Source organism: Lolium perenne, chromosome 7 (assembly GCF_019359855.2).
Source record: "Lolium perenne isolate Kyuss_39 chromosome 7, Kyuss_2.0, whole genome shotgun sequence".
NCBI classification, from domain to species: domain Eukaryota; kingdom Viridiplantae; phylum Streptophyta; class Magnoliopsida; order Poales; family Poaceae; genus Lolium; species Lolium perenne.
The window spans coordinates 178,002,519-178,146,697 of NC_067250.2; the positions used below are offsets into that span (position 1 = coordinate 178,002,519).

Sequence of the window (144,179 nt, forward strand, 5' to 3'; positions counted from 1 at the left end):
TATCCTACCTTAAATAAATCTTTTAGAATTAAGGTTTGGGCACCGCAGCTGGTACACCGTAGTGCCATATTACACCGTAGCTGGTAGGACCAAATTTTGGGTACCCAGATAAGAAAATATCACCACAACCATTAGTAAAGTCCATTAGCATAAGAAGATGTCCTAATCGAAGAATTTTTGGAGAGTAAACCTATAAGCTTAGAGTGTTGGAAGAAATCATAGAACATAAGATAGTATCAGCGCCAGACATCAGAAGACTCCAGGAAGGATCTGGACAAGGGATATATCCAATTATATCTAATGAGATGAGATCACCATGGAGTTTGAAAGGATTGTGATCTGTTCAAGTCAGTTCCACGTTCTGAAACATGAGAGCGTTTGAACTTCGGGACGAAGTTCAGTTTAAGGGGGAGAGGCTGTAATATCCCAGGTTTAGAGGCAACAAAATGAGAGAACACCAAAGTGTGCATTGCATTCATGCATAGAAAATCCGGGGAATTTTCGCGCTTTCAAATAAAACTTAACACAGTAACTGAAGTTTCACTTGACTTGCTGGAATTGAAGTAGATCATCAAGTCAAGCGCTATAAACTTCACTGTGATCTTTGCTAAACCCTTATTTTGGGTAGACATAATTTGATCCATAGGTTGGATCAAAAAGGAACTAGAACTATTACACAACACTTAAAAGTTAGCAACTACCTTTGTGTGTAATTTAATTCACTTATAAATAAGGTAAACCATAGGGTCTAAAGTGCATAAAAGCCACACATTCTTATTTAAATCATAACTTATTAAATACATGGAATATCATAAAACCAAATCCATTTACATTACAAATTATAGTTCAAACTATTTGAATAAAACTAACTATGAGTATTTTGAAACTCATATGATCATGCCTTGGTGAAATCAAACACCAACTATCCAAAATGGAGAAATAACCCTCAAACTTGACCTTTTGACTAATATTATAACATAAATCCAATCATACATGATATGGTGCACAATTCACAAGTATAAAAGCATTCACAAGATATTTAGTAACAAATGCCACTTGGCCATCCAAAAATAAATCATATGAGAGGATAATATCTATGCCACATGGGATGAAAATATCTACATGACTTGCTTTCCAAGCTATGCCACCTCATGCTCAAAGGATTGCTATGGATGAGGGCATGACAACCAAGCACCTTACTCATCAAACCAACACAAGAGTCACCACTTATGTGTCATGATACTAGAGCTTGCCCAAGCCTATAAATAGAACCACACCCTCCATCCATTTGGTCATCTTGTAGCATGATACAAGGAAACACACACATAGAGCCACTCCATACATTAGCTAGGATCAAGATGAAGAAGCTAGGAGGTGGAGGCATACCACAAGATGTGGGTTTATCAGATTTCATGAAGAACAAGCTACATAAGATTACCAAGGTAGAATTCCTAGGAAAACCATATATTGAGATGATCATATCATCATCTCTTAAGTAGGACCTTAGGATATTCCAAGACATTGAGAAGTGAGAGAGGTTATAGATGCTAACCATATCCATGTCTATCCTAGAGAATATTAGAGTAGTATTAAATTGTACTTGTTCAAACCAACCTTTAATCTTGGAGGTGAGAGCCATGTTCCATTAGTAAAACATAACCAAAGCTTATGCCATATCCTAATTCTAGTTGTGTATCATATTGGTGATCACAACTTAAACCCTGAACTACATGTGAATTCCAACCCATGGATTACTTTCGATTATAATTATAACCCTGCCATGCCTCGTGCCTATTTTATACTTCAATTAGTAAAGCATCACTAAAGCTCTCAAATAGAATCCACCCCACATAAAATATTATGTCCTAACTTGTGTATCATAGATCACAAGTATCAACCAAGCCATATATACCTAGGGCCTAAATGCCACTTGGTGAGTAGAGTGAAACCAATATCCAATTCTACTTTGACTTCCAATTACCTTGCTTAGTTTCCCAAATGGAATATTGTGTCATAATTGAACCATCACCTTAGAAAGTGAATTGACTATGATGAGTGTAGAATCTATTCTAAATGAGTTAAGCTAGAAGTGGCTAAGCAAGATTATTAAACAAATATAGTTTATCCAACCATATGCTTCAATCTTAGAAATAATCCTTCACATAAAATGATGAATTCATCTCATCCTCATTACCATCCATTTTTTTTAAATTCTAGACAATTAAAAAATGTGTGAACCATAAATGTTGTTAAACACCCTAGTAAATTAATAATAAGGTTTACTATGAACCTGTTATAAAATTCAAACCTTTTTAAACAGATTTGGTTCTTATATTATAAAAGTAATTGAGGTGGACCCTAAATTCATATTCTATTTTGAATTTTGAATTATGCCTCACAAGAACACAAAATTAATCAATTATAAAATGGTTGTTTATAAACAAAACAATACAACAGGTAGCATTATCAAATTGTTTTGATATTCAAATATTTTAGGACCTGCAAATCAAAACAGAAACCAAATTTGAATTCAAATAACAAAACACAAAACAGAAAATATAAATAGAAAATTTGAAAAGAGGAAGAGAGGGAAACCTACCTGTTCAGGCCGCCGCAGCCCGAAGCCAACCTAGTAGCAGCCCATGCCAAGGCCCATGAGCAGTCCAGCCCACGTCCAAATACCGTTTCGCTTGCTTTAAGAATCGTGCATGGAGAAATGACTTCGTCGTCGTCGTCTCCGAGCTCGACAGCGCGGCAGAGCCAGTAGGCCACGATCTCATCGTCGATAAGCTTGCCCCGGACGTCGTCAGACCTCTCAGAAGCACGCCCAATCTCTCTCGCGTCCGAGCTGTTCCGCGGACGAGGAGATCCTTGCCAGCTAGAAGCTTCCAGAGACCGCCACCTCTCCGACCATGGCCGTCACCGTGTCGAGGCCACAGGGCTTCCCTTGGCCTATAAATAGGTGGAGAGCATCGCCGTGCACGCCTTGTTCACCTCCGCCACTCCATTGCTGCTCAGACACCTTCTATCTCTCACACGCATCCACTCTCTGTCGCCGGAGTCGAAGACGAAGCCGACGGAGGAGGCCACCCCAGCCTCTGGCGCGTGGTCCAGGAGGAGCGTCTGGACTCAAGGAGCATCTGGGAGGAGCCAAGCATCCAGGGGAGCCGTGTGGAGGATCAATTTCCTCGTTCCCTTCTGCAGCACATCGTCGGGAAGTCTTGAATCACCGTCGTCTCCGTCGACCATCGCCGGAGCCGACCACGCCATCATGTTCAGGGTGAGCATACGCCTCTATAGAGCTAGATCTCGCATCCTAGAACCTCCTGTAACCTCCGATTCGATTCTTGCCGGAGTAGCACCGCCGCAGTACCCATCGCCGGCGACGCTCCGGTGATCCCCTCGCTAAACCACCACCACCGTTCGCTTCGCCTTGCAGTACTCGTTCGAATGCACCTAGTCGCGCGTCCTGGGAGGCAGTAAATCGGCGGCGCTGCCTTCAGCTGACCGCCGGCGTTTAAACGTCGGTGAGGTCAACAGCCTCAGTCAACTTTGACCGGTCCTCGCTTGCGTGGCAGTCGGCGTGGCCATAGGTCCCACTGGTCAGTGACCATAGCTAGGTTACGAATCGGTATGTTTAGCATTTTCTGTTTAATTTAAAAACCAGTAAATTGCTGAAACTTTGCAAAATCATATAAAATTCATTTTAGCTCAGAAAAATATAAATAATATATCAAAATGCTCACAAAAATAAACTCTATTCAAATAAAATATAAAACAAAAATGTGTGACAAAATAAAAATTCACATATTTTTAACTTTATTAATTACACCTTTTCAATTATTTTGAATACAATTTGACTTCAATAATTAGTGAAGTTTTAAAATTAAATATTAGATATTCAGTAACTAAATAAAATATTAAGATTAGTTTTCTTTATCATATTTTCATTAACTTAAAATATTAGTGATAATTCATAAACCCTAATTTGCAAATCACTATTTCTCATTTTCTTAAATAATAATCAAACAAGAAAATGCTATGAACTAATATCATTTTGGTAATTCAAAACTTGTTTACTTGAACATCTTTAGTTAACAAGTTACATATTTTAAAACCTAATAACAATTGTTAAACCCTAGTTTTGAATTAAACCTAAATAGGAGTTACCCTAATTATTAATTCTTGTGAAAATTAATAAAATGCTAAAGCCATTATTAATTTGTTTCAAAATAATTAGTGACCACATCTCTATTTTCAATTATCATTTTAAGAGTTGTACCATAATTTAGAAACCCTAGTTCTAATATAAGTAAGACCTTGAACCCATTATTTTATGTGTTCATCATAAATTGTTTCAATTCTAAAACCCTAGGGGTTTAGCCCATGTGATCATATAAGCTTCAACTATACCTATAAAACCCTAGTAAGAAACAAATGAATGCATGCTTATGATCCACTAGCATAAAACCAAGTCACATGAGATTATCATTTCATGTCCATATTCTTAATTAAAACTTATATGATTTCCTAGTGTCACTTAGGAGAAAACCCTAGCTTGCTAATCTCACATTGACACCATTGATCACCATACCACACCATTGAAATCAACCTCAATCATCAAACCCTAGTAGAACCATAAGATAAACCCTAGTACCAACCTTGTGTAACAATTCACATCACATGCTCCTATCCCACTAAACCCTACTTAGAAAGTAATAAACCACTTAGCTTAGAAACCATTAGTGATTACTTAATGAAGCAATTGTGAAGCCATAGTAAACCCTAACTCATAGCAACACCTTGACCATCATTCTTTGATATGATACCCAGAATCAACCATAGTAATACACCTGCTAATACTTGCTACATATAGACCAATTCTATTTAAGAACCCAACTAGTTCCTATTAGAGAACTAAATGAATCCTATAGTAAACCCTAGAAAGCCATAGCTCCTATGTATAGTAGTCCATATTCTTATTTAACCTGTTCTTCAAAAGTTATTCTTTTGAAGTACAAATGTCAATCAAACCTTAGAAGCCCTAATCCTTCTTTGAAATACTCATTATTTCTTAATCAACATGTTCTTCAAAAGTTATTCTTTTGAAGTATAATACAAGTAATCATCAACCATGTCTTGTAGAACTTAAAATTGACAACTGCTCTTTACATATTGTTCAACTACAAGTCCTTTATGTGCGTGCTTGTTATGATGTCTTATATCCCTTGGTTATGATGCTAATATAACCAAACCCTAATAAGAACCTTGTTTGAGAACCATCCTAAAAGTGCAACACACCTGCTGGCGTGTAGTTGACACACGTCCGTTGGGAACCCCAAGAGGAAGGTGTGATGCGCACAGCAGTAAGTTTTCCCTCAGTAAGAAACCAAGGTTATCGAACCAGTAGGAGTCAAGGAACACGTGAAGGTTATTGGTGGCGGAGTGTAGTGCGGCGCAACACCAGAGATTCCGGCGCCAACGTGGAACCTGCACAACACAATCAAAGTACTTTGCCCCAACGTAACAGTGAGGTTGTCAATCTCACCGGCTTGTTGTAAACAAAGGATTAGATGTATTGTGTGGAAGATGATGTTTGTTTGCGAAGAACAGTAAAGAACAAGTATTGCAGTAGATTGTATTTCAGATGTAAAAGAATGGACCGGGGTCCACAGTTCACTAGTGGTGTCTCTCCCATAAGATAAATAGCATGTTGGGTGAACAAATTACAGTTGGGCAATTGACAAATAGAGAGGGCATAACAATGCACATACATATCACAGTGACTACAATGAGATTTAATCAGGGCATTACGACAAAGTACATAGACCGCTATCCAACATGCATCTATGCCTAAAAATTCGACCTTCAGGTTATCATCCGAACCCCTTCCAGTATTAAGTTGCAAACAATAGACAATTGCATTAAGTATGGTGCGTAATGTAATCAACACAAATATCCTTAGACAAAACATTGATGTTTTATCCCTAGTGGCAACAGCACATCCACAACCTTAGAACTTTCTGTCACTGTCCCAGATTCAATGGAGGCATGAACCCACTATCGAGCATAAATACTCCCTCTTGGAGTTACAAGTATCAACTTGGCCAGAGCCTCTACTAGCAACGGAGAGCATGCAAGAACATAAACAACATATATGATAGATTGATAATCAACTTGACATAGTATTCCATATTCATCGGATCCCAACAAACACAACATGTAGCATTACAAATAGATGATCTTGATCATGATAGGCAGCTCACAAGATCTAACATGATAGCACAATGAGGAGAAGACAACCATCTAGCTACTGCTATGGACCCATAGTCCAGGGGTGAACTACTCACACATCAATCCGGAGGCGATCATGGTGATGAAGAGTCCTGCGGGAGATGATTCCCCTCTCCGGCAGGGTGCCGGAGGTGATCTCCTGAATCTCCCGAGATGGGATTGGCGGCTGCGGCGTCTCAGTATGTTTTCTCGTATCGTGGCTCTCGGTACTGGGGTTTTCGCGACGAAGGCTTTAAGTAGGCGGAAGGGTAGGATTGGAGGCGGCGCGAGGGGCCCACACCATAGGGCGGCGCGGGCCCCACTCAGGCCGCGCGGCCCTGTGGTGTCGGCGCCTCGTCGCCCCACTTCGTATCCCCTTCGGTCTTCTGGAAGCTTCGTGGAAAAATAAGACCCTGGGCGTTGATTTCGTCCAATTCCGAGAATATTTCCTTTGTAGGATTTCTGAAACCAAAAACAGCAGAAAACAACAACTGGCTCTTCGGCATCTCATCAATAGTTTAGTGCCGGAAAATGCATAATAATGACATAAAGTGTGTATAAAACATGTGAGTATCATCATAAAAGTAGCATGGAACATAAGAAATTATAGATACGTTTGAGACGTATCAAGCATCCCCAAGCTTAGTTCCTACTCGCCCTCGAGTAGGTAAACGATAACAAGGATAATTTATGAAGTGACATGCTATCATAATCTTGATCAATACTATAGTAAAGCATATGAGATGAATGCAGCGATTCGAAGCAATGGTAAAGACAATGAGTAAACAACTGAATCATATAGCAAAGACTTTTCATGAATAGTACTTTCAAGACAAGCATCAATAAGACTTGCATAAGAGTTAACTCATAAAGCAATAAATTCTTAGTCGAAAGCTTTGAAGCAACACAAAGGAAGATATAAGTTTTAGCAGTTGCTTTCAACTTCAACATGTTTATCTCATGGATAATTGTCAACATAAAGCAATATAACAAGTGCAATAGGTAGATATGTAAGAATCAATGCACACAGTTTACACAAGTGTTTTCTTCTAGGATGGAAAGAAGTAGGTAAACTGACTCAACAATAAAGTAAAAGAATGGCCCTTCGCAGAGGGAAGCATGGATTACTATTTTTGTGCTAGAGCTTTTCATTTTGAAAACATAGAAACAATTTTGTCAACGGTAGTAATAAATCATATGTGTTATGTATAAGACATCTTATAAGTTGCAAGCCTCATGCATAGATTACCAATAGTGCTCGCACCTTGTCCTAATTAGCTTGGATTAACACGGATTATCATTGCATAACATATGTTTCAACCAAGTGTCACAAAGGGGTACCTCTATGCCGCCTGTACAAAGGTCTAAGGAGAAAGTTCACATTGGATTTCTCGCTTTTTGATTATTCTCAACTTAGACATCCATACCGGGACAACATAGACAACAGATAATGGACTCCTCTTTAATGCATAAGCATTCAACAACAGATAATATTCTCATAAGAGATTGAGGATTAATTGTCCAAACTGAAACTTCCACCATGATTCATGGCTTTAGTTAGCGGCCCAATGTTCTTCTCTAACAATATGCATACTCAAACCATTTGATCATGAAAATCGCCCTTACTTCAGACAAGACGAACATGCATAGCAACTCACATGATATTCAACAAAGGTGTAAAAGTTGATGGTGTCCCCAGAAACATGGTTACCGCTCAACAAGCAACTTATAAGAAATAAGATACATAGCTACATATTCTTCACCACAATAGTTTTTAAGGCTATTTTCCCATGAGCTATATATTGCAAAGGCAAAGAATGGAATTTTAAAGGTAGCACTCAAGTAATGTACTTTGGAATGGCAGAGAAATACCATGTACTAGGTAGGTATGATGGATACAAATGGCATAGTTTTTGGCTCAAGGATTTGGATGCACGAGAAGTAATCCCTCTCAATACAAGGCTTAGGCTAGCAAGGTTGTTTGAAGCAAACTCAAGTATAAAACGGTACAGCAAAACTTACATAAGAACATATTGCAAGCATTATAAGACTCTACGCTGTCTCCTTGTTGTTCAAACACCTTAACCAGAAAATATCTAGACTCTAGAGAAACCAATCATGCAAACCAAATTTTAACAAGCTCTATGTAGTTCTTCATTAATAGGTGCAAAGTACATGATGCAAGAGCTTAAACATGATCTATATGAGCACAACAGTTGCCAAGTATCAAATTATTCAAGACATTATATCAATTACCACATGAAGCATTTTCTGTTTCCAACCATATAACAATGAAAGAAGCAGTTTCAACCTTCGCCATGAACATTAAAAGTAAAGCTAAGAACATACGTGTTCATATGCAACAGCGAAGCGTGTCTCTCTCCCATACAAAGAATGCTAGGATCCGATTTTATTCAAACAGAAACAAAAACAAAAGCAAACAGACGCTCTAAGTAAAGCACATAAGATGTGACGGAATAAAAATATAGTTTCACTAGAGGTGACCTGATAAGTTGTCGATGAAGAAGGGATGCCTTGGGCATCCCCAAGCTTAGATGCTTGAGTCTTATTAAAATATGCAGGGATGAACCACGGGGGCATCCCCAAGCTTAGACCTTTCACTCTTCTTGATCATATTGTATCATCCTCCTCTCTTGACCCTTGAAAACTTCCTCCACACCAAACTCAAAACAAACTCATTAGAGGGTTAGTGCATAATCAAAAATTCACATATTCAGAGGTGACATAATCATTATTAACACTTCTGGACATTGCACAAAGCTACTGAAAGTTAATGGAACAAAGAAATCCATCAAACATAGCAAAACAGACAATGCGAAATAAAAGGCAGAATCTGTCAAAACAGAACAGTCCGTAAAGACGAATTTTTATGGGGCACTTCACTTGCTCAGATGAAAATTCTCAAATTGAATGAAAGTTGCGTACATATCTGAGGATCACGCACGTAAATTGGCAGATTTTTCTAAATTACCTAAAGAAGGGGCTCCTCAATTTCGTGACAGTAAGAAATCTGTTTCTGCGCAGTAATCCAAATCTAGTATCAACCCTACTATCAAAGACTTTACTTGGCACAACAATGCAATAAAATAAAGATAAGGAGAGGTTGCTACAGTAGTAACAACTTCCAAGACTCAAATATAAAACAAAAGTGCTGTAGTAAAATAATGGGTTGTCTCCCATAAGCGCTTTTCTTTAACGCCTTTCAGCTAGGCGCAGAAAGTGTGAATCAAGTAACATCAAGAGATGAAGCATCAACATCATAATTTGTTCTAATAATAGAATCATAGGGTAAATTCATTCTCTTTCTAGGGAAGTGTTCCATACCTTTCTTGAGAGGAAATTGATACTTAATATTACCTTCCTTCATATCAATAGTAGCACCAACAGTTCGAAGAAAAGGTCTTCCCAATATAATGGGACAAGATGCATTGCATTCAATATCCAAGACAACAAAATCAACGGGGACAAGGTTATTGTTAACCATAATGTGAACATTATCAATCATCCCCAAAGGTTTCTTTATAGCATTATCAGCAAGATTAACATCCAAATAACAATTTTTCAATGGTGGCAAGTCAAGCATATCATAGATTTTCTTAGGCATAACAGAAATACTTGCACCAAGATCACATAAAGCATTACAATCAAAATCATTGACCTTCATCTTAATGATGAGCTCCCAAACATCTTCTAACTTCATAGGAATAGAAGTCTCAAGTTTTAGTTTATCTTCTCTAGCTTTTATGAGAGCATTTGTAATATGTTTTGTAAAGGCCAAATTTATATCACTAGCATTGGGACTTTTAGCAAGTTTTTGTAAGAACTTAATAACTTCAGAGATATGACAATCATCAAAATCTAAACCATTATGATCTACAGCAATGGGATCATTGTCCCCAATATTTTGAAAAATTTCAGCAGTTTTATCACAAGCAGTTTCAGCAGTTTTAGCAATTTCAGCAGTTTCACGCAATTTTGCACGCTTTTCACTAGGAGTAGAAACATTGCCAACACCAATTATTTTATCATTGATAGTAGGAGGTTTAGAAACATGTGAAATATCATCATTACTAGTGGTGGTAATAGTCCAAACTTTAGCTACATTATTTTCTTTAGCAAGTTTTTCGTTTTCTTCTCTTTCCCACCTAGCATGCAATTCAGCCATCAATATAATATTCTCATTAATTCGAACTTGGATGGCGTTTGCTGTAGCAAATGACTTAATATCTTTATCTTCATTAGGCATAACTTTCAATTTTAAAAGATCAACATCAGCAGCAAGACTATCAACCTTAGAAGCAAGAATATCAATTTTACCAAGCTTTTCCTCAACAGATTTGTTAAAAGCAGTTTGTGTACTAATAAATTCTTTAAGCATGGCTTCAAGACCAGAGGGTACACTTCTATTATTGTTGTAAGAATTCCCATAAGAATTACCATAACCATTACTATTATGAGAAGGATATGGCCTATAGTTGTTACCAGAATTATTCCTATAAGCATTGTTGTTGAAATTATTATTTTTAATGAAGTTCACATCAACATGTTCTTCTTGGGCAACCAATGAAGCTAAAGGAACATTATTAGGATCAACATTAGATCTACCATTCACAAGCATAGACATAATAGCATCAATCTTATCACTCAAGGAGGAGGTTTCTTCAACAGAATTTACCTTCTTACCTTGTGGAACCCTTTCAATGTGCCATTCAGAGTAATTGATCATCATATTATCAAGAAGCTTTGTTGCCGCCCCCAAAGTAATGGACATAAAAGTACCTCCAGCAGCTGAATCCAATAGGTTCCGCGAAGAAAAATTCAATCCTGCATAAAAGGTTTGGATGATCATCCAAGTAGTTAGTCCATGGGTAGGGCAATTCTTTATCAAATATTTCATTCTTTGCCATGCTTGGGCAACATGCTCATTATCCAATTGCTTAAAATTCATTATGCTACTTCTAAAAGATATAATTTTAGCAGGAGGATAATATCTACCAATGAAAGCATCCTTACATTTAGTCCATGAATCAATACTATTCTTAGGCAAAGATAGCAACCAATCTTTAGCTCTTCCTCTTAAGGAGAAAGGAAACAATTTCAGTTTTATAATGTCACCATCTACATCCTTATACTTTTGCATTTCACAAAGTTCAACAAAATTATTAAGATGGGTAGCAGCATCATCAGAACTAACACCAGAAAATTGCTCTCTCATAACAAGATTTAGTAAAGCAGGTTTAATTTCAAAAAATTCTGTTGTACTAGCAGGTGGAGCAATAGGTGTGCATAGGAAATCATTATTATCTGTGCTAGTGAAGTCACACAACTTAGTATTTTCAGGAGTACCCATTTTAACAGTAGTAAATAAAGCAAACTAAATAAAGTAGAGTAAATGCAAGTAACTATTTTTTTTGTGTTTTTAATATAGAGAACGCAAACAAGACAGTAAATAAAGTAAAGCTAGCAACTAATTTTTTTGTATTTTTGATATAGAGAACAAACAAAGAAGTAAATAAAGTAAAGTAAAGCAAGACAAAAACAAAGTAAAGAGATTGGATGTGGGAGACTCCCCTTGCAGCGTGTCTTGATCTCCCCGGCAACGGCGCCAGAAAAAGTCTTGCTGGCGTGTAGTTGACACACGTCCGTTGGGAACCCCAAGAGGAAGGTGTGATGCGCACAGCAGTAAGTTTTCCCTCAGTAAGAAACCAAGGTTATCAAACCAGTAGGAGTCAAGGAACACGTGAAGGTTGTTGGTGGCGGAGTGTAGTGCGGCGCAACACCAGGGATTCTGGCACCAACGTGGAACCTGCACAACACAATCAAAGTACTTTGCCCCAACGTAACAGTGAGGTTGTCAATCTCACCGGCTTGCTGTAAACAAAGGATTAGATGTATAGTGTGGAAGATGATGTTTGTTTGCGAAGAACAGTAAAGAACAAGTATTGCAGTAGATTGTATTTCAGATGTAAAATAATGGACCGGGGTCCACAGTTCACTAGTGGTGTCTCTCCCATAAGATAAATAGCATGTTGGGTGAACAAATTACAGTTGGGCAATTGACAAATAGAGAGGGCATAACAATGCACATACATATCACGATGACTACTATGAGATTTAATCAGGGCATTACGACAAAGTACATAGACCGCTATCCAGCATGCATCTATGCCTAAAAAGTCCACCTTCAGGTTATCATCCGAACCCCTTCCAGTATTAAGTTGCAAACAACAGACAATTGCATTAAGTATGGTGCGTAATGTAATCAACACAAATATCCTTAGACAAAGCATTGATGTTTTTTCCTAGTGGCAACAGCACATCCACAACCTTAGAACTTTCTCACATCGTCCTGCATTCAATGGAGGCATGAACCCACTATCGAGCATAAATACTCCCTCTTGGAGTTACAAGTATCAACTTGGCCAGAGCCTCTACTAGCAACGGAGAGCATGCAAGAACATAAACAACATATATGATAGATTGATAATCAACTTGACATAGTATTCCATATTCATCGGATCCCAACAAACACAACATGTAGCATTACAAATAGATGATCTTGATCATGATAGGCAGCTCACAAGATCTAACATGATAGCACAATGAGGAGAAGACAACCATCTAGCTACTGCTATGGACCCATAGTCTAGGGGTGAACTACTCACACATCAATCCGGAGGCGATCATGGTGATGAAGAGTCCTCCGGGAGATGATTCCCCTCTCCGGCAGGGTGCCGGAGGTGATCTCCTGAATCCCCCGAGATGGGATTGGCGGCGGCAGCGTCTCAGTATGTTTTCTCGTATCGTGGCTCTCGGTACTGGGGTTTTCGCGATGAAGGCTTTAAGTAGGCGGAAGGGTAGGGTTGGAGGCGGCGCGAGGGGCCCACACCATAGGGCGGCGCGGGGCCCACCCAGGCCGCGCGGCCCTGTGGTGTCAGCGCCTCGTTGCCCCACTTCGTATCCCCTTCGGTCTTCTGGAAGCTTCGTGGAAAAATAAGACCCTGGGCGTTGATTTCGTCCAATTTCGAGAATATTTCCTTTGTAGGATTTCTGAAACCAAAAACAGCAGAAAACAGCAACTGGCTCTTCGGCATCTCGTCAATAGGTTAGTGCCGGAAAATGCATAATAATGACATAAAGTGTGTATGAAACATGTGAGTATCATCATAAAAGTAGCATGGAACATAAGAAATTATGGATACGTTTGAGACGTATCAACACCCTAAAGAAATCTTCACAACTCATCCATCCTAAATCATCGAGATTAGGTTACGCTCGGGACGATTGCATCTCATACTATGCATTATAGCATCTTTGCCAGTTCTTTAAACATTCTCCTTACCGGACAATGATGGTATTTCAGAATTTGGAGTTCTCACGTATTGAAGCTTTTGCCTGCATAATCTTGCAGTCAAGAAAGGCAAGTTCATCGCTTGCTCATGTCATTTGATTATTTTTATCAAATTATATGCAAAGTACTATACTTATCACTCTTGCATTGAAAAGCAAATATTATTTTACAATTATGAATATGACTATGTGGTGGGCAATGGAACCATGGTATGTGTTGATTGGTGGAGGTTCCATTGCACGGGTACTATTCATCTAGGACTAAGTACCAATGCCGTCCAGTGATTCTAGCACCGTACATATCGCGTTAACCATAAGATCTATAATGGCTCTGGGGAAGTCAGCTGTATCTTTTCCCTCCTGCACGCCAACGGACTGGTAGAGCTGCGGGGTGCTGGAGGCACTGCCGTAGGTTGAGATGGCCTTTTAAATCTCCATCCGTGTGGATGACGGGCTCTACGGTCTATGATGGATTGTCCAAAGTACACCGTGAGTAAAGCCGTATGATCGGGAGATGTCTACTGGGGGTGTACGGTTGGACAAAAGGGTGGGTTTGCAGGGTCGCGGAGAAGGCAGTGATTGGCTTGGATCTTACACCTGGCCCCACACCAAGGAAGTGTGGACGAGCATGCATCTCGGATAGGTATCAAGGATAAGAGGTCTCTTATGGGAAAAGTAACACATCTCTGCAGAGGGTATCGAATTGTGGCTATCACTCCCTGTTCCGGGAAGGGAACTACGAACACGGCAGGAAAGGAACTCCACGAAGTTCTGGTCAACCTGTGAAGACTGACGGGCATAGTTTTCAGAATAAAATAAACCTTTTGAAGAAATGTTTATGAAAAATTGCATTGGCCTATGACTTTATGGTCTATGGCTGTAGCTAGTGCATGATACACCTATTTCCTAATATGAACTTGCTGAGTACGCTCGTACTCATTCCCTCCCATTTGAACCCCCTTCTTAGATCAAGGCACCGAAGGAGAAACTGCCGTGGAACTCGAAGACAAAGGAGTCCACTGCAATAAGATGAAGAATACAATCAAAGAAGTCAATGGAGTCAACTTCTGCATCAGCTGAAGTGGAAACCTAGATTAGTAATAGAAGGGAACCTTTCCCTAATCCTAGCACCTAAGTAGCTAGAATTCTATAGCAAGCCAAGTAGTTCTTAAGCTTGAGTTAGCAATAAGTTAGACTACGAGTCGTTCTTCTGGAGCTTTATTTGAAGTTTTACCTCAATGTAAAGTAGGAGGCTGTGTTGATCTTCTGTAAACAGGTTGTGTATACTTCTATAGAAATACCTTGGACTCGCATATGTTTCTGTTGTACCACTCTGAGGGATGTAATATGAGTGGAACGGTGTTTCACTTGTGTTATGTCAACGACTTGTGTACTACACCATGCAATGGTACGCTGGGTCTCCACAGTATCGACTGACCAAACTCATAGCATATGATAAATCAGGGTGGGAACAAACCATGGCATACATCAAGGAACCAACAGCACTAGAATATGGAACTCGTGACATGTACTCAATATCTTCATCAGTACTAGGACATTGCAATGTGATACGTCTCAAACGTATATATAATTTCTTATGTTCCATGCTAGTTATATGACAATACTCACATGTTTTATATACACTTTACATCGTTTTGATGCATTTTCCGGCACTAACCTATTAACAAGATGCTGAAGCGCCAGTTCCTATTTTCTACTGTTTTTGGTTTCAGACATCCTACATAGGAAATATTCTCGGAATTGGACGAAACAAAAGCCCACGGTCTTATTTTCCACGGAGCCTTCTAGAAGTCCGAAGAGGAGACGAAGAGGGGCGACGAGGCGGCCACACCCTAGGGGGGGCACGGCCCCACCTCTGGGCGCGCTGCCCTATGGGGTGGGCCCCTCGAGTGCCTCCCGACTCTGCCCCTTCGCCTATATAATCTCTCCGTCGCGAAAACCCTAGTACCGAGAGCCACGATACGAGAAAAGTTACTGTGACGCCGCCGCCGCCAATCCCATCTCGGGGGATTCAGGAGATCGCCTCCGGCACCCTGCCGGAGAGGGGAATCATCACCGGAGGACTCTACATCATCATGCCCGCCTCCGGATTGATGTGTGAGTAGTTCATCCTTGGACTGTGGGTCCATAGAAGTATCTAGATGGTTGTCTTCTCCTCTTGTGCTATCATGTTTAGATCTTGTGAGCTGCCTATCATGATCAAGATCATCTATTTGTAATGCTACATGTTGTGTTTGTTGGGATCCGATGAATATGGAATACTATGTCAAGTTGATTATTGATCTATCATATATATGTTGTTTATGATCTTGCATGCTCTCTGTTGCTAGTAGAGGCTCTAGCCAAGTTGATACTTGTGACTCCAAGAGGGAATATTTATGCTCGATAGTGGGTTTATGCCTCCATTGAATCTGGGATAGTGACAGAAAGTTCTAAGGTTGTGGATGTGTTGTTGCCACTAGGGATAAAACATCAATGCTTTGTCTAAGGATATTTGTGTTGATTACATTACGCACAGTACTTAATGCAATTATCTGTTGTTTGCAACTTAATACTGGAAGGGGTGAGGATGCTAACCCGAAGGTCGACTTTTTAGGCATAGATGCATGCTGGATAGCGGTCTATGTTCTTTGTCGTAATGCCCTAAGTAAATCTCATATTAGTCATCAGGATATGTATGTGCATTGTTATGCCCTCTCTATTTGTCAATTGCCCAACTGTAATTTGTTCACCCAACATGCTATTTATCTTATTGGAGAGACACCACTAGTGAACTGTGGACCCCGGTCCATTCTTTACATCTGAAATACAATCTACTGCAATCATTGTTCTCTGCTGTTCTTTCCAAACAAACATCATTCTCCACACCATACATTTAATCCTTTGTTTGCAGCAAGCCGGTGAGATTGACAACCTCACTGTTAAGTTGGGGCAAAGTATTTTGATTGTGTTGTGCATGTTCCACGTTGGCGCCGGATTCCCTGGTGTTGCGCCGCACTACACTCCTCCACCAACAACCTTCACGTGGCCTTCATCTCCTACTGGTTCGATAACCTTGGATTCTTTCTGAGGGAATACTTGCTGCTGTGCGCATCACACCTTCCTCTTGGGGTTCCCAACGGACGTGTGCATCACGCGCCATCAAGACTGTTTTCTGGCGCCGTTGCCGGGGAGATCAAGACACACTGCAAGGGGAGTCTCTCACATCCAATCTCTTTACTTTGTTTATTGTCTTGCTTTACTTTATTTTATTTTCTGTTTTGTTTGCTTTCTTTATATCAAAAACACAAAAAATTAGTTACTTGCATTTACATTATTTAATTCAGTCTGCCTTTGTTTATTTCATCATGCTTCGTCCTAAGTTCACTTTGAAATATATACCGGTAGGGCGTGGGTCTATCATTGGAAGAGATAATATATAAGATTTTTTCACTCATGTTAGTACGGTTAAAGATTTTGAAGATAGATCCTTGGTAGAACTTGCTCCTACTTATGAAATTGCTACTGCCTCTTTAGTGCACATGTTGGAAGCTAGATTTGTTAATCTTAATCCTATAATGCAACATATGTTTCTTACACTCTCTGATATGGAAGAAGGAGAGAAGAAAGATTTTGTTTTAGAAACCCTTCTTAAATAATTTGGTGATGTAGCTAGAGAGGCTAGAAAAGTCTTTATTCAACATAAGATGTTTGGTTTTTATATCAATTTTGCAAATATCCTTGAAAAGATGGAAAAATATAGGCTAAATTACACTAATAAAACCAATTGTGAGGGGGAGACTAAACTACCAATACCTTATAAGCTCATAGGAATGCATGAGGCAGTAGAAAAGAATTTTGATTGGATTGTTCCTGAAAATTTATTTGAGGAGGATAGTAAGCCTAAAAGTAATGAAAGAGGAGCCTCTGAAACTTACATAGATAAGATACAATGCATCGTTGAGAAAACCCCCAACTCTGATAATGATGATGTTACTTGATTTACACTTTCTGCGCCTAGCTGAAAGGCGTTAAAGAAAAACGCTTATGGGAGACAACCCATTATTTTATTTCTACAATTTTTGTTTTATATTTGTGTCTTGGAAGTTATTATTACTGTAGCAACCTCTCCTTATCTTTACTTTATTGCATTGTTGTGCCAAGTAAAGTCTTTGATAGTAAGGTTGATACTAGATTTGGATTTCTGCGCAGAAACAAATTTCTAGCTGTCACGAATTTGAGTAGATCTCTCTGTAGGAAACTCTAAAAAATCTGCGCAAATTCATGAGTGATCCTCAGATATGTACGCAAATTTCATTCAATTTGAGCTTCTTCATCTGAGCTTGTTAAGTGCCTCTAAAAAATTCATCTTTACGGACTGTTCTGTTTTGACAGATTCTGCCTTTTATTTCACATTGCCTCCTTTACTGTGTTGAGTGGATTTCTTTTCTCCATTAACTTTCAGTAGCCTTGGGTAATGTCCAGAAGTGTTGGGAATGATTGTGTCCTCTCTGAACATGTGAATTTTTGATTATGCACTAACCCTCTAATGAGTTTGTTTTGAGTTTGGTGTGGAGGAAGTTTTCAAGGATCAAGAGAGGAGGATGATATAATATGATCAAGAAGAGTGAAAAGTCTAAGCTTGGGGATGCCCCCGTGGTTCATCCCTGCATATTTCAAGAAGACTCAAGCATCTAAGCTTGGGGATGCCCAAGGCATCCCCTTCTTCATCGACAACTTATCAGGTCACCTCTAGTGAAACTATATTTTTATTCCATCACATCTTATGTGCTTTACTTGGAGCGTCTGTATGCTTTTATTTTTGTTTTTGTTTGAATAATTCGGATCCTAGCATTCCTTGTGTGGGAGAAAGACACGCTCCGCTTTTTCATATTGAACACTGGTGTTCTTAGCTATACTTTTAATGTTCATGGCGAAGGTTGAAAACCGCTTCGTTCATTGCTATTTGGTTGGAAACAGAAAATGCTTCATGTGGTAATTGGTATATGGTCTTGAATAATTTGATACTTGGCAATTGTTTTGAGTTCTCAAGTAGGTCATGTTTAAGCTCTTGCATCATGTAGTTTGAATCTATTAATGAAGAACTACCATAGAGCTTGTTGAAATTTGGTTTGCATGAGTGATCTCTCTAAAGTCTAGATATATTCTGGTAAAAGTGTTTGAACAACAAGGAGACAGTGCAGAGTCTTATAATGCTTGCAATATGTTCTTATGTAAGTTTTGCTGTACCGGTTCATACTTGTGTTTGCTTCAAACAACCTTGCTAGCCCAAGCCTTGTACTGAGAGGGAATGCTTCTCGTGCATCCAAAACCTTGAGCCAAAACTTATGCCATTTGTGTCCACCATAATTACCCACTATGTGGTATTTATCTGCCATTCCAAAGTAAATTGCTTGCGTGCTACCTTTAAAAATTTCATTCCTTGTCTTTACAATACATAGCTCATGGGAAAGTAGCTTAAAAACTATTGTGGTATTGAATATGTCGCTTATGTATCTTATTTCTTATAAGTTGCTTGTTGAGCGGTAACCATGTTTCTGGGGACGCCATCAACTGTTACACCTTTGTCGAATATCATGTGAGTTGCTATGCATGTTCGTCTTGTCTGAAGTAAGGGTGATTTGTCATGATTAAATGGTTTGAGTATGCATATTGTTAGAGAAGAACATTGGGCCGCCAACCAAAGCCATGTATCATGGTGGAAGTTTCAGCTTGGACATTAATCCTCAATCTCTTATGAGAATATTATCTGTTGTTGAATGCTTAAGCATTAAAGAGGAGTCCATTATCTGTTTTCTATGTTGTCCCGGTATGGATGTCCTCAAGTTGAGATTTATCAAAAACGAGAAATCAAATGCGATCTATCTCCTTGGACCTTTGTACAGGTGACATAGAGGTACCCCTTTGTGACACTTGGTTGAAACATATGTAATGCAATGATAATCCATGGAAATCCGAGCTAATTAGGACAAGGTGCGGGCACTATTGGTATTTGATGCATGAGGCTTGCAACTTATAGGATGTTTTATGCATAACACATATGAATTATTACTACCGTTGACAAAATTGTTTCCATGTTTTCAAAATAAAAAGCTCTAGCACATGAGTAATCCCTGCTTCCCTCTGCGAAGGGCCTTTCTTTTACTTTATGTTGAGTCAGTTTACCTACTTCTTTCCATCTTAGAAGCAAACACTTGTTTCAACTGTGTGCATTGATTCTTACATACTTGCTTATTTGCATTCATCATATTACTTTGTGTTGACAATTATCCATGAGATATACATGTTGAAGTTGAAAGCAACTGCTGAAACTTATATCTTCCTTTGTGTTGCTTCAAAACCTTCTATTAAGAATCTATTGCTTTATGAGTTAACTCTTATGCAAGACTTATTGATGCTTGTCTTGAAAGTACTATTCATGAAAAGTCTTTGCTATATGATTCAGTTGTTTAGTCATTATCTTTACCATTGCTTTGAATCACTTCATTAATCTCATATGCTTTACAATAGTATTGATCAAGATTATGATGGTAGCATGTAACTTCAGAAATTATCCTTGTTATCGTTTACCTACTCGAGGGCGAGTAGGAACTAAGCTTGGGATGCTTGATACGTCTCAAACGTATCTATAATTTCTTATGTTCCATGCTAGTTATATGACAATACTCACATGTTTTATATACACTTTACATCATTTTGATGCATTTTCCGGCACTAACCTATTAACAAGATGCCGAAGCGCCAATTCCTGTTTTCTGCTGTTTTTGGTTTCAGAAATCCTACACATGAAATATTCTCGGAATTGGACGAAACAAAAGCCTACGGTCTTATTTTCCACGGAGCCTTCTAGAAGTCCGAAGAGGAGACGAAGAGGGGCGACGAGGCGGCCACACCCTAGGGGGGCGCGGCCCCACCTCTGGGCGCGTCGCCCTATGGGGTGGGCCCCTCGAGCGCCTCCCGACTCTGCCCCTTCGCCTATATAATCTCACCGTCGCGAAAACCCTAGTACCGAGAGCCACGATACGAGAAAAGTTACTGTGACGCCTGAAAGTGCATGGAGCCCCCATGTGTGGTTTTGGTAATTAATGACAATCCCTATGGACTAATGTTTGCATTGAGTTATATTTGTAGGAGTTGTCCATAGGCAATTCTTGAACCATATGTTGGCTTCAAGGTTGCAATAAGAAGAAATTGATGAAGGATATCAAGTGTCAAGTATGTCTTGAAGATGAAGATGAAGTGAGCCCTCAAGTTACTTCAAGACATCAACATGATGAAGAATGAAGAAATGAAGTGCAAGTTCAAGATGAGCCATCTCGAAGAGGTCCTTTGCTTGAGTCTTGCCATCCACATGGTGGTCATGGTTATGTGAAGATGCGCCGAAGAAGAAGCTCTCCCATGGTGGATTATGGGGGAGCAATCCACAAGACTTCGTCAAGCAAGCACAAGCAAGAAAGGAGTTCCATCTTGTTGAGGTCAAGATCGTCGTCATCGAGCTCAAGTGGAATGCGCAAGTATAAGGTTTGCTCTTGATAGGGTTTGTTTCTCACCGGTCTCATAGTGTAGTTGGAGACCGGTTTATAGTTTAGTTGCCGTACTATCAAGAGGGCTCTCGAGTGAGTAACTCGATCGTATCGTTCGGAGAGAGCTCAAACCTTTGCATCCTTGCATCATCTTTCTTGGTTGTTATTTGGACCTTATCCATGTGATGTTTTAGAGCTTGTGCTTATTCTCATGACAAGCTCTAGTTCATCGAAAACGGATTTCGCATAGATCACTTGTTGCGTTTTCGAGTTTGGTTCATCATCTTTCTTGGTTTTATTTGGATCTTATCCATGTGATGTTTTAGAGCTTGTGCTTATTCTCATGACAAGCTCTAGTTCATTGAGAATGGTTTTTCCATGGGCAACTTGTTGCATTTTCAAGATTGGAGGTTTTACCGGTATGTCTTTTTGAGATAGGTCAAACCTTTCTTCATTTGTTTCTATCCTCCTTTGCTGGACTATGATGTTTCTATGCATATTGTTGTAGAGCTCGTGGTTGTGATTTCAACGAGCCCAAGATCATCGAAATCGGAGTCCGGATGCAAAAGTTATGCCCGTTTTAGTTTTGGTGTTTCTGCAGTTTTCTTAGGCCGGATATTTTGGAAATATCCGGGCCGGATTATCCGGGCCGGATATTTCGGAAATATCCGGCCCCCCGAAATCGTCTAAGGACCGGAAGAAAAGCAGCTCTGGATAGGGGCCGGATTTTTGGCCGGATTTTGTCCAGGTTTTGTCCCTGAGGCCGGATTATCCGGCCCCGGATAATCCGGCCCCAACTTGGGCCGGAATATCCGGCTGTTTTTGCCCAAACGGCTCGATTTTCTTGGGGGTATAAATACCCCCTTCTTCCTCCTTGGGCTGTGCTTCTCTCACTCTCTCTCCCTCCATTGTTGAACTAGAGAAGCTTGCTCCATCTCTCAATCCCTCCATGATTCTTGCCCCCATTTGAGGGAAAAGAGAGAGGAGATCTAGATCTACATTTCTACCAATCAAATCCATCTCTTTGTGAGTGGAACTCTCTAGATCTTGATCTTGGTGTTCTTTGTGAATTCCTTTGTTCTTCCTCTCTTATTCCCCCAATAGCTTTTGTAGCTTTGTTGGAATTTGAGAGAGAAGGACTTGAGCATCTTTGTGGTGTTCTTGCCATTGCATTTGGTGCATCGGTTTGAGTTCTCCACGGTGATTCGTGGTGGTGAAAGCAAGAAGGTTGTTACTCTTGGGTTCTTGGAACCCTAGACGGACTCTAGGCCTTTGTGGCGGTTTGTTGGGAGCCTCCAATTAAGTTGTGGATGTGTGCCCCAATCTTTGTGTAAGGCCCGGTTTCCGCCTCGAAGGAAATCCCTTAGTGGAACCGTGACCTAGGCCTTTGTGGCGAGGGTCACCGGAGATTTAGGTGAGGCGCCTTCGTGGCGTTCGGTGTGTGGTGTGAGTACCGCATCTTGGGGTGAGGCCTTTGTGGCGTTGGTGTGCATCGAGCAACCACACCTCAAGGTGAGCCTCTTGTGGCGTTCGGGAGCACTAAGCAACCGCACCTCTCCACCGGAGATTAGCACTCGCAAGAGTGTGAACTCCGGGATAAATCATCGTCTCCCGCGTGCCTCGGTTATCTCTATACCCGAGCTCTTTACTTATGCACTTTACCTTGTGATAGCCATCGTGCTTGAAGTTATATATATCTTGCTATCACATACTTGCTTGTATTGCTTAGCATAAGTTGTTGGTGCACATAGGTGAACTCTTGCTTAGAATAAGTTGTTGGTGCACATAGGTGAACCATAGTATATAGGCTTTGGGCTTGACAAAGTAAACGCTAGTTTTATTCCGCATTTGTTAAGCCCATCTCGTAAAAGTTTTAAATCGCCTATTCACCCCCCTCTAGGCGACATCCGTGTCCTTTCAATTGGTATCGAGCAAGGTCTCTCATTCTTAGGCTTCACCGCCTTGAGAGTAAAGATGTCGGTTAGGGGATTAGATCACAATAACTTGTTTATATTTGATGGCACAAATTATGATCTATGGAAAATTTATGTGCTTAATATTTTGCGGGGTATTTCCCCGAACATGGAGCGATTTCTTGACATGGGTTTTTCTTCTCCTAAGGATCCCCAAAATTTATCTTATGAGGAGAAGAAAAACTCTTGTCTCGATGCTCTTGCTTCTCATGTGTTTTCCATTGTTGTGAGCAATGTAGTTACTTCTTCAATCATGCCTTTTGGGAGCGCTCATGAATTATGGACAAAGCTTCGAGATAAATATGATGTGTCCAATATCATTGAGGATGATTGTATTGCTTCCACTTCCGGCCGTGATGAGTTCTCATCTTCATCCACTTCACCAAAGTGTTTCAAGACACAAGGTAATGATATGGTGAGTGGTGATGGAAATTGCAATGTTGGTATTGAGCTTACTATTGATGATCCTTCATCTATATCTCATTGCAATGGTTCATCTTTGGACTTAAACACATCTAGCACTAGAAATGATTTACATGCTTGTGTTGATAGTCCTTGCATATCATGTGTAAGTTGCTTGAAAAAATCTAATGATGATATGCTTGCATTGTCTTGTGGCCATGATAAAAATGATTCTATTTCCTCTAGTTGTTGTGTGTCTAACAATGTAGAGGAAACCAAAGATTCTATTGGTCAAGACAAGATCTTGAAAGGAGCCTCAAGTAACTCCTCATCTTTATTTCACGGTCCTCATATATGCCTTATGGCCAAGGGTTCCACGGTACCTCCTACCATGGAACCTAATATGTCTCGTGGTGATAAGAATGAGGATGAATATGAAGAAGAGGATTGGGTTGTCTCTCTACGCGATAAAGGTGAGAGTGTATTCAAGGTTCTTTACAAAGATAAAATTGCTAGCTCTCACTTCTTTGAAATCTTGACTACCGCTATTGAGAGCCAAAAACTTATTTGGATGCATGAGAACACCATTGATAAAAAGGGTGCTCTTGAACGAGAGTATGCCGATGATGTAGCATCTTTAAAGAATGATCTTGAAGAAGAACAAGAGACCGTAGCCTCTCTTGAGGAGCAACTTCAAACCCTTGAGGTGTCTCAAAATGAAATATTTGCTAAACTCACTAAAGAAAGAGACCATGCTAAAGCTAAATTAAAATTGCTTAAAAATGAAAAGTTCAAAGTTGGTGTTGGCCATGATAAACTTGTTAAGGATCTAGATGATCTAGACAAGGCCCACAAGGCCTTGGAGAGCGAACACTCTATCCTCACCAAGTCATATGAGCAACTACAAGCTTCATATTTAAAAGAGCATGCTATGTTACCTTCTCTTCTTAATATGTCTTGTGATGATGCTTGTGCTACTAACTCTACTTCTTGTGAAGCATCTATCTTGAAGGAGAATGTTGAGCTAAGGGCTCAACTTGAATTGCTAACTAGCAATTATGGGAAATTGGAAGAAAATCATGGAAAGCTTTCTAGCTCCCATGAGGATCTTCTAGCCTCCCATGATAGGCTAAAGTTAGCTCATGAGACTATCATATCGAAGGCAACACCTTGTGAGCCTCATGTGGATACTAGCACTACTACCCAAAATGCTATATTGCCATGTGCTAGTCCTAGTAATTCATCCACTCATAGTATTGCTAAATCTTGTGATGAATTATCTTCCTTGCCTTGTTGCTCTAACAATGAAGGTTCTACTTCCTCTAGTACTTGTGTTGTTACTAACCATGTAGAGGAAATCAAAGAGCTCAAGGCCCAAGTCACTTCTTTGAAGACCGACTTGGTAAAGAGTCATGAAGGGAAATGCAAACTTGACACGATGTTAAGTGTGCAACAATCCCCCAATGACAAGAGTGGACTTGGATTCAAATCCAACAACAAGAACAAGTCCAAGAACAACAACAACAAGAAGGGCCAAGTACAAGTCAAAGACCCGGCCAAGATTGTTTGCTTCAAGTGCAAAATTGAAGGGCACCATGTTAGATCTTGCCCTTTGAAGAAGAAGCAAAAAGGGAAGCGGCCTCAAGCTCAAACTCATATTCAACCTCAAGTTGAAGAAATGCCACTTCCCAAGAAGAATCAAGCTAATGCTCCCATTGTGGAGAAATCTAGTGAGAAGAAGGAGAAGAAAAGAACTTGCTACATATGCCGTGAGAAGGGTCACATCTCCTCCTTTTGCACTATTGGTACCTCATCCAACTCTATCACCATTGATGATGTTTATTCTCTTCGTAAGGATGAGGGTGGCAATGTGTTTGCCAAATTTGTTGGTGCTCAAAGTGGTGTCAAGAAAAGAACCATTTGGGTTGCCAGGCCTATTGTGACTAACCTCTTAGGACCCAACTTAGTTGGGGACCAACAATCCAAAACTTGATCAATAGGTGCTTGTTGGAGGGCATTGGAGACTTGGCTACATCATGAAGAGTTAAGGGATCTTCATCATTTATACTATCTCAAGCCAAGTCTTTTGGTTATCTTACTTCTATCATACACCCAATGTTCCTCCTTGCGGTAACATGTGCTCAACTCATTTATATTGAAAGTTACTCGCCCCTTTGCATGTGTTAGTTTTGTTCCTAACATGTGTTTGTATATGTTGTGCATCCTACGTGTTTTTCTTGAGAAATCAAGGCTATGTATGTTAGGTTGCACACCATGTATTTGTGCTTGTGTTGGAGCCTCTTTGCATCTTGTTGTATCTTATATGGCTCTTATGAGAGATTATTGGACTATAACATTTTGGGGGAGTGATATGCCTTTAGGAATTTCACAATCCTAACAATGTGTGTACATGAGGAATATCACTTAGAATTGATATTGCAAGATTATCTAGTCTCTATGTGGTATGTCATCTTCATGAGAAATTCAAATTCTAATGTTCATTAATATCTCTAGTTGGATCTTATTTGCCTCTTGTGAAAATAAATTCCTTATCACATTATGGGGGAGTAATAAGCTTTGTGCATATTACAAGCCTAGGAAATGTGAACATTTGAGGTTGTGTCACATAGAATTGATATTGTAGATTATCTCTCCTATGTGGCATGTTTGCTCAAACAAGCTCCAATTTGCTTAAATGGCTTCATTGCTAATATCTTTGTGGATCTTATTTGTGTAAGTTTTTCTTGGCATGTTTTTTCACAACGTGTCCCTCAATACATTTTTGGAAAACCATGTGCTTCAAGTCATACTATTAATTGCTTTGCATGTTGGTATGAATACTATTAATTGCTTTGCATGTTGGTATGAATACTATTAATTGCTTTGCATGTTGGTATGAATACTATTAATTGCCTTGCATGTTGGTATGACTAAATGAAGCTATCAAGAAACTTTCTTTGCATGATGGTTAACTCTTATCTTTTACCATATGCTTTGTTCGTTGTAAATATGATCTTATGTATACTTACAAACTACCACCGGAAATATTTCCTAATACCTCTTGTCCTAGGACAATTGGTAATCAATTATGAGGTAGATATTTATTGATCATATCTACATTGGCTCTTGTGTTTAAATTGCCTTATTTATTGCCATGAATTTGTTGTGCTTTGACTCCCATGTGTCTTCCTTGCATCTTATGGATCTTGTGTTTAAATTGCCTTATTTATTGCCATGAATTTGTTGTGCTTTGACTCCCATGTGTTCTTTTTTCTATTCAAACTTTCTTAGCTTTTTTTGTAGATATAGGTAGTGTGATGATCCTAGTTGTGTGCATTTTGTATCCATATTCTAAATCCTAGATAATGCACTAATCTTGGGGGAGCTCTCCTATATTTGTTATATAAACTTCTCTTGATCTTTATCAAAAATTTGGTTTTGGGAGTCATAAATTTTCTTTTTGGTACTGTGTGCCATCATAAAAAGTGTCGAGGGTTTGGTTTATTTGTTGGAACCCTGCTCTCTTGGGAGTTGGTTATCTCATTCCTTTGTGCTTAGGTTTAATTAGCTTCTTATAATGAGATAAGTCTTTGGAGTCAATCTTGTGTTGATTTGATTCTTTGATATAATTTGGACAACCATTGTCTCTTGGTTTATTTGGTGTTTTGTCCAAATTGTATCTTCCTTTGGTTCTTGAAAGTATTGTGCATGCATATTTAATATATGTATATCTTATGGCATGTGTCACTTTCTTTGATCCAATATATAGGGTAAACTCCATCAAATCCTAATTTGGCTAAGATGTGCATGAAATTCAATTTCATATCTATATGCACATAGAATTGTGGAGTTTGTCCTATATGTTGTAGTGTGTCTAACTACTTCGGACCCAATTAGTTTGGGGACCATTTTGTACTTACCTTTGTGTTAGGTACAATGGATATGCATTGAATGCTTGTCTCACTCTTGGAAAGAAGTGGTGACTCAATGGTAACGTGAGGCAAGCTAGGATGATCAACGAACACATATCTACTACATCCACACCAATGCTATCTTGGTAACAAGTATCTTCTCATGCATACTTTTCTTGTATCCAACCTTATGGTTGCATCTTGGCATGAATCTCTTGATTTGCAAATGTTGTGCTTCTTGCAAAAGTCTTAATGAAACCTCTTTATTGTGAATGTGAGTAATTTGAGATGAGTGCATGTGTTGGGAAGTATTTTAAATCATGCTCATGATTCATCCATCCCAACTATGCCTATCTAGCAATTTTGTTGCATATCAATTCCTCAAGGCTCTCACATGTGCAATATAGATGAAAGTGCAAATTTAGTTACTTCTTTTGGTATCCCCGTTTGTGATACTTGTTGCCTTTCTCAAATGCATCCCAACTATCTTCTATCCCTTGTTGATATTTGTGATGTATTTTAGTTGTTTGTGGTTGAAGTTCATGAATGTACAATAAGATAATATTGAGCCTTTGGCCATGCTATTAAGCAAAAATCTTATTGGTATATTGCATGACTTCGTCTTGGATATCATGCTATTTTTCTTGTGTATCTATTTGGTGTGTGCATGTTTCTTTGTGGATAAATATCTTTGTGATATTGTCCACTTAGAGAAACTTATACACATAAGAGATGATACATCTCCATTTGATATCTTTTTTATTTGTTGCATGTTGATTGGTCATGCTAAGAAATATAATTCATTGAAGACTATGATGATGCTTTTTGCTCATCCATATAATAGTCTTATAATATGCTTTATCATGCCTTTCACATATCTTCTTGGTTGAGCCTTTTATTATGGTGCCTCTTACTTTTTGCTCAACTATTTGTTTGTTGCAAGTGTTAAGCTTATTTCTCTATCTATGATCTATTCCAAATGTTTGTGTTTTAAATGGTAATGAGGGAGTGAGGATTCCATGTTATGCATATTGTATTCAAATACAACATTTTAATTTATGCATGTACCTTGGGGAGCTTCCTCATTTGATTTAGAGCACTATCTTGTGGTGATCATTAGAGTTTGATTCACTTGGTATCTTTTGTTTTTGAATGATATTATGGGAGTGATGATTCCATGTTTGTGCACTTTATACTCCAATGCAAATTGTCTAGTTTTGTGCACAAACCTTGGGGAGCTTCCTCATATTATTTAGAGCAATCTTCTTGATCTTATCATAATATCTATCTTTCTTTTGGTATCCTCTTTGTGATTCATTTGGTTGCTTGCTTCATTTGTTGAAGCTTCTTGACTTTGTTATCTTTTTGCAATCTTTGATCCTATCTATAGTGTGATTCCTTCCGAATATTCGCCATTGGATATGTGCATTTGATTCCACTCAAATTATGAGAAATGCACACGCTATGGAGGAACTCTCACTATATTAGCCTTTTAAATTTTTCACCCATTTCGGCAATTGGTGCCAATGGGGGAGAAGTTTGGAGGGTTTAAGGGAATTTGGTTATGTCTTTGCTTTGTGCTTAAGCATGTGCCTTTATTGCATTGCATCTTGTTGCTTTGCATAGTTGAATATTTAGAGGAAACTCCACTAGGCTTTGAATGCCAATATATGCAATGAAAGTCAAGATCATTCACACATGCATATATTATGGGGGAGTTTGCTCTATATATTCAACTTATTTGTTACTTAAATTCCTTATATAAACCCTCTCAAAGAGATTGTCATCAATTACCAAAATGGGGGAGATTGAAAGTGCATGGAGCCCCCATGTGTGGTTTTGGTAATTAATGACAATCCCTATGGACTAATGTTTGCATTGAGTTATATTTGTAGGAGTTGTCCATAGGCAATTCTTGAACCATATGTTGGCTTCAAGGTTGCAATAAGAAGAAATTGATGAAGGATATCAAGTGTCAAGTATGTCTTGAAGATGAAGATGAAGTGAGCCCTCAAGTTACTTCAAGACATCAACATGATGAAGAATGAAGAAATGAAGTGCAAGTTCAAGATGAGCCATCTCGAAGAGGTCCTTTGCTTGAGTCTTGCCATCCACATGGTGGTCATGGTTATGTGAAGATGCGCCGAAGAAGAAGCTCTCCCATGGTGGATTATGGGGGAGCAATCCACAAGACTTCGTCAAGCAAGCACAAGCAAGAAAGGAGTTCCATCTTGTTGAGGTCAAGATCGTCGTCATCGAGCTCAAGTGGAATGCGCAAGTATAAGGTTTGCTCTTGATAGGGTTTGTTTCTCACCGGTCTCATAGTGTAGTTGGAGACCGGTTTATAGTTTAGTTGCCGTACTATCAAGAGGGCTCTCGAGTGAGTAACTCGATCGTATCGTTCGGAGAGAGCTCAAACCTTTGCATCCTTGCATCATCTTTCTTGGTTGTTATTTGGACCTTATCCATGTGATGTTTTAGAGCTTGTGCTTATTCTCATGACAAGCTCTAGTTCATCGAAAACGGATTTCGCATAGATCACTTGTTGCGTTATCGAGTTTGGTTCATCATCTTTCTTGGTTTTATTTGGATCTTATCCATGTGATGTTTTAGAGCTTGTGCTTATTCTCATGACAAGCTCTAGTTCATTGAGAATGGTTTTTCCATGGGCAACTTGTTGCATTTTCAAGATTGGAGGTTTTACCGGTATGTCTTTTTGAGATAGGTCAAACCTTTCTTCATTTGTTTCTATCCTCCTTTGCTGGACTATGATGTTTCTATGCATATTGTTGTAGAGCTCGTGGTTGTGATTTCAACGAGCCCAAGATCATCGAAATCGGAGTCCGGATGCAAAAGTTATGCCCGTTTTAGTTTTGGTGTTTCTAGTTTTCTTAGGCCGGATATTTTGGAAATATCCGGCCGGATTATCCGGGCCGGATATTTCGGAAATATCCGGCCCCCCGAAATCGTCTAAGGACCGGAAGAAAAGCAGCTCTGGATAGGGGCCGGATTTTTGGCCGGATTTTGTCCAGGTTTTGTCCCGAGGCCGGATTATCCGGCCCCTGATAATCCGGCCCCAACTTGGGCCGGAATATCCGGCCTGTTTTTGCCCAAACGGCTCGATTTTCTTGGGGGTATAAATACCCCCTTCTTCCTCCTTGGGCTGTGCTTCTCTCACTCTCTCTCCCTCCATTGTTGAACTAGAGAAGCTTGCTCCATCTCTCAATCCCTCCATGATTCTTGCCCCCATTTGAGGGAAAAGAGAGAGGAGATCTAGATCTACATTTCTACCAATCAAATCCATCTCTTTGTGAGTGGAACTCTCTAGATCTTGATCTTGGTGTTCTTTGTGAATTCCTTTGTTCTTCCTCTCTTATTCCCCCAATAGCTTTTGTAGCTTTGTTGGAATTTGAGAGAGAAGGACTTGAGCATCTTTGTGGTGTTCTTGCCATTGCATTTGGTGCATCGGTTTGAGTTCTCCACGGTGATTCGTGGTGGTGAAAGCAAGAAGGTTGTTACTCTTGGGTTCTTGGAACCCTAGACGGACTCTAGGCCTTTGTGGCGGTTTGTTGGGAGCCTCCAATTAAGTTGTGGATGTGTGCCCCAATCTTTGTGTAAGGCCCGGTTTCCGCCTCGAAGGAAATCCCTTAGTGGAACCGTGACCTAGGCCTTTGTGGCGAGGGTCACCGGAGATTTAGGTGAGGCGCCTTCGTGGCGTTCGGTGTGTGGTGTGAGTACCGCATCTTGGGGTGAGGCCTTTGTGGCGTTGGTGTGCATCGAGCAACCACACCTCAAGGTGAGCCTCTTGTGGCGTTCGGGAGCACTAAGCAACCGCACCTCTCCACCGGAGATTAGCACTCGCAAGAGTGTGAACTCCGGGATAAATCATCGTCTCCCGCGTGCCTCGGTTATCTCTATACCCGAGCTCTTTACTTATGCACTTTACCTTGTGATAGCCATCGTGCTTGAAGTTATATATATCTTGCTATCACATACTTGCTTGTATTGCTTAGCATAAGTTGTTGGTGCACATAGGTGAACTCTTGCTTAGAATAAGTTGTTGGTGCACATAGGTGAACCATAGTATATAGGCTTTGGGCTTGACAAAGTAAACGCTAGTTTTATTCCGCATTTGTTAAGCCCATCTCGTAAAAGTTTTAAATCGCCTATTCACCCCCCCCCCCTCTAGGCGACATCCGTGTCCTTTCAACGCCGCCGCCAATCCCATCTCGGGGGATTCAGGAGATCGCCTCCGGCACCCTGCCGGAGAGGGGAATCATCACCGGAGGACTCTACATCATCATGCCCGCCTCCGGATTGATGCGTGAGTAGTTCATCCTTGGACTATGGGTCCATAGCAGTAGCTAGATGGTTGTCTTCTCCTCTTGTGCTATCATGTTTAGATCTTGTGAGCTGCCTATCATGATCAAGATCATCTATTTGTAATGCTACATGTTGTGTTTGTTGGGATCCGATGAATATGAAATACTATGTCAAGTTGATTATTGATCTATCATATATGTGTTGTTTATGATCTTGCATGCTCTCCGTTACTAGTAGAGACTCTGGCCAAGTTGATACTTGTGACTCCAAGAGGGAGTATTTATGCTCGATAGTGGGTTCATGCCTCCATTGAATCTGGGACAGTGACAGAAAGTTCTAAGGTTGTGGATGTGCTGTTGCCACTAGGGATAAAACATCAATGCTTTGTCTAAGGATATTTGTGTTGATTACATTACGCACGGTACTTAATGCAATTGTCTGTTGTTTGCAACTTAATACTGGAAGGGGTGCGGATGCTAACCCGAAGGTGGACTTTTTAGACATAGATGCATGCTGGATAGCGGTATATGTTCTTTGTCGTAATGCCCTAAGTAAATCTCATATTAGTCATCATGATATGTATGTGCATTGTTAGGCCCTCTCTATTTGTTTGCCCAACTGTAATTTGTTCACCCAACATGCTATTTATCTTATTGGAGAGACACGACTAGTGAACTGTGGACCCCGGTCCATTCTTTACATCTGAAATACAATCTACTGCAATCATTGTTCTCTGCTGTTTTTTGCAAACAAACATCATTCTCCACACCATACGTTTAATCCTTTGTTTACAGCAAGCCGGTGAGATTGACAACCTCACTGTTAAGTTGGGGCAAAGTATTTTGATTGTGTTGTGCAGGTTCCACGTTGGCACCGGATTCCCTGGTGTTGCGCCGCACTACACTCCTCCACCAACAACCTTCACGTGGCCTTCATCTCCTACTGGTTCGACAACCTTGGTTTCTTTCTGAGGGAAAACTTGCTGCTGTGCGCATCACACCTTCCTCTTGGGGTTCCCAACGGACGTGTGCATCACGCGCCATCACAATGCTGACAATTTGAAGTGAGAAGCAATAGGTGTACTAACAGACTTTGCATCATGCATATTAAAACAATGAAGAATTTTCTGAATGTAATTTTGCTGACTAAGAAATAACACACTAGATTTTTTGTCTCTTGTAATTTCCATACCTAGTATTTTCTTAGCAGCACCAAGATCCTTCATCTCAAATTCACTACTTAATTGTGCTTTCAAAGTAGTGATATCTTTCTTGCTCTTGGCAGCAATCAACATATAACAACAAGTATATAGGTGATCCATTAACAAACTTGATACAAACACAGCTATCATACTGAGATCTCTTAAACTCATGTGCAAGCATAAATGAATCAAACCTTTTATACCATTGTCTTGGAGACTGTTTCAGACCATAAAGGGACCTCTTCAACTTGCAAACAAGATCCTCCTTACCAGGCACAATAAAACCTTCAGGCTGGTCCATGTATATCTCCTCCTCAAGCTCACCATGCAGAAAAGCAGTCTTTACATCTAGGTGCTCAAGCTCAAGATCATGCATAGCCACAATACCAAAGAATGCACGAATAGAACTATGCTTCACAACCGGGGAGAAAACATCATTGTAATCAATACCTGGAGTTTGGCTGAAACCTTTTGCTACTAACCTTGTCTTAAACCTCGGAGGCTCATTAGGAGACAAATCTTCCTTGCTTTTAAATATCCACTTACAGCGGACAGCCTTTTTTTGTTTAGACAAGGACACAACATCCCATGTGCCATTCTTGTCCAGCGATTGCATCTCCTCTTGCATAGCAGAAATCCACTTCACAGGGTCTACGGATGCAATGGCCTCAACATATGTAGCAGGTTCAGTATCATGTTCCACCTGTTCAGCACAACTCAAATCATGATGAACAAGATTACATTCTTCAATTAAATGAGGACGTGGACCTTTGTTACGCCTCGGTCTATCAACAGCAATGGAACTATTTGTTTGCTGCAACACATGTGGTGAGTGCTGAAAAATAGTATTATCATTTTCAGCAACTTCATTTTCTTTCTCCTCCACGTGCTCCACCTGCACGCTAATCCTCTGTGGCTCATCATCAGAAACATCAGAAAAATTAGTAGCATCAGAAACATCTGTAGATGAACTCTTATGAAACATGGCATCCTCATTAAACACAATATTCCTGCTATGCAAACCTTTCTTAGTTTCAGGATTCCATAATCTGTATGCCTTAACTCCTGAACCATAACCAAGAAACACGCACTTAACAGCTCTAGGCTCTAACTTTTCATTATCAACATGAGCATAAGCAGTGCAACCGAAAACTCTCAACTGTGAATAATCAGCAGATGAACCGAACCATACATCGATAGGAGTTTTCTTATCAAGCGGAATGCAAGGTGACCTATTTATCAAGTAACAGGCGGTGGAGGTTGCTTCAGCCCAAAAACGTCTATGCATACCAGCATTAGACAACATGCAGCGAGCCTTATAGATGATGGTTCTGTTCTTCCTCTCTGCCACACCATTCTATTGAGGAGTGTATGGGATGGTCTGGTTCCTGACAATGCCTTCATCGTTGCAATAATCATTAAAGATAGTAGAACAAAATTCCATGCCATTGTCAGTACGAAGCAATTTAACTTTCTTCTCTGTTTGCTTCTCTACCATAACTTTCCACTTTCTAAAAGCATCAGATACATCAGATTTATGTTTCAGAAAGAACGACCGCATTTTTCTGGAGTAATCGTCTATGATAGTAAGCATGTAATTTGCACCACCAAGAGAAGTCTTGCGGGAAGGTCCCCACACATCAGCATGCACATAATCTAAAATCCCTTTGGTGGTATGAACGGAAGGATTGAATTTAACTCTTTTATGCTTACCAAAAATGCAGTGCTTAGAGAACTCAAACTTACTCAAATTGTAGCCATCTAGCAGATATCTCCTGTGTAATTCTGCCATGCCATGTTCACTCATATGTTCAAGACGCATATGCCACAAATTAGTTTTATCATGCTCATCAGGAATAACCGCAACAACAATACCAGACAAAGTGCTACCTCTAAGAACATATAACTTTACAGAATTCATATCACCTATCATGTGAACGAGAGAACCTTTTGTTACCTTCAGGACTCCGCGAGAACCGGAGTGTTTGTACCAATCAACATCAAGGGTACTGAGAGAGATCGAATTTCTGGCCATGCCAGGTATTTGTCTCACATCTGTCAGAGTGCGTGTCATGCCATCATGCATCTTGATCTGAACGGAGCCAATGCCCACGATCTCACGTGGGTTATTATCTCTCATACGCACAAATTCGTCACTCTGCACAAACTCATAAGAACTGAACCAGTCTTTGTTACAACAAATATGAAACGAACATGCAAAATCAACGATCCACTCATCATTACCAGAAACACAACCAGCAAACACAACTAGGCAATCACCATCAGAATTATCACTGGAAACAACAACAACCTTACCATCACCATCTGATTTGGTTTTCGGTTGATAAGTACCGTTTCTTTTCTCTTTGTTCTGCAACTTCCAGCAATCATAAATATTGTGGTTGGTTTTCTTACAATACTTGCAGAACTTACCATCTCGTTTCTTGGACTTTGAGCGACCTCTGTCGGTCTTGCTCTTATCTCTATTGTAGTAGTTGTAGTTGTTGTTTATGTTCTCGGTCCTGCCTCGGACCTGCAGTGCTTCTGCCTTAGAAGACGAATCTTTTGCCTGCATCATAGATTTTATCTTTTTCCTCTGTTGGAGGGCCTCATAAACTCCGGCAAGGGTTAGTTAATCACGACTGTATAACAAGGTGTCTCGGAAATTCGCAAAAGAATTAGGCAATGAGACTAACAGTATAAGAGCGAGATCCTCATCCTCATAACTTACCTCCATGGACAGCAAATCAGAAACGATCTCTCTAAAGATCGATAGGTGGTTCATCACTGGCGCACCTTCTTGCAGCTTGTGCGAGAACAACTTTATCTTCACGTGCATCTTACTGGTTAGATCTTTGAACATGCAGATCGATTCTAGTTTCAACCACATCGCCGTTGCGGATTTCTCAGCTAGCACTTCCTGCAAGATATTGTTGGATAGATGAAGCTGAATTAAAGAAAAAGTCTTACGGTCTTTCCTCTTTTCATCTTCGGTCTAGGTCTTAGCATCTTTCTTGCCAAAACCATCAAGAGCTTCATCCAGATCAGAAGATTGGGTAAGGATCGCCCTTATCTTCACTTGCCACAGAGAAAATCTCGTGGTATAATCCAGCTGCGGTAGATCGAACTTCAAGGAAGACATGTCGCAAACCCTAGGTTAAAACCTGGGCTCTGATACCACTTGTTACAAAGGCAACAAGGAAATAACGAAGAACGGTAAAGGAACACACGCAGGGGACACAAGATTTTAACGTGGATAATTCCTTCCAACACAGAAGAGGAAAAAACTACGGGCGCCAGCTAGCAAAACTTCACTATATCGGGGAGTATTTACAAATGCCGCGTGATATTTTATAATCTGATAAACCCTAGCTGACGGATTACAAGAGGTATATATAGACGGTGACATCGATCCGTACCGCGGGGAACCTCGCTCCGCTCGTCAGAAGTTAGCCTCCCTTTAGAATAATTTAGATCACAATACAACATTATTAACGCCTTCAGATTTGCAACCGAAGGTATATCGTGCACGAGATTCATGCTCCAAGTCCAGATTTGGATGACAAAACCATGCCGTAGGATGTGTCTGCGATGGAAAGAGGATAATCTTCTGAGGCACGAAGCATTCAACAACGTGCACGGACCAAACCCCACACGACCCAAATCGTTCTCCTGTACAGTACGTCCACACATCCAACAATCCCCACGGTTGCGCACAACTATTATCCACCGATTTCCCTGATCGAACGGCCGTCAATCGTCGCCAGGAGAAAACAAAAAAAGGAACAATTCCGTCGTAGCCAAACAAACGGAAAAAGGACACCAAAAAAAAAACAAACTCCATGGTTGTCTTGTCCTCCTCGATCCCCCACCCGGCTGCCGTCTTCCCCTCTCCCCTCCGTCGCCGCCGCTCGCCGCGGCCTCCCCGCTCTCGCTCTTGAGTTGAGGCACGGGAGGGGGGTTCGTGATCCGGAACGGCGGGCGGCTAGCCTCGCCTGGAGATCGATCATGAGCGCCAGAAGCCTCGTCCGATCCCCGGTAAAACCTCCCGCTTCTCTTCGTTCGTTTCTTGGTTGTATCTTCTAGGCGTGGCAGTCTATTAGAATTGCGTTCCTGACTAGGAACGGGAGTGTGTTGAGGAGTGAAAGGTCCTTTGCCTTCTCGAGGTCAAGATAAATGGGGGAAATATTAGGAGGAGCAACTCAACTTTTCTTCTAAATTTTCTTATCTCCTCCTGTTTTTTTTCTTTTTCTGATCTCCTCCTGTTTTTCTATGCATTTAGGGTGGTTAGTTCTTTATTGTCCATGGGTGATGTGATCCATTATCCAGACCTCCTACCACTGGCTCTGGGATGTGTTTCTCGAGCTTGAGCATTGTTGTGTACTATAATCACTAATTGAAATGGGAATTTTTCTATGATCACAAAAGAAAGTACTCTAACATCTCATTGACACATACTAGGGTATTGCTATGCTGTGCGTGTGCCTACTGCATTAAGTTCTAACATAAGCTTGGAATACCCCTTCTCGAGCATCCCGTTGACCCAGAGCCTGCTCTCATGTTTTGTGCAGGTCTCCTGTAGTGCTGTAAATGAATGCTTCACCTATAATTCACGCCGTTCAAGAAGCTTCTACCAGTGTTCGAATGCCATGAAGTTGCAAAGGCCACAAGTCGCCCAGATGCTTTTGCCTCGCAAATTAAGGAAATCAACCCGATTGCAGACCTCCCTTTTCACCCAGAGGCAGATTGCATCAAACTGTTGCTCTGACCTTAGTACCACTTACACAGAGGAACTGCCCAACTATTTAGCAATTAATGTTTTGCAAGACCAATCGGACGCGAAACAAGAAAATATCCGCAAAGTTCTTGTCATCCTGAATCCTTATTCTGGGTTCCGTAGCTCCCGTGAGGTTTTCTACAAGAAAGTGCAATCAACGCTGAAGGTAAGATGTTCCTAGTTTTGCTATCGACAGTCAAAAACATGTATGCTGGTTTCAGCTAGAAAAATCTCGTTTCAGTTTCATAGGGACCATCTTAGTTTGTGTCAATATCCATTGAGGGTGTGTTGCGTCAAATCAGTTTTGTGAACTTATAAATAGCATAAGACAGAAGCAAAAAAAATAACCCTTCTGGTTTTTAAATGGTTGCATCTATGCCTCTTAGAACAGATGTTCTGTTACCTCTATACTTTTGTGTTTAAATTTTGATCCGGTGCAGCTTTCAGGCTTCGCAATGGAAGTTGTTGAAACAGCGTATGCTGGTCATGCAAAGGAGCTAGCCTCTACTGTTGACTTCAGTACATGCCCTGATGGTAATATCAATTGCATATTTCTTTTTGCAACTGCACTTCCATTTCATTGCTCAATTCTCTATATTTTCGATCTTTACAGGTATTATATGTGTTGGGGGTGATGGAGTCGTGAATGAGGTACTGCTGTCATTTCCTTTCATATGATTCTCACCAAACTGAGCTGGTCACACTTGTGCTTGGCTTCTCATTCACTACTACTTTGAAAGTTAACGTTCTTAGCACATACTCTCTGCTGATCTCCTTCAGATGTTATTTGGAGTTTTAACTGCTAAGTAGCACTCACACTTGTCCAAACTTTGTAAACACCAACACACGGTTGTTACACATTGCAGCCATTAAATTCTTTCTTAACAGAAAGAAGCTTCTGTAACCATTCAGCTAACTAGATATTTCCATACATTGAACAGGTGTTGAATGGTTTACTTGGTAGAGATGATTTGAACGAGGCACTTCAACTGCCCATCGGGATAGTTCCTGCTGGTTCTGATAATTCATTGGTGTGGACTGTTCTTGGCATCAGGGATCCTGTGTCGGCAGCAACTGCTTTAGCTAAGGTAATTTTATGTCAAAGTGTGATTTATAATTTTCATGGGTTTTGTTGATAATTAGACATACTAGGTTGTTCAACCGTGAAATGTCATTTTGCTCTTCTTTTCTCCCCCACGTCATATGTTAAGTATGACTGGATATTAATATGTAAGTCCCTACTTTTGTAGGGTGGTTTCACACCAATCGATGTGTTTGCTGTAAAATGGATCCAAGCTGGAGTTACTCATTTCGGTTTGACGGCTTCCTACTGTGGTTTCGTAGCTGATGGTAAATTTTCGTTCTTCTTTACATGTAAATCTGAAGTTGTGCATGTGATATCTTGACTCTTAACGCTCTGATTCCAGTGATGTTAATCCTTATTAAACTTAGAATTATAACCTAGCTAGATAACCTTATGTAACATATTGTCTCCAGCAACAAAGGAACAATTTTGTTCCTATTTGGCTTACCTGTTAACTAAGAATAGAAGAGACTTTACATATGATATTTGAAGTTCATACTTGTGATGTTTCTAGCTATGTAGGATTACAGAAAGGCTCATGGTTCTTATCTAGATATTTGAAAACTTGAAATGCTCCTCTGAGCACTTCTGTTTGTATGTAGAAGAAGACAGTTATCTGTACAGAAGATATCACTCGTGGTGAATACCTCTTATATTGATTGACAATAATACCCGGAAGGCCATAGTTGTAAATTAGCTGTGATATTACTACACGAATGCATCATGTCTTCTGAATTACCCGCCCATAGCTGTATTGGATGTGTCTATAGTCAACTTATAACCTCGGGTGTATTGTTTTTCTTTCAGTCATACAATTATCTGAAAAGTTCCGCCTGCAGCTTGGGCCCTTCCGTTACGTCATCGCTGGCCTTCTTAAGTTTCTGTCCCTGCCCCAGTACAGATTTGAGGTGGATTATATGCCTTTATCACCAGAGAGAAATCCTAAACCGAATTCATCGAATGAAAAAATTCATGACCAGCTTTCTGATGGTAGCAAGGTTAAGAGAAGTACACAAATGGATGGTAAGACCGGAGATAATTGGGTTACGAGGAAAGGGGAGTTTCTAGGCATTTTGGTTTGCAATCACTTCTGCAAGCCTGCCCAGGGGTTACTTTCGCCAGTTGTTGCACCAAAAGCTCAGCATGACGACGGCAGTCTGGACTTGATTCTTGTCCATGGAAGTGGAAGGCTCAGATTATTTTGCTTCTTTGTTGCCTATCAGTTCTGTTGGCATCTTCTACTCCCGTTTGTGGACTATGTCAAGGTATTGAAATTTCCGAATAATTCATTCTAACCACCTTGTTCACTTTGCTTGCAATGCCTATTCCTGGCAGGCAGACATCCTGGACCTGAATCTTGTTAGTCGTTATTTTCATAAAACTACTGGCATCTCATGAGACCGCTCAATCTACACCCTCACTTTATTCATTGCCGGGTTGAGTAATTACCTCTGTCCACCTGTGACACTCGGTTTTGCAACCATTCCTTGCAGGTAAAAGAAGTAAAAATTAGGCCAGTCGGCAGTACCCACAGTGGTTGTGGTGTCGATGGAGAGCTTCTTCAGGCGGATGGCCAACCAGAATGGCATTGCTCTCTGCTCCCATCACAAGGCCGGTTGCTTGGCCGGCATCCGAGAACTTAGAAGTAGGTTTCTAACCCATCGAAAAGTCATGCTGCCACTCCGAGCAATGCTGCAGCATACCCATTAAATTAGTGTGAAGGAGAGTATTGATGCAACTGTAAAATGTGTATTCTGCCATTGTTTTTCACCCATTTTTCCCAAGGTTGTAAATTAGGGGATGAACTCCAGATTCGCCGGGCCCAGTTGATGCGCAGCGGGCAGGTGTATATTCCAGGAAAATATGACTTCATTATTGTGATCGTCTGCCTTAAGTGAAGTGTAAACGACATATATTGGTTTCCATTCTCCATATATAGATGACCGAAATGCAGTTTATAAAGTCACCAAGACAAAAACAAGCTTAGCTCAATTCGGGGCCAGAAATAATTTAGACTATGAAAAATAGCTTTGTTTTCAGTGCACAGTTTACTCCAAGTATATTATATTTTGCCAAGGTTCCCATGTTAAAGACAACAAACCTCTGTTAAATTTTGCAAATGAAATTCCACAGTTTCGTTAGTTACACTGGTAAATGAAATATTTTCTCTGGTCTTATAAAAATTTGAGTCACCCTTATGAGATCAGTTCTTAGGTTGACCCCAAATTCCAGATTCCATGATTCTAAGGCCAATTATGTGCATCCAAACACAGTGTCAGTGAAAGTGGTAACATGTATTGCGGACCGAGCTACATACAACCCTTTATTTTAAAATACTCAGAATTTGTATTTCAAAATTTAAAAAATCTGAAACAAAATTCTAGGGGTAGTCAATGATGTATGCTACTAACGTGCAAAATCTCAGTACGTACGACTTTGTATTCTAGGGATTTTATCATTTGTGTATCCTAGAATATAAAGTTGTTCATATTGAGATTATACATGTTTTTAGTATACATCATTGGCTACCTCTAGAATTTTGTTAAAATTTTTTTTTTTAACTTTAGAATATGAATTTTAAGTGTCTAAAAATAAAGAGCTACATGTAACATGTCCTCCGTTCGGCCACTCTCCATGTATTGGTAACTTTTGATTAGTTTTTTTTTCTTTGGAAGTTGATTGGTTGTTTAGATTAGTGTAGAATTTATGTATTTTTATTTTGCATATGGTTAAGGACTATTATGACACAAAAGGATTTAGACAACTCTAGCAATGAAAAGGGAAGCTTCTTACTCTGCAATTTCGACCAGATCAGTGCCATCTCCGTCTGGTGTCAACAAGCTCGTTAAGGTTGGCTTTGGTGCTGTATACATGGTAAGGGCGCACACACCGATTATATTCAGAGCTTGGGGCTTGACATCGCAAAAGAGGCGCAGGGTTGATGGAGTTCAATTTACTTGTCTGGTGAACTTACTGAGCTGCTTGTGTCTACCTCAGCATTCGGCAGCCACTACATCTTCTACCAGACAAGCCCATGGCTCGTGCTTGCATTAGTGTTTGCAGGATCTCACTACTTCACTTTATTTGATTAGACAATACTACTTTGGTCACGGATTGAGAATATGCTAGCTGCCACATATCAGAACAAATATAAGATTGAAAGTTGGTTCCCTCCAACATTTCACATTAAACAACATTTCACATTCTCTCAACCCTATGAATCTATCTTCTTTTTTGCGGGGAACCCCATGAATCAATCGGCTAAAAGAGAAAACAAAAGTGCAAAGGATCAGGACAGTGCACCATGTAATATATACATGAGAGGAGAAGTGAACCCATACATTCAATATACATGCAACTCACACTTCAGCCATGTACTCCATTTCTGTTAGGAATGCACAGCTAGGGCATGAAGGCTTCACATGAACCACTTTCCAATTTCAGTTCATCACAAGAAATGCAATAGTGGAAATGAAAATACCTCCACGGATGGTTACCTATGATGATATTCAGACTGGCGATGCAAGCATGAACTACCAATTTGCAGTCCATAACTTCTAGCCAAACATGGGATATGATTGGCAAATGCCTATTAAATCCACATACCAGTACCAGAGTTCCCCAACAAAGAGATAGAATTGGCAGGGTCACAGCTTGTATACAACTTCACATGTTTGATTCCGGCAATCTAGTCTCACAAATAACTATACCCAGAAAATTTCGCTACCTTTTACAGTCCTAAGTTCATCTAGCCCACTCAATGTTCAGAACAAAAAAGAAACGAACATGAACAGTTTATTCTTAGTTACCCTTAACCTGAGGCCGTCAGCAACCTAGTCGTTTGATGATTGCATGGGTATGAGGTTTGACACAGTCAGCAGCACTAGGAGCTGGTGGCCGGAAAACTAATGATTTACAATTGTAATAAGCCCTGATTCAATACAGGCAATGTTCATAGGATGTGAACACCTCCTTCTCAAGCTCCAGCTGCTGAATTTGTCAGCGGTGAGCCAGTCGGTGATGTGCACGCAGCAAGATCCCGTTTGCTCTTGGACTTTTTCATCTTTGCTTTGAATCTGGACTTAACCATCAATGTGTCCACTGTGTTTGCAAAGTTGCCAATAGCCATTGCAATGAGCAGGATCCCACATACCACAACCTGTGACAGCATACATATATAGGTTATAACATGCTCAAATATGATAAATCCTGCTTGCATTAATAACAAAAAGTTTCTGACCTGCCACTCAGGGATGAGGCCTCTATGAGCTGTCCGAAGAAGTAAAAATCCAACATAACCCTCGAAGACCTAGACAAATAACAGGGAATCCAGATAATTGCCTCAGATACTTGTACACTCGTGAGAGTAAAATTATAACCTTTTTTAAGCGAGTAAATTATAACTTGACATTACAAGATCCAACACGCCCACTTGATAGCACAGAAATACTAATCTAAATAAATGACCTGATACTATATACTACGCAGGCAAACTAGGAAATTTTAGCACAAGACACAACCGGCATCATGTACCATATCAAAAGTAAATTATGAAAACAAAAACTACCATCAGAATAAATAATACCTGCAAGAGAAAGAGGACAGGACACAGCAGCAAGAGTTGACCCTCAACACCAGCAGTCTCTCCCCACACGACATCCATTCTCTTAGCCTGCCGGAAAAGAGAATTTGAAGTTATTACCTACTTTGACTAAAGTTAGAGCAGATGACTGTACAGGTAAATGGATGTAGCAGAAGAAACATATGGTGCTTAAATGCCATGCAACTAAATAGACGGTGCAAGATAATGTCAATTTATAAAGTTGATGAACATTCCGAAAATCTTCAAAACCACTGCTACTGATCAGGAAAGTTATAGGCTTAGAGCCACCACAGTGAATATGTAAGGAATCGGGTCTTTTGCCCTTTATCAGAATGTATTACCTTCCCCAAAGCAATCCGAGTATACAGTCTTTGACGCTGATATCTGTTCTGCAACATCATGGCAAAACCTTGCATTACAGCCCAGCACAGAAACAGCTCGACACCCCTCTGTGAAAAAAGATACATGTTAAGGCATGCTTTCATGTACAAGACAGAACAGAAAGATCAGAATGCATACCTGTTTACGTGCACAGTCAGGCTGTCCCTTAATTTCCCATGTGAGACTTACAAGAGCCATCAACATGGCACAGTAGTGATGGCATACCCACCTTAAGAGTACAATGAACTTTTGTTAAGTTCCAAAGAAACCAATGGCATTGCTGGTGCTTAAATGCAGAATGACTATGAGAAGAACAGACACACTCATAAAGAAAATGGCTTGGAAACATGTTACAGGTTATAGGCAGGTATTGGTCGCATAGTTCAGCAAGATAACTTAAAGCATCTGAATATCACAAAATTCCCTTGAAATGAGAGATAAAAATATGGGCTCATACTAAACATGAAAAAACTAAAGAACTAGGATCCAAACTAGTTAGTTATTATTCCTTACCAAGGACGGATATCACTTCCATTAACTCGCAATATGTTCTCCCGCAAAGCTAAAGTTGTATACAGGAATAACAGCCAAGCCTGTTAAACATAAGATAAGTTCAGCTGTCAGTTCATCTTTTGGAACATAGCATTAGTTTGCATTTGTACTGATATTCCCCGAAGTCCTGAACAAGCATCAGAATGTACCTGGTATAGCTGAACTGGCAATGCTGGAAAGCATCCATTCCATAACCATGACCTAAGAAACAACAGAATCATCGGAAAACCAAGGAAGACTACAGCAGTCCTATCCTGAAAAGGAGAAAAAGGGGAAAAAATTAAGAACTGCACAAGAGTTGTAGGTAATGACTAATGAGGATTATCTACACACAAAGACAGTTCTCCGCAAATCTAACATCAATAGCTAAAGCAAACTTCCCTCCATAGGAAGAGTGAGAAGGTCCTATGGAAAATTAATTGTCCTATTAACCGTTTCTGTAAATTTAGTTAAGTAAAGCCAAATATTTAGACTTGTAGTTACATATTTACATAAGCATATCAGAGCAGATAAATGTGACTTTCTTTACGTGAATAACTTGAAGATAATTAATTGATCAAAAGTTGCAAGTTAGACTGATATATAAACCACAGTTGACTCAACAGGGTCATATACATGAATGAGAACTTGAGAAGTATCTACAGGCTCATGGTAGACACAACTTGCACATTGCTCAGCTTGCACATCTTTCACTTTATGCAAGTTTTGAGCCACTGAATTATACCATTTCTCCTTAAGAATACTAGGGTAAAATGGAAGAGTGGATTTCAAATCCGCCTATCTATTGTAATCTCAGACACACTTGTAGCCAGCTTCATGTCAGCTAAGCCCTCATTTCAAAATACACTTGCTGCCTAGATATCAACGCCAATACCTAATAGTAGCACATTTTGCACATACCCTGTAGCTATTGTATTCCTCCTTCACCTTGAGCTGCACCTCCTTCCTTGCCCGGAGATTCACCGGTCCCAAGAGCAGCTTCAGGAAAGCGCCTATTAATAACCCCCCAAAACAGCAAAACGTTAGAAGAACAGAACCTCGCAGAAAAGAGAGGTACAGAGGAAATGCCAAAAACCCAATAACAAGATGAAGCTCGCGAAAGAGCCGCAATTACCATGCGCCTTGCTGGGGAGAATCGTGGCAATGTCGCCATCACTTATGAGGCACGCCGCTCGATCCAGGTCCTCCTCAACCTGCGCAAGCACAGCAAAGGGGGCCACAGCCCACAGACACATCAGGACAAGCAGAAACCATGCGCATTGCAACGATCAGCCAAATCAGCAGCGGCGGGCGGGCGGACGTGCGTAGTAGCAGGATGGTTCAGGAAGACCATGCTCGCTCCACGGGCACATTTTGGGGTACACCGTACACCACGAGGCCGAGATTTCCACGGCACGCCAGGCCAGAAGCCAGATGGCAGTTCCATTCCACGCACGCAGAGATCTCCCCCGGTGATCTGGCGCCGCGCGCGCGCGAGCGCGCACGGCGAGCAAGCCGCCGCGGAACCCTGGCGGCGCCAGACGCCCGAGCAGCGATCTCCTCGGCCATCCACCAACCAACCCACCGACCGACGCGCTCGCGCGCGCGCGGCGCACGCTCCGAGGACGACTAGGAAGCAGGCAGGCAGGCCGGGAGCGGCGAGGCGGACGGACAGGTTACCTTGTCGCTGTCGGCGCGGGCGGCGGCCCTGCGCAGCCGGGCGAGGTCCTCCCGAAGCACGGCGGCGCGGCGGCGCAGCGCCTCCTCCTCCGCCCACGTCCGCGAGAGCAGCGCCGCCGCCGCGTCCTGCAGCTCCCGCGCCTGCTCCGCCGCGCGCGCCGCCGCCTCCTCCGCCGCCCTCCTCTCCTCCCCCATCTTCTTCTCCAGTGCGGGGCTCGCCTCTCTCTGTCTAGCTGCTTGTCCCTGTCTCTATGACTGTACGGGTCGCGTGAGGCTGACGGGTGGGGCCTGCAGCGAGGCAGGCGTGGGTTGGTTTGATTTTGTGTGCTGAGTGCCGAGTGAGGCTTCCCTAGATTATTAATGCGGGTGCGATGCGATGCGATTTGGCCATTTCAGGTCTTCTTAAATAGACTTTCACTTCACGGCAAAGGGGAGGTGTGTAGATTTCCGTGCTTTGGTCAGATTTGGGACATCTTTTATTACTCTCTAAATAAAATTGTCCCCTAAGTTGTCCTCTAAGAACGTAGGTCAACATCCAAATTACTAAAATCGAAATAAGGTTTCAGTAAAATAGTATACACTCATCATGGTGTACAATTTTAGGTGGCCCAAATTCATTGCCACATCACTAGGAACCAAGTTCCCCTTCTTTATGCTTTTGAGATGTTTGTTTTGGCTTTGCTGTTTTCTTTTCTAGAGGCTTGGGGTGTCTTGTGGGAGATGCGGAGTGCGGCCATGCCTGGTGGCATGGCATGTAGGTGCTCTGTTGTCGATGAGGTGTGACGATGCTACGTGTATTTTCATGTGACGGTTTACCTTTTATAGGATTGTCGTGCTCATGTCACTAGCCGTGCACGTCACTATATATCAACGTGGCTAAAGCCTCAGCGACGCGACATGTTATCCTTGTATGTATTGGTATGTCGTGGTCATGATTGTGAATATGGCAGGTTATTGTATAAAAAAAGGTTTTATGACGCAGTGGTTTATCTCTATTGGGGTTTTCAGGCATAGTACGCGTGATTCGATGGTTATATCTTTATTGGCATTGTGTTCTTTTGTCGCTATCGGTCATTGCACATGACCAGTTGTCATGAAATAGAGATAATTTTTGTCCACTATCCACCTAGGCCAATTCATGAACCCCGCAACTTTACGTGTTATACTGAATCACACCAATTACACACAACTTTATTAAGTTTGAAGCTCTTTGATATTCACCTTATGGGGCCGTTTCTCTCATCGTTTACACCCAATTTGAACAAAACTTTTTATGCTATTTTCTCATCGTTTACCCCTCGTCTCATGGATCACTTACAGCTACACACACTAGAGAGAGATGCACCTAACCCCATACGCTGGTTGCTAACCACCATAAAACCATGTCAGATATTTTGCTCAAATGAAGAAGGAGATAGTCTATCAGACACTCAGATCCAAAGACATCAAGATATGTGTTGGATGTGCATTAATCAGTGTACCCGCAGTTATTTGCTACCTGAAGATCTATTAACACAAGGGTAAATTAATGGAAACGAGCATACAAGTGCACGAGTGGGGGCGGGGTAATTAAGCTGCCAACCTTTCGGCCACACGTACGTGTATTGATGCTTTCGTGATTCGTCTGGGTCTGGCCCAAACATAGATGACGTCTCTAGCCAAAGCAAAAGCGAAAATTGTTTTAGTCTTTTACTACTCCACTAGATAGAAATGTCAAACGTAAACAGCGATGGCTACTACACTTTGCAGAAGTGCGCGATTTAAAAAAATTATAATTTTTTACTTCCCCCAGTCCAAATAAATTGCCTCAACTTAGGAGTACACTTGTACTAGATATAGTACTCCCTGAATAAGACCATCGTTTTTCATGTTTTTTATTTGATCAAGAATTACTCAAAATATATAAAGGTAGTTTGTATATAATTAGCGTCATTAGAAAATATTCTAATACAAATCAACGATACTAACTACGTACGATATGATCAAGATTTTGTTTCTCAATTTTTAGGTCAAACTTCGTCTTAAAATACGTGTGCACCTTATTCATCAAAATGCTAGGCCGATCTTTATTAAGGAGGGGGATTACAACGTTTTGCTTTATCACCGAGGTGGAGGAAGAGAGAGCAAGCAGCTGACCCGGACATGCCCAGGCAGCTGAAGAAGAAAAGCATCCACAACTAACAACAGCAACTCCTTAAGGCTACCTCAGAAGGCCATGACACATTGACACGGCTAACCGTTCGCCGCAACGAGATCTCCTCTCTAATTCCTTAGAAAACGCTTTCTTCACTATGACGTTCTGGAGTTTATTTTCTTCCATATCTTTCTTTTTTTTTTTTTTGAAACGAGGGCAAAAGCTTTGCCCATTCATTGATTAAGCAAGGAGTTTACAAGAAAGAAAAGGTTTTAGACATAATACAAGTTTACTCTCGCGGCATCAAATTACTCAAATTTTTAGCACCTGCTAAAACCCAAAGCGTAGCTTCTTTTTTAATCCTCTCGAAGATGACTTGCGAAGGGGCGTGCTTGTTCTTGAAAACTCTATTGTTTCTCTCATTCCAAACCTCCCAAATAATGAGCATGGCAAGAGACGCCAAACCCTTGCGGTTATGCCCCGTAGATATCATGGTCCACCATTCCGGGAAGGAGAAACCCGTCCAACTATTGGCATGAGTAGTCGGAATGTCGAATCCATCTTTGGCCATGTCCCAGAGACGCAAGGTGAAGCGGCAATGGACAAGAAGGTGATCGACCGACTCCGTGCATTGTTTGCATAAAGGACAAACCCCACAGTTTGGCCACCCACGTTTTGCCAAGCGGTCGGATGTCCAAATTCTATTTTGGAAAGCAAGCCAGGTAAACAACTTAATCTTTGGGGGCGCCCACATCTTCCACATGGACTTGTATAGGCTTGAGAAGGTGGAACCCAGAAATTGCAAGTCGTAGGCGGACTTAGTGGAATAGTGTCCACTCTCGGTTAGTTTCCAAGTGATGTCGTCCTCAATGTTGTCATTGAGGTGGAAATTTTGTATGAGGCCCCATAGTTCCACAAATTGGGATAGATGCTCGAAAGAGAAGCCATCCCCCAAACCCACTTTGTGAACCCAAGCATTGTTTTGTAGAGCATGTGCAACCTTCCAATTCTTGCGCTTGGAAGAGGCAAAGATAAGAGGCGCGATCTCAATTGGCTTTCTCCCATCAAGCCAAGGAGCATGCCAAAAAGGAGTCTTCATCCCATTACCCACCGATGTGTCAAGATTACCGTGTCAAAGTCATGTCTTAGGTTCTTCGGCGCTATCTTCGTAGCGTGCAGTCACCACTCTTCAGTGTTGGCAGGCCTGGGTTAGTATAGGACTGCGTCTCATTCATCGAAACCTAGGTAGTATAGGATACTGGAGGGAGTAACATAAGTGGAATTATATGTTATTGTTTTGCGAAAGAAATATATGTAATTAACAGGCGAAAACCATGAAAATAAACAAATATGTCAACTCTTCCCTGAGAACAAGCTGACGTATTAACCCACTTACTTTGCAATTCACAGCATCCCAAAAAATAATCCCGGCATCAAGCCATCTTTCATACGTTCACTCTTTTATTCCAGAGAACTTCTATTCAAAACTGGAGGCAGGGGTCGATACTCCGTGGAGTGACTAGCACTCCACTAGCAATAAGAAACAAAAGGCAAAACTGGGCACACTAAATTATTTAACAATTGCGGCATTAGTAGGGTATAAGAAGATTATATGTCGTGTCAATTCAGTGCCACCCTTGGACGATAATGATAGATATACGTTTCAAAAAGATAGACAATGATAGATATGGAAGTGCTACGTCTACTTGCAAAGGTTACCTCTCAGCTTATCTCTTCCTCGGCACAAGGTTTTTCGCTGAAAGGGCACCAACTATGGAGCCCATAAATATATACTGTGCAGAAGCAAATAGAAGATGATATTTATGGGCGATGCTCTTTGAAGAAAAGGATAGGGTTTTTTTTCTTTCAAAATGCACTGGATTTTGAAAATAAAATGGTCATAAACCTTAGGCAGGTCGATTTGTGAGTGGATCCATTTATTTGTATATTTGCACAAGTTTACGGCATGTGATTGGGCGGTGTATATCCTCTCCGGTGCTTGCTAATGTAGCTTATGTTAGATTATTAGGCAATTTTCGTGTGAGTTTAATTACCGATAGCAACATTACAGATGCACAAACATACTTAACCATACACATCAGACTAAGCACATGCATCAGATCTGAACATGGAACAAGTAACAGTGCAAGGTAGGAGAGGGAAATCACGTACATCGCAACCGGAAAGGTCGCACCAGCAGCAGCAGCACCACCACCATGGGAGTTGTTGATGTCGCCCATGGTGTAGTCGGATCTGTCGATGAAGCAGCCGAACCGTCGATGAAGAAGACGAACAGCAACGAGCAGTCGCGCCGAGACGCTCCCCAAAAACCTTATCGCCCGTCTCCCGATGCAGGATCTCAACGGACGGAGTTTCGGAGGCCTGCTCTCCCGGACGGCTGTGCACGCAATCGCCGGGATGGGGAAGACTAGAGAGTAGCACAGCAAAAGGAACTTCACGAGAGAGATCTAAGAGTACTGTTTTTCAGATCTGATCGTTCTCCTTGTATAGCCTGGGAGGAAGCCGACCCGACCGCGTTGACACGCGTAGGAAGCCAGGACACGCGGCGAGCATGCACATGCAGGCCGACACGTACCCAAACAGTTGGTGCACCAAGCAAAAATTTAGGCTTCCTTGAGTGTGTCTCGAACTCGAACTCGAGTCACGAAACGCGACGTGCGTGACGTGACGTGCCGAGCCGAGGCGGGGCGGGTGGAGGAGGAGGAGTGCGCGAGGGCTCTTTCTATTTTCACTCACTTGGAAGGACTAGAACAGCAGCCCTTATATACCACTCCAACTCTCTCCCAACTAGCAATGTGGGACTAAACTTTGTCCCCCAAGGCTGTCCCAAGCTGCCAACGTGATGGGCCTTGAGATTTCAGGAATTGTAGATTATATGGGCTGCCTTATTGGGCTGCAGCCCATCTACATTTAACAATCCCCCACCAGATCTCATATGCACATCAGATGACACATTAGTTCCATTTACTGTTTAATATACCTGCACTTCAGTGGAGACTGTTAAGTTGAACTTCCACCTAGGCAAGGTGCTACGCTTGACTACAACTGAACAATTGACTGTGCCTTGAATTGTCAGTCTTTGTGCAGCAAGTTTCGCTCAATGCCGGCACGGTACTAGGCTACCATAGCCTTCCCCTCGGGTGGAGCTTATAAGTCATACTCCTCGGCCTTTCATGAGCTTACTAGAGATTCACCCAAATCTCCCACACTATGACCAGTAGTGTCACTCATATAGGTGTGTTCTTCAAAAGATCGCCCTGTAGGACGGCGTCTTCGCTCATCAAGAGCCGCTCAGAACACATTAAGACATTGTCAACCTGCCTTACAGTCGCTATGAGAGAATTGCATCTGCAGCGGAGTGGGAGTATTAAATTTTCTCTCAACTCAGTTGCTCCGGTTTGTTTTTCCAGGTCCTACTTCACGGAATTTCCGATCACATAGGTTGGGTTACCCCCTCGGCAACTCAAGTGGGTCTCAAACCCATCTCCCTCGATGCAAGGTCTATCATGTTTCTTGATAGTCCTTTTGTGAAAGGATCTGCCAGATTTTTAGCACTTTGGACATAATCCAATGCTATCACTCCGGAGTTCTTCAGTTTTCTGACAGACTTCAGTCTCCTCTTGATATGTTTGGAACTTTTCATATTATCCTTAGAACTTTTCACTTTGACAATCACAGTTTGATTATCACAGTTCATGAGGATGGCCGGTATTGGTTTTTCAACCATAGGCAAGTCCATCAAGAGCTCACGAAGCCATTCCGCTTCGACAGTAGCTGTATCTAATGCTGTGAGTTCTGCTTCCATAGTTGACCTCGTTAAGATGGTCTGCTTGCAAGACTTTCAGGAAACAGCGCCACCACCAAGAGTGAAAGCATATCCACTTGTGGCTTTCATTTTAGCATCAGAAATCCAATTGGAATCACTATACCCTTCAAGTCCTCTTGGATACCCGGTATAATGAATTCCATAACTCATGGTTCCCTTTAGATAGCGCATCACTCTCTCAAGAGCATGCCAATGATCATCTCCCGGGTTGGCCACAAACCGGCTAAGTTTGCACACAGCAAACGAGATATCAGGCCTCGTAGCGCAAGCTAAATACATGAGTGAACCAATAATTTGAGAGTATCTCAATTGGTCTCTAGTTGCCTTTTCATTCTTTCGAAGCAAGACACTAGGATCATAAGGTGTGAGAGAAGATTTGCAATCAGCATAGCCAAATCTGTTCAACACCTTCTCAACATAATGAGATTGCACAAGTGTAATCCCATTATTCTCATCTCTCAATAGCTTGATGTTTAATATAACATCAGCTTCTCCAAGATCTTTCATCTCGAAACACCGAGATAAGAAGGTTTTTACCTCCTCGATCACTTTGAGACTTGTCCCAAAAATTAGTATGTCATCCACATACAAGCATAGGACAACGCCCTCACCCCCACCATGGCGGTAGTACACACATTTGTCAGCTTCATTGACAACAAAGCCCACAGATGTCAAAGTTCTTTCAAACTTCTCATGCCATTGTTTGGGAGCTTGTTTAAGACCATACAAAGATTTCTTTAATTTACACACCTTTCTTTCTTGACCTTGTAGTACAAAACCATCAAGTTGTCCAACTCTCCATTTAGGAAAGCCGTCTTAACGTCCATTTGATGAACGAGAAGACCGTGTGAGGCAGCCAATGACAGTAGTACTCGAATGGTGGTCAATCTCGCCACAGGTGAGTAAGTATCGAAGAAATCTTCGCCTTCCTTTTGGGTATAGCCTTTGGCCACAAGCCGAGCTTTGTACTTCTCAATAGTACCATCAGCTCGAAGCTTCTTCTTAAATACCCATTTACATCCTACAGGTTTGCACCCATAAGGACGCTCAGATAACTCCCACGTTCCATTAGCCAAGATGGAATCCATCTCGCTTTGAACCGCTTCCTTCCAGTAGTCTGCATCAGGAGATGCGAGAGCTTCTGAAATGGTAGTTGGAGTATCATCCACAAGATACACAATGAAATCATTACCAAAAGACTTTGCAGTCATTTATCTCTTAGTCCTTGTGGGAGCTTCATTGTCATCTTCATCAGAATCTGAACTCTCATCATCAGATTCCTCATCAGACTCCATAGGAGTTTCATGTATTGGATCAGATTCCCAACTAGACATGCCATGCATATCTCTCATAGGGAATATATCCTCAAAGAATGTAGCATCTCTTGATTCAAAGATGGTGCCAACATTCATGTCGTCCACTCCAGATTTCACCACAAGAAATCTATAAGCAATGCTATGGGCAGCATAGCCAAGAAAGACACAATCCACGGTTTTTGGTCCAAGCTTTCGCTTTTTGGTGATTGGCAAATTCACTTTTGCCAAACAACCCCAAGTTCGTAGGTAGGAGAGTGTTGGTCTTTTCTTTTCCCATTCCTCATATGGGGTAATCTCTTTATTCTTGGTTGGAACACGGTTTAGGACATGACACGAAGTCAATATAGCCTCCCCCCACCATTCCTTGGACAAACCCGAAACATCTAACATGGCGTTAACCAAATCTGTTAGAGTACGGTTTTTCCTTTCCGCAATCCCATTGGATTGTGGGGAATTGGGAGGCGTCCTCTCATGGATTATACCATGTTCCGCACAGAATAAATTGAACTCATTAGAAAAGTACTCTCCACCACGATCGGACCGAACCCTTTTTATCTTTCTTTCAAGTTGGTTCTCAACTTCAGCCTTATAGATTTTAAAGAAATCAAGAGCTTCATCTTTAGATTTCAGTAGATACACATAACAATACCTAGTGGAATCATCAATCAAAGTCATGAAATATTTCTTTCCACCTCTTGTCAACTCACCATTCATCTCACATAGATCTGAATGCACGAGCTCTAGTGGTGTCAAGTTTCTTTCCTTCGCAGGCTTGTGAGGCTTGCGAGGCTGCTTTGCTTGCACACAAGCATGGCACTTAGAGCCTTTGACAAAGGTGAATTTCGGAATTAAACTCATATCAGCAAGCCGCGTCATACAACCGAAATTAACATGACAAAGTCGTGAATGCCAAACATTAGTTTCATTAACACTAGTTCTTACATGGTTCACAACATTATCACAGAAGTCTTCTAGAGAGAAGCGAAACATTCCCTCACATTCATATCCCTTTCCAACAAAAGTTCCATACTTAGACAGTACAACTTTATTGGACTCAAACACCAACTTAAACCCGTCTTTCATAAGACGGGAGCCACTAACAAGATTCTTCTTGATAGAAGGGACATGCAGCACGTTCCTCAGTTGCACGATCTTTCCCGAAGTAAACTTCAGATCTACCGTGCCAACACCACGAACAGTAGCATGTAAACCATTCCCTATCATTACTGAGGAACCTCGGGCCTGATAAGAGGTAAACATGGAGATGTCAGCACACACATGAACATTGGCCCCTGTATCAACCCACCATTCCGTGGGCTGAAACACCGAAAGAACAGTAGGTAACATATTACCATACCCTGTAGTTCCTTCCTCTGTGTTGCCAATGACCATGCTGACAGAATTTGAGTTCTGTCCAGCCTGACATTTTTTTCCTTTGCGTTGTGGACAACGATTAGCCCAATGGCCTGTCTCGCCACACACCCAGCAAGGATCTTTCTTCTCCGTTTTCCCCTTCTTCTTGAAGTTGGTAGTCTGGGAGACTCCCTTGTTCTTTCCCTTGGACTTGTGGGCATTTTTCTGTACCATATTGGCAGCAGAACGTCCATCGGTTCCTCCAGTGTGTTTGTCTTTTGCCCTCGCCTTCTCCTCAACATCCAGAGAGCCCATGATATTCTCAACAGAAAACTCATGCCTCTGATGTTTCAGGGAAGTGGCAAAGTTCCTCCATGAAGGGGGAAGCTTAGCGACAATGCATCCCGCGACAAACTTGTCCGGTAGCACACACTTGAGAAGCTCGAGTTCCTTTGCCATGATCTGTATCTCATGAGCCTGTTCTACTACAGATCGGTTTTCAACCATTCTGTAGTCATTGAACTGCTCCATAGCGTACAGTTCACCTCCGGCATCGGCAGCACCAAACTTAGCGTCCAGTGCATCCCACAGTTCCTTCCCATTTCGGATGTGCAGATAAGCATCGACCAACTTGTCTCCAAGCACACTTAGGACGGCACCCACAAAGATTACGGTGGCATCCCCGAACGCTTTATCCTCGTCAGGAGTAAGCGGACCTCTGGGAGTACCTTCCGCAACTCGGTGCACGCCCATAGAAGTGAGCCACAAGAGGGTCTTACTCTGCCATCTCTTGAAATGAGAACCCGTAAACGGGCTCGGTTTGAGCGCAGCAGCAAAACCAGACGGTGAAAATTGCCTAAGCATATAAGGTTTTTGGATTGTTAGATTATTAGGCAATTTCCGTGTGAGTTTAATTACCGATAGCAACATTACAGATGCACAAGCATACTTAACCATACACATCAGACTAAGCACATGCATCAGATCTGAACATGGAACAAGTAGCAGTGCAAGGTAGGAGAGGGAAATCACGTACATCGCGACCGGGAAGGTCGCACCAGCAGCAGCACCACCACCACCATGGGAGTTGTTGATGTCGCCCATGGTGTAGTCGGATCTGTCGATGAAGCAGCCGAACCGTCGATGAAGAAGACGAACAGCAACGAGCAGTCGCGCCGAGACGCTCCCCAAAAACCTTATCGCCCGTCTCCCGGTGCAGGATCTCAACGGACGGAGTTTCGGAGGCCTGCTCTCCCGGACGGCTGTGCACGCAATCGCCGGGATGGGGAAGACTAGAGAGTAGCACAGCAAAAGGAACTTCACGAGAGAGATCTAAGAGTACTGTTTTTCAGATCTGATCGTTCTCCTTGTATAGCCTGGGAGGAAGCCGACCCGACCGCGTTGACACGCGTAGGAAGCCAGGACACGCGGCGAGCATGCACATGCAGGCCGACACGTACCCAACACAGTTGGTGCACCAAGCAAAAATTTAGGCTTCCTTGAGTGTGTCTCGAACTCGAACTCGAGTCACGAAACGCGACGTGCGTGACGTGCCGAGCCGAGGCGGGGCGGGCGGAGGAGGAGGAGTGCGCGAGGGCTCTTTCTATTTTCACTCACTTGGAAGGACTAGAACAGCAGCCCTTATATACCACTCCAACTCTCTCCCAACTAGCAATGTGGGACTAAACTTTGTCCCCCAAGGCTGTCCCAAGCTGCCAACGTGATGGGCCTTGAGATTTCAGGAATTGTAGATTATATGGGCTGCCTTATTGGGCTGCAGCCCATCTACATTTAACAATCCCCCACCAGATCTCATATGCACATCAGATGACACATTAGTTCCATTTACTGTTTAATATACCTGCACTTCAGTGGAGACTGTTAAGTTGAACTTCCACCTAGGCAAGGTGCTACGCTTGACTACAACTGAACAATTGACTGTGCCTTGAATTGTTAGTCTTTGTGCAGCAAGTTTCGCTCAATGCCGGCACGGTACTAGGCTACCATAGCCTTCCCCTCGGGTGGAGCTTATAAGTCATACTCCTCGGCCTTTCATGAGCTTACTAGAGATTCACCCAAATCTCCCACACTATGACCAGTAGTGTCACTCATATAGGTGTGTTCTTCAAAAGATCGCCCTGTAGGACGGCGTCTTCGCTCATCAAGAGCCGCTCAGAACACATTAAGACATTGTCAACCTGCCTTACAGTCGCTATGAGAGAATTGCATCTGCAGCGGAGTGGGAGTATTAAATTTTCTCTCAACTCAGTTGCTCCGGTTTGTTTTCCCAGGTCCTACTTCACGGAATTTCCGATCACATAGGTTGGGTTACCCCCTCGGCAACTCAAGTGGGTCTCAAACCCATCTCCCTCGATGCAAGGTCTATCATGTTTCTTGATAGTCCTTTTGTGAAAGGATCTGCCAGATTTTTAGCACTTTGGACATAATCCAATGCTATCACTCCGGAGTTCTTCAGTTTTCTGACAGACTTCAGTCTCCTCTTGATATGTTTGGAACTTTTCATATTATCCTTAGAACTTTTCACTTTGACAATCACAGTTTGATTATCACAGTTCATGAGGATGGCCGGTATTGGTTTTTCAACCATAGGCAAGTCCATCAAGAGCTCACGAAGCCATTCCGCTTCGACAGTAGCTGTATCTAATGCTGTGAGTTCTGCTTCCATAGTTGACCTCGTTAAGATGGTCTGCTTGCAAGACTTCCAGGAAACAGCGCCACCACCAAGAGTGAAAACATATCCACTTGTGGCTTTCATTTTAGCATCAGAAATCCAATTGGAATCACTATACCCTTCAAGTCCTCTTGGATACCCGGTATAATGAATTCCATAACTCATGGTTCCCTTTAGATAGTGCATCACTCTCTCAAGAGCATGCCAATGATCATCTCCCGGGTTGGCCACAAACCGGCTAAGTTTGCACACAGCAAACGAGATATCAGGCCTCGTAGCGCAAGCTAAATACATGAGTGAACCAATAATTTGAGAGTATCTCAATTGGTCTCTAGTTGCCTTTTCATTCTTTCGAAGCAAGACACTAGGATCATAAGGTGTGAGAGAAGATTTGCAATCAGCATAGCCAAATCTGTTCAACACCTTCTCAACATAATGAGATTGCACAAGTGTAATCCCATTATTCTCATCTCTCAATAGCTTGATGTTTAATATAACATCAGCTTCTCCAAGATCTTTCATCTTGAAACACCGAGATAAGAAGGTTTTTACCTCCTCGATCACTTTGAGACTTGTCCCAAAAATTAGTATGTCATCCACATACAAGCATAGGACAACGCCCTCACCCCACCATGGCGGTAGTACACACATTTGTCAGCTTCATTGACAACAAAGCCCACAGATGTCAAAGTTCTTTCAAACTTCTCATGCCATTGTTTGGGAGCTTGTTTAAGACCATACAAAGATTTCTTTAATTTACACACCTTTCTTTCTTGACCTTGTAGTACAAAACCATCAAGTTGTTCCATGTAAATTTCCTCGTCCAACTCTCCATTTAGGAAAGCCGTCTTAACGTCCATTTGATGAACGAGAAGACCGTGTGAGGCAGCCAATGACAGTAGTACTCGAATGGTGGTCAATCTCGCCACAGGTGAGTAAGTATCGAAGAAATCTTCGCCTTCCTTTTGGGTATAGCCTTTGGCCACAAGCCGAGCTTTGTACTTCTCAATAGTACCATCAGCTCGAAGCTTCTTCTTAAATACCCATTTACATCCTACAGGTTTGCACCCATAAGGACGCTCAGATAACTCCCACGTTCCATTAGCCAAGATGGAATCCATCTCGCTTTGAACCGCTTCCTTCCAGTAGTCTGCATCAGGAGATGCGAGAGCTTCTGAAATGGTAGTTGGAGTATCATCCACAAGATACACAATGAAATCATTACCAAAAGACTTTGCAGTCCTTTGTCTCTTACTCCTTGTGGGAGCTTCATTGTCATCTTCATCAGAATCTGAACTCTCATCATCAGATTCCTCATCAGACTCCATAGGAGTTTCATGTATTGGATCAGATTCCCAACTAGACATGCCATGCATATCTCTCATAGGGAATATATCCTCAAAGAATGTAGCATCTCTTGATTCAAAGATGGTGCCAACATTCATGTCGTCCACTCCAGATTTCACCACAAGAAATCTATAAGCAATGCTATGGGCAGCATAGCCAAGAAAGACACAATCCACGGTTTTTGGTCCAAGCTTTCGCTTTTTGGTGATTGGCAAATTCACTTTTGCCAAACAACCCCAAGTTCGTAGGTAGGAGAGTGTTGGTCTTTTCTTTTCCCATTCCTCATATGGGGTAATCTCTTTATTCTTGGTTGGAACACAGTTTAGGACATGACACGAAGTCAATATAGCCTCCCCCCACCATTCCTTGGACAAACCCGAAACATCTAACATGGCGTTAACCAAATCTGTTAGAGTACGGTTTTTCCTTTCCGCAATCCCATTGGATTGTGGGGAATTGGGAGGCGTCCTCTCATGGATTATACCATGTTCCGCACAGAATAAATTGAACTCATTAGAAAAGTACTCTCCACCACGATCGGACCGAACCCTTTTTATCTTTCTTTCAAGTTGGTTCTCAACTTCAGCCTTATAGATTTTAAAGAAATCAAGAGCTTCATCTTTAGATTTCAGTAGATACACATAACAATACCTAGTGGAATCATCAATCAAAGTCATGAAATATTTCTTTCCACCTCTTGTCAACTCACCATTCATCTCACATAGATCTGAATGCACGAGCTCTAGTGGTGTCAAGTTTCTTTCCTTCGCAGGCTTGTGAGGCTTGCGAGGCTGCTTTGCTTGCACACAAGCATGGCACTTAGAGCCTTTGACAAAGGTGAATTTCGGAATTAAACTCATATCAGCAAGCCGCGTCATACAACCGAAATTAACATGACAAAGTCGTGAATGCCAAACATTAGTTTCATTAACACTAGTTCTTACATGGTTCACAACATTATCACAGAAGTCTTCTAGAGAGAAGCGAAACATTCCCTCACATTCATATCCCTTTCCAACAAAAGTTCCATACTTAGACAGTACAACTTTATTGGACTCAAACACCAACTTAAACCCGTCTTTCATAAGACGGGAGCCACTAACAAGATTCTTCTTGATAGAAGGGACATGCAGCACGTTCCTCAGTTGCACGATCTTTCCCGAAGTAAACTTCAGATCTACCGTGCCAACACCACGAACAGTAGCATGTAAACCATTCCCTATCATTACTGAGGAACCTCGGGCCTGATAAGAGGTAAACATGGAGATGTCAGCACACACATGAACATTGGCCCCTGTATCAACCCACCATTCCGTGGGCTGAAACACCGAAAGAACAGTAGGTAACATATTACCATACCCTGTAGTTCCTTCCTCTGTGTTGCCAATGACCATGCCGAGAATTTGAGTTCGTCTCCATCGACATTTTTTTCCTTTGCGTTGTGGACAACGATTAGCCCAATGGCCTGTCTCGCCACACACCCAAATGAAGGATCTTTCTTCTCCGTTTTCCCCTTCTTCTTGAAGTTGGTAGTCTGGGAGACTCCCTTGTTCTTTCCCTTGGACTTGTGGGCATTTTTCTGTACCATATTGGCAGCAGAACGTCCATCGGTTCCTCCAGTGTGTTTGTCTTTTGCCCTCGCCTTCTCCTCAACATCCAGAGAGCCCATGATATTCTCAACAGAAAACTCATGCCTCTGATGTTTCAGGGAAGTGGCAAAGTTCCTCCATGAAGGGGGAAGCTTAGCGACAATGCATCCCGCGACAAACTTGTCCGGTAGCACACACTTGAGAAGCTCGAGTTCCTTTGCCATGATCTGTATCTCATGAGCCTGTTCTACTATAGATCGGTTTTCAACCATTCTGTAGTCATTGAACTGCTCCATAGCGTACAGTTCACCTCCGGCATCGGCAGCACCAAACTTAGCGTCCAGTGCATCCCACAGTTCCTTCCCATTTCGGATGTGCAGATAAGCATCAACCAACTTGTCTCCAAGCACACTTAGGACGGCACCCACAAAGATTACGGTGGCATCCCCGAACGCTTTATCCTCGTCAGGAGTAAGCGGACCTCTGGGAGTACCTTCCGCAACTCGGTGCACGCCCATAGAAGTGAGCCACAAGAGGGTCTTACTCTGCCATCTCTTGAAATGAGAACCCGTAAACGGGCTCGGTTTGAGCGCAAAGAAGAAACCAGACGGTGAAAATTGCCTAAGCATATAAGGTTTTTGGATTGTTAGATTATTAGGCAATTTCCGTGTGAGTTTAATTACCGATAGCAACATTACAGATGCACAAGCATACTTAACCATACACATCAGACTAAGCACATGCATCAGATCTGAACATGGAACAAGTAGCAGTGCAAGGTAGGAGAGGGAAATCACGTACATCGCGACCGGGAAGGTCGCACCAGCAGCAGCAGCACCACCACCATGGGAGTTGTTGATGTCGCCCATGGTGTAGTCGGATCTGTCGATGAAGCAGCCGAACCGTCGATGAAGAAGACGAACAGCAACGAGCAGTCGCGCCGAGACGCTCCCCAAAAACCTTATCGCCCGTCTCCCGGTGCAGGATCTCAACGGACGGAGTTTCGGAGGCCTGCTCTCCCGGACGGCTGTGCACGCAATCGCCGGGATGGGGAAGACTAGAGAGTAGCACAGCAAAAGGAACTTCACGAGAGAGATCTAAGAGTACTGTTTTTCAGATCTGATCGTTCTCCTTGTATAGCCTGGGAGGAAGCCGACCCGACCGCGTTGACACGCGTAGGAAGCCAGGACACGCGGCGAGCATGCACATGCAGGCCGACACGTACCCAACACAGTTGGTGCACCAAGCAAAAATTTAGGCTTCCTTGAGTGTGTCTCAAACTCGAACTCGAGTCACGAAACGCGACGTGCGTGACGTGCCGAGCCGAGGCGGGGCGGGCGGAGGAGGAGGAGTGCGCGAGGGCTCTTTCTATTTTCACTCACTTGGAAGGACTAGAACAGCAGCCCTTATATACCACTCCAACTCTCTCCCAACTAGCAATGTGGGACTAAACTTTGTCCCCCAAGGCTGTCCCAAGCTGCCAACGTGATGGGCCTTGAGATTTCAGAATTGTAGATTATATGGGCTGCCTTATTGGGCTGCAGCCCATCTACATTTAACAATCCCCCACCAGATCTCATATGCACATCGATGACACATTAGTTCCATTTATCGTTTAATATACCTGCACTTCAGTGGAGACTGTTAAGTTGAACTTCCACCTAGGCAAGGTGCTACGCTTGACTACAACTGAACAATTGACTGTGCCTTGAATTGTTAGTCTTTGTGCAGCAAGTTTCGCTCAATGCCGGCACGGTACTAGGCTACCATAGCCTTCCCCTCGGGTGGAGCTTATAAGTCATACTCCTCGGCCTTTCATGAGCTTACTAGAGATTCACCCAAATCTCCCACACTATGACCAGTAGTGTCACTCATATAGGTGTGTTCTTCAAAAGATCGCCCAGTAGGACGGCGTCTTCGCTCATCAAGAGCCGCTCGTAACACATTAAGACATTGTCAACTCCGCCTTACAGATCGCTATGAGAGAATTGCATCTGCAGCGGAGTGGGAGTATTAAATTTTCTCTCAACTCGCTTGCTCCGGTTTGTTTTCCCTGTGTCCTACTTCACGGAATTTCCGATCACATAGGTTGGGTTACCCCTCGGCAACTCAAGTGGGTCTCAAACCCATCTCCCTCGATGCAAGGTCTATCATGTTTCTTGATAGTCCTGTTGTGAAAGGATCTGCCAGATTTTTAGCACTTTGGACATAATCCAATGCTATCACTCCGGAGTTCTTCAGTTTTCTGACAGACTTCAGTCTCCTCTTGATATGTTTGGAACTTTTCATATTATCCTTAGAACTTTTCACTTTGACAATCACAGTTTGATTATCACAGTTCATGAGGATGGCCGGTATTGGTTTTTCAACCATAGGCAAGTCCATCAAGAGCTCACGAAGCCATTCCGCTTCGACAGTAGCTGTATCTAATGCTGTGAGTTCTGCTTCCATAGTTGACCTCGTTAAGATGGTCTGCTTGCAAGACTTCCAGGAAACAGCGCCACCACCAAGAGTGAAAACATATCCACTTGTGGCTTTCATTTTAGCATCAGAAATCCAATTGGAATCACTATACCCTTCAAGTCCTCTTGGATACCCGGTATAATGAATTCCATAACTCATGGTTCCCTTTAGATAGTGCATCACTCTCTCAAGAGCATGCCAATGATCATCTCCCGGGTTGGCCACAAACCGGCTAAGTTTGCACACAGCAAACGAGATATCAGGCCTCGTAGCGCAAGCTAAATACATGAGTGAACCAATAATTTGAGAGTATCTCAATTGGTCTCTAGTTGCCTTTTCATTCTTTCGAAGCAAGACACTAGGATCATAAGGTGTGAGAGAAGATTTGCAATCAGCATAGCCAAATCTGTTCAACACCTTCTCAACATAATGAGATTGCACAAGTGTAATCCCATTATTCTCATCTCTCAATAGCTTGATGTTTAATATAGCATCAGCTTCTCCAAGATCTTTCATCTCGAAACACCGAGATAAGAAGGTTTTTACCTCCTCGATCACTTTGAGACTTGTCCCAAAAATTAGTATGTCATCCACATACAAGCATAGGACAACGCCCTCACCCCCACCATGGCGGTAGTACACACATTTGTCAGCTTCATTGACAACAAAGCCCACAGATGTCAAAGTTCTTTCAAACTTCTCATGCCATTGTTTGGGAGCTTGTTTAAGACCATACAAAGATTTCTTTAATTTACACACCTTTCTTTCTTGACCTTGTAGTACAAAACCATCAAGTTGTTCCATGTAAATTTCCTCGTCCAACTCTCCATTTAGGAAAGCCGTCTTAACGTCCATTTGATGAACGAGAAGACCGTGTGAGGCAGCCAATGACAGTAGTACTCGAATGGTGGTCAATCTCGCCACAGGTGAGTAAGTATCGAAGAAATCTTCGCCTTCCTTTTGGGTATAGCCTTTGGCCACAAGCCGAGCTTTGTACTTCTCAATAGTACCATCAGCTCGAAGCTTCTTCTTAAATACCCATTTACATCCTACAGGTTTGCACCCATAAGGACGCTCAGATAACTCCCACGTTCCATTAGCCAAGATGGAATCCATCTCGCTTTGAACCGCTTCCTTCCAGTAGTCTGCATCAGGAGATGCGAGAGCTTCTGAAATAGTAGTTGGAGTATCATCCACAAGATACACAATGAAATCATTACCAAAAGACTTTGCAGTCCTTTGTCTCTTACTCCTTGTGGGAGCTTCATTGTCATCTTCATCAGAATCTGAACTCTCATCATCAGATTCCTCATCAGACTCCATAGGAGTTTCATGTATTGGATCAGATTCCCAACTAGACATGCCATGCATATCTCTCATAGGGAATATATCCTCAAAGAATGTAGCATCTCTTGATTCAAAGATGGTGCCAACATTCATGTCGTCCACTCCAGATTTCACCACAAGAAATCTATAAGCAATGCTATGGGCAGCATAGCCAAGAAAGACACAATCCACGGTTTTTGGTCCAAGCTTTCGCTTTTTGGTGATTGGCAAATTCACTTTTGCCAAACAACCCCAAGTTCGTAGGTAGGAGAGTGTTGGTCTTTTCTTTTCCCATTCCTCATATGGGGTAATCTCTTTATTCTTGGTTGGAACACGGTTTAGGACATGACACAAAGTCAATATAGCCTCCCCCCACCATTCCTTGGACAAACCCAAAATATCTAACATGGCGTTAACCAAATCTGTTAGAGTACGGTTTTTCCTTTCCGCAATCCCATTGGATTGTGGGGAATTGGGAGGCGTCCTCTCATGGATTATACCATGTTCCGCACAGAATAAATTGAACTCATTAGAAAAGTACTCTCCACCACGATCGGACCGAACCCTTTTTATCTTTCTTTCAAGTTGGTTCTCAACTTCAGCCTTATAGATTTTAAAGAAATCAAGAGCTTCATCTTTAGATTTCAGTAGATACACATAACAGTACCTAGTGGAATCATCAATCAAAGTCATGAAATATTTCTTTCCACCTCTTGTCAACTCACCATTCATCTCACATAGATCTGAATGCACGAGCTCTAGTGGTGTCAAGTTTCTTTCCTTCGCAGGCTTGTGAGGCTTGCGAGGCTGCTTTGCTTGCACACAAGCATGGCACTTAGAGCCTTTGACAAAGGTGAATTTCGGAATTAAACTCATATCAGCAAGCCGCGTCATACAACCGAAATTAACATGACAAAGTCGTGAATGCCAAACATTAGTTTCATTAACACTAGTGCTTACATGGTTCACAACATTATCACAGAAGTCTTCTAGAGAGAAGCGAAACATTCCCTCACATTCATATCCCTTTCCAACAAAAGTTCCATACTTAGACAGTACAACTTTATTGGACTCAAACACCAACTTAAACCCGTCTTTCATAAGACGGGAGCCACTAACAAGATTCTTCTTGATAGAAGGGACATGCAGCACGTTCCTCAGTTGCACGATCTTTCCCGAAGTAAACTTCGCATCTACCGTGCCAACACCACGAACAAAGAGCATGTAAACCATTCCCTATCATTACTGAGGAACCTCGGGCCTGATAAGAGGTAAACATGGAGATGTCAGCACACACATGAACATTGGCCCCTGTATCAACCCACCATTCCGTGGGCTGAAACACCGAAAGAACAGTAGGTAACATATTACCATACCCTGTAGTTCCTTCCTCTGTGTTGCCAATGACCATGCTGACAGAATTTGAGTTCTGTCCAGCCTGACATTTCTTTCCTTTGCGTTGTGGACAACGATTAGCCCAATGGCCTGTCTCGCCACACACCCAGCAAGGATCTTTCTTCTCCGTTTTCCCCTTCTTCTTGAAGTTGGTAGTCTGGGAGACTCCCTTGTTCTTTCCCTTGGACTTGTGGGCATTTTTCTGTACCATATTGGCAGCAGAACGTCCATCGGTTCCTCCAAAGTGTGTTTGTCTTTTGCTCCTCGCCTTCTCCTCAACATCCGTGAGAGCCCATGATATTCTCAACGAGAAAACTCATGCCTGCGATGTTTCAGGGAAGTGGCAAAGTTCCTCCATGAAGGGGGAAGCTTAGCGACAATGCATCCCGCGACAAACTTGTCCGGTAGCACACACTTGAGAAGCTCGAGTTCCTTTGCCATGATCTGTATCTCATGAGCCTGTTCTACTACAGATCGGTTTTCAACCATTCTGTAGTCATTGAACTGCTCCATAGCGTACAGTTCACCTCCGGCATCGGCAGCACCAAACTTAGCGTCCAGTGCATCCCACAGTTCCTTCCCATTTCGGATGTGCAGATAAGCATCAACCAACTTGTCTCCAAGCACACTTAGGACGGCACCCACAAAGATTACGGTGGCATCCCCGAACGCTTTATCCTCGTCAGGAGTAAGCGGACCTCTGGGAGTACCTTCCGCAACTCGGTGCACGCCCATAGAAGTGAGCCACAAGAGGGTCTTACTCTGCCATCTCTTGAAATGAGAACCCGTAAACGGGCTCGGTTTGAGCGCAGCAGCAAAACCAGACGGTGAAAATTGCCTAAGCATATAAGGTTTTTGGATTGTTAGATTATTAGGCAATTTCCGTGTGAGTTTAATTACCGATAGCAACATTACAGATGCACAAGCATACTTAACCATACACATCAGACTAAGCACATGCATCAGATCTGAACATGGAACAAGTAGCAGTGCAAGGTAGGAGAGGGAAATCACGTACATCGCGACTGGGAAGGTCGCACCAGCAGCAGCAGCACCACCACCATGGGAGTTGTTGATGTCGCCCATGGTGTAGTCGGATCTGTCGATGAAGCAGCCGAACAGTCGATGAAGAAGACGAACAGCAACGAGCAGTCGCGCCGAGACGCTCCCCAAAAACCTTATCGCCCGTCTCCCGGTGCAGGATCTCAACGGACGGAGTTTCGGAGGCCTGCTCTCCCGGACGGCTGTGCACGCAATCGCCGGGATGGGGAAGACTAGAGAGTAGCACAGCAAAAGGAACTTCACGAGAGAGATCTAAGAGTACTGTTTTTCAGATCTGATCGTTCTCCTTGTATAGCCTGGGAGGAAGCCGACCCGACCGCGTTGACACGCGTAGGAAGCCAGGACACGCGGCGAGCATGCACATGCAGTTCCTTGAGTGTGTCTCGAACTCGAACTCGAACTCGAGTCACGAAACGCGACGTGCGTGACGTGCCGTGCCGAGCCGAGGCGGGGCGGGCGGAGGAGGAGGAGTGCGCGAGGGCTCTTTCTATTCTCACTCACTTGGAAGGACTAGAACAGCAGCCCTTATATACCACTCCAACTCTCTCTCAACTAGCAATGTGGGACTAAACTTTATCCCCCAAGGCTGTCCCAAGCTGCCAACGTGATGGGCCTTGAGATTTCAGGAATTGTAGATTATATGGACTGCCTTATTGGGCTGCAGCCCATCTACATTTAACAGCTTACGGACCATGGTGTAAATGTCTGCCCATTTTGTGGTGGCATCTCTGTCTCCGATGGGGCACTGTACATGGTCTGTCTTTCATTTTAAGATTATTAAGATATTGGACCATCCTTTGCCCATGTGGCGTGTAAGTGTACGTATCTGCATTACTTGGCGCTGGCGTATTTATGATTGCCATGGTATAAACAGCAGAATGAAGACTTGTGTGAGAAATGCATTTATTAGGAATAAGGGCGTCTGTGCCTGGTTGAATGATTAGGAGGGCAGTGGCACCCTCAACCCATCAGAGTTAAATTCTAGGTTTGACACTTTGATATATCATAAAGGCAAAATATATTCTTTAATAGGAGACGATGTTCTTTCGACAACGAGGCACCTATGTTAACTTCGTCAATCTCAAAGACCCGCCGGATCAGTTTTTTCTGGTTCAGTCTCTCGGAGGTGCTCATATGAGTAGGGTGTGCGTGCGTGTGTTTTCATATGGATGAGTGTATGTACATATTTGTGAACCGGTATCTGCGTACGTACCGTGTTTCGTAAAAACAATCATTAAGCACCCCATGAGGGAAAGATAAAACTACTATTACTTAAAGAGAGCATACAGGCCCCCAAAATAAAAGAAAAAACATATGCATATTTCTATCAGAGTAAGATTCATGCAATAAAATGCAACAAGTATTTCTCCAAGGAAAAAATAGAAAGAGAAAAGTCCATCTAGAGCAAAGAAAATAATGGATGCAGATGTTTAGTCAGCCGAGTGGACACAAACCAAACAGGTAAAATGGACCAGCAAGTGGCCCCCCCAAAGGTCAAACAAAGCCTATAGCAGGTCCATGAAACCTCCGAGTTCACAGTTGCCTGAAAAGCTGGAACAGCTGCTGCCTTCTGTTGCCATCAGTGTTGTCAACTTGCGAGCTATTCACCATTAACCAGTGTCCGATCAACCAACAAAACAGGCTAAACTCAGGAAAGCATTTAGTGCGCAAAAGCTACGGATGTAGACAAGAGCATATAGCACCGAGGGGCATCCCTGTTCAGAAAGGTTACGGCCTATAGACACTGGAACAATGGAACAGTGCCTTGCCATTTATGGCGGTTGGTGCTCCAGCTGAAATGGCCGGCATTCATTTCCTGTTGTGTTGACAGATCCAAAATGAGAGGAAAGATAACACGGATGATGAAGAGTCATCATCATGCCTGTGGTCTAACTAAGCATATTCAAGTCACAAGCCAAAGATACAAGCCATAACATCCGGAATAAATAATTCATATCCATGAATAAATAATAATTCATATCCATGATTATATGGAACATAATCCATAATTTTTGGCTTGGAGAACTCCAGTGGAATAAGCCCCTCAAGTATATATCTGATACATATATGCACACTAACAATCAACAAATATGATGTACACAACATGGCCACACCTGGAAGAAATTCAAGAACTACTTTTACAACAGAATACAACACCAGAGGCAGTTCTGCATCGACCCGAGTCTGGCTATAGCTGTCAGGAGATCTTGCATGCTGCCCAAGATCTGAAATCGGCCAACTTGGCAGCTTTGTCCAGTTCATGGAATGTATTAACATACAAGTTGGGTTGCCTCTCCTTATTGGAAGCAGCGAGTTTGCTTCCCTGAAGTTAGATGACCAATATCTTGCTGCTTGTTAATGGGAGTGGAGACCACCATTGATTTGTTTTGTCACTCACGCTATGCTTCTAGCCAATTGCTCAAATCTCTGAGCAATGGTTTGCTGGTTTCCACTTGTATAGACAATGAGCAAGGACTGTACAGCAGAGGACAACATAACTTTCTGCGATACATTTGGGCTGAAACCATCCTCATCATTTATGGTCTCACTTGCCAGAGGCTGGTCCTCGGCACTATTGAACAAAGAGCATAATGACTTTAGCCAGTCTTCTAGAAAGGATGACTTCTGCTTAAAATGGCACGTGAATTACAAAGAAAATGGTCAATTACAAAGAAATTGGAGTATTGAGCATTTAACCAATAGTACTCCCTCTGTATTTTGAGACAAAACTTTGACCAATAAAATACAAGTTGTATGACACCAAAAGTATATTGTTAAAAACGTCTTTCAAATATGAATCCAATGATATACTTTTAGTGAAAATATAACTCCTTTTTTTTGTTCAAATTGTTAGTCAAAGTTTTACCTCGAAATGCTTGGTGGCCTTATATTTCGGGACGGAGGGAGTAATAGAATTTGACTGTAGGCTGCAGAAAAGGAATGATATCTACCAGGACCTGGCAATATCTGTGTTTTTTTCTCTGCATATATTATGTGATATTTCTTTAAGTTGATACATATTACATAGAGCTAGAGTAGATACGTAATTATGTATGAACTTAAAGAAATTAATTTCCAGAACTACATAATAGAGGAAACAGACTTTAAAATCGTATTGTTAAAAACACTGCAAAGTTAAAATCCGTATTGTTAAAAACACTGCAAAGTTAAAATCCGTATTGTTAAAAACACTGCAAAGTTAAAATCCGTATTGTTGTTTGGTATTATCATACATGACAGGGCATACGCATGCTCGTGAAACTGATGAACCCACGTTCCAAAAATACTACAATCATACGGTCCGAGCTCAATGATATTTGCTACCAAACAACAATACCACACGTAATATATCAACAAAAACGCTAATACACAAGCACAAGTCCCTTACCTTGATAAGAAAATCTTTCAGGCTTTGGTCATCCTTCGGTGAAACAAAACCAAGTAAATGAAGAGCAGTAAATGTAAGCTGTAATTGAAAAAACCAAAGCTTCAAATAGGCTGTGAAACATGTTTTGGGGTAAGTAAAATCTACAAGAATCAGCAACACGGACCTGTTTCTCAAGGTTGTCTCGGTGTTTGAAGTTTGAAGATGATGAATTGTTTGAATAAAATGATTCGAGAACATGCTCGAGACCTTGAATAACATCTGGAAATGAGCTCCCATAATCTACACAGGAGAGGGAAGAGGTCAGCGTTCAGCAGCGAGTTGAATTCAGTAGGAGAATGATTACACAGGCAAGACACAAATTCAAAGAAATGAAATATAGAGCATCATCATCAATTCATCAAATAAAACGTTAGCTAAAATAGATATGCAAATACAGTCTAAATAATAATGAAACAAAGTTTTAATTGATTGGAAATTTTAATTCACATGGTATTATGACTTCATGGTATTAGCAACCTGTGCAAGGTTAACTAAAAAAACAGAAAACAAAGCATTTGGAGGACTAACCAAGTCTTGTGACTGGCACTGCTAAAGCAACAGCAGCATGCATCCTTATCTTATAATTGTTTGAGTCGCGGAGCAGTAATAGAAGTATGCTATAAACACTTGATGCCCTGTAATACAGAACACCTGAAAATCAGAACCAGTAACATATGAAGTTGGAGTATTCACAGAGGTACCACGGCACCACGGACTCATGATCAATGGCTTCATAAGATGACACTAACATGGGAGTATGGGACAGGTTAGGAGACAATGTCAAATCTAGTTAGCCAAATATATAGTCTTAGAGCAATTATAAGTGCAGTCAATCACAAAAGTTCTTGCAGAATGCCATCAGCTATACTCAGCGTGTTGGGTTGTACGGATGTGACATAGGCAACCACTTGTCTATCAAAATGGAAATTGAGATGGACATGGTGTTTTGGCTCCGAATTAAGATGTACTATAATAACACAGCAGTCTATGGCATTATAGCACAGAAACCTTAGATAGTGGTGTATTTTCCATATAGCACTTCCAGTTGTTAAGGTTGACAATGAAAAACGAAATACCGAGCAACCCTCTGGCTGATTAGTTCCTTAAAACGAACAGATGACGAATAGAAGATATGAGTCAATGTTGTGTTTGATTACAATTAGAATACATTAAATGACATGTTTTCACATTGTGCTTCCCTTCTATGGGTGGATATATATCATGTATGCTTCCAGAAGATGAAGAAATGATGCGATACTTGCTGAATAAAAATTCCAAAGCAGAAAGGATGCATAGAACTTTCTGAGGAATTCAAAGAAAAAAATGAGTTGTATAATGTACAAAAATCATACCACTGCATGTCTGAAAGTCTCAAGGTGTCATTCATGAATAAGTTGCTAAGAGCATGGCAAACATTCCATTGAACCTGAATGACAGGCAAACAAGATGTCAAATGGAAGTAGTTATTCATGCCAACAATCGCTACATTCAAATCAACAATCACTTATGATAGAAATTTATAAGGCAAAACTACAGGCAAGTTCCTGAACTTGTATCCCTGCTAACTGAGATGTTCCTCATAAAGACAAAAGAAGGTAGATGTGCTTTTTTTATCCCACCTTAACACAAGAAAATGTCTCAGCAACTAGGACAATTACGTGGTGAACAACAAGGTATTCCGCGAATGAATTGTGTTTTCTTAAGTACAGTTATTTCTTGCATTACCTTTACATTTCCAGTTGTCACACAAGACATCAAAGCCTGTACCATTCTTTCTAGCCAGACATGATCTCCGCAAAAATCTGAATTTCTGTTGTTGAAGTTCACAAAATTGTAAGCCAGAGAAACAAGCTAAGAAAAATTACAATTGATGCTCACAGAATATTAAGCAACCTTGGCTCATCAACTGCGTCAGAATGATGATTGAATCTGATAAACCTTGAAAGATATCCAAGAGCTCTAACAGCATTTGACTTTACCTGAATGAACATAAACAAGAAAATAAAGTTGGCACCCTTAGTTATAGAAATATACAGACAGCTCCATTTTCTTTCCAATTTACCATTAAATAACTTGTCCCACATTTACTGTCCATAGCTAAAAGCCTAAAACATGTTAGTTGACTAAGGCAGGCTTACCTTTTCGCCATCTTTCGTCAGGCGCAAAGCAATTTCAACCAACAAAGATATGGTTGATTTATCTAGTACACCTGCAATTGAAGAAAATGATAGTTGGGAGATAAGCATGTGATATCAGAACATACTGCAGATTCTGCAATCAACTAAGTAACTAACCAACAACATGAAATACATACCTGCAGACGGATCTGCTTGCAATTCCAATGCTCTAAAACGAATAGAAGAACAAAGATTTGCCAAAGCCCATGAAGCAGTGATACGGACCTAGATATTTGCATTGATGGTAACAATTATTACTTCAGTAAAAACTTGGGAATAATGGACAAGCATTAAGAGACATTCAAATATCATACTGGAGTTGATGAATTTCGTGTGTTAAACTCAATGGCTTCTATGAACTCGCCAGGTAGACTGGGACTGCAGGAGGAAATAATGTGTTACGCAATATTGAACATCTTCCTTCAAGTACCTTAAAATAAGCACTTAAGGCTGCAGCGCAACCAAAGTTCTGAAACTTACCTCAATAGTATTTGAGAAAAACATGAAATAATACCAATGGCTCGACATGCAGCTGATCTCACAGTAGCAACTGTATCACTCAATGCTGCATGAACCTACACATCGACAATGCCACACTTACGATGAAATTTCTGAACATGATAGGAAAACACAGTAAAACACACAAATGGACACTAAACTTAGTAACTTACAGATGAGGAAGTCACATAATCTTTCTTGTTTACTGGCAGGGAGAAGAAAACATCAGAAGTCATGCCAGCAAAACATGTGAGTGATGCTGTCCTGACCTACAAACAGAACGTACTTTGTTTAGTCCATGAGAAAACAGACACACAAAATGGAATACCTTCAGCAATACATAAAAGCATTTCCACCAAGTTTCATGGAAAGCCACTATATGTACTGGTAATGTCACAAGAAAAGCAGCTTCTTCATCTGAAACACAAAGTATAATTATCTGAAGATGAGAATGCATAATTTTAAATCAACTATCATAAACAGTACCACTAAACCTAAGCATAAATTAGTTGGTTGCTTTCACTAAAGCGACAAGCATTCCATCACTAATCTGCTCCACTATGTTAGCATTAACACCACAGATTGTTGGGAAATCAATTAAGTCAATCAGTGTTGTTCCAGATTAAATATCAAAATAAATGAACAACCCAGGTTCTAGAGGTGGTAAATTACCATAGCAGAGGCATGTGATAATCCTCGAGGTAGATGGGTTTCTATCACCTCAATCCAACGGCTGGTTCCAAGTGTTATGTCCAAATTGCAGTTTTGTGATGGTCCAGGCGCTTCAATTTCAAAGTGGGGTGCAGATTTAATATTTTTATTTACAGTACAGTCAGAAATCTGCTGAATATCGAGCAATCTACATTCTTTGAGGTCATCTGCTCCCTTGAATCCCGATGAAACACGCAAACACTCATCGATTACCTGACAAACAGAACACACCATATTAAAGCATAATAGAAAAGTTCTAACACCCAAATCGAATAATAACAAAATAACTGCTGCAATATGGGAAAATCCAGGTGCTATTTATAATGCCCTATACCAACTAGCAAAGTTCGTGCAACCCTGAGCACGGAATATTCAGGCGCCATGTAACAAATACTTAATAAAATAGTCTAAGAATAGTGCAATGCAATTCAATCAGTATTAATCTACGTTCGACAAAAGGTAAACTATAAATCCAACTTTACGTACTGTATCATATGGCAATGTTGATATTATGAACAATAAAACAAAATTTAAACATCACTAGGATATGTATAGCAATTTGTAGCAAATTGATAAACGGGGAAAACCAAGACGAATGCAAGGTTGCAGATTACCCAATGTGAAAAACATATCAAGTTCCTTGCGAAAGGAAAAAAAAAATAGTTGGCTTAGAGAAGATAAAAGTTCCTAAATGTCAACAGACTATAAATGTGATGACATAGAAGAACAATATACTTAATCTATAACATAGAAAATAGATTTTTATCTACAAAAATTAATATTTACAGAAAACACTACCTTCATACCAGCTACAAGACATCTTCCCTTAATTGACAATTCTTCTTTAGGAGGCCCAAAGTTAGCATCACATTTTTGGTCTTCAAAGCTTTCAGTTTGCAATAAATCAAGAACAATGTCTCGAACTTCTTCCCAAATGATGTTTGCACAGCTTGGATAATTATGAACCACTGATCTCAACACCTGGGCACATATAAAGGGAATAATATTACCACAAGAGTGTCAACTGGGCATTTGCAAGTATATTTAAAGGTTAAATATCAATGTCCTGCAATAACGCGCCGAGAGAATCATTTCTATGGCTACATGCACATCTTATTTGGTAAGCTTGTACTCCATCTGTCCCACAATATAAGATGTTATTACAGCCAATATAGGTTGTAATCGGTTGAGAAAACTTCCAGAATATAATGTGTATTGCGTTGCACCACTTGTCTCGACAATTTTTTAAGGGATTAGTTTACGTTTCCTTATCTTATACAAAGTCGTCTATTTTCTCACATCAATTGTTCAGTCGTAATCCTGCCCAAACCTGGTGTAATTTTCCCTCAATGTGTGTTCTCTAATTTCCGTGCCAAAATCTATATGGCTTATATCAAGGAACGGAGGGAGTATTACAAGGAAGAATCATTCTAATTCGTTATCCATTTTCTGTCGAAGTCGTTTGGAAACCAGGCTTTCATTTCGTTTGTAGCATTTTGAAATGAATACATGTATTCATTTCATTTACATTGTAATTCCAGAAATGGACACTTGTTTGGTTGCCACAGGAATTGCAAATGACAGCAGAATTCAATATTGAATTTGTAAATGGCTTCCATAGAGAAACGGAAATGACAGGTCTCAGCTCGGAATCCTGTTTACCCATGGCATCATTTTGCTGGATTTCCTAAATGAAATGATGCCCAATTCTGTGGCAACCAAACAGCCCACCTATGGAATTCCAAAATGAATTCCAGGATTCCAGGCCTACCAAACGACTTCTCAATGAAAATGGTCATTTATACACGAAACAACATTGTTTATGGATGTATAATTCAACACATGGAATATCAAGGACAACTGCATTACACGATACAATATGAAGCTCAGCCTCCATCATAGGTTTCTTTGGAATTATAAACGTAGGGATAGGGAAAACAGGATCGGATGTCATGTACTATGGATTTCTACAGGATCCCAGAACAGATGAATTTAGCAGTGATGCCTCTGGATGATCCACAGGAAATGAACACAGCAATTTGGAGAGGAATGGGGGGAGTAGAGAGAGAGATAGAGAGAAGGTGCATTAGACTTCTCAAGGAAAAATGAATGAAGTCTGAGCTCATGTTGGATTCCCTATCAAATTAGAGTCAACAGAATGCACTCCACATGAATTTACAGCCCCAGTCCTACGATCTAAAGAGCTGTTCTAGGAAAAATTCCTAAGAAGCCCCAAAAACCCTACAATCCAACCAGAAACACCAGCAAGGTATCAAATACATGGTTACAAAGAGGTTTTAGACCATAAAAGTTCCCCTTTAGGGGATACCAACATTTGTTAGAGTTTATGCTGGAGGGAACGAGCATGGTGCCCAATACTTGATTGTTATACAGGATTTGGCACATGGACACCCTTCTATTAAAACAAATAAGCAATCTCTACATTGGTTCCAAGAAAAAAGTACCATAAAGTAAACAGAAAAAAGAACAGTAAAATTGACTAACAAAAACTACATAAGAAGTCAAATATCCAAACAGACACCAAAGATAAAAGAAGGTGCAAAAGTGCCATCTTTAAGCATAGCCATGGTTTTTGAGTCGCTGTATAGTCGCCGAGTTGTTTTCCAAAAATCACGGCGACTCGCGACTATACAGCGACTTATGGCGACTATACAGCTTTTTTGGTCAACTATACATGAGTCGCAGCCTCAGGCGACTCACTTTTGAGTCGCGACTCAAAACCATGAGCATTGCGGAAAATGACTTGCCTGGAGAGCTCCACATCTAATGCTGAAATGCATTTCCCCTTCTATACAATGAAGAAGAACAGCTACCACACTTGACTTCTGCTGAGTATGTGATGGTCCTGAAAAGCTCGCATCGGTGTACACAAATGTCACAACTCAGGTGTTCACCCAAACTAATTTTGCAATATGACAATTTCAAGAGTCTTCTAAGATAATAACTCACTTGAGCAATATGCAGCAATTTTTTTTTGATAAAACTAAGAATGAGAATAAAGCAACAATATTCATTAAATTTTAAAATTAACAGGGTCTAACCTGCACAACCATCAATGAGAACTCCAAAGACATCTGAAGAAGGTGGTACCTTTGCAAATGCTGCTTCCAAGCAGCTTAGAACATTAACCTGTTATTATATCCATGTAAGGTGCAAACAACTATTGGTTCCCGAATAAAGGAATTAATATTGAAAAACTAACCATCAAGGTGTAATGCTCATTTTTATTTGACTGTCTGTCCAACAGTCTACTGCACATGGCTGTAATGACAGTTGGTAACAACTCCTTCGGCATGCGAGCATACCTGTCCATCAAACATAGTGTCAAATATATGACATATCGAGTAAGAGAAACTAAATACATACACAGTGTGTGAGTGTGGGTGGGGGTTAGATCATACGGTGTAGCAGATATCAGAAAAATGAGAACTCTGAACAATGCTGCAAGCAATGTAGCTTGAGTTTCACGCTGTATCAAGTACATTACACCTGCCAAACCAAAAGATAAGTGTTACGTAAAATTTGGATAAAACATAAGCAAATCTATTTCTGAGGGCACCAAAAGCCAAAAATAATGCTCCAGCAGATGATGTATGGTGATACAAATTTTTTGGGCGGCCCTGCTGCAAATTTGCAGCACCAACCGTATGCCCCAAAACACATCGGCCGCGATGGCCAGACAGAACGTGTGAATCAGTGTGTGGAAACTTAGTTGCGTTGCATGGTTTAACGCCAGTTGAACCCCCCCCACGCGCTTCCGCATTGCTTCCGGGCGCGACCGCCCCCCAACCGCCACCAGCGAAATCCCGGTCCAATCACCTAGAAATTGCTCCGATGCCGCTCCCCGGGCCACGCCTCCTCTGGCAGCTTGGGTTGGCCACCCCCGTCGCCATGAATCTCAATCTATCGCCGAGCAAATTGCGGCCAGCCGCCGCCCTCCGCCGGTCGTCTCCGGGGCCATGCCACCGCGTGGACCTTTGTTTTGGTGGCCAGGTGGTGCCCCGTGGCACGCACACGACCCACCCGTGACCAGCACGACCGATGCCACCTACCGCACACTGACGAGATCTGGCCACAGCGAGCCTGGCGCCATCTATAAGTGGAGACCCTCCCGCCGGCCTTCTTCCCTCTGCCGTGGCGAAGACACAGCCACCTATAGCTACCAGCTGACGAGCTTCACCTTGCATACAAGGTGTTTGAGAAATTTTGTCATTTTACTCTTCTTTTCTAGTTTGTTTTACTTCTAAATTTATTGTTGCGAACTTGCGATGTAGTAGTAGTTTGACACAATTATTATTGGATTGTAGATGAGTTCGAGTTCGTATGATTCCTCGTCTGATGAGGAGTTTGATATGAATGAAGATGAAGACATTGCTTTGATTGTTGCATTGCACAAGAACGAGAGGCCGAAACACGGAGGTTCCGCTATCGGTTGTGAGAGGCTGCGGAGGGCGAGTATTGAAGGGAACAACCAGATGATGCTCAACTACTTTGTGGGGGAGTCGGTGTATCCCAAGCGATACTTCCAACGCAGGTTTAGGATGGGAACTGAGTTTTTCCAAGTTGCATGACCGTTTTTTTAGTAGACGAGGAATTGCGCCGGAGATCTTGGACATTGCACCATCCAGAAGGTGACCGCCGCATTGCGCATGATGGCATATGGAATTCCAGCGGATCTTGTTCATGACCACTCGGCAATGGGTGCCAAGCCATCAAGTGTGTCGAGCGCTTTGCAGTTGCTATTGTTGAGGTGTTTGGTCCTGAGTACTTAGAGAGCACCCAATGCTCAAGACATAGCTAAGCTTTTGGAGATCAACAAAGCCCGTAGTTTTCAAGGTATGCTTGGGCTCAATTGATTGCATGCACGGGAGATGGAAGAACTGTCCTGCAGTATGGCATGGACAGTTCAAAGGACGCAAGAAGGATTCCACCATCATTCTAGAAACTGTGGCCAATCAAGAGACATGGATTTGGCATGCTTTTGGGGATGCCCGGTTCTTGCAATGACATCAATGTTCTTCAAAGGTCACCACTCTTTGCAAAGCTAGCCACGGGACCGGTGGAGTTTCAAGCAAACGGCCACACATACAAAATGGTTTAGTACATTGCGGATCTCCTCGAGAAGTGGTCATGGTTTGGCCAAAAAACCGGCTAGTATGTGAGATGAACTCTATGTTGTACGTCATGAACTTTGAGTGTATGTGTGTTGATTTGTGTGCTACTTGTGATGAACTATTTGTGTAATAATTGATGAACTATTCGTGTGACATAACAATTAAGCACTACTTGAGTTCAGAATCATTTAGAGACGAGTGTTATGACATTCGTGTCATATATGTTTGCAATTATGAATATTAGACACAAGTTGAAGTGCCCAATTTTACATCATCCAAAAATTTGTGTGTGCCTTATTTTACATCATCTGGAACTGGTGCCCTATATTCCGTGACCTAAAACCCAAAGTGGTGCCTAAAACTGTTTTCAGGTGCCCTATTTTACATCATCCGTTGGAGATGCTCTACGTGACCAACCATAGATTCCTTTTGGTCAAAGAAATTAACCAGATGATATGAAAAACTGTACCTGTATGCAGCTGCATCAGAATTTGACCAAGTGAGCAGGACAACGTAGTGAAAGATCCAGGCTTCGATGATTCCTTGTACTCGGCAACTTGTGTCAAGACTAAGGCCTGTCCTTCCAGCATAGCAGCAATGGTTGATGCTGCCTCAACACGTACCTGTACATAGTTAACTCAGGTCGCGTGACTCGCATCCACTATATGCGTGAGAATTTGCAAACACAAAAGCTGTACACTGCCATGTCAACAAGGGAAGCTTTTGCAAATAAAAGCTTGGATCCAGTAAGATAATTGTCGAGAGTCTAGATAACTTTGTAGTAAATATTTAATACTCCCTCCGTCCATTAATAGATATCCCAAGGTTTGTCTAAATTTAGGTGTATCTATGCACTAAAGAGTGTCTAGATACATTTGAATTTAGACAAACTTTTGACATCAAAAGATGGACAGATGTAGTACAAGGTTTATCGTTTGTGAAGTATCCCCAAAAAAATGATTCAGAATGGCCTAGGTAATTAAGCACCTTCAGACTGCAGCCCCAATACAACCAGAACTAACATGGCACGGAGGTAGGCACACATTGTGGAAGGAAGATTAATCAGAAAAGCTAAATTCTATAAAAACAATGATGATGCACATTATAGCAACCTTGTACCTTTGTGACAGGGTCAAAGATCAAACATGTCATCAGAGTTGCTCGATATTTTCTGTACAAGCAAGCAAGGACAAAAGCTACCATTAAATGATATCATGATATTAAGGAAGATATGTGAAATACTGTACAAGTTGCATGAGGAAGATTTTACCTTTGTTGAAGAACATCGTTCTCAGGTAAAAGTAATGGCCACAGTGAAGTGAGTGACTTTGGGTCAGCACGACAGATATCCTTACATAATTCAGAACAGGAGTGAGATAATTTCTTAAATATCATAAAAGCATACTTAATATTCACTATTTTGCATTTGATTGTTAATTAAGTTTTAACAGGAAAATGAGAGTGCCCCTTAACAAATAGAGGGACTGAAATATCCGCATAGATCATGGTTGATGCAGATAGCAAACTGCATGTAGATATTCCTATGAATTGCTAACTTCTGATGTTCCAGGAGTTCTCTTTCATTCGTAAAACTGAAACCATAGCATTAATTTTTCAAAACCAGCATAGGGCAGAGTAATCACACAGATTATCTAATCTGTTAATTATTTGCCTTCAGAACTGTTAGTTATCAATTAAACGGTGCCCTAATCCATCCACTATTCTCAAAAGAAAGGGAAGAGCTGTTCCATACATATCAACTATGAAGGGAATCAGTGTCATTATAGCTCCGTTATTGTCTCATTGCAACTATGATAAGAATGGGAACGTCTAACTTAGAGTTAACTGTTGTGGACACATACCTGTATACAAAGGATGGCAGTTAATCTAGCTTTCGAACTCCGGAAACGGTCTCCGTTTTTTGCATGTCCATCAGTATCACTAAGATCTGAATCTGATGAGCCTAAATCATATCGAGAAGATTCACTATCTGAACTTCGATCATCCACTGAATCATTCCCTCTTCCATCCTTTTTTCGTAAATGAGGTGGTTTATACCGTCCACGCTCAGAAGTCCTCGATTTAAACTCTGTTTTATTTTCCTTTGGAGGTATTGCAGATGGCAAAGCTGACCTTAGCCCATACACAAGAAACATTTGCAAATTTGCCACGAAACCTGCTACCTTGAGGTTTTACGCACGATGTTACAATCAGACAGTGAGAAAACAACATATTTGCTGTAAGCACAGAAATATATTTTCCTTTCTATACTTACATGCCCTGAAAGTGAACCTTTTGGTTCTGAAAGAACCAAATGCAAACAACGAAGAAATGAAGTATAAAATCTGCAAGAAAGTTAGGCTTAGTTTTGACCTTAGCATTTATTCATTTCAAATCAATAAATGAAAAAAAAAGTACTAACCTTGACATAATGCTACTTTCTATAATAAGATTCCTAGCTGTCACAAAATCCATCACTTTCCTCAAGAGCTGCAGATTGCAAAAGAGAATACTGGAGTTAAAACAGAAAATTAAACATGGTGAATAGCATCTGCACAATATGCATCATTAGATGTTTGGTTGTCGATGTTTCATATTTGGTGCATCATCAACTGACAGACAAAGCCTAGGTGATCAATCATGGGAGAATTAGTAACGCTGCTTAGACCTTAGAGTGTCACATATCAGATGCTACAGTATCTGCCAATTTCCTGGTGCAATGCTAGCTATATCACTGAAATACCAAATGTGAAGCACTAGTCAAAATAAAAGAGACGTGACTACTAACCTCAACAACAGAGAGCCATAAATCTTCTGATATGGTTGATGCAATCTTACATAATATATCTTCCACCATGGAAAATGCAGAGATTTTCATATCCCAGGTATTAGAATTTTTATTACTGGTTGATCCAGGAATGTATGAAGATGTGCCAGGGCCATTGGATTTATCTGTCATGTTAAGTTCAGCTTGCAAGCATGATATAATCAAGATAAGAACTCTGAGTACATGAGAATTCTCAGTTAATGAACTACTTCTTCCCAAATCCTTACTCGAAAACCTGGAAGGAGAGGCAACAATAAGTAGCAATGTAAAGACTAGCCGTGGCTGATGAATTTCAATAAATGTGAACGATGCTAGAGAACAGGTCTGCAAAAACTAGTTACATTAACTTTACCACTTCAGGACAACAGAAACTTAAGTTTGTCCCTAAGAGCTCCCCCTCATCTAAAGACAACACTAGGGGTAACATCTCCAAAAATTTGTCTGATTCATCATTCGCAAAACTACATCTTATTATTAATTTTGTCACACCTTTTCCCTCACACTCCCTAACAATTCACTCTTATGAGTTTGTTTCATGCCTAACTTGTATTTTGCATAGAAGACACCATAGTCTCCCTCTTCATCTTCTCTCTCCTGCAACTAGGATTTTGGGTCATGTGACAGCTAAAGTTGGCTGATGTGTGCACAGTTGGAGATGCTAAATCCTTCTAGAATTACAAATAAATGCGAAAAATGTATTGCAAGTCGCAACTAGCCAACCACACATGTGTTCATGTAACAAACAAAGAAACCCAGTTATAATTATACTGTGAAAACACATATCTAAATCATTATTATTTTTATGAGGAACGTGATGGGGCCAAAATTTAGCAGCTTTTACCCTCGAGACGAGTACAAACCAGCTACTCCCTCCGGTTCAAAAAAAATTGCCCAAAAATGGATGTATACATACATCCATTTTCGGGCAATTATTTTGAACCGGAGTGAGTACTTATATGTCAATAACAGTTTAGTCAAAGTATCAACCATGCTGTCCTATCATCCCACATTGTTAATCAACTAGGCTGTTAGTACTTGTTCATGGAAAATGACAGGAAGCTGATTGCCAAGTATTCTATCATTTAATGTTAATCTAACCTGAGAATTTGCATACACTCGGATAGTGTATTCAGTGCAGCAGTCCTATCAGAAAGGCCCTTAACGCATGCACCCTCAACTGAGCACTTGACAAGCTCATGAAGAAACTTTAACAGTGCAAGCCAACCAGAAGAGTCGATTTCTGTATTTGTCTTGCACATAACATCATGTATCTGCACAGATGCATTTTCAGTAATTTATAATACATGGAGGAAACAGATAGTTACAGTGAAACTAGTGCAACACACCACTCTTAACTTGTTGGTCAAATTGACTACACTTAATAGTAGAATACGGAGTAGAAGCAACTACGAAATTGCCAAAACCATAGCTCCAGATACACATAACCACAGGCGCAGCTCAAGCAGTGTACATTAGAGCAAAACTCAAGCCCAGCTAATCAGCATTTAAGAACTACATGTCCACGGTTTGATCGAAACTTGAGTACTTCACATGGTCCAGCACAATCCCAGTAACGCAGGTCACTGATGAGAATGGTCTATCTAGGCTAACATTTTACAGCCCAAAATCTAAAGCAAGCATTTGCAAATGCCAGCGTGTGGTGCGAGATCCCAATGGTGTGGAAGCTCAAAGTCATTACCAGGTGGCATACGCCACGAAGCACGTCGTCGGCGCCAGCGCAGGGGGGCACCGTCGCGGCTTTTTCCGCGAGGAACACCACATCAGAGCCCACCTGCACACGAAGCGTGAGACCGAGACGAACCAAACGAAACATATGCGAGCTGAGCGAGAGGGCGGGCACGACCTCGTGAGGGGAGAGCACGGCGGCAGAGGCGACGAGGGAGGGCGAGGCGGGGGACAGGAGGAGGCGGCGGAGGAGGGCGAGGAGGGCCGGAGGGGAGGGCGAGGCGACTGACTCGTCGCGGAGGGTGAGAAGCGCGGTGCGCCAGGGCCTTGCCCCGCCTCCCCCGGAGGTGGGAGTGGAGGTGGTGGAGGCCATCGGCCGCCGCCGGCGACTTCCGGTGGTTGCTGCCTGCGGCGGCGGGATTGAAACTCGGGAGCGTGAAGACAGACAGGTTTGGGCCCCCGAGGGGTTTTTGGACTTTTGGCTAGACTTCCGTCAATGCGTGCAGACCCGGCCCGCAATTCTTATAACCCATCCACAAATATCGTCTGTAGGCCCAATGTTTACGGCCCACGGAAAGGAATCCACAAAAGAAATAGCCGCACTGAGGCAACCCATTAACAGCTGAATTTTTATTTTGTCCTCCTTTTTTCTTGATAAAGAGTTCTAATAGGAAAACTCTATTCCCCAGCCGGCTGTAGCTACAGCCGGTCTGGGAGGGCACGCTGCGTCTTTTTCTTCCTGCCTCACACCCGCACCATATCGCCCACATGCCCCACCTCCAGCATCCCTGCCGTGAGTCGTCGCCTCAACTCGAGCTTCTCTATTGCCGCAGTTCGAGCTCTGAGCACTTTGTTCCGGACACCCTGCTCGGGGACCCTCATCTCCATGGCCGTCGCCACAGTTCCGGTGAGTCTCGCATCGCTTGTGCTGAAACCATACGGTCAGAAAAAACATGGTTGTGCACGACCAAATACCATCCGATCCGTCAAACTTCAGGCATGTTGTCCATTTGGAGTTCATCGGCGGAGTCTTCGGGAACTCGACAATTCGGCCAGATCAATGGAGACAGGCATCAAGCAGACCATCATGGCGTGAGAGAGATCCTAGGACCACCACCTTTATCCATGCCATGCGAGCAGCCCTCGCACCACCCGTCGGCCATCTGCCAGATGTGGGATGAACACCACAAACCAGCCAGGCCGGCCGCCTTCGACGGAGAAGGAGGCCGCCGCCACCTTGGCCTCCTCGTATTGCGAGGTTGAAAGTGCATGGAGCCCCCATGTGTGGTTTTGGTAATTAATGACAATCCCTATGGACTAATGTTTGCATTGAGTTATATTTGTAGGAGTTGTCCATAGGCAATTCTTGAACCATATGTTGGCTTCAAGGTTGCAATAAGAAGAATTTGATGAAGGATATCAAGTGTCAAGTATGTCTTGAAGATGAAGATGAAGTGAGCCCTCAAGTGACTTCAAGACATCAACATGTTTGTATTAGGTTGCAATAAGAAGAAATTGATGAAGGATATCAAGTGTCAAGTATGTCTTGAAGATGAAGATGAAGTGAGCCCTCAAGTGACTTCAAGACATCAACATGATGAAGAATGAAGAAATGAAGTGCAAGTTCAAGATGAGCCATCCCGAAGAGATCCTTTGCTTGAGTCTTGCCATCCATATGGTGATCATGGATATGTGAAGATGCGCCGAAGAAGAAGCTCTCCCATGGTGGATTATGGGGGAGCAATCCACATGGTGGTCATGGTTATGTGAAGATGCGCCGAAGAAGAAGCTCTCCCATGGTGGATTATGGGGGAGCAATCCACAAGACTTCATCAAGCAAGTACAAGCAAGAAAGGCGTTCCATCTTGTTGAGGTCAAGATCGTCGTCATCGAGCTCAAGTGGAATGCGCAAGTATAAGGTTTGCTCTTGATAGGGTTTCTTTCTCACCGTCTCATAGTGTAGTTGGAGACCGGTTTATAGTTTAGGTGCCGTACTATCAAGAGGGCTCTCGAGTGAGTAACTTGATCGTATCGTTCGGAGAGAGCTCAAACCTTTGCATCCTTGCATCATCTTTCTTGGTTGTTATTTGGACCTTATCCATGTGATGTTTTAGAGCTTGTGCTTATTCTCATGACAAGCTCTAGTTCATCAAAAACGGATTTCGCATAGATCATTTGTTGCGTTTTCGAGTTAGATTCATCATCTTTCTTGGTTTTATTTGGATCTTATCCATGTTATGTTTTAGAGCTTGTTCTTATTCTCATGACAAGCTCTAGTTCATCAAGAATGGTTTTTGCACGGGCAACTTGTTGCATTTTCGAGATTGGAGGTTTTACCGGTGTGTCTTTTTTAGATAGGTCAAACCTTTCATCATTTATTTCTATCCTCCCTTGTTGGACTATGATGGTTTCCTGCATGATCTTGTAGAGCTTGTTCCTAGCTTCAAAACAAGCCCAAGATCATCAAAATCGGAGTCCGGATGCTAAAGTTATACCCGTTTTAGTTTTGGTGTTTCTGCAGTTTTCTGGGGGGCGGATAATCCGGCCCGAATGACCAAAACTGGGCAAATATCCGGCCAAATATCCGGCCCAGTCCAGGGGCGTTTTTCGGGGGGCGGATAATCCGGCCCGGGGGCGGATTTTCCGGCCTGGGAGGTCCCAAACGGTCATATTTCGTTACCCCCTTCTTCCTCCTTGGGCTGGTTGGTTCACTTTCTCTCTCTCCCCTCCATTGTTGTACTTCAAAGCTTGCCCTAGTTCTTGATTCCTCCCATGATTCTTGCATATTCTTGAGGGAAAAGAGAGAGGAGATCTAGATCTACATTTCTACCAATCAAATCCATCTCTTTGTGAGTGGAACTCTCTAGATCTTGATCTTGGTGTTCTTTGTGAATTCCTTTGTTCTTCCTCTCTTATTCCCCCAATAACTTTTGTAGCTTTGTTGGAATTTGAGAGAGAAGGACTTGAGCATCTTTGTGGTGTTCTTGCCATTGCATTTGGTGCATCGGTTTGAGTTCTCCACGGTGATTCGTGGAGGTGAAAGCAAGAAAGTTGTTACTCTTGGGTTCTTGGAACCCTAGACGGATTTTAGGCCTTTGTGGCATCTTTGTGGTGTTATTGGGGACTCCAATTAAGTTGTGGAGAATCTTCAAGGGCAAGGCCTTTGTGGCATCTTAGTGGTGTTCTTGGGGACTCCAATTAAGTTGTGGAGATTCTTCAAGGGCAAGGCCTTTGTGGCAATTTGTTGGGAGCCTCCAATTAAGTTGTGGAGATAGCCCCAAGCTTTGTGCGGGTTCGGTAACCTCCCTAAGGTTACATAGTGGTTCGAGGACATCCCTCTTGGTGGGAATTCTCGAGGAGAATACGGTGGCCCTCGTGCTTTTGGAGTGACTTGTCCTCCACACCGCTCCAACGGAGAGTAGCACTCGCAAGAGTGTGAACTTCGGGCTACATCGTCGTCTCCCGCGTGCCTCGGTTATCTCTATACCCGAGCTCCTTTCTTATGCACTCTACTTTGTGATAGCCATCGTGCTTGAAGTTATATATCTTGCTATCACATAAGTTGCTTGTATTGCTTAGCATAAGTTGTTGGTGCACATAGGTGAACCATAGTATATAGGCTTTGGGCTTGACAAAGTGAACGCTAGTTTTATTCTGCATTTGTTAAGCCCATCTCGTAAAAGTTTTAAACCGCCTATTCACCCCCCCTCTAGGCGACATCCGTGTCCTTTCAATTGGTATCAGAGCAAAGTCTCTCATTCTTAGGCTTCACCGCCTTGAGAGTAAAGATGTCGGCTAGAGGATTAGTGCACGATAACACTCTTATATTAGATGGTATGATGTTTGGAAAATTTGCATGCTTAGTCATTTTCGGGACATTGACCCTTATATGGAGAAAATTGTAGATATAGGTTTTTCTCCTCCTATGGATTCACAAAATCTATCTTTAGAGGATGAGAAAAATTTGTATCTCAATTCTCAAGCTTCTTATGTTCTTATGAATGCTTTGCGAGATGTAGGTCTTTTTCCATACTTGCCTTTTTGGAGCGCTCATGAGTTATGGACAAAAGTTCAAGATAAATATGATGTGTCCAATATTATTAAGGATGATTGCATTGCTTCCACTTCCGGCCGTGATGAGTTCTCATCTTCATCCACTTCACCAAAGTGTGTCAAGACACAAGGTAATGATATGGTGAGTGGTGATGAAAATTGCAATGTTGATATTGAGCTTACTATTGATGATTCTTCATCTCTATCTCATTGCAATGCTTCATCTTCGGACTTAAACACATCTATCTCTAGAAATGATTTACATGCTTGTGTTGATAGTCCTTGCATATCATGTGTAAGTTGCTTGAATAAATCTCATGATGATATGCTTGATTTGTCTTGTGGCCATGATAAAAATGCTTCTATTTCCTCTAGTTGTTGTGTGGCTAACAATGTAGAGGAAACCAAAGATTCTATTGGTCAAGACAAGATCTTGAAAGGAGCCTCAAGTAACTCCTCATCTTTATCTCACGGTTTTCATATATGCCTTATGGCCAAGGGTTCCACGTTACCTCCTACCATGGAACCTAATATTTCTCGTGGTGATAAGGATGAGGAGGAATATGAAGAAGATGATTGGGTTGTCTCTCTACGCGATAAGGGTAAGAGTGTATTCAAGGTTCTTTGCAAAGATAAAATTGCTAGCTCTCACTTCTTTGAAATCTTGACTACCGCTATTGAGAGCCAAAAACTTATTTGGATGCATGAGAACACCATTGATAAAATGGGTGCTCTTGAACGAGAGTATGCCAATGATGTGGCATCTCTAAAGGATGAACTTGAAGAAGAACAAACCACCAAGGAAGCTCTTGAGGAAACCTTTGCTCTAGAATTGTCTAGAGAAAAGGAAAACCATGATAGAGCTCTTGAGGTGGCAAATGAACTAAAGCTTAAAAATGATAAGCTTGTGTTTGTTAATGCTAAACTCCTTGAGGATTCTGAGCAACTCAAAAAGGGCTCAAGGGCTGTTGAGAGTGCGCTCACCAAACTCACCGAGTCGCATGAGCAACTTAAAGCTTCTTATCTAAAAGAGCATGACAACTTGCCTTCTCCCATTTCTATTAATAATGATGCTTGTGCTACTAACTCTACTTCTTGTGAAGCATCTATCTTGAAGGAGAATGTTGAGCTAAGGGCTCAACTTGAATTGCTAACTAGCAATTATGGGAAATTGGAAGAAAATCATGGAAAGCTTTCTAGCTCCCATGAGGATCTTCTAGCCTCCCATGATAGGCTAAAGTTAGCTCATGAGGCTATCATATCAAAGGCAACACCTTGTGAGCCCCATGTGGATACTAGCACTACTACCCAAAATGCTATATTGCCATGTGCTAGTCCTAGTAATTCATCCACTCATAGTATTGCTAAATCTTGTGATGAATTATCTTCCTTGCCTTGTTGCTCTAACAATGAAGGTTCTACTTCCTCTAGTACTTGTGTTGTTACTAACCATGTAGAGGAAATCAAAGAGCTCAAGGCTCAAGTCTCTTCTTTGAAGAACGACTTGGTAAAGAGTCATGAAGGGAAATGCAAACTTGACAAGATGTTGAGTGTGCAACAATCCCCCAATGACAAGAGTGGACTTGGATTCAACTCCCACAACAAGATCAAGTCCAAGAACAACAATAAGAAGAAGGGCCAAGTACAAGTCAAAGACCCGGCCAAGATTGTTTGCTTCAAGTGCAAAATTGAAGGGCATCATGTTAGATCTTGCCCTTTGAAGAAGAAGCAAAAAGGGAAGCAGCCTCAAGCTCAAACTCATATTCAACCTCAAGTTGAAGAAATGCCACTTCCCAAGAAGAATCAAGCCAATGCTCCCATTGTGGAGAAATCTAGTGAGAAGAAGGAGAAGAAAAGAACTTGCTACATATGCCGTGAGAAGGGCCACATCTCCTCCTTTTGCACTATTGGTACCTCATCCAACTCTATCACCATTGATGATGTTTATTCTCTTCGTAAGGATGAGGGTGGCAATGTGTTTGCCAAATATGTTGGTGCTCAAAGTGGTGTCAAGAAAAGAACCATTTGGGTTGCCAAGCCTATTCTGACTAAGAGCATCTCCACTCGTCCCCCCGACGAGGCCCCCGAGCGACGTTTTTTCCATCCGGACGGCGAAATTCGGCCCAGTCGCGCCCCCGGTTCCTCGTTTTCGTCCGGATTTGGCCCTTCATCCATCCGGCGAGCCCACGCCATCCCCGGCCCCCCGGGGCGCGCTCGGGGACTCCGGACGAGTGAAAAGCGGGGAAGGGCCCGATCTGTCGGTGACTCGACGCACGAACCCCACCGCCACGTCGCTCAAAATCTCCCCCACCCCTCGTATCTCTCTCGCCGCCGGCACCACCCCGCCGGCTTGTTGCCCATATTCCGCCGCCCCTCCTTCCCCACCTGCCCAGATTCCGCCGCCTTTCGACGACGGCCTATCTGGCTGCTCTTCCGCCGGCCTGTTCTCCGACTTTGGCCGGCTCCTCGTCGCTCGCGGTTCGGGTTGCCTCGACCACGCCCGTCAGGTGTTCGTCCATTTGCCTCGCCGGCCATGAACTGCTGTGTGTGCCTACACAATATGATTATTGAAAATGAGCGAAAGCATCCGGTTCCTCTGGCTGAGCAAGAAGCACCATATGAGAGAGAGGGTCCTCTTGCACAGCCTAATCACCAGGTGCCTCCATCATGGGCCGCCTTCTTTGCTATGCGCCAGGAGATTCGAGACTCTACAATGCATCACCGTCGCAAGATGATCTGGTGGAGCACATATGGAGGCTCCGAGGCAACGCCAACGCCGACGCCAACTAGTCTGTCTTAATTTGTTTGAAAAATTGTGAAATTGTGTGCTTCATTTGTTTCAGCACTTGTTAAACATTGTACTGATTATCGCCGAATTTGTTTCAGCAATTTTCGTACTTTTGGTCGCCGAACTTGTTAAATTTTATGTTAAATTTGTTTGAAATATGTCAAATGGTCGAGGTTGGGGGTTTCCTGCCGGGGGACGGCTGGAACTTCGGCGCTCCCCACGCCAAATCTTCCTCCAATCCGGACGAAAATTTCGCCGGATTTGGGCGTGGGGAGCGCCAACGAGTGGGGATGCTCTAACCTCTTAGGACCCAACTTAGTTGGGGACCAACAATTCAAAACTTGATCAATAGGTGCTTGTTGGAGGGCATTGGAGACTTGGCTACATCATGAAGAATTAAGGGATCTTCATCATTTATATTATCTCAAGCCAAGTCTTGGTTATCTTGCTTCTATCATATGATCAATGTTCCTCCTTGCGGTAACATGTGCTCAACTCATTTATATTGAAAGTTACTCGCCCCTTTTCATGTGTTAGTTTTTGTTCCTAACATGTGTTTGTATATGTTGTGCTTCCTACTTGCTTTTCTTGAGAAATCAAGTCTATGCATGTTGGGTTGCACACCATGTATTTGTGTTTGTGTTGGAGCCACTTTGCATCTTGTTGAATCTTATATGGCTCTTATGAGCGATTAATGGACAATCCCATTTTGGGGGAGTGATATTCCTTTGGGAATTTCATGATCCTAAACAATGTGTGTACATGAGGAATATCACTTAGAATTGATATTGCGAGATTATCTAGTCTCTATGTGGTATGTCATCTTCATGAGAAATTCAAATTCTAATGTCCATTAATATCTCTACTTGTATCTTATTTGCCTCTTGTAAAAATATATTTCTTATCACATTATGGGGGAATAATAAGCTTTGTGCATATTACAAGCCTAGAAAATGTGAACATTTGAGGTTGTGTCACATAGAATTGATACCGTAATTTATCTCTCGCCTATGTGGCATGTTTGCTCAAACAAGCTCCAATTTGCTTAAATGGCTTCATTGCTAATATCTTTGTAGATCTTATTTGTGAAAGTTTTTCTTGGCATGGTTTTTCACAACGTGTCCCTCAATACATTTTTGGAAAACCATGTGCTTCAAGTCATACTATTAATTGCTTTGCATGTTGGTATGACTAAATGAAGCTATCAAGAAACTTTCTTTGCATGATGGTTAACTCTTATCTTTTACCATATGCTTTGTTCATTGTAAATATGATCTTATGTATACTTACAAACTACCACCGGGAAATATTTCCTAATACCTCTTGTCCTAGGACAATTGGTAATCAATTATGAGGTAGATATTTATTGATTATATCTACATTGGCTCTTGTGTTTAAATTGCCTTATTTATTGCCATGAATTTGTTGTGCTTTGACTCCCATGTGTCTTCCTTGCTTCTTATGGATCTAATTTTTCTATTCAAACTTTCTTAGCATTTTTTAGTAGATATAGGTAGTGTGATGATCCCAGTTGTGTGCATTTTGTATACATATTCTAAATCCTAGATAATGCACTAATCTTGGGGGAGCTCTCCTATATTTGTTATAATGTTTAAACTTCTCTTGATCTTTATCAAAAATTTGGTTTTGGGAGACATAAATTTTCTTTTTGGTACTTTGTGCCATCATAAAAAGTGTTGAGGGTTTGGTTTATTTGTTGGAACCTTGCTCTCTTGGGAGTTGGTTATCTCATTCCTTTGTGCTTAGGCTTAATTAGCTTCTTATAATGAGATAAGTCTTTGGAGTCAATCTTGTGATGATATTGATTCTTTGATATAATTTGGGCAACCATTGTCTCTTGATTTATTTGGTGTTTTGTCCAAATTGTATCTTCCTTTGGTTCTTGAAAGTATTGTGCATGCATATTTAATATATGTATATCTTATGGCATGTGTCACTTTCATTGATCCAATATATAGGGTAAACTCCTTCAAATCCTAATTTGGCTAAGATGTGCATGAAATTCAATTTCATATCTATATGCACATAGAATTGTGGAGTTTGTCCTATATGTTGTAGTGTGTCTAACTACTTTGGACCCAATTAGTTTGGGGACCATTTTGTACTTACCTTTGTGTTAGGTACAATAGATATGCATTGGATGCTTGTCTCAGTCTTGGAAAGAAGTGGTGACTCAATGGTAACTTGAGGCAAGCTAGGATGGTCAACGAACACATATCTACTACATGCACACCAATGCTATCTTGGTAACAAGTATCTTCTCATGCACACTTTTCTTGTATCCAACCTTATGGTTGCATCTTGGCATGAATCTCTTGATTTGCAAATATTGTGCTTTTTGCAAAAGTCTTAATGAAACCTCTTTATTGTGAATGTGAGTAATTTGAGATGAGTGCATTTGTTGGGAAGTATTTTAAATCATGCTCATGATTCATCCATCCCAATGATGCCTATCTAGCAATTTTATTGCATATCAATTCCTCAAGGATCTCACATGTGCAATATAGATGAAAGTGCAAATTTAGTTACTTCTTTTGGTATCCTCGTTTGTGATACTTGTTGCCTTTCTCAAATGCATCCCAACTATCTACTATCCCTTGTTGATATTTGTGATGTATTTTAGTTGTTTGTGGTTGAAGTTCATGAATGTACAATAAGATAAAATTGAGCCTTTGGCCATGCTATTAAGCAAAAATTCTTATTGGTATATTGCATGACTTCGTCTTGGATATCATACTATTTTTCTTGCGTATCTATTGTGTGTGCATGTTTCTCTGTGTATAAATATCTTTGTGATATTGCCCACTTAGAGAAACTTATACACATAAGATATGATACATCTCCTTTTAATATCTTATTTATTTATTGCGTGTTGATTGGTCATGCTAAGCAATATAATTCATTGAAGACTATGATGATGCTTTTTGCTCATCCTTGTAATAGTCTTATAATATGCTTTATCATGCCTTTCACATATCCTCTTGGTTGAGCCTTTTTATTATGGTGCCTCTTACTTGTTGCTCAACTATTTGTTTGTTGCAAGTGTTTAGCTTATTTTTCTATCTATGATCTATTGCAAATGTTTGTGTTTTAAATGGTAATGAGGGAGTGAGGATTCCATGTTATGCATATTGTATTCAAATGCAACATTTTATTTTATGCATGTACCTTGGGGAGCTTCCTCATTTGATTTAAAGCACTATCTTGTGGTGATCATTAGAGTTTGATTCACTTGGTATCTTTTGTTTTTGAATGATATTATGGGAGTGATGATTCCATGTTTGTGCACTTTATACTCCAATGCAAATTGTCTAGTTTTGTGCACAAACCTTGGGGAGCTTCCTCATATTATTTAGAGCAATCTTCTTGATCTTATCATAATATCTATCTTTCTTTTGGTATCTTCTTTGTGGTTCATTTGGTTGCTTGCTTCATTTGTTGAAGCTTCTAGACTTTGTTATCTTTTTGCAATCTTTGATCCTATCTATAGTGTGATTCCTTCCGAATATTCGTCATTGGATACGTGCATTTGATTCCACTCAAATTATGAGAAATGCACACGCTATGGAGGAACTCTCACTATATTGACCTTCTAAATTTTTCACCCATTTCGGCAATTGGTGCCAATGGGGGAGAAGTTTGGAGGGTTTAAGAGAATTTGGTTATGTCTTTGCTTTGTGCTTAAGCATGTGCCTTTATTGCATTGCATCTTGTTGCTTTGCATAGTTGAATAGTTAGAGGAAACTCCACTAGGCTTTGAATGCCAATATATGCAATGAAAGTCAAGATCATTCACACACGCATATATTATGGGGGAGTTTGCTCTATATATTCAACTTGGTTGCTACTTCAATTCCTTATATAAACCCTCTCAAAGAGATTGTCATCAATTACCAAAATGGGGGATATTGAAAGTGCATGGAGCCCCCATGTGTGGTTTTGGTAATTAATGACAATCCCTATGGACTAATGTTTGCATTGAGTTATATTTGTAGGAGTTGTCCATAGGCAATTCTTGAACCATATGTTGGCTTCAAGGTTGCAATAAGAAAAATTTGATGAAGGATATCAAGTGTTAAGTATGTCTTGAAGATGAAGATGAAGTGAGCCCTCAAGTGACTTCAAGACATCAACATGTTTGTATTAGGTTGCAATAAGAAGAAATTGATGAAGGATATCAAGTGTCAAGTATGTCTTGAAGACGAAGATGAAGTGAGCCCTCAAGTGACTTCAAGACATCAACATGATGAAGAATGAAGAAATGAAGTGCAAGTTCAAGATGAGCCATCCCGAAGAGATCCTTTGCTTGAGTCTTGCCATCCATATGGTGATCATGGATATGTGAAGATGCGCCGAAGAAGAAGCTCTCCCATGGTGGATTATGGGGGAGCAATCCACATGGTGGTCATGGTTATGTGAAGATGCGCCGAAGAAGAAGCTCTCCCATGGTGGATTATGGGGGAGCAATCCACAAGACTTCGTCAAGCAAGTACAAGCAAGAAAGGCGTTCCATCTTGTTGAGGTCAAGATCGTCGTCATCGAGCTCAAGTGGAATGCGCAAGTATAAGGTTTGCTCTTGATAGGGTTTCTTTCTCACCGTCTCATAGTGTAGTTGGAGACCGGTTTATAGTTTAGTTGCCGTACTATCAAGAGGGCTCTCGAGTGAGTAACTTGATCATATTGTTCGGAGAGAGCTCAAACCTTTGCATCCTTGCATCATCTTTCTTGGTTGTTATTTGGACCTTATCCATGTGATGTTTTAGAGCTTGTGCTTATTCTCATGACAAGCTCTAGTTCATCAAAAACGGATTTCGCATAGATCATTTGTTGCGTTTTCGAGTTAGATTCATCATCTTTCTTGGTTTTATTTGGATCTTATCCATGTTATGTTTTAGAGCTTGTTCTTATTCTCATGACAAGCTCTAGTTCATCAAGAATGGTTTTTGCACGGGCAACTTGTTGCATTTTCGAGATTGGAGGTTTTACCGGTGTGTCTTTTTTAGATAGGTCAAACCTTTCATCATTTATTTCTATCCTCCCTTGTTGGACTATGATGGTTTCCTGCATGATCTTGTAGAGCTTGTTCCTAGCTTTAAAACAAGCCCAAGATCATCAAAATCGGAGTCCGGATGTTAAAGTTATGCCCGTTTTAGTTTTGGTGTTTCTGCAGTTTTCTGGGGGGGCGGATAATCCGGCCCGAATGACCAAAACTGGGCAAATATCCGGCCAAATATCCGGCCCAGTCCAGGGGCGTTTTTCGGGGGGCAGATAATCCGGCCCGGGGGCGGATTTTCCGGCCTTGGAGGTCCCAAACGGTCATATTTCGTTGGGAGGGGGTATATAAGACCCCCTTCTTCCTCCTTGGGCTGGTTGGTTCACTTTCTCTCTCTCTCCCCTCCATTGTTGTACTTCAAAGCTTGCCCTAGTTCTTGATTCCTCCCATGATTCTTGCATATTCTTGAGGGAAAAGAGAGAGGAGATCTAGATCTACATTTCTACCAATCAAATCCATCTCTTTGTGAGTGGAACTCTCTAGATCTTGATCTTGGTGTTCTTTGTGAATTCCTTTGTTCTTCCTCTCTTATTCCCCCAATAGCTTTTGTAGCTTTGTTGGAATTTGAGAGAGAAGGACTTGAGCATCTTTGTGGTGTTCTTGCCATTGCATTTGGTGCATCGGTTTGAGTTCTCCACGGTGATTCGTGGAGGTGAAAGCAAGAAAGTTGTTACTCTTAGGTTCTTGGAACCCTAGACGGATTTTAGGCCTTTGTGGCATCTTTGTGGTGTTCTTGGGGACTCCAATTAAGTTGTGGAGAATCTTCAAGGGCAAGGCCTTTGTGGCATCTTAGTGGTGTTCTTGGGGACTCCAATTAAGTTGTGGAGATTCTTCAAGGGCAAGGCCTTTGTGGCAATTTGTTGGGAGCCTCCAATTAAGTTGTGGAGATAGCCCCAAGCTTTGTGCGGGTTCGGTAACCTCCCTAAGGTTACATAGTGGTTCGAGGACATCCCTCTTGGTGGGAATTCTCGAGGAGAATACGGTGGCCCTCGTGCTTTTGGAGTGACTTGTCCTCCACACCGCTCCAACGGAGAGTAGCACTCGCAAGAGTGTGAACTTCGGGCTACATCGTCGTCTCCCGCGTGCCTCGGTTATCTCTATACCCGAGCTCCTTTCTTATGCACTCTACTTTGTGATAGCCATCGTGCTTGAAGTTATATATCTTGCTATCACATAAGTTGCTTGTATTGCTTAGCATAAGTTGTTGGTGCACATAGGTGAACCATAGTATATAGGCTTTGGGCTTGACAAAGTAAACGCTAGTTTTATTCCGCATTTGTTAAGCCCATCTCGTAAAAGTTTTAAACCGCCTATTCACCCCCCCTCTAGGCGACATCCGTGTCCTTTCAATGGTTGACCCAGCCTCCAGGTGCCGCCATCGCAGACATCAAGGTGCAGCGGGGAAGGAGCGTCTAGTTCGAACCCATTGGGTCCAGATCGGCCTGCCACCACCCAATCACCTGCCACCGTAAAGTATGTCGAAGACCGGCCCCTGCCAGCCCGCATCACCGATGTCGATGATGGAGCAGACAGATGCCGGTGTCGTACTCCAGATCGCGGCCGAGGAATATCTGCCGCACCACACGGGCTTTGCACCGGCGATGTTGCAGGCGGCACCATAAGATGGAGGGGAGGCGGGGTGGTCCGAGGCACCGGTGGCTGGGCGTCCAGGTGCGGCGCGCCGCTGCACGAGGACGTGGTATAGATCGCACCTAGGACGGTGTCTATCCTCCCTTTGTATTTTGTAAATCTTTAAAAAAATATTTATACTTATATATCCTAGATCTATTCTAAAACCAGTTTAAATAACCCTCACAAGTTTGAGGTTTGGGACGTAGCACCCCCTCAACTTTAAACTAACAAAGTCAAATGCGGAGAATTAGGGTAATCTAAAAGTATCGTATGACACCTAGAGGAGGGCGGCGAACAGGTGTTTTATCAAATTTTAATTCTTTTTTTTCAATTTAAACTTGACACGAAGGTAAATTATCTAGATATGCAACTATGTGAATTTACCTATATGACAAGATGCAAGCAAGCAATACACAATACAAGATACGAGTAGTAAAGTGCGGTAAAGGATAGAATTAACCGAGATGGAGCACGCGGAGACACGAGGGTATGATTTCCGTAGTTTCTTCCTTGTAAAGGGAAGTATGTCTACGTTGGAGGGGTGTGGTGCCATAAAATTCTTGGACGTCAATAATTTCGACCAGGTGCATAAACTGCATTATGCCGTCGACCGAAAGGGGGCCAGAGATATCTTTAATCGAAGAGTTTTCATGAACACTAGCAGCGATAGTGCGGGCATTGACGAGGCTAGAAATACTCTGACCACCAAGCCACCTATCAGTCCAGAAGTAAATCCTGGTGCCATCTCCCAGCTTGACACTAATGGTTGCATGGATCAGGGCATTGATGTGGCGGTTAACCTTATTGGGGAACATTGCCCAAGGTTTTCAGGATCGACACGCTGAAGCCAGGACCAACTGAAAGGACACGGATGTCGCCTAGAGGGGGGGGGGGTGAATAGGCGATTTAAAACTTTTACGAGATGGGCTTAACAAATGCGGAATAAAACTAGCGTTTACTTTGTCAAGCCCAAAGCCTATATACTATTGTTCTCCTATGTGCATCAACAACTTATTCTAAGCAATGGTTCACCTATGTGCACCAACAACTTATGCTAAGCAATACAAGCAAGTATGTGATAGCAAGATATATATAACTTCAAGCACGATGGCTATCACAAGGTAAAGTGCATAAGTAAAGAGCTCAGGTATAGAGATAGCCGAGGCACGCGGGAGACGATGATTTATCCCGGAGTTCACACTCTTGCGAGTGCTAATCTCCGGTGGAGAGGTGCGGTTGCTTAGTGCTCCCGAACGCCACAAGAGGCTCACCTTGAGGTGTGGTTGCTCGATGCACACCAACGCCACAAAGGCCTCACCCCAAGATGCGGTACTCACACCACACACCGAACGCCACGAAGGCGCCTCACCTAAATCTCCGGTGACCCTCGCCACAAAGGCCTAGGTCACGGTTCCACTAAGGGATTTCCTTCGAGGCGGAAACCGGGCCTTACACAAAGATTGGGGCACACATCCACAACTTAATTGGAGGCTCCCAACAAACCGCCACAAAGGCCTAGAATCCGTCTAGGGTTCCAAGAACCCAAGAGTAACAACTTCCTTGCTTTCACCTCCACGAATCACCGTGGAGAACTCAAACCGATGCACCAAATGCAATGGCAAGAACACCACAAAGATGCTCAAATCCTTCTCTCTCAAATTCCAACAAAGCTACAAAAGCTATTGGGGGAATAAGAGAGGAAGAACAAAGAGGAGAACACAAAATTCTCCAAGATCTAGATCCCAAAGATTCACTCACAAAGAGATGATTTGGTTTGGTCAAAGTATGGATCTAGATCCCCTCAATCTTTCTCTCAAATAGATGCAAGAATCATTGGTTGGGGAAAGAGAGATCAAGCTCACAAAAAGTCAACAACCATGGTGGTGAGCTTGAGAGAGAGGAGGAAGAAGAAGGAGCAAGAGTTAATAAAACAAGAGAGAGAGGGGGCATAAAAGGAGGCTCCACATTTCTGCCCGTTGGAGGCAGCTGCGCGCGTGGGAGGGGGAGGCCGGAGGTACCGGCCAGGTTGGGCCGGTACTACCGGCCATGGTCGAGCTGGCCAGGAGGCCTGGGGGGCGAGCTGCGGGCAGGGAGGGGGAGGCCGGAGCCTCCGGCCATGGTACCGGCCGGGGTACCGCCGGACCTCCCCAAAGCCCTGGAGCTTCACTGAGGCACTCGGCGCCTTAGCGGTACCGCGGGCGGTACCGAGCCCGGAGGCTCCGGCCATGGTGAGGCCGGTGGTACCGCCCGTGCCTCCGGCGGCTGCCCCTCCTCTCCTTTTCCTTTTTCCTTTAAATCAAATTGAAGACAAACTTCAAAAGACAATATCTAGAGTTTGGAAACTCGGATTAAGACGAAACCAATTTTGTTGGAAAGAGGACGACAAGAGCTACCCAACAAAAAGTGAAAATATGGAAACTAGCTGGGGGTGATTTTCTATTATTTTTAGAGGTGCAACACCTCAACATGAGAAACCGAGAAAATCACCAAACTCGAAAACGCAACAAGTGATCTATGCGAAATCCGTTTTCGAAGAACTAGAGCTTGTCATGAGAATAAGCACAAGCTCTAAAACATCACATGGATAAGATCCAAATAACAACCAAGAAAGATGATGCAAGGATGCAAAGGTTTGAGCTCTCTCCGAATGATACGATCGAGTTACTCACTCGAGAGCCCTCTTGATAGTACGGCAACTAAACTAAGAACCGGTCTCCAACTACACCATGAGACCGGTGAGAAAGAAACCCTATCAAGAGCAAACCTTAACCTTGCGCATTCCACTTGAGCTTGATGATGATGGTCTTGACCGCAATTAGATGGAACGCCTTTCTTGATTGTGCTTGCTTGACGAAGTCTTGTAGATTGCTCCCCCATAATCCACCATGGGAGAGCTTCTTCTTCGGCGCATCTTCTCAAATCCATGAACACCATATGGATGGCAAGCTTCAAGCATATGATCTCTTCGAGTTGGCTCATCTTGAACTTGCACATCATTTCTTCATTCTTCATCATGTTGATGTCTTGAGATAACTTGAGGGCTCACTTCATCTTCATCTTCAAGACATACTTGACACTTGATATCCTTCATCAATTTCTTCTTATTGCAACCTTGAAGCCAACATATGGTTCAAGAATTGCCTATGGACAACACCTACAAATATAACTCAATGCAAACATTAGTCCATAGGGATTGTCATTAATTACCAAAACCACACATGGGGGCTCCATGCACTTTCACCAACGTGCACGGAGAGCCCAGCTCATGTGTTTGAGATCAAGTACACCCATGCCAGCCACATACTGAATTATTAGTTGTTAAGCGTTGTTTCAAGTCAGGCAAATTAATGGTAACACGTGGTGTACCAAGCGACAGTCCAAGTGAAGTTGGCACGAAAGGGTTTATGTTGTCCACATGCAAAATCACTATGGTGCTCTCTTGATTTCTCTTTGTATTTTTTGAATCATTATATGCACTGTCCTTTGATACTTCGAAATTTACAATTTCCTATGTACACACCTGATTATTTTTCTAGGATGGTAGTGGTGGTCCACTTGTTGATTTTGATGGGAACATTGTTGGGATGAATGACTATCATGATCAGGAAGGGACTCGATATGTGCAAGGAAATAAAATTGTTGAATGTTTGAATGATGTTTGGTTACGGTATGTTATCTAGACTTGGATCATTTAATCATACTTGTTCATGAAAAATCAATGATATGAATGATGTATACATTATGATGAGATCACTGCATTCTGCAGTCTGGAGGAAATACGAAAATATTGTTTGCAAAACTGTTCTAGTGCTTTGAAGCGCCGTCTAGAAGGTGAGCTAAGAACAATCACTCTTTAATGCTTCTAAATTATCCACCAACATGCTACTCCTCGCCATTTTCCATCAGTGATGCAAGGTCAGTTTATGGTCTGATAATCAGTTCTTACATATATGGAACTACTCCAGAATAGAACTCATCAGTGTTTTTCATTATAGGTAACTCCAATCAAAGTAGCTCAATTAGAGAAAGTGAGAATAAGAACAAGAGCCATGGTGTATCTTCTGTTCTTGAGCCACAAGGTGAATCAAGCCAGAGTAACTTTTATGTTAAGATAATGTTAAACTTCTGATCATTACTGACACATTGCCATTAATGCCTTCATCTTGTAACACCAGAACTCATTGAGGATGAACCTGCACTCGAACTGATTGGCAATGAACATAAGCATCTGCGTGCTCTAGATCCCTGGCCATCTGATGGTATGCCTATCGTTTTCCTGATCCTGACTTTTGCTTCGTCATGAGTTGTTTCACCTTGTTGCAACAGCACTCATGTTTATTTTGCCTATCATTACTCATTGTCATGAATACTTCACCTTGTCCACTAGACTTTACAAAGGTAGTAAATGATGTCTTAAAGTATGATTGTTATCCCTTGCCAGCTTATGTCGATGGTGAGTTGCTGCTATTGGTTGTTCTGACTATTTTCCTTTTAATGAAATTGCTTCACTGCCATCCCATTTAACTGTTGTATCATGTTTATTTAACGAGGAGGCATGCATTTGGAAGGTGATTTTGAAGAGGAATTTGGCAGAGATATCTTGAGTGGACCCGCTAGAAGAGTTGCTTCAAAGATGTCTGAATGTGTTGTTGCACTCGCTTCATACAATGGTGATTGTACTATTATTAGCTTGTTATCTTCTATTTCTTATATTTATATGATTTCTGGTTAAGAATTTAAATACACTTTGCAGACACGAAGAGACATTTTGCTTGCACAGGTGTATTTATAGACTGCAATGAATCCACAACAAGAATTCTGACTTCAGCAAGCTTGCTTAGAACTTCTGCTGATGTAAACAAGATTATTGATAACTTGCGGGTTTGTATTACTAGAGTACTAGTCCTTATTTACTTACTTGTTCATTAAGGCACTTGTTAAGTCTCATTTCATCTTTGCAGATTGATGTGTGCCTTCCAGGTAAAAAGTGTGTTCCAGGGAAATTGCAAAAATACGATTTCTCCTATAATGTTTCTGTTATCAGCATCGCCAGGTTTCGCAATAATTGCGCAGCAATGTTAGTTGAATCACCTCAAACTGAGGTAGTAACTCTTGGGCGTGTCTTCAAATCAGGCAATTTTATGGCCACAGAGGGGTTAGGGACTGGCGAACAATGCAAACTTGATGCAAAGAGCTTAAGATCTCCACTTGCAAAATAACCAAGGTAAATTGCATTGATTTCTCTTATATTTATTTGCTTGACGGAAATCACCAATTGTCGCTCTGTTTTGCTATAGGCTGGAATTGGAGGTCCCCTTTTTTATTTTAAGGGGAGCTTTGTTGGCATGAACTTCTATGACGTGGAAGGAACTCCTTACCTACCAAGTCACATAATTCTGAAAGTATTGAAGAGTTTCAATGCAGGGAGATTTGTCTTCAATATTTTTGTTGTATGGTATGCAAGTGCCCCAGTGGTTTCACGTACATAGTGTTGGTGAAGTAGACCTCGGTAATCAGTTTGATCTTGTCTAGTGCAATTTCGGGGGATACATCCGTTTAGGTTTTTGTACAACGCTAAATACTAGAAAAATCAATTATTACTATATGTTAAAACCTTCTTTTGATCTATTGTAGGACCGTTGCTGCCAATATCGAAGAGAAGCCTAATTATTGGTATATATTCTTTGTAACATGTCTCCTGTTTATTTAGTTTCAAATCAATTCTTAAATGTCTGTTTTTTGGCTAAAATATTTAATGACAGGTGGCCTGTGCCAAAGCCATATTGGTATTATCCGAGTCATCACCGATGTAAGAAGATTCAGCGAAGAAAATTTATATTACAGTGAAGCTATTGAAGCGAATAGACTCTTGCGTTATATCACTAGAATGTTCAAGACGCGTCATTTTGCGGCGACAGCCACATCGGGAGCAGAGCCTAGCCGGTACCAAGTTAGAGGCTATTGCCAAGAAATTTATATCTGGCATGACATGGATAGGGGTTATGTAATGAGCTGTGTAATTTATGTTTTTCAGGAGAATGCAAGCTAGTGAAATACAGTGCTTGCATTCTACCTACTGAGAGACTGCATGTCTGCATTCCTGTTGCGCCAAGCTAGAGTCTTTCATTTCATTTCATGAATGGTTTTATCTGAGGATAGCTACAGGAGGTTACATATAAATGAGCAGTGCACAACTGGATATATTGTTTCAGCAACTCTTTCTTAAATTGTGATGACTTATCATGACACAAAGTTAGGTTGACAGTGATTACAACAACAGATGATCGCAAACCATAACATAAATCACATTAGTTGGCTGTAAATGTCAATCAGTTTGCATGGCCACTAAGAATGGCGACAATACAACTCCATGGCATCCCATGTTGCTCCACGTTATACAACATCCAGGCTGTTCTCTAAGTTCAGTAATTGTTGTGATATCTCCAGGAATCCACATGCTCTCGCATGTGTTCATGACATTATTACCGAAAACAACTAGTATGTCCGCTAATAAGTCTTGTAGGAAAAAGACAGACATGATGATAAGGCTTGGACCACTACATGCCTGAGACAGACCCGTCCTGATCAGTTCTTAGCAGTGAGAGCATTGTTCTCCTTGATCCGAGACCGGTTGTCCAGCTTGACGAAACGCTTCAGGTCTTCGTAAGGCAGCGTCTTGGCGTCTTTCCTCCGAAGTTCGCTCAGCACGGGGCGCTTATCCACCAAGTGCCACAGCCAGTCAGGGTATTCGGAATCTGGTTGGATCTTGGGATCAGAACCCTCCTTCAGGATGTTAGCCCCAAACACAGTTGTGCTCTTCATTTCCTTGCTCAGCACAGGCTTAGCATCAGCTGCACCACCTTTTCCACCCTTCTTTCCCTTGGCTGAAACCGCAAAGCTTCTGACCCCAACCAATTGAGCCGCAGCGTCTCTTGGAATAACTCCACTCTTCAACACTCTTGTCCAAGACATTGCCATTCCTGGGTTGATTGATGTTTTTACTGCAAACATCACAACTATCTGTCAGCTGATAAAAATCAGGGGGGGGGGGGACCCCAATGCTGTCAAAAAAAGGTTCAGAACCTGCAAATAACAAAGGCATTTGGTTTGGAAAGTCATGTGTGGATATACATGTAAAAGGGGTATGTTGAGTATATGGAACTGATACTACAAAATGAGTTTAGGGGTTACTGCAGCTTGTTTAAGCCACTAGATTTTTATTTGTTTTGTAATACAGGGAATTGCATGCAGCTCACAAAGCCAACATGTGTTATTTAAGGCTTATAACTCTGCTTCCAAGATGCTTACTGCAAATTATAATAGTCATCAGACATCAGACACTTTTTATGTTGATCTATTGAATGCACGAACTGCACAATGATTACAGACGATGGTAATCAGATATAACCCAGTCATTTCATTTGAAGTAAGGTTTTTGCGAAAGTAATATAACAGTTAAAACCGCATTCCTTTCTATTGGGAAAGGCCGAGACCAAGATCCTGAAGAACATCGACACTCTAGTTCCAGCATGAAGCACCAAACAAGCTACGAAAAATCAGAACTACAAAAAAAAAACACCAAACAAGCACTCTAGTTCCTAGGCTATTTATGCATAATTCATAATCTGGAATCGTTCGTTCATGGTATTTCAGCCACAAGCATCACGGTATGGTTAACAATTTCATCTACAGGTTCAGGAAAACCATGAGGAAGGTGTAGACCAACAATGTCTCCATCAGTCAACACAAGTTTCTCGCTGATGCAAAAGCAGTTAAATAATACACAAATTCTTTTAAAGTGTAGCAGTCAGAATCTCGGATAACAGTAAACTGATTTCCAGATCAAGATCATTTGACTCAAAATAAGAATGAAACCATGCGTCTAGAGTGAGCATATATGCCCAATTCCAACTTGGGCATAGTCGCATAGCGCGTAACATTTTTGACCTATAAGCGCCTCTGTATGAACATTATTTTTTTATCTATGGATTTTCAGTTTCCTGACTTAACTTCTGAACAGTAGCATTTCTAGAATATCATGATAATAAGGTACTAAAAGGTTTGTTTTACTACTACTTTATCCCCTCAACATTTCCACTACTATGCAATATAATAGCAGGACTACATAAAATACAGGGATCGTGGCAATGCATGACGTGCAACAATCAACTCAGTCTGCATCTGTCCTTGATGCTAGAACCAGTGTCGAAGAAATCCTGAAGAGTGGAGATCATACTAGAACTTGTGGATTTCTACATGAGATTTGAGCACAAAAATATCTCAGGCAATTTACAGCACCATGTACACACACACGTTATACAAAATGCTGCCAATCTTGCGTTCAGGCCACCGATACATCAACCAAGACGAAATGAACGGAGCCATGCCATCTCTTGTGTGCCATCGAGAGAGACCAAGAGAAGTAGCGCAGGTGATAAAAGACCAAGGCTTCATGCGCTCAAACAATTGGACAAGATCACCATGCTCACACGCTAATCAGAACAGTAGGACAGGGTCTGGTACTCGAGTGGGACATCGCCAGACACGAACAACCGTGCTGCCTATTCCTTCCTAATCGGCAGTAGTTTGCCATTCCGCGTTCGATGCAGATCCCAGGGAGAGAGAGGGAAGAGGACTCACCAGTAAGTTCAGACGCATGAGGAGAGAGATGAGTTGCCGCCGTCCGTTCTGCGCGCCGCCGCCGCCACCCTATGCCCGAGCCTCCGTCGCCGTCGCCAGGGAGACTAGGGATTGATTATGGGCGGGCGATCGGGCTGGACCCAAGAGAAAAGCCCAACGAAGGAAGGGATCGGCGCATGCATGCAAATGGACCGAGGCCCATACGAGAAATTCTTGGGCCGAAAGATGCAAATTACTTTTGGGCCACGATTCTGAATGTACTATGCTTGCGATACGAAAATCACCTCACCCTTGAAGTGGGCCCACTTGGTCCATGTCGATGTTGGGAGTGAAGGCCACATATAGTGCATCATCTCTTACTCTTAGGGTGTGTTCGGATCCAGAACCATGAGGCATGGAAGTGAATGGTTCCATTCCAACATCATGGAATGGTTTCGTACCCCGTATTCAGTTCGGGAAAAAGCGAGGAACAAAATGATTTCGTTTTCTATTCGGTTTGGACAAAAAAGTGGAATGGAATGGAAGAATTTTGGTTTAGCTCACCTCTTTGATGCTTATGGTGAACATAGCTCCCACATCTAACAACATACTAATAAATTTTTGGCAGCACTTTTGTTTTGTATTTTCAGCAGTAAGCACTAACAAATATATTCTTATAAGCATAACATATATATGGCAACAAATATATGTATCAAAATAGTCCAAATTCAACCATGTCAAGTTTAATGTCATAGTAGTAATCCAATGCTGATTGTGGATAATGATGTACCAAAATTGGTTGCCACAACCCTATTGCGAACATTATGTCTAACCGTGTGCAAAAACATCGCCACTTATTGCTCCACATTTCTAGCAACTTGTGATCCCTCATTATGTTACAAAGTTTAAAGAAAGGAGCTCTTTCAAATCTTAAGATATTTCTACATGTGATACCGCATTGCCAAATTTTACTATTGGCATATAACTACTATATTAACCGGGAACCAACATCTATTTTGTCATAATTTTGAGGCCTATTTATGAATTCACATCCTGGTGACACCTGTGATACTTGGTGGTTTGATTTCCGCTTTGTTTCTTTCATGTGTAGTTTGGGTGCCGGTTTGGAATTTTCAGGGTTCCTTCCCTTTGTTACGTGATGTGTTTCTTTATGACCTGGGTGGATGTAGCTGTTTGAGTATCCTGCACCCGGTCAAAGCGGCACTAGGTCATGCCCCACGAACTGGTTGTCCTGTCCCCGTGTGTCGGCATGTGTTCTCCACGTAATACCTTTTCTCACGAATCTTCTCCCCGTGTCTTCTTCACGGCCTCCCCTGAGCTCTCCAGTCTCCACCTTGCCCGAGCGCGCTCAACCCTGCCCTGACGAGAAGCTTCAATTCATCACCGACCGGATTTTAGGCCGAGGTTGGATCTCGAGGCGGCGAATCTCAGGGTCGTTGGGGCTGACGGGCAAGCATCTGGCGACGGCGGATCGGTCCGTGGGCGGCTAGCGGAGACCCGTGGAGGCAGGGAGAGAGGGTCGGGAACCGGTGGCGGCGGCGGCCAAACCCTAGGCAGCGTTGCTCCAGTGTGTGCGAGCGGTGATGGCCGGATCGAGCTGGTACCTGTGCGGCTGGTGGCATCTCAGGTAATCCAAGCGGTGAACTACAGGTAAGTTGGGTACTCCAAACCTTGCCTGATGCTCCTTTTGTTCTTGATAATGTGGAGCTAACTAGCTGAGCCGGATGGTTACGGATCGAAAAAAGGTTGCGGCGCCCGGCCCTTTTAAAGCTGCTCTGGTGGTTTCGACCTGGAGCATGCGCGGCGGTCTCCGGCGACCAAGAAAATGGCGGCGCGGCCGTATGCGTCGGAGCAGCGGTGTGGTGTGCATGTATGGCCTACAGGCAAGAAGTGGCAAACGTGCGTGCGTGTGTAATGGAGCAACCAATTTTTGCAATCGTTAGAAAAAGGAGCTTGGTTGTCGATGTTGCCCCTTGGTTCATGGCGCTGTCAGGTGTCAGCCGTGATTTCTTCTTCTCTGTCGGATTGGCATGTTAGTGCTGCTGCAAATTATGGTGGGCCGGCACTGCTGTGGTGGTTTACGGAGGGATCAGTGTTGGTTTATTTGATGCTGATCATTTTGGACCTCTGGTACATGTGCAATTGGCCCGGAATTGTGCGGTGTTTCTTCAGACCACTTTGTTCATGAAGGCAGGCAAACTCTGCGCGGAGGTAGCCGTGTTCTTGCTGTGCAGTTGTGGCCGTCTTATGTGTTCTTGCACTTTTTTTTTCTCTTCCTATGCAACAAGTTTGACTGGGAACTATATTGGCTAATGTCTAACATTCATTTATTTCCATGTGCAGGAGAAGAAACCCTTCCGAAAGATGTATCCCGTCTGTTGAATTGCTTGAAATTACTTGTGCAGTGTATTCATGATCCGGGAATTCAGAAGCGGGAGACACGAGAAAAAAGCTTGATTTTGTTGTGGTGGACTGTCAGTGTCAGGTAAACACTACACAACCAAAGAATTAGGCCGAGTTCCTCCTATTGTACTCAACACTATGAGATATAAGAGGTATTAAAAAGGAGTCATGTAAGTGACTAGCTTATTTTCCCAGTATGTTTATTTCAGTGCTCCGACCATCAACGGCCACTTAATATTCTTCATGACCAACATGTCTTGCCCCAATATCCCAATGCACGACTGACTTAATTATAGATTATTGTTCCTCCTATGTTTTCAGTTAAAAATATCGTTTGACACACCTCAGAACTTTCTTCTGAATGTGTGATGGTACAATGGAGAGTCTACTACCAGGAAATCGAGTGAATATGTTAAAATAATCAGCAAAGTAAGCGATCTGTGTATACAATGAACCTCTATGATGCAGAAAGATGTACAGGTCAACTGACCACCCACTGAGAATTTGCTTCACACAGAAAATAATTCTTAAAAAGGTTGTACCCCGTACAAGGCTTTCCTATGTTTGCCAACAATGCATTTCCTTTTTTTAGTGCCACAAGAATGCATGAATCAAAATAGTAGATATCACATATGCCACGATAGATAGATCACCAACTTAAAAGTGATTTTATTTACACTTGGGCATAATTTTGGTGAGCTGTCATTGTGAAATTTTCATTTGTGAAACTTCTCTCTATTGCAGCTAAACTATATATGAATTGCGAAATATATTGACTATTTCCTGCAGTTGAGTTTTTTTTTATTAACTAGACTATTTAGTAACTTGAGTCCAGTTCTGATTTGTCCCTACATGGTGTACATTCATGTTCCACACTATAGTTGTTTTTTGTCTGGCCAACCATAGTATGGGGATTTTCTAAGAATTTATTAACATGCTAATTAGGCATTTTATTTATTGTATCCACCTTGGACTATGCTATTGTTCAGTTCCTAATTAACAATGCAAGTTTTTTGTTGCTAAGTGATGCTAACAACACTATTTTGCTAAATCAAGAACGCTGTTTGTGCCCATTTGAGCTATATTACAGTGATATTTTCTAGGGACTTCAGTTTGTTCAGCCCAAGGCAAACCACATCACCTATCTACAGAAATGCTCAAAATTGGCATGGCTTGAAGGTAATAATACTGCTCAACTACAAATAATTATAGTTTGTGTTCGGTGTCTTGGTAATGCATCCATTTATCTGGAACATAAAACATTTGTAATGAACGTCTCCACCTGTTTTGAGAAAGTTACTTAATATGGAACGATTAGCTCTATTAGCATTTTCTGATGCGATGGAAAGAAACCTTTGAAAAATTATAACCTACTAGAAAGGGATGGCACATCCATGTTATCTGATGGTTGTTCCCGTGGAGGTAATGCTTATCATAGGCTCTCTTCGAGGCTCCGTTGAGGCACTTGGAAATTTATTTATTTACAAATTTGAGTATTTCATCGTATTTCTAGAGAACACAACATATATTGGCTCACGCAACTATGCTTTCTTTTATGTTACACAATTCTTTTTAAGGAATTACAGCAGGAGAGACTCCTACTGCTCATGTATATTAAAAAACTATTTTACATTACATTTTAAAATGCCATGGAAAGGCCATGGCTCATGCCTTCAACTCTAGACTCTCAAAGTTGGAACTAATCTTACACCAACTATTGTTGTGCATGTCATCTTCTGTATCAATTTCTCAGAATACTGCATCCATATGTGCAACCGTTAGAAAGATCGTCTTGAATGCTAGCTCATTCATGTATGGCCATACAAAAAACTTCTTTGGTTCAGTTATTTTCATACAGTAATTCGGATAAATCTATCTTTGTTTTTCCATACAGGAATTCACATATGAGGCACACCCATCTTTCTCCTTTTATGCACTAAGGTACATGCATCTCTGATGGTTTTTGCATGTTGGGTGTCTGATGAGTTGATTCTTAGGAACTTAGGTAGAGAAAGAGTTGGCTATGAATAACATGAATCAATTCATCAGAAAAAATTGGCTACGAATAACATGATATATCCTATGCTCTTATCTACGATTCTTCGAGCTGGCTATTCTTTCTTTTCTTATCTTCCTAGAGTTGTATTCTTATCTTGAACACAAACTATAGCCTGTGAGCTGAGCTACCTTCTGATAATTACATCATGGTGTCTATCTGTCATTCTGAAGGTGGTATTATTTATATTAGAAGCCAGTCTTCAGATACCATAAAGTTTGATCACACATCTCACTGTTTGTATCATGGTGTCTATCTTACATTCATGATTGAACTAGATAATTGTTGCCCTATACTGAACTAACCTGGCACAAATATCAGTAAGATATCTCCTTTCATTAAATGTTACTACCTCACATAAAATTTAGCGTCATGTGCCAACTGTTGGACTAATTTGCAACACCGTCGGTTCTGGCCATTCCTCACACTCTCCTGGATGAAGGTTTCAGTATAATCAGTGTTCCTTTTAAAATCAAGAAGTTTCAGGCGGTGCAGAGTTAGGATATGTTTTTTCTCCAAATATATTCAGATGCTCTTATTGATGCAACAATAATATAAATATTAGAGGTAAGAATAATTAGGTGAAAGTAGCAGCTAAATTACTTTTGCTGTAATGCATGGATAGTGCAGGGTTTGTACGCTTGGATGTTGCGGCTTATGCTAATATGCTGATGGCTATTCCAAGTTTGTGTGACTCATCACTACTTCTTTATCTCACATTTTTACCAGTTTGGAGAAATAAGGCATGTATAATATTGTTTCATTGAAGGATCATGTTCTTTTTTTATCAATTGCTTAGTTATGCTCCCATTTTCCAATTGATCTCCAACCATTAGTGATAGATAGTTTAAGAAGTCTCACGTCATTGTCCAGTTTGATTGAATAATAGCTCGGGATTAGTCCATTGCGGTGTGTTCTCATAATAGATAGATTTTCTTTCATCAGTTTAATATCTCTGCCAGTACGACTAGATGGAGTTTCAGGATTGTGACAATTATTCAGTTATGTTGTAACTTTTGTGTTATCAAATCTTTTAAGGAATATTTTACGAGGGTGTGTGTAATATCACTACCACTATGACATTGATGGAGTTTCAAGAATGTGATAGTACGATGTGTTTCGAGAGATTACCTTCTTTGGTGCATCTACAACGGTTTTGCATGGTCTCATGGTCAGCCTAAACTAAATAAGTAGTTTTATGTGCTTTAATCCTCATTCGAAATACTAGGTCTTCTTTTAAGTTCGAAAGCTTGCTAACTTGTGCAAATTCAATATCAAGCAACGACGACGAGCTTTTCTTATAGCATGATGCAAGTAAAATTTACCACCTCAAAAAAAAGTAAAATTTACAAATCTGGTGGTGCTTACTCTCACATGGAACCCTACGACTCTGCCATGCTGGTATGGTGTTTGTACTACTTAGCAAAATAAATTATCAAGGGTCCTCAGTTAGATATCTTATATCTGTCCATTGTGCCTTTACACACTTAATTTTTTTCTGTATTTGAATCATGGGAGCACACTATGCTCTCCAAACTCCAGCAAGTTGTATTTTCCTTCCAAAAGATTGGGGCTAATTCATCTCTTGATATAGGGTTTCCTCCTTGGTTCATAGGATTTGTTCGTCTACAGTATTATTCTGAACATACTAGAATACAGAAAAAACTAAAGAGTTGCATCTTAAAAAAAAATAGGATATACATGGCATACCACTGTATCTGTGATTTACATTTTGTGTTCATAAATTATGCTGGCTAATATGAAAACTTCAGTCACCCATACGCTTCAGTTTTTACAGTTCACATCAATATATGTGACATTCATGCCATTGACATATAACTTTGTAGAATACGTGAAGACATATGAATTTTGCATGTTTCTTAACATATGCTTTACTTGTGAACAGGTATTTAATTATCCAATTTCCTTTTATTATTTCAGGTATGTACCATGTCCAATACAAGTACTGAATTATACAGATCTCAAGTTTCATTAATGCAGTGCATCTCCTTAGTGTCTGAAAGCATCTAGAATTCGAGTAGTATGTGGGAATATTGGTCCTTCAGGGGCTATTAATGACAGTTGTTTTGATTTATATATGTATCATGTGTCGTGGTTTGAGGGATCAAAGAAAGCTAGATATGCCAAAATCTCAGGATAAGCTAAACCTAATATAAGAAGGCAATGAGTGACCGAAGAGGTTAGTAAAAAATGTCTTACCTTGCAGTACAGAAAGAATATGTCACCAAAGGGCACTATCTTACTGTTGCAGTTGTCTGCCATCTTTCCTATGTTTTCTCTTACATGGAGTTCAGTCTGGAGCCGACCATATATGGTATCAAGTTATCCATGGAGTTGTTTTTTTTTCTTCTAAACTAATAGCAACTTCTGGCACTCAGGTGACATTGTAAGAGGTAGTACTGTATCGTTCCATGGAGTCAGTATGCTCTACTCAGTGTCTTGCCTATGCTCTACTCAGTGTCTTGCCATTGCTTCGTTAATGAGGTTATAATTGTGATGCATTGTGAAAGATTTCTGCCGGACTATACTAGATGATCAAGCACCGCGATAAGGCAAGCATGTGTGCAGGCGGACAACATTCAAACGAAAACCATGCTCTTTTCTCGGGCATCGAGGATTGGAAATCAAAGACATTGCTAAAGCAGACGCCTACCGAACGGGAGTTCTTGTACCTGCTAGAACGGCATCTGCTCGAACTTTTGTTTCTTAGAAAATAAAATATGAAGGGATGAATATCAAGTGGATTCCAATGTGGAGGAGCCATATATGTGCCCAACGATGGCATATTCTATAGTGAAGAACACAAAGAGCAAGCAGAACCTGCTCTAGAAGAATACACACTGACGAGCGGCGGGGACGGCAAAAAATATATATCACATAAATCAACAACTAATTGGTCCCTCCGACCATAACTCATCGGCATTTCTGGGGATAGCGCATCAAGCTCCTCCACCAAGAAACCAAATCGCCATGCACGCCCACACTCAACGAAACATATATTATTATCCCTTTGTCCCATGATTAAAACAGTATAACGTAAAGCAGTAGATCAAGGTACAGACCTCTCTTTCCTAAGAAAAAAAAGATATGCTCCCTAATGCACTCCATCCTCTCCTTACCTTTTATGGTCCCCATAGTGTGATTTACAGTTCGTGTATGTGGATATGTATCGCCAAATAATTGCATGCAAGGAAATAAAGCTACTAGCTAAATGATATTTTTTTTGTATTCAGTTGTCTTATAGAAACACAACCTTGCATGGGCCAAAACAGTGACTACCGTATTTAGACATGGCAGCAAAAAAATCCCACAAGTATTTATCACTACTAAACTTCCACTAGATATCCAAGCCTAGGCATTTTAATTGTTCCACTTTATTATACATATTACAATCTAAATGGTGTATTCATGTTATTTCATCTATTTTCCATCAGTCAGCCATCATACTGACGCGGCGTGCCGGCGCGCCAATTATTGCTAGTTCAATTTATTGTCGATCCCGTTCATGAATTGGCCCATAGGGGTACGTGGTCTTCTCTTCCTTTTTATAGCCTGAACGGCTACAACAATTGCAGCACAAACAACAAAAACAACAGCTCCCCTAATCATCTTTTTTTGTTTATTCATCATCTTGTTCATCTACAATGCATTTATTTTACCATGAAATACCAAAATGCACAATCTGTAAGGGCCATGAACAGCAGCAAACTATTGAAAAATCATATTGCGCACATTTTACAATCAATTGGACATGGTACAGAGCAGCAAATCATATCAAAAATTCGATTTTAGCCAAATTGGATAGTACAGGGGAAACATACTGGTTGATGTTGCCGCCTCGTGCACCTGCAGGAACTTCTTACCGCCGCCGCACCTGCCTACACCGCCGGCCGCTCCGCCTACCGCCGCCGCGCCCGGCCCCTTCACCGCCAGCTGCCGCCGTGCCCGCCTACACTGTCGGCTCGCGCCACTCGAGAGAGAGAGAGAGAGAGAGAGAGAGAGAGAGGAGCCGCGGCGGAGATGAGAGGGAGAGGGAGAGGAGCGGCACCCGAGAGAGAGAGATGCGGTGGAGATGAGAGGGAGAGGGAGAGGAGCGGCGCGCAGAAACGAGAGAGGATATAGGTTTTGGTTTCTTTTTGTTTGGGAAAATTTGCCACGTGACAACATTATTTTGTTACGTTTGCTGAAACCCATCGTCTGATTGTGTATTTTCTAGATACCATTAGCGCAGGTACAATGGTGATATTTTAGCAGTGCCACATAGTATAAATGCTTAGGTGGAGGAGAGAGAATGTTAAAAAAGGGTTTACTTTCTCTTAATTAAGAGATGATCTTTTAGCACAATCTCTCTCATCACAAATTTTGGATATGTGATTACTATAATAAGACTAAAAAATAACCTATTGTACAGCACTGAAATGTCAAATGGTTTATTCGTACCTGCAGGTACATATCTTCTTGGAGCCTAATCCTTTGCCGTGCCGCTCGAGTACTAAGGAAGAATCAGATTCTAAGTTTGTCGTGGTATCGTCACGGCATATGCTACGGGGTAGCTAAAGAGAGGTGGTTCCTGTATGGGCGTCGACGGTATCCGGAGGCGGGATTGGTACACAGCACACGGTGATGTACCCAGGTTCAGGGCCCTCACGGTGGAGGTAAAACCCCTACTCCTGCATGTCTGATGTATATGAACACATATGAGTGATACAGAGTTGCTCCTTGAGCTGATAAGGAAGAAGCTACTGTGAGCTAAGAGGGAGCCTGGCCGGCTTGGAGAGAGCCTGGCCGGCTGCTCGTATGTGAGCTGAGAGAGAGGCGTATGAGCCTGGAGAGAATCTGAGCCTGAAGGGCTCCCCCTGGTGTGCCTTATATAATGGCACCCAGGGGACAAGAGATGGCCCGCAGTTACTGTACACGATTTGACTACTGGGGTTCCATCAACTGTAGGATACAGTGTACAGTAAGGAGCACTGTTGCCTACGTGAGCCTATCGATAGCCTGTAGGTAGCACGTTGCCCTGTCTGATCGCTACCTTGGCAGAGCATCCAACGTACGTACATGGTCTTGATCGTTCCCTGAACTGGCTCGTGGTGGCCTTGGAGAACCTGGCCACTGCATGAAAGCCGGCCATGCACGTACGGGAGTTGAAGGAGCCGGCCACGTCCTGGGATCGAGCGATGGAGCACGAGGCGAAGCCGGACGGACCCCGCGGACGGTGGAGTCGGCCCAGCGCGGGGCAGGGCAAGCCGGACGGAGCGAGGCCGGCCTCAGTCGAGCCGGCCGATGGGCCGTGGGAGCCGGTCTGGGCGGAAGCCGGCCCAGGTGATGGAGCTGGAACATGCCGCGGACCCGGCCAGCAGCGAGCGATCAGGAGCGAGCCGACGTAGAGCTGGAGCCGGATGGGCCGCGGGAGCCGGAAGCCGGCCTAGCGAGCGGTTCCTCTTATTTTATCTTGTTTCCTTCATATCTTTTGCGTCCTTTGGTATTTTCTTGATCCGCGAAGTCTTGCGCGTTCGTAGACTCGAGGACTTTGTCATACCGGGGGTCATCCCCCCCGACATTAGCCCCCGAGCCTGCGTGGGACTCGAAGAGCAGTCGAGTCGCGTGAAGGGTCCCGAACTCTATGTTGTTGATGTAGATGATGATGGCGATGTCGAAGTAAACCATGGCGTGGCGTGAGTGAGAGACGCGTAGTCGCCAAGGCTGATCTCAACCATGCGTAAGGCGGCGAAGGCGCAGCCGGATGATGGCGGCGAAGGCGCAGCCGGACGAGGTGGCGAGGGCGCAGCCGGGCGACAGCCGGGCGAGGCGGTGAAGGCGAAGCCGGACGAGGCGGCGAAGGCGCAGCCGGACGAGGCCTGACGAGGCGGCGAAGGCGCGGCCGGGCGAGGCGACGAAGGCGCAGCCAGACGAGGCGGCAAGGTCGCAGCCGGACAAGGCGCAGCCGGACGAGGCGACGAAGTCGCAGCCGGACAAGGCGCAGCCGGACGAGACGGCGAAGGCGGAGCCGGACGAGGCGCCGAAGTCGCAGCCGGACGAGGCGCAGCCACACGAGGCGCGAAGGCGCAGCTGCACGGCGAAGGCGCAGCCGGACGAGGCGGCGAAGGCACAGCCGGACGAGGCGCAGCCGGACGAGGCGACGAAGGCACAGCCGGACGAGGCGACGGTCGCAGCCGGACGAGGCGCAGCCGGACGAGACGACGAAGGCGCAGCCGGACGAGGCGCAGCCGGACGAGGCGACGAAGGCGCAGCCGGGCGAGGCGGCGAGGTCGCAGCCGGACAAGGCGACGAAGTCGCGGCCGGGCGAGGCGGCGAAGGCGCGGCCGGCGAGGGCGCCGAAGGCGCAGCCGGCGAGGCGGCGAGGTCGCAGCCGGACAAGGCGCAGCCGGACAAGGCGACGAAGGCGCAGCCGGCGAGGCGGCGAGGTCGCAGCCGGACAAGGCGCAGCCGGACAAGGCGACGAAGTCGCAGCCGGACGAGGCGCAGCCGGACGAGACAGCGAGGGCGCAGCCGGACGAGGCGTCGAGGGCGCAGCCGGCGAGGGCGTCGAGGGCGCAGCCGGACGAGGCGATGAAGGCGCAGCCGGACGAGGCGCAGCCGGACGAGGCAGCGAAGGCGCGGCCGACGAGGCGGCGAAGGCGCGGCCGGGCGAGGCGACGAAGGCGCAGCCGGACGAGGCGGCGAGGTCGCAGCCGGACGAGGCGCAGCCTGACGAGGCGCAGCCGGACGAGACGGTGAAGGCGCAGCCGGACGAGGCGCAGCCGGACGAGGCGGCGAAGGCGCGGCCGGACGAGGCGGCGAAGGCGCGGCCGGGCGAGGCAACGAAGGCGCAGCCGGACGAGGCGGCGAGGTCGCAGCCGGACAAGGCGCAGCCGGACGAGGCGACGGTCGCAGCCGACGAGGCGCAGCCGGACGAGACAGCCGAAGGCGCAGCCGGACGAGGCGTCGAGGGCGCAGCCGGCGAGGGCGTCGAGGGCGCAGCCGGACGAGGCGATGAAGGCGCAGCCGGACGAGGCGCAGCCGGGACAAGGCGCAGCCGGACGAGGCAGCGAAGGCGCGGCCGGACGAGGCGGCGAAGGCGCAGCCGGACGAGGCGACGAAGTCGCAGTCGGCGAGGCGGCGAGGTCGCAGCCGGGCGAGGCGCAGCCGGACGAGGCGGCGAAGGCGCAGTCGGACGAGGCGCAGCCGGACGAGGCGACGAAGGACTCGGTGTCCGCCGGCTCGTGCTGAAGAGCACCCGGAAGTGGTCGCTGAGGACCGCCAGCTCGAAGGCTCTGGGCCGCTGGCAAGGTGGACTCGGTGTCCGCCGGCTCGTGCTGAAGAGCACCCGGAAGTGGTCGCTGAGGACCGCCAGCTCGAAGGCTCTGGGCCGCTGGCAAGGTGGCTCGGTGTCCGCCGGCTCGTGCTGAAGAGCACCCGGAAGTGGTCGCTGAGGACCGCCAGCTTGTCGGGGGGAAGACCCCGGATAGGGCAATGGACGCGGAGCAGCCGGCTGGCCACTGGCCGGCTCGCGGCAAAGGCCGGCTGAGGAGCAGCCGGCTGGCGCCGTGGCCGGCTGGTCCGGAAGCCGGCTGGCTCTAGGTCCTAGTCGGCCTGGCTACGGCCGCCAATGCTGTGGCTGGGCCGGCTTCTACAAGCCATATCCGACTGGGGTTTGTACCTCAGACCGACTCGAGGCTGGCGAGTCTTGCACTGGAAGGAACCGGGTTGGTGATCCGGGTTCCTAAAGTCCACGCTGACTCCATCTTCCGTAAAGCGCGGGGCACTGTGGAGCAATAGTGCCGCGCGCCGGACAGGCCGTCAGGGGTTACGACGATCCGTACCGCTACAGTGGCTGACGGCGACAGGGACACCTCCTCCATACCGCTGACCGTGGCAGCCGGATGGGACAGGCCACGATGCCTCAACCACTCCTGACGTCACCGCCTCGGGAAGGAGCGGAGGCCGAAGCCGGCCCAGCCGGCCAGTAAACTATAGGGTCTTATATGTAAAGTGCCGGTGCCTATATAAGCCGCACTACCCCCTCTCGTGCAGGGGATCGATCATTTACTGCTTTCACCCACCTACAGAGCTGCCCTGTGAGAGAGACCATCGTCTCCCTTAGCCTCTCAGGAGCAGCCGGACACAGCTCTAGGAGCACCATTGTACTGTGTGATCATCATATACACTCATAGCAGGAGTAGAGGTTTTACCTCCACCGGAGGGCCTCGAACCTGGGTACGTCGCCGTGTCGCTCGTGCCCATACCCGCATCCGGATACCGCCGTGAGATCCCTCAGGAACCACTTCGATTAGCCACCCTATGGCATATGCCGTGACGATACCACGACATTTGGCGCCCACCGTGGGGCCTTCAGCATCCTCGGCCGGTGTCTTCATCCGGACGGGCCTCACCACCACCACCGGCGAGCGAGTCGCTTCTGTGCTTGATCCGGAGATTCGGCTCCTCGATCGCGTCGCCGACAACGCTGGCTGCTTCGCTGACCGGCCCTTCCCGGCCGGCGGCAGCGTCATCTCCTTCGGCGGCTTCGACGTCTACGTCGCCACCGTCGCACCGCCGCGCTACCCGCGGCAGGTGCTACGCTGCGCTAGCCCTCCTCCGCGAGCCGGCAGCAGCGCTCCCGCCAGCCCCGCCGTCGTGCAAGTCATGATGGCTGGCGACGAGCTCCCCACCAAGAACCCGCGCATGCGCGGCCCCAACCTGGAGCGCAACATCGACCCCAACGCCTCCGGCTCGGGCCCGAAAGCGCCACCACCACCGTCCCGGCTGGACGAAGTCCGGGCAAAGCTGAGCACCCCACTCACGCCTGGTGCCGACCCCACCGCCATCGAGGCGGACTTGGAGGCGCACCGCCAGCTCCTCCTCAAGCAAACCGAAGAACTGGCTGCTGCTAAGCGCCAGATGGAGATCACCCAGCGCGAGTACAACCGCGCCCACGGCCTCACTCCCGGCGGCGACGAGCCAAGCCGAGCCGGCCACATCCGCCGCAGGGCCGCGACCTTGGCGCTGAGATCGCCCGCGACGGCGCTCCTTCGCCGGCTCCGTCCGCGGAGCTCCCCGTCTACAACACCCCCGACAAGAACGTGCGCGCGGCAGAAGCCGCCGCAGAAGAGCTGAACCGCCTCGAAGGCGAAGAGTTACGCCGCCAGACCTGGCGGGTGACTGAGCTGCTCAACGCAGCCAACAGGCAGATCGCCGACCCTGTGTATGTCAATGCCCCAGAGCTTCTCACGCTCGTGGAGCTGCAGGCAACGACAGGAAGGCGCCAGGGACACGGCCGAGTCCTCCTCCCCAGCACCAAGCCGGCGCCATGATTCCCGGGCCACGCACAGCTCGGGCCGGCCAAGCCACCAGCCGAGCGGCAGCAGCCGCAGCCGGCCCCCTCCAAGCCGGAACCAGGAGCAAGACTCCGGGCCCCGCCGTCATCACCGAGCGGCTCCAGAAGCAAGCGGCGCGCGCCAGCCGGCACACTCCCGGCTGGGCCCGCGCATCGAGCCCGCCGACGCCCGAGATCGCCTCGACCGGCTGGTCGAATCCCGCATTGCGGAAGAAGAAGCTCCAGCCGGCCCAGTGCTTCGGGCCCCCGCATCGCCAACGAGCCCACGCTCGAAGGCTTCACGCTCCCCCGTGACACCCCCAAGTACGACGGCACCGCCAAGCCGGAGGACTGGCTGCAGGACTACTCCACCGCAGTCGGCATCGCCAAAGGCAACAAGCGCTGGGCCGTGCGCTACTCCCCCCTGATGCTGGTCGGCTCCGCCCGCACATGGCTCAACAACCTGCCAGCCGGCAGCATAAACGGCTGGCTCGACTTCGAAGCGGCCTTCATCAGCAACTTCACCGGCACCTATCGCCGGCCGGGTCGCCCTGAACAGCTCGAGATGTGCAAGCAGGGCCCCGACGAGACGGATCGCGCGCACCGACGCGTTGGTGCGAGATGCGCAACTCCCGTGAGGGCGTGCACGAGATCCAGGCCATCGCCTTCTTCATGGGAGGCTGTCGGCCCAACACCATGCTGTGGCACAAGTTGCGCCGCAGTGACCCCAAGTCGATGGCCGCCTTGATGGCCATCGCCGACAAGTACGCGCTGGCTGAGGAAGCCGGCAAGGCGCCGGCTGACGTTTCGCCGGCCCCCACAAGAGACAACAACAAGCCGGCCGAGGGCGCCTCGCATGGCAGCCGGCGGGACAACTACCGCGGCAAGCGTCACAGTGACCAGCCGGACCGCCGGTACGGCTCCGCCCACGTGGCCGCCGTGGCAGACAACGCGGCAGGCGGCAGCCGCCGCCAGAAGCAAGACCGGCAGTGGAAGCCGAAGTACACCTTCGAGCAGATGCTCGACTCGCCGTGCAAGTACCACAGCGGCAAGAACCCCTCCAACCACACCACCCGCGACTGCCACTTCATGAAGCGGCTGACAAGCGGTGAACCTCTACCGCCTCCACCCCCGCCTCCACCAGCCGGCGGGCCGGGAGGCCAAGCCGGCGCAGAGAACGCCAACCTCGAGCACCACGAGGCTAACCAAGTGCACCATGGCGGCCGATATCTGGCCGAAGACGCCACCTACATCATCTTCACCTCCGAGCCCGAGGACAGGACGAGCCAAGAGCGCCGTTCCCTCGAGGTCAACGCGGTCATACCGCCGGTCCCCCAGTACCTAAACTGGTCAGAGCAGGCCATCACTTTTGATCGCCGCGACACACCGGCTGTCCTGCCGAAGCCGGGCAGCTACGCCATGGTCCTCGACCCCACCATCGGCACAACCCGGCGCAGCGTGCGTTTGTCGCGCGTCCTCATCGACGGCGGCAGCAGCATCAACATCCTCTACCGCGACACCGCCCGCAAGCTGGGCATCCAGGAGGCCGAGTTGCGCCCCACCCCCACCGTCTTCCATGGCATCGTGCCAGGCCATTGCTGCCAGCCGATCGGCCGGATCACGCTGGAGGTGATGTTCGGGAAGCCGGACCACTTCCGCACCGAGAGAATCGAGTTCGAGGTGGTGGACCTCGTGAGTCCATACCACGCGCTCCTGGGCAGGCCGGCCCTGACCAAGTTCATGGCGGTGCCCCACTATGGGTACCTGAAGATGAAGCTGCCTGGCCCCAAGGGGGTCATTACCGTAGCCGGCGATTATCGCCGCTCCATGGACTGCGCCACGCAGAGCTCCAAGATGGCCCAGACGCTGGTCATCGCCACCGAGAAGCAGCTCATCCACGACGCCGTCGCCCTCGCCAAAGCCGCGCAGACAGACATGCCGGCTGCAGGCAACCCGGCTGGGACGACTCATTTCCAGCCGGCCGACAACACCAAGAAGACCCTGCTGGACCCGGCGCAGCCGGACAAGTTCGTCACCATCGGTGCCGGCTTGAACAAGAAATAGGAAAGCGAGCTCACCAGCTTCCTCCGTGAGAATCGGGACATCTTCGCGTGGACTCCAAGAGACATGCCGGTTGTGCCGATTGAGTTGGATGAGCACCACCTCCACGTCCGGCCTGAAGCCAAGCCGGTGAAGCAGCCTCTCGTGCGCTTTCGCCGAAGAACGAAGGAAGGCCATCGGTGAAGAAATCGCCCGGCTCCTAGCTGCCGGCTTCATCATGGAAGTGCTGCACCCGGACTGGTTGGCGAACCCGGTCCTGGTTTTGAAGAAGAACGGCTCCTGGCGCATGTGTATCGACTACACCAGCCTGAACAAGGCGTGCCCAAAGGATCCCTTCCCCCTGCCGCGCATAGATCAAGTCATAGACTCGATCGCCGGGCTGTGAACTGTTGTCTTTCTTAGACGCCTATTCAGGCTACCACCAGATTCCTTTGAATCCGGCTGATCAAATAAAGACTTCGTTCATTACCCCGTACGGGGCTTATTGCTACACGACTATGCCGTTCGGCTTGAAAAATGCAGGCGCCACCTACCAAAGGTGCATGCAAAAATGCTTGCAGGATCAAATCGGCAGAAACGTTCACGCATATGTGGATGATGTCGTTGTAAAGACCAAGGAGACGACTACCCTCCTTGATGACCTGAGAGAAACCTTCACCAATTTGAGAAGATTCCGGATGAAGCTCAACCCAGCCAAGTGCACATTCGGCGTGCCGTCTGGCCAGCTCCTTGGCTACCTCGTCTCTCAGCGAGGGATCGAAGCCAACCCGGACAAGATCAGTGCCCTGGAGAAGATGGAACTGCCGCAGTGCCTCAAGGACGTCCAGAAGTTTGCTGGCTGCCTGGCCTCCTTGAGCCGCTTCGTCAGCCGGCTGGGGGAGAAGGCACTGCCCCTGTATCAACTAATGAAGAAGGCGGACAAGTTCGTCTGGTCACCGCAGGCGGACGAGGCTTTCCGTGACTTGAAGCGTGTGCTCTCAACCGCGCCAATCCTTGCAACGCCGGCTTCAATGGAGCCGATGCTGTTGTACATCGCAGCCACCAACCGAGTGGTTAGCGTTGTCCTGGTGGTGGAGCGCAGAGAAGCCGGCAACAGGGAGCAGCTGGTTCAGCGCCAGTCTATTACCTTAGCGAAGTGCTCTCCCGATCGAAGCAAAATTACCCCCATTACCAGAAGGTCACCTACGGGCGTGTACATGGCGGCCAAGAAGCTCAAGCACTACTTCCAAGAGCACCCCATCGTGGTGGTTGCCACGACGCCCTTGGCAGAAATCATAGGCAGCAAGGATGCCAACGGCCGGGTTGCCAAGTGGGCCCTGGAGCTAGCCGCCCACACCATCCTCTACGAGCCACGCACAGCCATCAAGTCGCAGATCCTCGCGGACTTCTTCGTCGACTGGGCTGAGATGCAGTACCTGCCGCCTGTGCCGGATTCCACACATTGGAAGATGCACTTCGACGGCTCGAAGATGCGCAACGGCTTGGGAGCCGGCATCGTCATCACTTCTCCCAAGGGGGACCGGCTGGACTACGTCCTGCAGATCCACTTCGCCGCATCCAACAATGTGGCGGAATATGAAGCGCTCATTCATGGGCTGAAGCTGGCCAAGGAGATTGGCGTGCGTCGCATACTCTGCTTCGGCGACTCCGACTTGGTCATACAGCAAGCATCGGGCGACTGGGACGCGAAGGACGCCAACATGGCCTCATACCGCTTCCATGTCCAGCAGTTATCCGGCTTCTTCGACGGCTGCGAATTCCACCATGTGCCACGAGCAAACAACGAAGCGGCTGATGCCTTGTCCAAGATTGGCTCAACCCGGCAAGCCATTCCGCCGGGTGTCGCCTTGGCGGTTCTCAAGAAGCCGTCCATCATACCGTCACCGGACTCGGATTCAATATTCGTGCCGGCTGACCCGGGGGCTGCTCAGTCAACCCGGGGGCTTCATCGCCCAAGTCGGGGGCTAACAAGCCAAACCCGCCGGCTAGCATGCCGAACCCGGGGACTTCTCAGTCCAACCCGGGGGCTTCATCGCCAAACTCGGGGGCTAGCAAGCCGAACCCGCCGGCTAGCAAGCCGAACCCGGCGACCATGCAGTCGAATCCGGAAGCTCCCACGCAGGAGGCCCTGTTGGTCAGCATATTCGAGATAAGATGCGTACCTTCATGGGCACAAGAATTCCTCTCCTACCTCACCGACGGTGTGCTGCCTGATGATAGAGTCCAGGCCAGGCAGATTGAGAGAAGGGCCAAGGCCTATACCATCATCAACCACCAGCTGTACAAACGCAGCGTAAGTGGGGTGTTCCAGCGGTGCGTCGAGCCGGCTGAAGGGATTGAACTCCTACGGGAAATCTATCAAGGAGAGTGCGGACATCACGCCTCATCCAGAGCCATAGTGGCCAAAGCCTTCCGGCACGGTTTTTACTGGCCGACTGCGCTCAGAGACGCAGAAGATCTGGTGAAGAAGTGCAACGGCTGTCAGCGCTTCGCAAAGCAAAGACACCAGCCGGCTTCCGCCTTGAAAACCATCCCCATCACATGGCCATTTGCCGTATGGGGCTTGGATATGGTAGGCCCATTCAGAACAGCGCGAGGCGGCATGACACACCTCTTGGTGATGATTGACAAATTCACCAAGTGGATCGAAGCCAAGCCAATCAAGAAACTGGACGGGTCCACAGCCGTCACATTCCTCAAGGAAATCATTGTGAGATTCGGCTACCCCCACACCATCATCACCGACAACGGCACCAACTTCTCCCAAGGCATCTTCTCTCGCTATTGCGGGGAAATGGGGATCCGGATGGCCCTATCTTCTGTGGCACACCCAGAGTCCAACGGACAAGTGGAAAAGGCTAACGGCTTAGTCCTAGCCGGCATCCGGCCCCGGCTGGTGGAGCCGCTCGAGCGAGCAGCCGGCTGCTGGATTGAAGAACTGCCCAATGTGCTGTGGAGCCTGCGCACAACGACAAACCGCTCAGTCGGCTTCACACCATTTTTCCTCGTATACGGGGCCGAAGCCATCTTGCCGACTGATAACGAGCATGACGCGCCAAGGATCAAGCTCTACACAGAAGCCGAAGCCAAAGAAGCTCGCGAAGATGGAGTTGACCTGGTCGAAGAGGCCCGGCTGCTGGCTGAGTCTAGATCCACTATCTACCAGCAAAGCCTCCGACGCTATCACAGCCGGAAGGTCCAGCCCTTAGCATTCCGAGAAGGAGACCTAGTGCTCCGGCTGATCCAGAGGACAGCCGGACAGCATAAACTGTCATCCCCATGGGAGGGTCCCTTCATCGTGAGCAAGGCAGTAGGCAATGATTCCTACTATCTCATAGATGCCCAAGAGGCTAAGAAAAACAAGCCGGACAAGGCTGACGAGGAGACTAAACGTCCCTGGAATGTCAGGTTACTCCGCCCATTTTACACATGAGAGCAGGAATGTATGTATCCCTTGTACCCCTTTTATGACTTATGAAAAAGCTTGCGCCAAGAGCGCCGTTTCCGACAAGTTTTTCGCCTACTTTACCTTGTTTCGCCAATTGGCTTGAACCCTCTCACGCGGCCGGCTCAGTAACGTGATCCGGTTTCCGACAGCCGGCTTCCGATCCAGCTACAGACCGCAACCCGGCTGTCCGGCTGGCGGGAGTAAGGCCTAGGGAGCCGGCACGCGAAAAACGACTAAGGGAAAGAGTAAAAGCGAGTTGACTTGCAACTTTTCATAAAAGTGCCGGATTGCCGAATTCAGCTCGTTCGACTGAAATACTGTCGGCCTCACCCAGCGGCCCGCTCTTGATCCGGCGACGGATCGCAAGTCGGACGTACGACCGGCAAGAGCACAGCCGAAGAGTGGGGCGGATGGGAAAAAGCGAACGAGTCGAAAGAAAGCAACTCGGCACACAAATGATTAACAAACACATTAAAGTGTGACATAATTAAAGGGCGATAATATTCATACATCTGCACCCGGCATACCGGGGATTTAATAAATTGTCTTGGCAAAATAACAACTGGAAAGCAGGAAATCTAAGCCGGAGGGGCATCAGCAGAGCCGGCCGCCGGGTCGTCCTCGGGCACGTCCTCCGCCTCCTCATCGTCCATGTAATCTCCATCGGATGGAGAAGGGTTCGGGTCCGCGACGAAGAGGGCCTTGTCAACGAAGTCGGCGATGGTGCTGGCTCGAGCAAGACGGGCGGCCTTGAGTTCGGCCGGGAGCTTGTCCTCCACGCCGGCTCGCCGGAACTCAAGCTGCCCCAGGTCCACCTCGTTGTACCAGGAGAGGACGAAGGACAGCGCCATGTCGGCACCGGCGCGCGTGGCCGACTCCTTCCAGTCGAGGAAGCGGTCCGGCGCCCGCTCCATCGCGGAGATGAGGCCGGAGATATCTTGCGGCGCCGCCTCTTCAGGCCACAGCATGGGCACCAGCTCTTCAGCCGCCTTCCGGAGCTCCCAGCCGAGCTTGGTGACGGGCTCGATGCGGGCAGCCATGGACGCCAGGTGGTCCTCCATGGAGAAGTACTCCGAGCTGCCCTCGCCGGTCTCCCGCCTCCTGGAGTCGCGCGCGACGCCAACGGCTGCCAAAGCCGCCTCCTGCGTCTCCGGGAAGGCCGCTGCAAGAAGAAGAAGCAAGTCCGAAACCATCAAAGCCGAAATAAGCTGAAAAATGCAAATTTTCGAAGTCCTAAGCCAAAAGGAAAAGCCTGGCGGCAGCCGGCAAGAACCGACTGTCGCCAGCCCGAAGATGAGGATAACGAAGAAATCAGAAGTTTCTGCTGCCGGCTGCCAACGAAAGCCGGCAGTCGACAGCCGAAAGCCGGCAAAGGGAAAGGAACATAGAGATGTACTCACCCGCCAAGCCGCGATCAAGCGCGCTAAAATCGTCGGTCCAGCGTTTGGCGGTAGCCGTCAGCTCTGTGGACTTGGCGGTAACCTCCTCCTGCAGCGCAAGCCGCTGCTTCTCCACCTCCGTCAGCCGCCGGCTCAGATCATCCACCTTCGCCTTCTCCGCCGTCCTGAGGGAGTTGAGCTCGGTGAGATGGTTCTGCTCCAGCAGGCGCAGCCGCGTCAGCTCCTGCTCAGCCAGCTTGAGCTTGCCGGCGGCGGATCGGCCCGCCTCCTCGCTCTCGGCGCACTGGGCGCGAGCGGCTCGGAGATCCGACTCCAGCTGCGGGACCTTGGCGGCTTCAACTGCGAGGCGGCCAGAAAGAAATGTCAGCCAACCAGGACTGAAAGAAAACAAGACATTAAGTCGAAAGAAGCATAGAGCTTACCCTTGACGGCTTCCAGCTCGCGGGCCAAGTCGGCCCGGTCCAGCTTGGCCTTGTGGTAATGGGTGACGGCGCGATTGTACAAAGTGGTGCGCCGGTCCATCACAGCCTAAGGAAAAGAAAAAGTTAGTCGATCAGGCGAAACCCGTGCCGGCTCCAAGCAGTCGGCCCATGCCTCGGAGGGCTACCAGGATAATAATCAGATCAAAAACAACCGAAGCTTACCTTGCCGGCTTCCTCCACCTTGGCAACGTTAGCCGCGGCCTCGGCTGCCCTGGCCTTGAGATTGGCCTGCAGGCTGGAGAAGAACATCTCCACCGATGCTTGGCCGGGGTTCCCCTCCCGGCTGGACACCTCGTAGGAGTCGGCGCGGAGCCACGCCTGCTCCATGGTGGCAGCCGAGCCGAGGCTGGAGTCGGAGGCGGACGGCACCTGAAGAAGAAGTGCGCCCTTGGCCACGTGCAGGCCTTGCGGTGACGCCGATGGGGTCCCCGTCCTCACCAGCGCGCGCGAGTCGGCGCCCTCCATGCGCGCCGGCTCGTCTCTCGCCGGCTCCTTCCTGGCCGGCTCCTCTGTCGTCGGCTGCGGCGGCGCGTCGCTCCGGCGCAGCGGATGGCCCAGCCGGCCCAGCTTGTCTCCGGCGCACGGGGCGCCCTCCGGGCTCTCGTCCAGCTCCACCACGGTGGGCCTGGTGCCGGCTCCGGCCGCGGGCGGCGCGGCCTGCCCGGTGCCGGTTCTAGGAGCAGCCCTGCCGGCTCCGGCTCCGGCTGCAGGCGGCATGCCCCGCCCGGCCCCGGCCGGTCGGGTCCGTAAGAGGTGTCCGGCGCGGGAACATGTCGTCCGGCGTCGGCCGCCGAGTCGGCTCGACCCGCGTGCCGCGATCGAGCGCGAGGCCAGCGGCACGGCGAAGGAAGGTGCCCCTGCGGAAGGCGCATTCCCGCAGGCGGCGGTGGCGTAGGAGCGCGCGATGAAGGCTGCGGCGTCGGCTCCCTCCTTTGGCGCAGCGGCGGCGACGCGACGCGCGGAGCTTGCCGGGAGCCGCCGCCCTGGGCGAACTTGATAGGGGCCCTAGCCGGATAAACAGAAAGACAATAAGCATGAAAGCAAGGAAAGAAAAGGAATCAAACAAGAAAAAGAAAGAGAACTCACCCGGCCTGCTCCGGGACCTTCTTCGGCTGCTGCCGGCGCTGCTTCTTCGCCTTCGCCTCCAAGGCGGCGGTGGAGCCGGCTCGCTTCGTGCCCTTGGGCGCCGAAGTCGCCGTGGTGCTTGGCGGCCTCGTACGCAGAGGCACGGCGGGGATTGGCCCCGTGCCGGACGTCGCCGGCTCCTCCTCCTCCTGCTGCTCTGGTGAGGGGGGCGGATTGTGCTCCCCCTGGCCGCCTAGATCAGGCGCCTGCGGCAGGTCGTCGTCGCCGGCATGGTCGCCGGCTTGGTCAGCCGGATCGACGTGATCCGGCGTCCACCTCCTCGTCGCCAGGTCGCCGTCCTCGGCGTTCTGGCGCTCAAAAAGCTAGAAAGACAGAGAAAACATGAGCAAATGACAAGCCGGAAGTCGGCAAAAGAAAAAGGAAGTCGGCCCCGCAGCCGCAAGTCGGAAAATGGCAAAGACACGAGGCTTACCCGCGCCGGTGGATGGTTCCTGTCGCAGGGCACCAGCCCGTAACTCCAGTCCTCCGGCAGGTTCGCCTTGGTGATGTGGTTCACCCGGCTGGCCACCTGGGCCTTGGTGAGCGGCGCAATGGACGTCCGGTTCGGATCGAACCGGCCGGACATGTGCCCGATCTTGTGGGTGCGCATCTGGAGCGGCAGCACCCGGCGCTCGGCGATGGTGCAGAGGAGATCTTCGGCAGTCAGCCCGCCATCGGTGGCTGTCGCCAGGAAGTCCCAAAGCAGGTTCACCTCGGCGTTCGGATCCGACGAGCGGGCGTTGTGGCTCCAGTTGATCCGGCCGACTGGAGGAGCCGGGTTGAACTCCGGCAGGTTGATCCGGTCGATGAGCTCCCCCTCGTTGCGCACGTAGAAGAATGACATCTGCCAGTTCTTCACCGAGTCGACGGTGGGGATTTTGGGGAAAGGCGTACCAGGCCGGGTGTAGATCGAGGCGGCGCCGCAGGCTCGCAGGCGGCCGTCGTTGGTCTGCGCCTTCAAGAAGAAGAGCCGACTCCAGAAGTCGATGTCGGGCCACAAGCCGGCGTAAGCCTCCATGAACGCCACGAAGCAGCTCAGGAGGACGCACGCGTTGGCCGGCAGGTGGTGCGGCTGAAGGCCGAAGTGGTCGAGGAACTGCCGGAAGAACGTCGAAGCCGGCAGGCCCAGCCCGCGATCGAGGTGCGCGCCGAAGACGACGCGCTCGCCGGGCCGCGGCTCGGGCTCCACCTCCTCGCCGGGCACCCGCGTGATCACCGACTGCGGGATCCGCCGGAGGCGCACCAGGCGTTCGATGTCGTCCTCCTGCATGTAGGAGCCCCTCCACGATCCGCTGGGGGACGCCATTGACGAGGTCGAGGAAGAAGATGACCAGGAGAGACTAAACGGCGAGGAAGAACCTTGCGACCGCGGCGGCGACAACGGCGGCTGAGGACGCTCCGTCGAGACGCGCGGCCCCGTGGCGCCGGATCGACGGAGTGGCGGCGGCGGATCGGTGGAGATTCGCCCGCCGGAGTTCGCCAGCGGGAGGCGTTCGCTGGAGCAACAGCGAGCTCGAGCGCGCAGGGAGCGATGGAAGCAGGAGCGCGAGGAGGAAGAGAATGGCAAGTGGCCGCCTCGATGCCTCCCCCGCGGCATTTATAGCCTCCTGCCGCGGGCGGTTGGCCTCCAAGTGGCGGTCGTGGGCCACGTCCCCGGATTTACTGCGCCGTAACTCCTCCCACGTCCACGACGGTTATCGGAAACGGCCACACCACGTCGCCCACTACCGCACCGGATCCGGGGGGACATTGATGTGACCAGACGAACCGACCGCCGGGCCAGGCGTCAGACCAGTCAAGTCGGGTGCAGGACCCGAGGCGGCGGAGACTCCGGCGCGCCGCAAGCCGGAGCCGGACAATAAGTTCCACCCGAGCCAAAATTCGTCAGCAAGGCGGAGGCGCCATCAGATCTTGCGAGAAAGCAAAAACTGTACAAGTGTAAAAAGCGGCCGGCTAGAAGCAGCCGGCAGGAACGAGCCGGATGAGGGCGCAGCCGGCTGAATGGAAATTCTCAGTCGGCCCCTCCAAGTGCCGTCTAATATATTCGGGAAGCCAGGAAAACCTGCTGTTGTGGGTATACTTCATGGGTGTACCATCGACAGTGCCTAGATCCGGCAAGCCCGGGTGGCCCACAGACGGTGATGAGGCATGTGGCCCATCGGGCGGCCCAGTTGCTGTTGATCGTGAAGGAAGAAGTCCAGCCCAGGATCAGCAGGCCGGATCCGTACCGACCTAGGAGTGACCCGGATCCAGGGAGGCCCATGAGGAACCCGGATCCAGTACGACGTGTATGGAAGGCGGATCCGTGACGTGCACGGCAAGATATTGTACCGTAGCTAGGCTATCTGTAATCCGGCTAGGACTCTCCATGTAAACCCTAGATCCGTGCGCCTTTATAAGCCGGATCCCGGGAGCCCTAGAGGCACAACCACAACTCATTGTAACAACGCGAAAGCGCCCAGATAATTCCAGACAAGCAGCAGTAGGCCCTGTCATCGTGCAGGTGTTCCGAAGCTGGGTAACTCGCGTACCACCGTCCCGTGTGCACTCCGCCCTATGGCCCCTACTTCTTCTCCCCCTCGTGAGGATCCCTCCTCCGAGGTACCGTCGATTAGGCAACGACAGTTGGCGCCCACCGTGGGGCCTGTGGCGTCTGGAGGCCGGAACCGGGAGGGTTCCGCCATGGGAAGCTACGACGACACCATCGCTGTGGGGCGCGTCCTTTACGCCGGAAATCTGCCGATCGTCCCTCCGGATGAGTGCTGGATTCCGGCTAGGACAAACCCCGTCAAGCTCTCCATCGTCCCAATTGGCGGCATTCACATCTTCATCGGGGAAACCGTCGATTCCGACGGAAACCCACTGGTAAGTAACGCAGACGCGACCGCCGCAGAGCTGGACGCTGTCGCGAAGATCCGATCTGAGATGCAGGAGCTTCCCAAGGAAGATTCCGCCTCGGATCTGGAAATTTCAAAGCCCACCCAATCCGCCCCCGAGCAGGAAACAAAGGTGGAAGACCAATGCAGATCCGCCTGGGTTTCCCAGGTGTTAGAAAAGCAGAGGTGCCACTTCGTACACTTCTTGGCCCATACCGCCGGAACCGCCCCTCAAGAAGACGGAGTTGGTCCTGAGCAGGTAGAGGCACCGGAAGCGGCGCAGATCCGGATCAGGCTCAGCTTGTCGGAGAAAGCGAAGCTCCGGTTGAAGAGTCGATTTTGGGCAATCTGAGCCCAATTTCCGGCGACACCCCGTCCACGGAATCTGATGACTTCGTTCGCAAGATAAGGGAGTACAGATACGGCGATCAGCCTGAAGTCGACTCCGCCCAGCCCAAGCAGGTTCTCGCAACGGTAGCAGCGCTGGGACAAACTGGATCCGGAGACCAAGTCAGCCAATCTGACCCCCAACCATCCCATCAAGGATCTCCAATGTCTCGAGTGCGACCCCAAAGGGATTCTCCCTCGGAGGAAATCTTGTCGCGAGAGGAGGTGGCCGCGCGAGCAGTTCTTAACACACCTATAACCCCGGGCGACGCCGCAGATCTGGAGGCCCTAGAGACCGCCGTAAAGGAAATGCTGGCCACAGCCAAGAGGCTCGCCGATACCGAAGCTGCGTTAAGGATAGGAAGGGCAGATCATGCAGCACTGGACGGAAAACTTCGAGAGACAGACCGCGAGATTGCTGCCACACTCGAGCAGGTCAAGAGCATGAGGGCTGAGTGGGAGGTAAAGATGACCTATGCGCGAGCGGAGGCCGATCGAATTGTTAGAGAAGCAATTCCGCCTCGCAGAATACCCTTCAACACGCCCGCAGATCACCACCATTGGAAACTCCAAAGGACAACATGCGGAAAGCTGCGGAATTGCTGAAGAAGAAGGACGAAGAAGTTGATATCAACTATCTCCGCACACTTGTCGCTTCGGCAATGCAGCAGAACAAGGCGGATACTTCGCGCGAGGTTGGAATCCAATCCGGATAACCGTGTATCTACCGCGCAGAAGGACGATGAATCGCACACCGGATCGTCGGAGCGCGAGAAGAAGGGCAAGGGAGCACCCAAATCCGATCCCCGTTCCGTCACGTACGCCTCCGTCGGATCCAAGGAAGGGAAAGGACGCGATGTACTCCGGAAGAGACAAATACCGCAACCTCACCTCCACCCAACGGTTACCCGCGACCCTCGCCGCCGTAGTCCAGCCGGAAACACCAGGCCCGTAGGGCATGGTGCGCTTGTTATCCGCGACAACGTGCTGCCAAGAAACGTAAACGAGGGAGCGCTCGCCGGAACCTCGCCGGAATCAGAACAATGTTCATGAGCCTGAGCCCGGGAGGAGTCGGAATGAAGATCGCGGTCCGAGCCTCGCCGGAACCGCGATCCGAGAACCTCGTCGGAGCCGCGATCCGTAACCTCGCAGAGCCGGGACCCGCAGCCTCGTCGGAGCCGTGACCCGGAGCCTCGCCGGAACGACCAGGGCAGCCGGCGCCAAGGCGAAGGCAGCCACAGAGCCGGAGTCAGCACCAGGAAGGCCGAGGAGATTCGGATGGCGGAAGCAAGAAGTCGGACCGCCCACCTCGCAGGTCTCCCTCACCACCACCTAGCGGTGGCGGCGGAGGTGGAGGCGGAGGCAATGGCCGGAGATCTCGCTCTCGCTCCAAGTCTCCTCGCCACGGCTCGCGCGACGCGCGGGACCGCCTTAACGAGTACAGAACCGACTACATTGGTCCGAAGTGCTTTGGCAGGATGATTCGAGAGGAACCAAAGCCAAGGATGAACCTCAAGCTACCTGGAAATCTGAAGCATTATGATGGCACCGAAAGGCCGGATACCTGGATTGAGGATTACTACAATGCTGTAACCTTCGCCGGAGGAACCCCTAACATCGCCTGCCGCATGCTCCAGTTGTACCTTGTAGGTCCAGCCCGGATCTGGCTCAGCGACCTCGAGAAGAACTCCATCTTTTGCTGGTTCGACCTGAAGAACGCTTTTGAGAAACACTTCAGGGGCACCTACAAGCGACCTGCCACAACAAGCGACCTACAGGCTTGCATCCAGAAGAAGGGCGAAACATCAAGGAATTTCCTCACCCGATGGTTGGCATGCAGAAACGAGTGCGAGAACGTTGACAACCGCACAGCAATGCACGCCTTCATTGGGGGCTTGCAGCGAGGAGGATTGCTGCGACACAAGCTAACCTGCATGGTCAATGCAAATCAACTGACGTTGGATGACATGATCACCATCGCTAGCGATCACACTGCCGCCGACGACGACGCAGGCGGTGATCTCGCAGCCACAGCAATCCCCCTGCACCAACAAAAGAAGAACCGTGACAACGGCGGCAGCAGCCATAAGCGCAAGAACCACGATGACCCGAAGAGTGGCGGATCCGAGATGGTCGCCATGGCGTTTCAACGCGGAGGTCCAGGAGGCGGAAGAGGACGCGGACGCGGAGGCGGAGCCGGCAGGGGTCGGCGGCATACCTCCGAGGTCATCTGCTGCCGGATCCCGCGCACCGCAAACCTATGAAGAGTACGAGAGACATGCCCTGTCGCCCATCCGGATCCGGTTACGGAAGTCCACTCATACCAACCGCAACTGCAAGTGGGTCAATGATCTAAAGAACGACCCGGAGGCCGGATACAAGCGCGCCCGGAAGCACCGCCCTCGCGGAAAAGGTGGCAAGGGCAAGAACAAGGACAAGGAGGACGATAGTTCCGAGGCGATGGATGAGGATGATAACTCGCCGGATCCCAAGGCAGGATCCGCAGGAAAATCCAACCCATTCGACAAAAAGAGCGTGGGGGCTTACCACACTTTCCTCGGAACCCCAACAGTACGCGCCTCCAAGTCAGCTACCCGGATCCTGAACGCCATAGTTCCGGCTGTGCCGCAGTACGTCAGGTGGTCGGAAATCCCGTGCACATTTGATCGGAAGGATCATCCCGCAATTGTGCCAAAGGAGTGCTACGCCTTGGTTGTAAGTCCCCGCATAGACGGGTATGACTTCTCCAAGTGCCTCATGGATGGCGGAGCTAGCCTGAACATCATGTACCTGGAGACTCTAGAGCGGATGAACCTCACCAAGGAACAGCTCAAACACAGCACCACTGAGTTTCATGGCGTGGTTCCGGGTAAGAAGGCGAACTCCCTCGGCAGCATCACACTTCCCGTGGCTTTTGGCGATGTTCATAATTTCCGCGAAGAGAAGATCACGTTTGAAGTTGTGCCCTTCAAGAGCTCCTACCACGTCATCTTCGGCAGGCCCACCTACCACAAGTTCCACGCAAGAGCGTGCTACATCTACAACAAGCTCAAGATTCCGGGTCCTAAAGGTATGATTACCGTATCCGGAGACTACAAAAAGCTCATGAGTGCGAGTTAGGCGAAGCCGCCTTCGCAGTCCGTGATATCCGGAGAAGAGCCGAAAGGCTACGAGCCGCGGTGGATCCGGCGAGATGCAGACCACCAAGAAGCAAATCTCCGAGCAGAAAACCTCCTTCAAGCCCGCGATAGAAACCAAGAAGCACGACCTCATCCCAGGTGACTCTTCCAAGCAGGTTTCAGTCGGAGCCAACATGGACCCCAAATAGGAAAGCGCGCTCGTCGAGTTCCTCCGCGCTAACATGGATATATTCGCATTGCAACCTTCTGACATGTCCGGAGTACCTAGGGAACTCGCTGAGCACTACCTCAACATAAATCCGGGGCCAAACCCGGTGAAGCAAGCTATGCGACGCTTTGGAGATAAGAAGCGCCGCGCCATAGGAATGGAACTAGCAAAGTTACTAGAAGCAGGTTTTGTAATAGAAGTTATCCATACCGATTGGGTCGCGAATCCCGTCCTTGTACCCAAAAAGAACACTGAAATACTAAGAATGTGCATCGATTACTCTGGCTTGAACAAACATTGCCCGAAGGATCCGTTCCCCTTGCCGCGCATTGACCAAGTCATTGATTCGACGGCGGGTGCTGAACTTCTGTGTTTTCTTGATGCGTATTCCGGGTATCATCAGATCCGGATGAAGGAATCCGACCAAAAGGCGACTTCATTCATTACCCCCTTTGGTACTTACTGCTATGTTACTATGCCTTTTGGTTTGAAAAATGCAGGTGCTACTTACCAACGTACGATGCAGCGGTGCCTGAAGGACCAAATTGGCCGGAACGTGCACGCTTACGTCGACGACATCGCGGTCATGACCCGGAAAGGATCCGACTTGATCAGCGATCTCACAGAAACCTTCGACAACCTCCGCAGGTACAAGATGATGTTGAATCCGCTGAAGTGCGTCTTTGGCGTGCCGGCGGAAAACTCCTTGGCTTCATAGTCTCTCACAGAGGCATTGAGGTTAACCCGGAAAAGATCAAGGCAATCCTGTGCATCAAAAGGCCAACTTGTCTCAAAGATGTGCAACGACTAACTGGTTGTGTTGCAGCAATCAGTAGGTTTGTCAGCCGTCTTGGCGAGAAGGCACTACCTCTGTACAAGCTGCTGAAGAAAACAGACAAATTTGTCTGGGACGACGCAGCTGATGCAGCTCTTCGAGGGTTGAAGGAGATACTCACCTCCCCGCCTATCTTGGCAGCTCCAGTAGAGTCAGAGCCAATGCTCCTTTATCTGGCAGCTACCAACAAAGTCGTCAGCCTCGTCATCGTGGTGGAGCGAAAGGAAGAAGGTCATGAATATGACGTCCAGAGACTGTCTACTACATCGGCGAGGTGCCGACGGAATCAAAACAGAGATATCCTCACTTTCGAAGCTAGCTTATGGCGTGTTCCTAGGCAGCCGGAAGTTGAGGCATTATTTCCAAGAGCATCCAAGATGTGATCGTGAGCAAGGCTCCGCTGTCAACAATTCTCAACAACGCTGACGCAACAGGACGTACGGCTAAATGGGGCATCGAATTATCCGCCTTCGACATCGCTTACAAGCCAAGGACTGCGGTAAAATCTCAGGTTCTGGCAGATTTCGTTGCAGATTGGACAGAAGCTCCGGATGCAAGTCTGGAGCCGGAACCAGAAACATGGGTCATGCACTTCGACGGATCCAAGCAGCACCAAGGCTCAGGAGCCGGAGTCACCCTGAAGTCCCCTACCGGAGAAGAACTGCAGTATGTTCTGCAGATCCACTTCGAAGCTACCAACAACATGGCGGAATATGAGGCTCTACTACACGGTCTGCGCATCGCTAAGGAAATAGGGATCAAGCACATCATATGCTGTGGAGATTCCGACCTGGTGGCACAACAAGTAGCCGGAACCTGGAACGCCAGAAATTCCGTCATGGCGGCCTACAGAGACGAAGTTGACGAGATTGCCAAGAGCTTCCTCGGATACGAAGTCAAGTACGTCGAAGAGACGATAACACAGCGGCGGACATGCTATCCAAGCTCGGATCCGGCAGGAAACCAATTCCGCCTGGCATTTTCCTGGAGCATCTCCGGATACCCTCGATTAAGGCGCTAACCCGGAAAACCCAGAGGTGGCGGTGTCTCCGGCTAGGGAAGTGATGGCTATCATTCCGGCCTGGACCCAGCCTTTCTGGACTACCTCATCGATCAGAAGTTGCCGGAGGACGAGGTCCTCGCACGACGAATCGTCGAGCGAGCACGAACCTACACAATAGTTGATGGACAGCTCTACAAACGAAGTGCAGCGGGGGTATTTCTTAAATGCGTCTCCAATCAAGATGGCATTGAAATCCTCGGAGAGATCCACGCGAGGGACTGCGGGCATCACGCCGCTCCCAGATCACTCGTTGCAAAAGCTTTTCGGTTAGGTTTCTATTGGCTTACAGCTAAAGAAGACGCTGATAAAATAGTCAAGACCTGCCGAGGTTGTCAGTACTACGCTACTCAACCAAACGCTCCAGCCCAAGAGCTGAAGACCATACCTATCACCTGGCCATTTGCGGTGCAGGGGCTTGATATGGTTGGTAAGTTAAAAAAATCATCTCCTGGCGGTTTTGAGTACCTCCTGGTCGCTGTTGACAAGTTCAGCAAATGGATCGAGGCTAAGCCAGTGAGAAAAGCCGACGGTGCTACGGCACTAAAATTCATCTGCAGCCTCGTGATGAGATTCGGCATCCCGCACAGCATAATCACAGATAATGGCACGAACTTTGCTCAAGGAGAATTGAGGGATTATTGTGAGACAATGGGGATACGGATCGGACCTCGCATCTGTGGCTCATCCACAGTCCAATGGTCGTGTTGAAAGGGCTAACGGCCTAATATTATCAGGAATTAAACCACGCCTTGAAGGACCGCTGCGACGAGCAGCCGGAGCTTGGGCTGATGAGTTGGAGGCTGTTACGTGGAGTTTACGAACTACCCCTAACAGATCAACAGGGTTTACCCCTTTTTTCCTGGTATACGGATCCGAAGCCGTACTTCCCTCCGACATCATCCACGATTCACCGCGAGTTTCCGCCTACAATGAAGAAACAGCTGACGAGGCAAGACAGCTATCTGTGGACCTGATCGAGGAAGCTCGGAACTTAGCAGATCAGAGATCCGCCATCTATCAGCAAAAGCTCCGACGTTATCACAGTCGTCGAGTTCGGAAACGCTCCTTTATGGCAGGAGACCTGGTCCTCCGCCTTCGACAGGTGAAAGACCATAAGCTGCAATCTCCATGGGAAGGACCCTTCGTCGTTAGCAAAGTGCTTCATAACGGGTCGTACTACCTTGTCGATTTCCGCGAGTTAAGGGATAGACTCTGCTAATCGGCACCGGAAACGCAAGCGTGAGGATCCGGATGACATCTACGATGAAACAGATCGCCCTTGGAATATCGCACAGCTACGTCCTTTCTACACTTAGCATATATTTTCCGAGTTCTAAACTCTGTAATAGTTATACATGATCAATGAAATAAAGCTTCTGGTTCACTCTTTTGAGTCTTTTACCTCCTTTACTTGTTCATTTTAGATCGTGTATGTTTTTTCCAACTAAAACCGCAGAGCTGGATTTTTTCCGCCTAGGCGTGTATGAAAGTTGTGATTTTCAAAATCGTCCTTTAGGACGTAAGCTTAAGTTTTCTGATAAAGTTGTTATCTGTTGCGAACTCGTGGATTCCTAGTAGCGATTTCCGGCACCTATGCACAGGGCTTGTTTCCACGGTTATGGACGGACTGCCATTGGGCTTCGTCGCCGCTGGCGAGCGTTTCCGGCTAAGGTTTTCCGGCTCGTGGAAGGTCAAGCGAGCAAGCCGGAAAATAACGAAGTCAGCACTTGCTTTCCGACATAAAACGAAACATGCACACAATATTTAATCGGAGCAGCGTGATAATTGTTTCCGCCCCATGCATAATTGTTTCGTTCCTAGCTACTTAAGAATTTAAAGTCTTATTACAAACCCTCGCTGGGGCCAAAATGATGCATTGCTTTTCCCGCAGGAATAAAAGTTCTCACTCCCCCTTAGCCGGAGAAGTTTTGCCCTCTGGATCTTGTTCCTTGGCGCCTTCGGCCGGAGAAGATACGTCTTCTTCACTTTCCTTTTCTTCGGAAGCAGCAGTGCTGGTCTTGGGTTCTTCTTGGGGCGCATCCTTGGAGCTGGTCCAGGTAAACTCGGCTCCGGATTCCGCAGGTCGCGCACAGGCGTCGAGATCCTTCAAAAGTTCCGCTTCTAAGGCCTCGTCGGCGGCGAGGACGACCTTGTCGTAGAATTCCTCGTGCCGGATCCTGCGCGCGATGCGGGTGTCGTAGCCGCTCACCGCATCCAGCAGCTCGCCGACGTCCGCATCCTGGAGGAACGCCCGTGGTCACTTCATCAAGATCAAGACCCGGAGTATGTGCTAGGCACATGGTCAAGGCCATTGCAGCTGCGCCTCGGGCTGAAGATGCTTGTAGATCAATCACCAGCTCCGGCAGAACGTCCATCTTACCAATAAGCTTGCGCACGTCACAAGTGCGGCTCCTTTTGATGTTCAAATTGTGGCATATTTTGCGGGAGGCGGAGATGAGATCCTTGCAGTCATCACCCGCGAGTTGCAGAAGATCGTCTCGTGGGAACAAATTCCGGCGCTGTTCCGGGTACCCAAGCGGCTCTACATAAAAAGATAATCAGGATATAGGCATGCAATTTGAGCGCAAAGTAAAAAAGAATCGGAGCAAATATCTTGACAAGGTTCCGATATCATACCCAAGATGTTCTCATTGAGCAAGTCCCAGTGCTGCTCCGCTGTCTCCATGAATTTCCGGAGTCCGTTGAGCTCCTTTTGCTGCCTCCTGATGGTCTCGCTGTCAGCATTCTTTTTCAGCTCCAGCTCGCCCTTCTCCCTGATATGCTCGGAGTTTTTCTCCGCCAGCTGCTTTTCGGCCTGCTCCCTCTTAAGTTCCGCCTCCTTTAGCTTCGTCTCCAATTCTTGGTACGAGGAGCGCAGGTTCTCAAGTTCAGTCGAAGCTGTTGCAAGGGAGGAGGATGCGCCTATAATAATATACGTTAACAGCAAATTTGAAGTCGGAATTTGGTTAATAACGAAGAAGGTGGAAACCAACCTTGGGCGTCTGCCAGTTGTTTAGCCAGTTCCGCATTCTCATCCTTCGAGTCCTGGATATTTTCCGCCCGACTCGGAGTAACGCGGCGCTGCAGGGCAATGTTCTTGTGCAGCTCGTAGTGCAGCGCTCATTGTTCCTGTAAAATTTAAACAGTGCAGGAGTAAAAATTCCGCCTGTAGCAGTGGTTTCTTCTAAAGCATCATTGCCGGAACTTTTCCGCCATAATGCTTGGGGGCTACTGGTCCATTCTAAAAAACTTTCCCGAAAGTAATTTTTCTCTAAGCATTTAAGCGCTAACTACTTTTTGAGTTTCCGCCTACATGCTTGGGGGCTACTGGGGAGTACCTTTTGCTTGCAGATAAGTTGATCGCAGAACTGGCCAATGTTTTTCTTGAAGTCCTGGATCTCCGATGTCCTGGAATCCGGCTTCCCCCAGGCGTTGTTCAGCATGGCGTTGAGCAGGTCTTGTTCAAGTTCCCACTTCTCCGCCTCAGTCAGCTTGTTAAAAAACTTGGTGGCATACGCCTTGGGGGTGGAAGTGGTGTCCGCCGGATCTCCGAAGTTCTTCGGAAAAACGACTATGTCGCCAGCACCCTCTCCAGCCTTCTCGGAAGTGACTTCCGCATCTCCTTGGCCTTGTGTTTCCGCCTCTTCTTGGGCAGGGCTTTTGGCCTTGGGATCTTCTTCCTCCACGTGCCCGCTGCTAACCGGAATTATCTCCGGTGGAGTGTTTGCGGCAGGCGGGGGAGATGGGTCAGCCTGAGGAGGCGACGGTTGAGGAGTTGGGTGGGAAGCGGCAGGTGGAACTGAGTAGAGGGACCAACAGCCGGAGATTTCTTCATGTACTTCGTGATGGGCTCCTGGCTGGTGGTCCGCGTGGCAGCGGTTTTCGGATTCCTGCAAACAAGTGAAAGGGTTTAGACAAGAAATAATTTCGCTAAGTAAAAATCGCATCATGCTCGGAAACTCACGGGGCGCCGGGAATGATGGGGCGTGTGCCCTGGCCAGCCGTCGAGAGCATCCGTAGACGCGCACGCTCCGCCTTCCTTGAGTCAAGCGGAGGTGGTTTCGTCGTCTTTGGCTTCTTGGCGGAGGCCTCGCCGCTAGCTCCGGCTTCAGAGCCGGAAGCCTTGGCGCGGGGACGCTTTGTAGGTCGAGGGGCCGCCTTGCGGGGTGCCTGGTCCTCTTCCTCCTCGTCGTCTTCCGGAGCCTCCTCCGCCGTGTCGCTGGTAACGGGGACGCGAATGATGGTGCGGAAGTTGTCCTCCGCCAAAGTATTGAGCTGGAAGGAAAATGAACAGAAGTTAGAGTTATCCTTGTGAAGTTTGAAGCAACGGAAAGAACGAAGCTTACCGGAGGACACTGATCGTTCGTGTAGATATCCTTGAACAGTTCCGGGACCTGTTGGCCCCTCGGAATCTTCACCAGCGTCTTGAATCTTCTTTTCAGAGAGTCAGCCGGAAGATCATGGCGGGTAACCCGGAGAAGATCATCCGCCCCGGTGTAAGCGCACATCAACCGCGCGTTGTAGCGAAGGGGCTGGATTCTCCGGGTAAACCAGCTAAGTGTAAGCTGGGCTCCGGTAAGTCCGTCATGGACTAGCCAGGAGATTCTCCGCGCAGCTTTCTCCAAGGTTGGAGTCAGGGCGAGTGGAGGGACGAAGCTCCAGCTTGCAAGTTCTTCCGGAGGTTCGTTGACGAACTGGGGAAGGCCTTCGTGGACATCCGGAACAGGAGCATTCTTCTCGTAGAACCATCCGGCGTTCCGATCGGACGGACTCGTGTGAATCATGGGGAGGATACATACGATTAGGGCGGAGCATAAACGTCATGCTTCCGCAGTTCACCATTGCTTTGTCCTTAGTTTCTTTCTTCACTCGGAAAAAGAATTGCCACAACTTGACATCTGGCCGGATCCCAAGATGTCCTTCGCAGAGAGTCACGAAGTTGGACAAGAGAAGGTATGAATTGGGGCAAATGTTGTGGGGCTGGAGCCCGTAGGTGTTGAGGATGGAGAGAAAAAATTCCGAACAAGGGAGTGAAAGACCGCGTTCCACCCAAGCCTTGGTCATGACAACTTCTCCGCGGTCGGGCTTGGCGGAGAAGGAGTCACGAACGAAAATCGAGTGTGTGGAGATCATTCCCTCGTTACGAGCTCTCTAAGCTCCACGTCGGTGGTTGCGCAAGGCCACCATGGACCGCGGTCTCCTTCACGGATCCGGGCCTTGGACGCCCTCTTGTTTTCCGCCTCCTGCACCTTTGCTGCCATCCGAGCTTGTCCCTCGAGTTCTTCTTGGAGCTCTTGGAGGGTAGGGATCCGGCTTGGAGCGGTGCTGGAAGATGCGGAAAAAGGTTGAGCTAGTCTGATGTCGGAAACATACGGTGGCAGGAATGATATAGGATCCGGGCATATGGGTTCTATTTGGTTGGGATCCGGGCTACTCGAAGAGCTACCAGTGCAAAGTGACGATTCGAGTGGCATGCTTCCGGCTGCACCCATACAGAGTGTCTGAGTACCCGGATCACTAAGCCTATCTTCTACACTAGGTTGTCTTCTACAAGTCCGGCGTACTTACCGCTAATGGCGCGGTGGTGCGACGGAGCTCCGGCGGAAGATGAGGTCGCCGAACTTGAAGGAAATCGGCTCGCGTGACCACGAATCGGCGGCGGAGCAAGTTTCCCGTTCAAACGTGAGAATCTTGGAGCGAGGGAAGCCTTGGTTCGGCGGCACTCGAAGTTCACCGGGGCGAAGTTCGCCGGAATCAAGATCTGGCGGGCGGCGCGGCGCGAGGAGGAAGACGATGTGGTGAGAGGGGGTGAAAGAATGAATTTTTACCGGGCCGCGGGGTATTTATAGGCCGCGCTCGGAGATTCGGGATCCGGATCCAACGGTGGAAACTGAACGGTCGCACCGTTGGATGGATGACACGTGTTTAGGTCAAACGCGGTAAAACGACGTGGAGGTGACTTAACCATGCACTCCCGAAAATTCCGGTTGAAGATTTGCATCTGCGAAACTTTAGCGCGGGAAATGAGGAAGTTGTGCGCGGGAAATACGGAACTTCCGTTGTTAAGCATGATCTGAAGATGAAGGATTTCCGAAACCGTTAGAGTCTTTTAAGATTCCGGGTGATTCTGTGAAGATAAGATTGGCTTTCGTTCAAGCAGGGAGTAACCCGGAAATGTTCTTTGGAACGTCGATGGATGAAGTCCCTCGGGATGGGAGCATTTTCCGGCTATAAGTTGGAAAAAGAAGAAAATGCAAAGTTGGAGCTCTTCAAGTTTCTCCGCGTTACCAACGTTTGCCGGAGATCATGATGGACCAGCAAGACGGAGACTGCAGGGGAAACTCGGAGAACTCTGGGGGCTACTGTTGTGGGTATACTTCATGGGTGTACCATCGACAGTGCCTAGATCCGGCAAGCCCGGGTGGCCCACAGACGGTGATGAGGCATGTGGCCCATCGGGCGGCCCAGTTGCTGTTGATCGTGAAGGAAGAAGTCCAGCCCAGGATCAGCAGGCCGGATCCGTACCGACCTAGGAGTGACCCGGATCCAGGGAGGCCCATGAGGAACCCGGATCCAGTACGACGTGTATGGAAGGCGGATCCGTGACGTGCACGGCAAGATATTGTACCGTAGCTAGGCTATCTGTAATCCGGCTAGGACTCTCCATGTAAACCCTAGATCCGTGCGCCTTTATAAGCCGGATCCCGGGAGCCCTAGAGGCACAACCACAACTCATTGTAACAACGCGAAAGCGCCCAGATAATTCCAGACAAGCAGCAGTAGGCCCTGTCATCGTGCAGGTGTTCCGAAGCTGGGTAACTCGCGTACCACCGTCCCGTGTGCACTCCGCCCTATGGCCCCTACTTCTTCTCCCCCTCGTGAGGATCCCTCCTCCGAGGTACCGTCGATTAGGCAACGACACCTGCCTAGGTCCTTCTGGACGCAGGACCTTGCCAGCTTCGGGGGCTAATGTCGGGGGGAAGACCCCGGATAGGGCAATGGACGCGGAGCAGCCGGCTGGCCACTGGCCGGCTCGCGGCAAAGGCCGGCTGAGGACCAGCCGGCTGGCGCCGTGGCCGGCTGGTCCGGAAGCCGGCTGGCTCTAGGTCCTAGTCGGCCTGGCTACGGCCGCCAATGCTGTGGCTGGGCCGGCTTCTACAAGCCATATCCGACTGGGGTTTGTACCTCAGACCGACTCGAGGCTGGCGAGTCTTGCACTGGAAGGAACCGGGTTGGTGATCCGGGTTCCTAAAGTCCACGCTGACTCCATCTTCCGTAAAGCGCGGGGCACTGTGGAGCAATAGTGCCGCGCGCCGGACAGGCCGTCAGGGGTTACGACGATCCGTACTGGCTACAGTGGCTGACGGCGACAGGGACACCTCCTCCATACCGCTGACCGTGGCAGCCGGATGGGACAGGCCACGATGCCTCAACCACTCCTGACGTCACCGCCTCGGGAAGGAGCGGAGGCCGAAGCCGGCCCAGCCGGCCAGTAAACTATAGGGTCTTATATGTAAAGTGCCGGTGCCTATATAAGCCGCACTACCCCCTCTCGTGCAGGGGATCGATCATTTACTGCTTTCACCCACCTACAGAGCTGCCCTGTGAGAGAGACCATCGTCTCCCTTAGCCTCTCAGGAGCAGCCGGACACAGCTCTAGGAGCACCATTGTACTGTGTGATCATCATATACACTCATAGCAGGAGTAGAGGTTTTACCTCCACCGGAGGGCCTCGAACCTGGGTACGTCGCCGTGTCGCTCGTGCCCATACCCGCATCCGGATACCGCCGTGAGATCCCTCAGGAACCACTTCGATTAGCCACCCTATGGCATATGCCGTGACGATACCACGACACAGCTCGAAGGCGCTAGGCCGCTGGCAAGGTGGACTCGGTGTCCGCCGGCTCGTGCTGAAGAGCACCCGGAAGTGGTCGCTGAGGACCGCCAGCTCGAAGGCTCTGGGCCGCTGGCAAGGTGGACTCGGTGTCCACCGGCTCGTGCTGAAGAGCACCCGGAAGTGGTCGCTGAGGACCGCCAGCTCGAAGGCGCTAGGCCGCTGGCAAGGTGGACTCGGTGTCCGCCGGCTCGTGCTGAAGAGCACCCGGAAGTGGTCGCTGAGGACCGCCAGCTC

General features: G+C 45.5%; 4 protein-coding genes, 1 long non-coding RNA gene and 1 pseudogene across 9 annotated transcripts; 3 read left to right on the top strand and 3 right to left on the bottom strand.

Annotated features, from left to right (window-relative positions):
* Window positions 1-36,834: 36,834 nt before the first annotated feature.
* LOC127314803 (sphingoid long-chain bases kinase 1) lies at window positions 36,835-40,821 on the top strand. The gene is made up of 8 exons (XM_051345331.2): window positions 36,835-37,036; window positions 37,570-37,941; window positions 38,216-38,309; window positions 38,389-38,426; window positions 38,717-38,863; window positions 39,026-39,125; window positions 39,667-40,124; window positions 40,353-40,821. Exons 1-8 carry the CDS (start codon window positions 37,007-37,009, stop codon window positions 40,500-40,502), a joined length of 1,389 nt encoding a protein of 462 aa, XP_051201291.1. The 5' UTR covers window positions 36,835-37,006; the 3' UTR covers window positions 40,503-40,821.
* Window positions 40,822-42,494: 1,673 nt separating this feature from the next.
* LOC127314804 (uncharacterized) lies at window positions 42,495-46,409 on the bottom strand. The gene is made up of 10 exons (XM_051345332.2): window positions 46,055-46,409; window positions 45,510-45,588; window positions 45,296-45,387; window positions 44,545-44,649; window positions 44,357-44,436; window positions 43,982-44,072; window positions 43,804-43,911; window positions 43,445-43,531; window positions 43,100-43,168; window positions 42,495-43,018 (listed from the first exon to the last, which is right to left on the bottom strand). Exons 1-10 carry the CDS (start codon window positions 46,247-46,249, stop codon window positions 42,836-42,838), a joined length of 1,089 nt encoding a protein of 362 aa, XP_051201292.1. The 5' UTR covers window positions 46,250-46,409; the 3' UTR covers window positions 42,495-42,835.
* Window positions 46,410-68,534: 22,125 nt separating this feature from the next.
* On the bottom strand, window positions 68,535-83,519 carry LOC127314805 (uncharacterized). Of its 2 annotated transcripts, XM_051345334.2 has the most exons (28): window positions 83,218-83,515; window positions 83,053-83,145; window positions 82,452-82,624; window positions 81,315-81,588; window positions 80,949-81,016; window positions 80,802-80,871; window positions 80,389-80,709; window positions 79,797-79,876; window positions 79,646-79,697; window positions 78,996-79,149; window positions 76,814-76,901; window positions 76,615-76,717; window positions 76,454-76,541; window positions 76,160-76,257; window positions 74,190-74,372; window positions 73,353-73,604; window positions 72,854-72,949; window positions 72,663-72,757; window positions 72,497-72,560; window positions 72,320-72,407; window positions 72,144-72,214; window positions 71,899-71,984; window positions 71,731-71,815; window positions 71,358-71,431; window positions 70,534-70,640; window positions 70,130-70,245; window positions 69,967-70,044; window positions 68,535-69,203 (listed from the first exon to the last, which is right to left on the bottom strand). In XM_051345334.2, the coding sequence occupies exons 1-28, from the start codon at window positions 83,410-83,412 to the stop codon at window positions 68,973-68,975; spliced, it is 3,483 nt and encodes a 1,160-aa protein (XP_051201294.1). In that variant the 5' UTR covers window positions 83,413-83,515; the 3' UTR covers window positions 68,535-68,972. The 2 variants fall into 2 exon arrangements, 1 of the variants encoding a protein (XP_051201294.1); XR_011749476.1 differs by lacking the exons at window positions 68,535-69,203; window positions 69,967-70,044 and having other exon boundaries at window positions 70,534-70,656; window positions 83,218-83,519.
* Window positions 83,520-97,050: 13,531 nt separating this feature from the next.
* Window positions 97,051-102,666, top strand: LOC127315710 (uncharacterized; annotated as a pseudogene).
* A 201-nt stretch (window positions 102,667-102,867) lies between these two features.
* On the bottom strand, window positions 102,868-105,382 carry LOC127314806 (large ribosomal subunit protein mL54). Its single transcript, XM_051345336.2, has 2 exons — window positions 105,227-105,382; window positions 102,868-103,587 (listed from the first exon to the last, which is right to left on the bottom strand). The coding sequence occupies exon 2, from the start codon at window positions 103,562-103,564 to the stop codon at window positions 103,172-103,174; it is 393 nt and encodes a 130-aa protein (XP_051201296.1). The 5' UTR covers window positions 103,565-103,587; window positions 105,227-105,382; the 3' UTR covers window positions 102,868-103,171.
* A 1,103-nt stretch (window positions 105,383-106,485) lies between these two features.
* On the top strand, window positions 106,486-112,122 carry LOC127314807 (uncharacterized). Of its 4 annotated transcripts, none has more exons than XR_007859916.1 (3): window positions 106,486-106,876; window positions 106,972-107,437; window positions 107,570-112,122. It is a non-coding gene; the product is annotated as an uncharacterized lncRNA (long non-coding RNA). The 4 variants fall into 4 exon arrangements; XR_007859917.2 differs by having other exon boundaries at window positions 106,487-107,437; window positions 107,570-108,808; window positions 109,524-112,122; XR_011748429.1 differs by having other exon boundaries at window positions 106,489-107,437; window positions 107,570-107,711; window positions 108,733-112,122.
* Window positions 112,123-144,179: the final 32,057 nt, after the last annotated feature.

Coding starts and splice junctions, on each gene's coding strand:
- LOC127314805 (XM_051345334.2), bottom strand. CDS start 83,412: ATGGCCTCCACCACCTCCACTCCCACCTCCGGGGGAGGCGGGGCAAGG. Junction 83,146..83,217: donor CCGTGCTCTCCCCTCACGAG/GTCGTGCCCGCC, acceptor CTTCGTGTGCAG/GTGGGCTCTGATGTGGTGTT. Junction 76,258..76,453: donor TCTCATTGATGGTTGTGCAG/GTTAGACCCTGT, acceptor CGAGCTTTTCAG/GACCATCACATACTCAGCAG.
- LOC127314806 (XM_051345336.2), bottom strand. CDS start 103,564: ATGGCAATGTCTTGGACAAGAGTGTTGAAGAGTGGAGTTATTCCAAGA.
- LOC127314803 (XM_051345331.2), top strand. CDS start 37,007: ATGAGCGCCAGAAGCCTCGTCCGATCCCCG. Junction 37,037..37,569: donor GAAGCCTCGTCCGATCCCCG/GTAAAACCTCCC, acceptor TGTTTTGTGCAG/GTCTCCTGTAGTGCTGTAAA. Junction 37,942..38,215: donor AAGTGCAATCAACGCTGAAG/GTAAGATGTTCC, acceptor GATCCGGTGCAG/CTTTCAGGCTTCGCAATGGA.
- LOC127314804 (XM_051345332.2), bottom strand. CDS start 46,249: ATGGGGGAGGAGAGGAGGGCGGCGGAGGAGGCGGCGGCGCGCGCGGCG. Junction 44,650..45,295: donor AGGAATACAATAGCTACAGG/GTATGTGCAAAA, acceptor TCTCCTTTTCAG/GATAGGACTGCTGTAGTCTT. Junction 43,912..43,981: donor CTGACTGTGCACGTAAACAG/GTATGCATTCTG, acceptor CTTTTTTCACAG/AGGGGTGTCGAGCTGTTTCT.